The sequence below is a fragment of the Toxotes jaculatrix genome, chromosome 11, assembly GCF_017976425.1.
Source record: "Toxotes jaculatrix isolate fToxJac2 chromosome 11, fToxJac2.pri, whole genome shotgun sequence".
NCBI classification, from domain to species: Eukaryota; Metazoa; Chordata; class Actinopteri; family Toxotidae; genus Toxotes; species Toxotes jaculatrix.
The window spans coordinates 21,457,925-21,585,314 of NC_054404.1; the positions used below are offsets into that span (position 1 = coordinate 21,457,925).

A 127,390-nucleotide genomic window follows, 5' to 3' on the forward strand; every position below is an offset into this window, starting at 1 on the left:
TTTTTATGACATTTTGAGGCCAAAATTTTTTTTGACTTTTTCTGGTCCAAAAAAACGCCATACTATACTATGACGTTTTTTATGACATTTTGAGGCCAAAAAAAATTTGGACTTTTTTTGCCCGAAAAAAACGCCATACTATTCTATGACGTTTTTTATGACATTTTGAGGCCAAAAAAAAGTTTGGACTTTTTCTGCCTGAAAAAAACGCCATACTATACTATGACGTTTTTTATGACATTTTGAGGCCAAAAAAAATTTGGACTTTTTTTGCCCGAAAAAAACGCCATACTATACTATGACGTTTTTTATCACATTTTGAGGCCAAAAATTTTTTTGACTTTTTCTGGTCCAAAAAAACGCCATACTATACTATGACGTTTTTTATGACATTTTGAGGCCAAAAAAAATTTGGACTTTTTTTGGCCGATTTTGACGGCATACTATACTATGACGTTTTTTATGACATTTTGAGGCCAAAAAAAATTTGGACTTTTTTTGGCCGAAAAAAACGCCATACTATACTATGACGTTTTTTATGACATTTTGAGACCAACAAATTTTTTGACTTTTTCTGGCCGAAAAAAACGCCATACTATACTATGACGTTTTTTATGACATTTTGAGGCCAAAAATTTTTTTGACGTTTTCTGGTCCAAAAAAACGCCATACTATACTATGACGTTTTTTATGACATTTTGAGGCCAAAAAATATTTGGACTTTTTTTGGCCGAAAAAAAACGCCATACTATACTATGACGTTTTTTATGACATTTTGAGGCCAAAAAATGTTTTGACTTTTTCTGGCCGAAAAAAACGCCATACTATACTATGACGTTTTTTATGACATTTTGAGGCCAAAAATTTTTTTTTCTTTTTTTGGTCCAAAAAAACGCCATACTATACTATGACGTTTTTTATGACATTTTGAGGCCAAAAAAAATTTGGACTTTTTTTGGCCGATTTTGACGCCATACTATACTATGACGTTTTTTTATGACATTTTGAGGCCAAAAAAAATTTGGACTTTTTTTGGCCGAAAAAAACGCCATACTATACTATGACGTTTTTTATGACATTTTGAGGCCAAAATTTTTTTTGACTTTTTCTGGCCGAAAAAAACGCCATACTATACTATGACGTTTTTTATGACATTTTGGGGCCAAAAAAAATTTGGACTTTTTTTGCCCGAAAAAAAGGCCATACTATTCTATGACGTTTTTTATGACATTTTGGGGCCAAAAAAAATTTGGACTTTTTTTGGCCGATTTTGACGCCATACTATACTATGACGTTTTTTATGACATTTTGAGGCCAAAATTTTTTTTGACTTTTTCTGGCAAAAAAAAACGGCATACTATACTATGACGTTTTTTATGACATTTTAAGGCCAAAAAATTTTTTGACGTTTTCTGGTCCAAAAAAACGCCATACTATACTATGACGTTTTTTATGACATTTTGAGGGCAAAATTTTTTTTGACTTTTTCTGGCCGAAAAAAACGCCATACTATACTATGACGTTTTTTTATGACATTTTGAGGCCAAAAAAAATTTGGACTTTTTTTGGCCGAAAAAAACGCCATACTATACTATGACGTTTTTTATGACATTTTGGGGCCAAAAAAAATTTGGACTTTTTTTGCCCGAAAAAAAGGCCATACTATTCTATGACGTTTTTTATGACATTTTGGGGCCAAAAAAAATTTGGACTTTTTTTAGCCGAAAAAAAGGCCATACTATACTATGACGTTTTTTTATGACATTTTGAGGCCAAAAAAAATTTGGACTTTTTTTAGCCGAAAAAAACGGCATACTGTACTATGACGTTTTTTATGACATTTTGAGGCCAAAAAAAATTTGGACTTTTTTTGGCCGAAAAAAACGCCATACTATTCTATGACGTTTTTTATGACATTTTGAGGCCAAAAAAAAGTTGGACTTTTTTTGCCCGAAAAAAACGCCATACTATACTATGACGTTTTTTATGACATTTTGAGGCCAAAAAAAATTTGGACTTTTTTTGGCCGAAAAAAACGCCATACTATTCTATGACGTTTTTTATGACATTTTGAGGCCAAAAAAAATTTGGACTTTTTTTGGCCGATTTTGACGGCATACTATACTATGACGTTTTTTATGACATTTTGAGGCCAAAAAAAATTGGACTTTTTTTGCCCGAAAAAAACGCCATACTATACTATGACGTTTTTTATGACATTTTGGGGCCAAAAAAAATTTGGACTTTTTTTGGCCGAAAAATACGCCATACTATACTATGACGTTTTTTATGACATTTTGAGGCCAAAAAAAATTTGGACTTTTTTTGGCCGAAAAAAACGCCATACTATACTATGACGTTTTTTATGACATTTTGAGGCCAAAAATTTTTTTGACTTTTTCTGGTCCAAAAAAACGCCATACTATACTATGACGTTTTTTATGACAGTTTGAGGCCAAAAAAAATTTGGACTTTTTCTGGTCCAAAAAAACGCCATACTATACTATGACGTTTTTTATGACATTTTGAGGCCAAAAAAAATTTGGACTTTTTTTGGTCGAAAAAAAACGCCATACTATACTATGACGTTTTTTATGACATTTTGAGGCCAAAAAAAATTTGGACTTTTTTTGCCCGAAAAAAACGCCATACTATTCTATGACGTTTTTTATGACATTTTGAGGCCAAAAAAAAGTTTGGACTTTTTCTGCCTGAAAAAAACGCCATACTATACTATGACGTTTTTTATGACATTTTGAGGCCAAAAAAAATTTGGACTTTTTTTGCCCGAAAAAAACGCCATACTATACTATGACGTTTTTTATCACATTTTGAGGCCAAAAATTTTTTTGACTTTTTCTGGTCCAAAAAAACGCCATACTATACTATGACGTTTTTTATGACATTTTGAGGCCAAAAAAAATTTGGACTTTTTTTGGCCGATTTTGACGGCATACTATACTATGACGTTTTTTATGACATTTTGAGGCCAAAAAAAATTTGGACTTTTTTTGGCCGAAAAAAACGCCATACTATACTATGACGTTTTTTATGACATTTTGAGACCAACAAATTTTTTGACTTTTTCTGGCCGAAAAAAACGCCATACTATACTATGACGTTTTTTATGACATTTTGAGGCCAAAAATTTTTTTGACGTTTTCTGGTCCAAAAAAACGCCATACTATACTATGACGTTTTTTATGACATTTTGAGGCCAAAAAATATTTGGACTTTTTTTGGCCGAAAAAAACGCCATACTATACTATGACGTTTTTTATGACATTTTGAGGCCAAAAAATGTTTTGACTTTTTCTGGCCGAAAAAAACGCCATACTATACTATGACGTTTTTTATGACATTTTGAGGCCAAAAATTTTTTTTTCTTTTTTTGGTCCAAAAAAACGCCATACTATACTATGACGTTTTTTATGACATTTTGAGGCCAAAAAAAATTTGGACTTTTTTTGGCCGATTTTGACGCCATACTATACTATGACGTTTTTTTATGACATTTTGAGGCCAAAAAAAATTTGGACTTTTTTTGGCCGAAAAAAACGCCATACTATACTATGACGTTTTTTATGACATTTTGAGGCCAAAATTTTTTTTGACTTTTTCTGGCCGAAAAAAACGCCATACTATACTATGACGTTTTTTTATGACATTTTGAGGCCAAAAAAAATTTGGACTTTTTTTAGCCGAAAAAAACGGCATACTGTACTATGACGTTTTTTATGACATTTTGAGGCCAAAAAAAATTTGGACTTTTTTTGGCCGAAAAAAACGCCATACTATTCTATGACGTTTTTTATGACATTTTGAGGCCAAAAAAAAGTTGGACTTTTTTTGCCCGAAAAAAACGCCATACTATACTATGACGTTTTTTATGACATTTTGAGGCCAAAAAAAATTTGGACTTTTTTTGGCCGAAAAAAACGCCATACTATTCTATGACGTTTTTTATGACATTTTGAGGCCAAAAAAAATTTGGACTTTTTTTGGCCGAAAAAAACGCCATACTATTCTATGACGTTTTTTATGACATTTTGAGGCCAAAAAAAATTTGGACTTTTTTTGCCCGAAAAAAACGCCATACTATTCTATGACGTTTTTTATGACATTTTGAGGTCAAATATTTTTTTGACTTTTTCTGGCCGAAAAAAACGCCATACTATACTATGACGTTTTTTATGACATTTTGAGGCCAAAAAAAATTTGGACTTTTTTTGGCCGAAAAAAACGCCATACTATACTATGACGTTTTTTATGACATTTTGAGGCCAAAAAAAATTTGGACTTTTTTTGGCCGAAAAAAACGCCATACTATACTATGACGTTTTTTATGACATTTTGAGGCCAAAAAAAATTTGGACTTTTTTTGGCCGAAAAAAACGCCATACTATACTATGACGTTTTTTATGACATTTTGAGGCCAAAAATTTTTTTGACTTTTTCTGGTCCAAAAAAACGCCATACTATACTATGACGTTTTTTATGACATTTTGAGGCCAAAAAAAATTTGGACTTTTTTTGCCCGAAAAAAACGCCATACTATACCATGACGTTTTTTATGACATTTTGAGGCCGAAAAAAAATTGGACTTTTTTTGCCCGAAAAAAACGCCATACTATACTATGACGTTTTTTTATGACATTTTGAGGCCAAAAAAAATTTGGACTTTTTTTGGCCGAAAAAAACGCCATACTATACTATGACGTTTTTTATGACATTTTGAGGCCAAAAAAAATTTGGACTTTTTTTGGCCGAAAAAACGCCATACTATACTATGACGTTTTTTATGACATTTTGAGGCCAAAATTTTTTTTGACTTTTTCTGGTCCAAAAAAAACGCCATACTATACTATGACGTTTTTTATGACATTTTGAGGCCAAAAAAAATTTGGACTTTTTTTGCCCGAAAAAAACGCCATACTATTCTATGACGTTTTTTATGACATTTTGAGGCCAAAAAAAAGTTTGGACTTTTTCTGCCTGAAAAAAACGCCATACTATACTATGACGTTTTTTATGACATTTTGAGGCCAAAAAAAATTTGGACTTTTTTTGCCCGAAAAAAACGCCATACTATACTATGACGTTTTTTATCACATTTTGAGGCCAAAAATTTTTTTGACTTTTTCTGGTCCAAAAAAACGCCATACTATACTATGACGTTTTTTATGACATTTTGAGGCCAAAAAAAATTTGGACTTTTTTTGGCCGATTTTGACGGCATACTATACTATGACGTTTTTTATGACATTTTGAGGCCAAAAAAAATTTGGACTTTTTTTGGCCGAAAAAAACGCCATACTATACTATGACGTTTTTTATGACATTTTGAGACCAACAAATTTTTTGACTTTTTCTGGCCGAAAAAAACGCCATACTATACTATGACGTTTTTTATGACATTTTGAGGCCAAAAATTTTTTTGACGTTTTCTGGTCCAAAAAAACGCCATACTATACTATGACGTTTTTTATGACATTTTGAGGCCAAAAAATATTTGGACTTTTTTTGGCCGAAAAAAACGCCATACTATACTATGACGTTTTTTATGACATTTTGAGGCCAAAAAATGTTTTGACTTTTTCTGGCCGAAAAAAACGCCATACTATACTATGACGTTTTTTATGACATTTTGAGGCCAAAAATTTTTTTTTCTTTTTTTGGTCCAAAAAAACGCCATACTATACTATGACGTTTTTTATGACATTTTGAGGCCAAAAAAAATTTGGACTTTTTTTGGCCGATTTTGACGCCATACTATACTATGACGTTTTTTTATGACATTTTGAGGCCAAAAAAAATTTGGACTTTTTTTGGCCGAAAAAAACGCCATACTATACTATGACGTTTTTTATGACATTTTGAGGCCAAAATTTTTTTTGACTTTTTCTGGCCGAAAAAAACGCCATACTATACTATGACGTTTTTTTATGACATTTTGAGGCCAAAAAAAATTTGGACTTTTTTTAGCCGAAAAAAACGGCATACTGTACTATGACGTTTTTTATGACATTTTGAGGCCAAAAAAAATTTGGACTTTTTTTGGCCGAAAAAAAACGCCATACTATTCTATGACGTTTTTTATGACATTTTGAGGCCAAAAAAAAGTTGGACTTTTTTTGCCCGAAAAAAACGCCATACTATACTATGACGTTTTTTATGACATTTTGAGGCCAAAAAAAATTTGGACTTTTTTTGGCCGAAAAAAACGCCATACTATTCTATGACGTTTTTTATGACATTTTGAGGCCAAAAAAAATTTGGACTTTTTTTGGCCGAAAAAAACGCCATACTATTCTATGACGTTTTTTATGACATTTTGAGGCCAAAAAAAATTTGGACTTTTTTTGCCCGAAAAAAACGCCATACTATTCTATGACGTTTTTTATGACATTTTGAGGTCAAATATTTTTTTGACTTTTTCTGGCCGAAAAAAACGCCATACTATACTATGACGTTTTTTATGACATTTTGAGGCCAAAAAAAATTTGGACTTTTTTTGGCCGAAAAAAACGCCATACTATACTATGACGTTTTTTATGACATTTTGAGGCCAAAAAAAATTTGGACTTTTTTTGGCCGAAAAAAACGCCATACTATACTATGACGTTTTTTATGACATTTTGAGGCCAAAAAAAATTTGGACTTTTTTTGGCCGAAAAAAACGCCATACTATACTATGACGTTTTTTATGACATTTTGAGGCCAAAAATTTTTTTGACTTTTTCTGGTCCAAAAAAACGCCATACTATACTATGACGTTTTTTATGACATTTTGAGGCCAAAAAAAATTTGGACTTTTTTTGCCCGAAAAAAACGCCATACTATACCATGACGTTTTTTATGACATTTTGAGGCCAAAAAAAAATTGGACTTTTTTTGCCCGAAAAAAACGCCATACTATACTATGACGTTTTTTTATGACATTTTGAGGCCAAAAAAAATTTGGACTTTTTTTGGCCGAAAAAAACGCCATACTATACTATGACGTTTTTTATGACATTTTGAGGCCAAAAAAAATTTGGACTTTTTTTGGCCGAAAAAACGCCATACTATACTATGACGTTTTTTATGACATTTTGAGGCCAAAATTTTTTTTGACTTTTTCTGGTCCAAAAAAACGCCATACTATACTATGACGTTTTTTATGACATTTTGAGGCCAAAAAAAATTTGGACTTTTTTTGGCCGAAAAAAAAACGCCATACTATACTATGACGTTTTTTATGACATTTTGAGGCCAAAAAAAATTTGGACTTTTTTTGGCCGAAAAAACGCCATACTATACTATGACGTTTTTTATGACATTTTGAGGCCAAAATTTTTTTTGACTTTTTCTGGTCCAAAAAAACGCCATACTATACTATGACGTTTTTTATGACATTTTGAGGCCAAAAAAAATTTGGACTTTTTTTGGCCGAAAAAAAACGCCATACTATACTATGACGTTTTTTATGACATTTTGAGGCCAAAAAAAATTTGGACTTTTTTTGCCCGAAAAAAACGCCATACTATACTATGACGTTTTTTATGACATTTTGAGGCCAAAATTTTTTTTGACTTTTTCTGGTCCAAAAAAACGCCATACTATACTATGACGTTTTCTTTGACATTTTGAGGCCAAAAAAATTTTTGACTTTTTTTGGCCATTTTTTAAGCCTTACTATACTATGACCATTTTTATGACATTTTGAGGCCATACTAAAGTATGACTTTTTTTGGCCGATTTTGATGCCTTACTATACTATGACCATTTTTATGACATTTTGAGGTCAAAAAAATATGAATTTTTTTGGCCGGTTTTGACGCCTTACTATACTATGACCATTTTTATGACATTTTGAGGCCAAAAAAAACCATTACTTTTTTTCGCTGATTTTGACGCCTTACTAAACTATGACCATTTTTAAATCAAATCAAATCAGGCTTTATTGTCACTTTGCCGTACTTACAACTGCAGTGCAGACAAAATGAGACAGCGTTTCCTGGGGTCAGGAGAGTGAAGGTCAACATAGAGAAATAAAATAATAATAAAATAGTAATAATAAATACTAAATAAGTACTAAGAGAAATAAAGAAATAAACACACTCAAACACACTCAAATCCCTCAAGCCCCCCCCCCCCCCCCGAACATATTGCAAGACGCCCATTGTGCAAAAATTGTGATGTCCATAGCAGCAACTGTTAATAAAGTGCCAGTGCTGTGCATAAGAGTGACCAGTGCCGGGTAAAACACCCATTTAAGCTGTCTTTGATGGTGATTCAGCTGTTCAGTAGTCTAACAGCTTGTGGTAGGAAGCTGTTGATGAGTCTGGAGGTTCTGCCTTTTATACTCCAGTATCTTTTGCCCGAAGGTAGCAGTTCAACAAATCTGTGGAGAGGGTGTGAGGAGTCCTTAACTATGCCCAGGGCCCTGCTCCTGCAGCGGCTCTGGAAGAGATCTTGGACAGAGGGAAGAGAAACTCCAATAATCTTCTCTGCCCCCCCTGACCAAGTGGACATGCAGTATGTCAGGACGTTCTCCACCACGCTTCTCTGTAGGAGGTCCTGAGGATGCAGGTGGGGAGAGAGGCTTTTTTCAGCCTCCTCAGGAAGTGCAGTCTCTGCTGGGCCCGCTTTGTTATCGCTGAGGTGTTCTTCTTCCAGCACAGGTCCTGTGAGATCTGCACTCCTAGGAATCTGATGTTCTCTACTCTCTCCACGGGGTGGCCCCTGATGCTGAGGGGAGCGTGCTCAGGCTGAGTCCGCCGGAAGTCGATGATCATTTCCTTGGTCTTATCCACGTTCAGCACCAGGTTGTTCAGTCTACACCAGTCCACCAGGTGATCTACTTCCTCCCTGTACATTGATTCGTCGTTTGCCCTGATGAGTCCCACCACTGTGGTGTCATCTGCAAACTTTGTGATCAGGTTCCTCTCATTTCTAGCTGCACAGTCGTGTGTCAGCAGTGTAAACAGTAGTGGACTGAGTACACACCCTTGGGGAGAACCAGTGCTCAGTGTTATGGGTTTGGAGATGTTTTTCCCAACCCGAACAGACTGTGGTCTCTCGGTCAGGAAGTCCTGGATCCAGAGACATGTGGCGGTGTTCAGGCCGAGTTGCAGGAGTTTCTCCACTAGTGTCTGTGGGATGATGGTGTTAAACGCTGAGCTGAAATCAATGTACAGGATTCTGGCGTCGGTGTTTTTGAGGTCCAAATGAGTGATGACTGAGTGCAGGGTGGTGGATATTGCATCCTCTGTGGAACGGTTGGGTCGGTATGCAAACTGGAGGGGGTCGAATGATGCAGGGAGGCTGGCTGTGATGTGTGGTTTGACGAGTCGTTCAAAGCACTTCATCACAATTGGTGTTAGTGAGACAGGGCGGTAGTCATTCAGGCAGGAGACGACTGGTTTCTTTGCCACCGGTACTATGGTGGATGTTTTAATGACATTTATTTATGACATTTTGAGGCCATACTAAATTATGACTTTTTTTGGCCATTTTTGAAGCCTTACTATACTATGACCATTTTTATGACATTTTGTGGCCATACTAAAGTATGACTTTTTTTGGCCTATTTTGAAGCTTTAGTATACTATGATGTTTTTTAGCATATTGTGATGCCATATTTAATTTACTATCAACAAAAATTTAAAAATATGTACAAAAGAATTACTAATGTATTTTTTAATTTATATATGTTTATTAAATAAATATTATATCATTTACTCCACTCAAAAAGAAATGATAAAAAATACAAAAAACAATTATTTACTATTCAATTTTTAACAATATTAAACTTTCAGTTTCTTTCTTTTAAACAAATTTTAAACAAATAAACACTTCTCAGATGCCTGTGCAGGTTTTTTGTGGAGCCGGCTATATATGAAATTCTTTTCTTGCAGACTCTACACTCTGCCTTTGTATTATCAATAAAATTGAATTGTTTCCAGATTTTGCTTCTTTTCCTGGTGTCACTCATTTTCTTAGCTGTACCTTTCTAATCCGTATTTCTAATCCGTAATGTCTGTTCTTGTAGCCCCTGGCTCTCTATCTCTCTGCCCCTCCTGCTCTCCTGCTCATGTACTGTTGCTGCGAGTGTAACTACCGCCCCTCCTCCCTCTACTCAGCGCAAACACAGGTCGCAAACCCATATTGGCCAATCACGTGCGGCTTGAAGAAAAAAGAGAAAATGAAAAAAAAAACGGCTCCCAATCAGGAGCCGGCTCTAAGAGCCGTTTCATTCCTGACCGACACATCACTGTTGTAGATACGGACGGAACCATTCAAAAAGCGTTTATTCGTCAAAATTATTTTAGGACATGAGCGCTTAGTTCGTCTTTTTAAAGTGCAGCCTGCTGATACACGTTTCCCGTGCCACTGGCATTGAAAATTTCAGTATTAGTACACTTCAGTATTAGTACGTATTTACTTAGCTGGCTTATTTGCTATCTGAAGCTAATGCCGCCTTGACGGACTATCGGAATTTCCGCAGTTATGGATAGAATTGAATATGGAAGATTGAATCCACTTGTGCTTAAATATCTTACAGAATTGATTGCATAGCTACGTTACTCTTAAGACCAACGCAAGATTTGTCCACTTAGAAAGAAATTAGCAAATTGTTAATGGCAGTGTATACCTTATAATTTCTCTTGACATCGCAAAATAACAAGTAACTCGAACTAATTTGGAGAAAAGGCTTGCAACAACAAATGAGCGATACTATGCGACAGACCGGATAATTGTTGGCCGTGACACGTTTGAGGGCTTTTGAATTTACGAGGGGTTCCTAAAGGCAGCAGATCCTGTCCTGCAAAGTTAGCTAGCAGCAGCAATGGATGCAGTTAGCCGGTAGGAGAAGACCGCAGCATCAGCATTGTCCATACACAATGACATAAAACAGGCACCAGCTCAGTTTACTGTACGAGACGACGGGGAGGAATAACTCTGACACCAGATAAGTATGTCAACATTATGTTCTGCTTGCAGCTGTTTGAATTATGTGTAGAGAACCAGCTGATTTAATTTGACCTAAAAGCATCTGATGTTGATGCAGCAGGAGGACAGAGGGACTCGGCCTGCGCTAGCATCACTACTCTGTTGACATTAAGACTGATTTACATCAAACACCTGTATCAGCAAATACATGTAAAAGCGCACAAATCCATGCTCTACCTCCTCTGACATTATCTCGTAGAGAAGCTACGCAGAGCCCTCGGGATGTTACCACCTGGGATGTATTTAGTGTGTGAAAATCACAATAACTTTGACTTACAGTGAATGACACAATGACACTATCGTTAATCACCAAACACGATCAGTCCACATGCATTTAATATGAGACAAGTTATCGTGATATATAGGTAAATGATGGAAATTCACCATTTGAAGGTTAAAGTTAATTTAGTAATATGACTAAATTTCATGGAAGCAGGCAGAAGTGAATTTAAGAAAGACACAATAACTCAGTAATGTAATAATATTTTGTGTATGACTGCTATTGCTTACATACCACATTTCAGGGTAGGGGTGGTACCCTACAAAAATAAAATCACAAATAATTTGAATAAGAGCTGCCACTAACTATTATTTTCATTGTCCATTATATGGTGATTATTTTCTCAGTTTAACAATTTCTCATCTGGGCTATAAAAAGTAGGTGTTTTGAATCTCTAACAGTCCAAAAATATACAGTTTACTATTACATAAGCCAAAGAAAAGTATCAAATCCTCCAAATTGAGGAGCTGAAATCAGAGACTGTGCAACATCCTTGCTTGAAACAGGACTCTAATGATTATTAAGATAGTTTCAGCTCTAATTTGAGCTGAAATGATGAGAATCAAGCAGATAGAGGCATTCACTGTTGACTAACTGTCACTTGTTTCTCTCTGTCTGTGTAGAGATGAGCCGCTTCTGCTCAGACAACAACAACTTTCCCTATGACAACAACGTCCTAGTTTTGGACATGGTGCTGGGCTCTTTGTGGGGGGTACCCCAGCCCATAAACTGGGACAATGTAGCCAAGCTAGTTCCAGGATTCACTCCCAAGGAGGTAACTTAAATGTTGGGTAATTATGAATGCTACCATCCATCCACCCCTCCATCTTTCTTGCCCCATCCATCAGTCATTGCACGATTTAGTATCATCAGTCCTGACCTGTTGATAAGAAAAAAAATCTCATGGCAGTGATGTGATCTTGCAGTGTGCCCGACGATTTGAGGAGCTGAAGAACGCAGGGGGTTTCCCTCATGTGGACAACCAGTGTAATGCCCTGACAGAGGGAAGTACCTCCCCTTCAGATGGCCTGTCCACGCTGCTGGGCACTGGGGAGATGGTGGAGACAGGCAGCAGCCAGTGCACCAGCAAAGTTACAGGTTAGTCAGTGCTGCCCTGAGCAGTACAGATAAAACATGTTTACTTTCTTTTTTATATGCTGCTGCTACAGCTTAGCTTCCTCTCAAGAATAAGTTTAACTGAATTAATACATTTTTTACTGTCTCAGACTGAGATCACTATTTTTTTAGAAATGGTCTCAGGCTATTGAAAACACAGACTACTGGAACAATCAAAATATTTTAGAGCAGTCAGTGCCAAAAAGTGTGCATCTGTGGTATTGATGGTTACTCCTTTTTGATAACTGGGTTCAGCGTGTATTTACATTTTTTCTGCTGGTGTCACCAGGCTCTAAATCTACACTCTCAGGAAGGGTTGGTGCTGTGGAGAAGAAAGAGAAAAGAGTCTCAGCAGAGGAGGATGACAAACCCCAGAAGCCACGAGAGTAAGCTGTAGTAGCTCATCCTCAATCTTTATTAAGTGCTGATGAGCCAACTAACATAAGTATATAATAACAGCTGTAAAATTTTTACAGTCCCAACATGGTCATCCACGTGTGTGATGAGACAAAGAACCTGAAGCAGGATTTCACGTGTCCCAGAGATCTGCTAGTGAAAGAGATGCGTTACTTCGCCGAGTACTTGTCTGTGGACCCCCAGCGATGGGAAGAGGTGGACATCTCTGTTCACTGCGACGTGCAGATCTTTGACTGGCTCATGAACTACGTCAGGAGGAACTCTGCAGGAGAGGGAAACAAGGACAAACCCCGGCTCGGTAACATCCCTGGAAAAACTGTAAAACAATAATAGATACAACATTATTGCCTGAGCTGTCACTTACAGCACCTGTTAGAGTAAATCAGTGGCTGGTGCTCGATTTATTGGTCACTAAACGTGGTGTGTGTTTGGTGGGTCACTGGCTGTGTGTTCTGTGTTGTTTGTTGGTTGTGGGGTTTGCTTGGTTGGTCATGTGGTGTTTGTCGGTTACAGAGCCCAGCAATGTGATCTCAATCCTGATCTCCTCCGAGTTCTTGAAGATGGATACGTTAGTAAGTGTTGTGATGTGCGATGCTAGGTCTGGTGATGTGCTTTGGGCCCCTTGTTTTTCAAATGTAACGCAGAGGAACTTACATTTCTGTGAGTGCTGAAGTCAAATGGTGGAAATGTTCTTGTAGATTTTCTCTTATTATATTTACATTTACATTTATAACACAAATAATTTGAAGTTTTCAAATTCTGGGAAAACAAGAGGCCCATAGATAGAGCTGTGTTAAGTTGGTGTTGCATGGTTGTTAAGAGTGTAGACGTTCTCCAGGAGTTGTTTAGAACGTTTTCTAACTATCCTCATCTCTGCTGTACTTACTTAGGCTCTGTAAGAGCAGCTAACATTGTAACAGTAGTGTTTTATCAGTGTTTGTGAAGGTAGGATCATAGAAATAAAAGTTACAGTGCTTGTGAAAGGCCCTTATAAAAGTGTTACATGTCCATGTTTAGGTGGAGGAATGTATCCAGTACTGCCACAAACACATGAGTGCCATCGTGGCTACACCCTGCAACATGAACTGCATCAACAGCAATCTGGCAACACGCATCGCAGAGCTCTTCAACCACAATGAGGCGGACGACATCAGGGACAAAAAAGACAAGTTCAAGAGGTAAGATGCTAACAGTCAACACAATGTTCAGTCAGTGCACAGACAGAGAGGGAAAAGGTGAAGCTAAGGTGGAGCGAATTAAAGGAGGAAAGCCCTGGAGCAAAGCGCAGCTAAATTGCATATGTATGGAAATAAAATTGAAAATAATATGTGCTCTTCTGTTGAGAGTAACCCCAGTTACCATGCAGAGTGTAGCTGGTTGAATGTTAGTAACCAGTCACTTCTCAGAACATGTCAGTGGCAGCAGGTAGCTGATATAACCGAGCTGAGGGGAGAGTCAGACCTGTGATGATGAGTCATCCTTCCACATTCACTGACTGAATTCCTCATGAGCTGTATCGCTTTACATTTGTGACAACATCACCGTGCAGTAATAAATGGTGTTGGATTTTTTTTTCATTCTTTTATTTCCTTTCACCTTTAAAGCAAATTGTTCCAGAAGAAAATTGAGCGCCTGTTCGATCCCGCCTATCAGAGCAGAGATACACCGGGGAACGCCTCGACTCTCTACAGGTGAGCGGGAGCAGTTGGCTTCTTAGTTTCTCTGTCAGACAGGTTTTTTTTCGCTGCTTTAATTCATTTCTTTGCGTGAACAGTTGTTTCTTTTACCTTAGTTTTTCTCATTGTTGTTATTGGTCACGTGTGTGCTCAATCCCAGGTGTGGTCTGTGTCTCAAGCTGCTAACCAAAGACACAGAGAGGAAGATTTCTTGTGTTCCAGGGAAAATCAACATTAATGCTCAAGGAGAGATCATCTATACACACACCAGGTACAGTGACTCTGCTTCACAGCTATGTACAACGACAGACATACAATCATAGCTTTACCTTTCACTTCTTTATTTCCTGCTTGTTTGAGTTCCTAATCACTGTGTCTGTGTGTGTGTTTTTGTGTGTCTGTGTGTGTGCATTTGCAGACAGAAAAGCTGGGATGTGCATGAATACATCAGTGGTCTGTATGAGGAGCTCAAGTCCTGGGTCCTGGTCTACTGGAGAATCTGGGGTACCATTAACTACCTCACCTGCTCCAGATGCCAGCAGGTTAGTGTGTGTGTGTTTGTGTGTGTGTGTGAGATTGTATGTATGTGTATTGCACAAATGATCAAATTAAAAATGAATAGTGTGATTTTCATACTGTGAGAAAAACCACAATACTCAAGAATGTGTGTGAGGAGAAAGTCAGAGATTGAACCTGATATATTCATCAAGTACTGTGTGTGTGTGTGTGTGTGTGTGTAGGTGTTTGTGTGTGCAGAGCTCACCCACTGCAAGTACCACCCAGACAGTGTTCTGTACCCCGGCCTGGGTGCTGAGAAAGGCCTGCACGGGGCAGGAATTTACCCCTGCTGCAACCAGAGGGTTCTCCGCTTTGACCCCACTGGTATGCCCAAGGTATGGACTCTCTCTCACACACACACACACACACACACACACACACACACACACACACACACACACACACACACACACACACACACACACACACACCCTGCTCCTGTTGTGTGCTAACAGTAGTGTGGAGGTACAACAATAAAGTAAAAGGGAAAGACAAATGAATTGAAAAGCTCATGTTTGATTAAAACCTTTATCAAAATAATCTACTTGGTTACTAATGAATATGAAGTTATCCCATGAATCAAAGCGTGCTTTCACATTCAGGTGGGTTAAGTAATGGCAGTGTTTAATGTAACCATTATTTTAACTTTTGTTTCCATGCCCTCTGCCCACTGCATGCTGGGATGACCACTGACCTCTATTATTCTCCGTGGCAACAGAGAATGAATCAGTGCAGCTCACAGCTCATCCTGACACATAGCACAAAGGTTAACAGGAGCTAAACTGCAGCACAGAGAGACAGATGATGAACAGTGTAACTTACATTTTTAGCAGCACACCTTATCACATTCTCTTTTATAGTGATTACTCAGTGATGGAGCAATGTCGTATTCACCACAGAATGAACTCTGGGAAAAAAAAGGAAAATAGAAACACAAGAGGAAAGAGTGCTCTTATTAGTAGCATTAATACAGGATTAATTCAGTTCATCGCTTGTCATCCTACAGTTTCAGTAGTCCAACCTCATAAATGTCTCTTAACCCACCCAGATATTTAGTGTATGACCAGATATTCTGATACAGTCAACTGTGTGTGTCTGTGTCTGTGTGTTTGTGTCTGTGTCTGTGCGTTCAGGGCTGTAAGATGCGAGACCACATAGTGAACGTACCTGATGAAGAGAACTGTGATGAGGTGACCTCCGCCCAGACCAGAGTCCTTAATGACCTGCTGCTGCACAGAGACGCTGTTTGTTTGTTGAACACACCACCTGCAGAAGGGTGAGCATAAGTCATTGTGTGTGCGTGCGTGCGAGTCATTGTTTTAAAGAAGTAATTTCTGTGAGAAGTGCAAGGAGATGCAGTTTTCTTCTCGTGTGTGTGTGTGTGTGTGTGTGTGTGTGTCAGTACTGAGGAGAGTCCATCCAGAGCAGAAAAGGTTCAGGACTGTGATGTTCTCCTGGAGCCAACTCTCCTCGGACCTCTGAGAGGAGACGGCAGCACTGTGAGTCTCTCAGTCTCTCTTTCTCAGTGTGTTTCTCTCAGTCTGGTGCTTTTCTTGTACCTGTGTGTGTGTGTCTCTCTGCATCTGTCCTTTTCCTGGTTCTGACCTCAGCTACTTTCTCTTTTTAACCAGTTTTCCCTTTTGAAAAACTGGAGTCTGCAGCTGGTAGGACATTTCCCTCGTTTCCTTCATCACACAGTATCTGCTTCTATTCTGGTGTTGGTCCTTTTGTTAGCCAGCTGTGTTCAGAATTGCAGACTCATGCAGGTGTATGCAAAATGCTGATGTGTGTGACCTCTCAGAGACAGCAGTCGCTCCTGTCAGAGGATGAGGAGTACACCACGGGGTCAGAGGTCACCGAAGATGAGGTGGGGGATGAAGAGGAGCTGTCCAAGAAACAAGGTGGAGTAACAGATCTAACACACAGACAAGCAAGCTGATCTATTGGTGTGAATCATGAATCATCAAAATAATATCTAAAGTTATATATATATTTATCTTTCTGTTCAACAAATGGAGTAATGAACTCATCATTTCAGCTCTACAGAGTTTGTACAGTTGTGGGCAGATTGAATAAAAACATTTGTTCCATAGTAACAAAAACACACCTTCAGCTCTTCTCTTTAGTAGTTTAACAGGGTGTAAATAGGATGACGATGACAGATATATGGAGGCTTGATTACAGGCTCATAGCTGTACTTGTCATTACGGTTGTAACCACAGTTTTGTACTGTGTAATGTAATGACAGTTTAATTGCAGTTTATGTGGCTGATTGTGATCAGTGGGCTGTGATTGAAAGTCCTGACAGTTATTAGTGAAGTGATGCTGAGAACATTCATTGGCCTAATGATGTTAATTTAAAAAAAAAAAAGAAAAAGAAAAATCCATTCACTTGGTTGTTGTGGCACATGGATGAACTGAAGAATTGTTGCTTCTTTATAATTATGATTGTAAGTATTTTGTTTTTCATGCTTTTATCTTTAGGCTGAGATTGGCCTGAAAAATTCAGTGACATGAAACATGTGACATGTTGCATCAGTCAGACTTAAGTCGCGTAACATGTGATGCATTCAGGCTGTGATTTGGTGACTAATCACCCCTGACCTCATGAAAAATGTCATTTAATGTTTCACTGAATTTTGGTTCTTCTGACCGTTTAGTTCTGGCAGCAGCTTCTGTTTAACACTGAGTCACTGTCATAGTTTAAATGATCAAAGTACAGAGAGGACACGCTGATGAAACGCTGCTCTATTTACGGCACATGGCTTCTGCTCTACCCCTCACTCTACATTTTCATCACATCTATTTTTGTCATTTCATTGTTCCAGCTCTTACATTTTGCTGCCGTTGGCCAGCAGGTGGCGCCAGACGCCGTTAGGCACATTCATCATAGTTGTTTGTTGTCCCTCTTTCCAGTGGCCAAGAAGGCTAAGAAGGCCCACAGACCTCTGAAGAAACAGATGTCCTCTCCAAACTTCCAACGCAAAGAAAAACCAGAGAAAGTGAGTCAGTGATTTCATTAATGTTCACTTCATATTCCTCAGTGAGTTAAAGCACAGAATGAAACCTGAACACTGGAAAGATTAGTTCACTGCATAGCAAATGTTTTCATAGAGAAAATGTTTTAAATATAAATATAGAACATCAAGACTTTTTTTCATTTTTGGTTATAAATATTAGAAGTTGCTAATTCAACTTTAGATACTCTGTTAACATCACATTGTTTTATCTGTGACTTTAAAAGCTGCACTGTTCTGATTTCTAAATCTGATTTTCCCTCCCCCAGTCGCAGACCAGGGACAACACACCGTTCACGTGAGTTAATCTGCAAACAACCATCATTTGGAAAGTCCTCATACACAATTCACACATTACACATTTCTGTGTCTGTGGCAGTGTTTGTTGTTATCCATCTGGTGCCTGTGGTGTGTGTGTTTTGTAGAGTGAGCGTCCAGAAAAGTAAGTGGGACAGCTCTCGCTCCATGCGCTACAACCAGGACGCTCAGAGGGAAGAAGGTAAATGAGGAGCCTCCAGGACATGAATGTTTTTAATGCTTTAATGTATTTCGACTCATCAGTTAAGTACCATCCATTCAGATCAGCCTGAGACTGAGAAACTGAGTTTAGATCAAGTTCTGTCTTGTTGTGTTTCTATTGTTTGTGCTGATTTTTGTCTCTGCAAACCAGACCAGCGCCGCATGGTGGAGATCATCGGCCACCTGACTAAGATGAGGTTTGGAGACCAGGAGCAGAGCAAATCTAAGGACACTAAGGAGGTGTGTGCCTGTTGGTAGATACACATGTCAGATGTTGTGTAGTATCACACTGCTGGAAATGAACGTTTTACCAGGATTTGTGGTTTGAATTCACTTCTGGTGGTGATGGCTGATGTTGAGCTGTCAGCCCTGTTGTCCTAGTTTTTGCAGCTGCCTGATGTCAGATTGTTTTTGGTCCTGACTCTGTGTGTGTGTGTGTGTGTGTTATTGCAGCCTGCAGGGGGAATCTACTCCAGACTGGAAGCACAGTTTAAGAGTACCTCTCAGGCCAGACAGAGTTCAGAGAAGACTCCAAGGTACTCTGTATAGTGCTGTACACACACACACACACTTTCATATCGGCTTATCTTATATTTCATAATTAACCCTCCTCTTCTTATTCTGGCTCTGTAGATCTAAAATACGCTACGCTCAGATCCGGACCACATAAAGGACTTTGATGGGAAAAGGGGCACAGAGCTGCTGAAGTGAGGCTACAGAAGAGTAAAATATCTTCCCACAGGCAGCTCCTCTCACACGACCACCACTTAAAACCAAGCTCTGGACTCTCTCCTCACCCTCACCCCCCCTGTCAGCCCTCTCCCCCCTCCGCTTAAACTCAGGTGACTACGTATGGATCACCATTAACCGCATCCTCTGTTCTCTCAGCTAGCTTTTTATTTGTGCAGCTGTGACCAGTCCTTGAAAAACAAGGTGAACTCTGGATCCAGCTCTTAGGGAATGCACTTTGACTGATCTCAGTGTTCCTTCAGGACTGTTTTGTTTTTGGACCCAGACAAGTGGGGGTTCCTGCAAAGGACAACACGAGAACTGCTCATGTAGGCAACTGAAATATTTTCCGACAGCCATCTTACTCGAAGATCTGAATTGTTTAGATCCAGTGAACTCCGCATTTGAGAAAATAAAAATCTTGTTTCAGAGAAAAGGCCACATCCCCCATCTGCTAAAGGCCAGATGGAGTATGAAATGTTTACTGCATCAACACAACTCAGCCTGTTTGAGCTAAAAGGCTGATAACAGTACATCAGTACGTTTAACTCTGTGCTAGTTCTCATTGTCTTCTGTGGTAAAGCGCAGCCAACTGGAAGAGACAGATGCCACAGTTACTGACAGATATTCCCCCCAGTTCTGGTAGAGATTATAGTTCTAGTCATTTCTATCTGTACTGGAATGTGAGAGTGCTGTTCGACACTGGGACCAATAAAACATGAATGACATTGAACTCAGGCCAAATCTTCATTTGACATGTTCTTTCCGTGTGTTGTCCACTGGGTGGCAGCACATCACCTCAGAGGAGACACTGGGCCCTCAGAAGTCAACTTTGCCCCAGTTTGACCACAACCTGTCACCTCTGCTCCCACTAACAGCCAGGTGATATCACAGGACTTAACTCTGTGTCTTTTTTTTCTTTCCCAAAAGTCAAAACAAACAAACAAAAACAGTTTCAGATGAAAGTGAAAGTCCTGGGCAGAGCTGGTATGTGCCTGTGTGTAGAGGGTCAGCCACTCTCTGTTGGAGAGGCACCAGTCGCTGGGTGTGCTAACCTGGCTCTTCCTGTCTAACTTACTCACAGGGGTATTAATAACCCTGCCTGCCCACTGTGCAGACACAGAGCAGGGCATAAGGGGGCATAGAGCGTAGAGAGTAGAGTGGGCAATTTTTATGTATTTATTTATTTTTGGTGGGTGGGCGGGGGCTACCCCAGCTGTTCCCTCTTCTCCTCGACAGCAAATGCCGAGAATGGCTGAGGATCTCTGGATCTGGGTCAGGAGGGGAGGGGGTAGGATGGGGGGGGTGTGGAGGTGGGGGTCCAGTTACAGCCAGGCTGAATTATGGTCCCAGAGAGATGGTAAGATATAAAGCATCAAAGTAGTAAAACTCCAGAAGAAAGAGATGTTGAGTTCACAAAAGACCACAGGCAATGCAAAAAGTAGTTTTACTGCTAGTAACCACAAAAACTTTCCTCTGCAGGGGTGTAAGAAACAGGCTTCTGGAGCCAGAACTAACATAAAACCCACAGCTGACAGTCCTGACTTTGAACAGAATCAGTGTAAGTACCATACAGTTAACCACTGAGTGTTTACCTGAACGTCTGACGAAGAGTGTTCGAGTTAAAGTCCAGCAGCTTCCTGTGTGGTTGCATCAGAGCTGACAGGTTGCTGGGGTTGCGTCGGATGAGTGTTTCAGCTTTCAGTGGCGAAGCATCATCATAACCTTTAACGTAATACCAGTAAGTTAACAGGGATTAGTGGCAGCGTCAACTTACACAGCACCAACCTTGGCCAAAGATGCCTGAGCGGAAATGGCCGGGTGCCACGGGAATACTGCTCGTATGACAGATGACATCCGTCATCATCTCCATCATCGTGCACCTTTCCCTTCAGGATTTATGTCAAAGTGTTTTGAGTTCAGGTCGAAACAGTCCAGGTGTAAGCGTGGATCTAGGTTTGTCATTTCGCTGGGACCAGGACTAAACATATCCTTTTTATGTTTTAAAAAGATATTTTAACTTTTTAAATTTTTTTTTATTTCTCCAAAATCACTCGTTTAACTGGACAGTTTTTTGATAACATGTCACTATTCAAACCAAAACGTCTCCTCATCACTAAAGTTGTCATGTTTTTATGACTGTAGCTGGTTGATGAGGTTATATTTTCTGCTCTGGATGAGACTGAAATTCTTCCACTGACCAGCTGAGTGTCATATTGTGAGTATGCAAATATAAGAATAACTTCAAACAGTACAGGGCTGTGCAGACGAAGAGACAGTATAATTACTGTGATGTTTAAAATTCAGTTTTCTGATTTTTAACGAAGGCAAGGTAAGAGCTAATTTTAACGTTTTACATATTAAGTTTCACTGATGAAGCTTCATCCCAAACAACACAGATCTACCTGCTTGTTCACCCTCAGTCTGTGGATAAATGCTGAAAATCTAAACTGTAAAGTTACTTTTCCACATCCCAGGACAGTAACACCACTCTTTCAGCACCTCTGCCAACACGTGAACTGTTCATCTGGTCCACATTGTTCAGGCTGCAGGTTTTTGAGCTTAATTTCACACAACACTCGAGTGTAACCTTAACATTACTTTGTGTTTGCACTCGTTTGGGCAGATCTTGATTAAATATTCATTAGTGTTTATGTTTGAACTTGCAAATTATTTTAGAGATAAAAAGGCAACATTTGTGAGGCAGTGATTTAAACAAATGGCTATAAAAATGTTTTGTCCCCTATTGGGAAATAAAGAAATCTGAGCAAAGGCAGGGTTATAAAATTCTCAACTTTAATCAGTTCAAAAAGTTCACAACAAATGTAACACCTTGAGAAGGGAAATTTGCCATTAGAGATTGGGTACTTATTTGGATTTATACATTCTTTTCCTAATTAAACTCGTTGGCAATTCATTTGCTCTGTGGACAAAAAGCCTTTTGTTTATTTGGACAGAACTCAAACAGGTACAAATGAAAAATGCAAAAATACAAAATTAAATGTAAACCCAGTTTTATTTTTCATTTTGCTCTAAAGGTAGTGTCTTGAAGCACTACTGCATGGTAAACAATCTAAATTAGTACAATTCAAAATCTTGAAAGCCATCTGAGTTAAACAGGAGTTGTTATAAAGATGCAACCAACCAAGAACCCATAAATACCTCCGCCACTTCCTTAAAACATCCCATTAATGAAGGCTCACAAATGAGCAACAATCCTCTTAGAGGAAAACAAAACGCTGATGTCGACTAGGCGACAGCACACACGCGCACACACCCACAACAAAAAGAAACAATAGAATAAAAGGAAAAAAATGTTCCCATGGTAGTAAAGATGCTATACAATTGGGATGATATGCACATATTCTGTTTTGCTCGCCCTAAAGAAAAACAAACAAACAAAAAAAACCTGCCAGCTGCAGATTTTTTTATTTATTTATTTTTTTTAAAAGGTGAAGCATAACTCATGAGCAACAGATGCTGATACATGAAGCAGCATCTCTCAGCCTTCATTCATTATCCGTTAGATTCACATTCTCCCACAATGCTGTGGGGCACCAAATAAGCGATGCGCATGCCTCTAAAAGACCACTCCCTGTCCGTCTCACACCACAGGTCTAGAAGCCTCTATGCCGACTTGATACATACGCTGTTTTCACAAAAACCCTGCTCAGACTGTATATATAATATATTTATATATAAACAAATATATGAGAAAAAGGGAAGAACTGGGAAACAGAATGAGGGAGGTGGAGGGAACAGAACAAAAAACAAGATGGTTAACTTGTCCTAATCGTTACAACCTCTTCATGCAGGTCCTGGGATGGGACAGAGACCAACAGAGACCAACAGAAACCTAAGCTTAGATTAACAGTTCTGGAAAGATATTAGACAAAAAGTCCCCATAGAAAACGCAGATTATGTAAAAAGGGCCACAGGGTGACGCGGTAATCATTTACATATTATTGGCATTGTTTTGGTCAACAAGCATCCATTGGGACGGCGCGCTCTGCAGAGGGTGAGCCACCTCCCACCACACTCAAGTGCCTCTCATGGGTTTTGTTGTATTTGCTGTGGTTAGGGTTTATTTTTTGTTTGTTTGTTTGTTTGTGTGTGTGTGTGTTGTCTGGAGTACTGTACAGTTTGGTTGAGCTGGTGCTCAGTCACACATCTCCTCGGGGATCTCGTGAGGGTTGAGGATGCCCGGGACCGACATCTGGATCTTATGTTTCTCCTCCTGGGCCTGACGGAGTGACGCCTCCCTCTCCTCCAGGAACAGGTCTGAGGTGTCCTCACCTGCAAACTCCTGAGAGAACGAGGACACACGGCGGTCAGCTGTCTTAAAAAAATACAATCTACATCTCTGTCCGTCCATTTTCTAAATCTGCTCTTCCTACTGCAGGAGTAATATACATTTTGTTTTCAATTACCAATTAGTTTGTCCATTAATCATATGTTTAATTGATTAGTCTCTTAATCTAAGAAAGACATCAGAAATAAGGGGACATCTTGGACAAATCTATTTACAACAAAACAAAAAAGCAGAAAATGAGACATTATGAGAAAAAGAAAGTAGTGACAGTAAATTTATTTATTGTGCAAAAATGCAAAAACGATTAACTGATTATCAAAATTGTTGACAATTATTTGATTTGTTAATCTCACAATCAATGAACTCACTAAGTGTTTTAGCTCTAATCCTGATTACACCTCAAAGGATCTTTAGTTTGAAGATTATGGTCTGGAAAATAACCACAAATAATTGGCCCACCGAGCCTGACAGATGAAAACTGGACCAATCAGAAGGCCAGAAGAAACTCAACATGTCCTTCAGTGACTTAGCACATCAGTGTGTCGCTCTCACACAGTTTTATTCCAACAATAAACTGGCACAGTGGCCACAGAGCTTCCATATACTTAGAAGGGCAACCTGCTCGTGTAGGAAAATGTTATTTCTGGAAACAGCAGCTAAGCAGCGAGCTATGTAGTCACTGATAACCTCTGAGAGAGGAGACAAAGGCTGAGGTATGCAGGGCCTCGGTCCCTTTAGCTGAGCTCATTAACAAACACGGACACACAACTGAAATACGTTTTTTTGTGTTTGTCTTGATTCACCTCAGGCTGCCAGGCAGTATTTATGCCGCGATCGTGGCATCGGTAGCGGCTGATGCTGTCCACAGAGACTCAGGGACGAGCAGAACATTGTACGTGATGTGGACAGTGTGACAACCTCACCTTTATCTGGACGAGGAAGTCCCTAAGGTGCTCCTTGAAGGCAGGAATGTCCTGGTTTAAGCTGAACAGCCCCGTCACAAACACCTTCACCTGAGCACTAAAACACACACACACACAAACAACACGATGGTAAACAAATGTGTATTTTATTATAGCAGAGAGGCTGTGAGTGTGTATGTGTGTGCTCAGACTCACTCTTGTAGATGAGGGAAGGCAGTCTTGAGCAAGTTGGCCACATACTCCTGGATGAACACCTGGTTGTTGGTGGGGCTGGCAGGGTTCAGCACTGTAGTGATCTTGCCCTCCTCCACCAGGTTGAACATGTAGGCCAGGATGGACGCGTGCATGGTGAGGCCTGTGAAACACACACCAACACACACCCATTTACTACAAACACTTCAATCATTACATCTTTCTACAATGTCCATATATCTGTGCCGTGAGTGGATCAGGGACCGCTGGGTGCCCCCTCCCACCTCCCCGCGTGTGTTTTGTGACCTCACCAGCAGTGTGCGATGTGTCTGTGACCACAGAGAAGATGTGCTGCAGGATGTCACAGAAATACGTCTGGTAGAAACTCTGAGCGGCTGCTTCCTCCTGGGCCACGTTCTGCAGCATCGTGTAAAGGATCTGCAGACCTGGATGAGCGGAAGCACGGACACAACAACTTTTCTCACCTGTGACAGACTCTGTCCTCACGACATGATAAAACAGCACCCAGGTTGTTTTATGTCATCTAGTACTGATCCTCAAGGTGGGTGCGTGTGTGTGTGTGTGTGTTCCACAGCAGACTTACCAGTGTCAGCCACGTTCCTCATGGTGTGTTTAAAGGCCCAGATGATGGAGTCCAGCACCAGTTTGAACTGGGCTGGGGGGATGGCGAGGAATGCAGGGAAGCAGTGAGAGTTCACAGCTTGCAGCAAGTAGAAGAAGTGGGTCCTGTGCTCTGGATACTCCTCGAAGTTCTGGTGGAAAAACACAACAGGGAAAGCTGTTTAAATATGTCCACTCCTCCTACATCATCCGAGAGGTCTGGTTTGCCCATTGTTTACGAACCTGTATATAGAGATATCATATAATCAATGAAATCGATGAGTGGTGTAAACCATCCCAGAATGGGCCATGTTCACATTTTGAGTTCTGCGTGTTCTTTAGTTTTATTTAAACCAGAAAATATGAGCCAGAGGTTCTCCAAACGTTGTCTGCAGGCTCTGAATAGTTTTCCTTGTGGTTTCAGAGATGACACCAACGCGAACTTCAGAAACTTGAATGACTGTCAGTTTAAAATGACAACCTGCAAACTATTTTATTTTCTCCCTCCAGCGTAGTTAATTCAAGTGCCACACAACCATCAGGGATCCTCTGTCAGCTGGTTTCTAGCTAGAAAGCGATGACAGGAAAAAGGCTGCAAGCAAACCCTGCAACTGAAGACTGCAGCTGGACTGGACTGCAGCCGCCTGTGAAATAAAGCCAATGGAGTAACTGGCCTTTACTTAGAGATTGTAATGTGAGCTAGATGTAAAATGATGACAAATAAGACTAAATATAAACAGGAAACCAAACAGTGTCCAGCTCTGGATAACTGACACGATCAGCCCACTCAGAATTTACTACTCATTAAGCAGTGCTCAGTCAATCACTATGTTTTACCTTGTTGATCATGTTTAGGGTGCACTCGAAGACGGCATCAAAGATCTGGGGTATCTCGCTGGTGATGTGTCCCCCCAGCTTGTTGACAATGGTTGCCATGGTGCTGAGGACCTCCGGTTCTCGGGCAGCGGGGACATTGCGCTGGTAGTCGATGAGGACGGCGTCCAGCAGGGGTGGGACGAAGTTCTCCCCGACCTGGAAGACAAGAGGAGGGATCAGCAGGGATCGACACGCTAAGAGCAGAAGAAGAAAATCAGGCGGAGCCGCATCTATAAAAACAAGTTAGAAACTAAGACTCAAGGATTTAAAGGCTCAGGAAAAGTGATCCGTCCTGCAGTTCACTGAGAAACCGTGAACCTGACACAGACACTGAACTGTAATTGTGATGCAGATAGAAAAAAAAACAGCTGAGGGCAGAAACACTCAAGTCTGCCACAAGTAAATGAAATTTTTGTGCTTGATCTAAAAATACCAGCTGGATTGCCACAATGTGCAGTATCACCACACAAGAGTAAAAATATATCACTGCTGCTTGCTCAAAACCACCTTCATTTTTTTTAACAACTACAAAACATTGTTTATGTATGATTTTATTTCCGTTTTATGACTTGAGAGCAGACTGTTCATGACTCAAAAACAGGGCTAGTGTTCCTCCACCAGCAGCGATTTGCCTCCACCGTTTCTCACCATCTGAGGGTCGTTTGATCGGCTGACCCAGCCTGAGATCAGTTTCAGGGTCTCTCGTTTCACCGTCCTCATACTCCGGATCAAGGGCTGTTTTGTCACCATCTCACCTGTACACAAAGAGGAGACGCACATTAAACACACTGAGTGAAGGACGTTCACCCTGACGTTTGTCTAACAACCCTGGCTGAGCTTGTGTGTGAAAGCACAGAGAATGGGCTGAACACTGAATGTGCTCTCCACACCTGCAAACACTCCTGACATGCACTTTAACAGAGCTGTGCATCCAACAAACATTAAATTTACAATACATTGTCCCACCTGTGGGACACTTAGGCCTTGGCTGTGCTCCTTTAGTTCTGGTCTGTACCAGATCCGGTCTTCACACAACCAAGTGACAGATTACACAGTGTTTGAAAACTGAATCTCCTGATTTTATCTATGCAAAGCATTTTAGGACCCACATCACTGCAACAGCTGCTGACACAGATTTGGTCCAGACTTGTGGCTTCAGCTCCAAAGTGTTTTCCACACCAAAGATCCTACTACATGCTTTACATTCCCTTTTAAGTGAGGCAAAAAAAAAAAACATGTTTGTGGCTCTGTAACTTTGGGTCAGTATCTTCTACTCATTGTGAATTTTAAAGAGTTACCTTTCAAAGGAGACCAGGCTTGTGGCTGTATTCAAAACCTTTAACCCTTTGATTTTTGGGTACATCTTTTTAGGGCTTGTGCACAAAAGAGTGACTATTTGAGAAGGTACAGATCTGCAGGAGTGTTTCTGTGAGTCTGCCTTCCCTCTGTTTGTTTCATATTATTGTTTAGTAAATGCCAAACTGCTCCCCAGTAACACATTAAGATTGCGTCCAAGCAGGACTTTGTAATTTGATAAAATAAACTGTGAGATGATAGATTTTTTACACTGTGTAAAACCACAATTTCTACTGAGATACTGTGGCTCTCCTTTTTTAATACCACATCACAGGTTGTGTTAGTCTATTGCAATATTTACCCACTCGCAAGCAATGTTGCAATACAATGAGCAGGACAGCTACAGACAGACATTACCGACAGATGATTCCAACAAACATCATCATCACTGCACAACATTTTATCTCCTCCCCTACAGGTAAATGCTGCTTTATCAGGTGTGATGAACCTTGTTTATTTCCTCTCTTCATCCATCTGCTCCTCACTTCTCACTTTCAATGTGACATCTCTGTCTTACTTTACAGACAGATCTAAGGTCAAACTGACATTATCCTCAAAAATGGTTTGGTTAAACTTCTGAACAGGAGTTGTTCCCCCGTTCCTCTCCTGAAGCAGCAGAGACCAGTGCGAGAAAAAAAAAAATCCTTGATATGTGATCATTACTGACACACCTCATACTGCACTTCTCCTCCCTTTAAGACTCAGAGATGAGTCACCAAAAGCGCATGCAAGGAAAAAAAAAAAAAAAGAAAGACAGTCTTGTTAGCCTGTAAACCTGAATGACAAAATACTGGAATGGTACTGCGCAGGAAGTACACACACGTACAAGGTTATGATACAACAGAAATCTGTTAAAAATGTCGGGCAAACCAAACAGCCCTAAATGATGGTTTGAGTTAGTGAGTGTAGCCTGATCTTTCATTTCCAAATGAACCCTTTCCACACAAAGTACTACCACACAGCACTGAAAGCATTTGGGTATTTTTGAAACCTGGCAGCTCACTGAGGCGATGCTGGAGTTACACAAAGCGCCGCATGCCAAAACAACAATGACGAGGCACAGTCTATTTACTGTACAGATCCATACGCTGGGTTAACAACCCAAACAAGTCCTCCACAAGCACAGGGTAGGACAGAGAAGAGCAAACGTGTCAGGGTGGGACTGAGTGGTAGTCTGATTCATTGGGCTGAAATCTGCCATTTTAAGATAATCAGCATCAGCTGATGTCTGTGCTCACAAGACCGATAAACAAAAAAAATGTATTTATTATCGCTTAGGTTTTTTTGTTTTTTGTTACACAGTTTACTTTTGGATGTTTTATAAATTACAGTAAGTAGAGTACAGAGTGCAGATCTACTTAAGCAAACAAGAGACGTACACATTTTTTATTTTGTGTTTTTCATTTGTTGTTATTATAGAAATTGTCATATGATGTAACTTCCCTGCCTCAGTGTGTGTCAGGACATCGCACTCACAGGGAACTGCAGCAATCCCCTGACATCCCCTCCCTGCTGCTTCCACATGAATTCACAGCTCATATAATATTTCTTTAATGACCATCATGTGGCTCATGTGAGCTCAGTGACTGCTGTGACAACCGTGTGAACAACAATGAGATGGACGTTGAGGTGTGGTATCAGTCGGCTGTAGGATCGCAAACACACACCTCCCTTACCATTTGTCTGAATGGCAGCAGAGATGTTCTCACTGAGGCACTTGTAGACGTTGAGCATGTCAAGGTAAATCCGTCCCAGCTGGATGACAAAAGGGTGTCCCACGGCCTTACAGGCTCGGACATTGGTCTTCAGGATGCTGCCCAGCTGTTTCACAGTCTCTGGGTCCTTCAAGATGTCCACGTTCTGAAGGTGGAGAGATGAGCAGCAGGATGAGCAGACAACAGTTTAACACACTGTTTTTGTTTGCTGGCCACCCACATATAGACTGGTCTATTGGGTAATAGTGGACCTTTGACTTACCTTAGTGGCCTGCTGGATGATGCTGTCCCACACCTGATTGGGCAGCAGCATGTATTTCTCTATGAGGTGCTCCTGAACAGCCTGATCTGTCTGGGCCCCAATCATATAACCTACTGCCTCGTAGAACGTGTGCACCTGGACACAAACACGAAAACTTGTCAGCATGAAAACTTAATTTAGAAATTATGTTAGAGAAACAGAATCCTGGTCATATAATAAGACGAATCTCTATGTGATGAAAATGCACACGTGTATCATTGTGCTGACCTGCTGTGGCTGCAGGTCACAGATGATGGTGTTGATGTTGTTGAGGATCTCGTCGATAAAGGGCATCACCTCTCCCACTTGCACCTGGATGAAGTGGCGCCGGCACTTCTGGGCAATCTTGATGAATGTGTCACAGGCCATATCCTGAACACCATCATGGGTTTCTGATGAAGATACACAAAATTTCAAAAATATGACATTTATAGATTCAACATTTTGCAAAGTGTTGCATTTAGGTAAGATAAACAAAACAAAACAATTTCTCACCATGCATGAACTCAAAGAGCTTGTTGACCACAGTTTTGAGGAACTTCCAGTGGGCTCTGAGGAAGCGAGGATACTGGCCAACAATGTACATGATGTTGGAGGCTATGATGGCCTTGTTGTCCTTTCCTCTCTTCTGCTCACACAGGCCCAGCAGATCCTGAGACAGTTTCAGACAGGCGTCAGTGTTTAGTTTTCACTAATGTGCAGTGGCTTCAGAAAGTACTCAGACCCCTTCACTTTCAAAACATATTTTGAAATTTTTGCTGATTCCATATAAATCAGTGCTCCTAGATGTCCACTGCCACCCCACAGCTCTACATATATGGACACGTTCAGTGCTTTATCATACCTTGATGACAGTGACCAGGAACCTCTTCTCGTCCTCCTCGTGCATTGCCCCGCTGATGGATCCAATGGCCCAGCACAGTGTGTTGAGGTTCTTCCAGGACCATTCAGTACCGTTCACCTGGTTGTGAAGCTTCTCCGTCATTATGCGCTCTGTGTCTGCGTAGTCCAAGTGAGTGAGGTACACTGCAGGATGACAGAGCACGTTTTAAGTTAGCAGTCAGTGAAAGATGGCTGGTAAACAAAAGGCATAAAGGACGTCTCTGTACAGCGGTGAGCTGGGACAAAAGTTGCTTTTTCCCTAAAAAAACCCAAAAAAACACCAATGGTCAGTGTGCTGAGTGACACTGATTAATATATCCACCAAAGCCAATTTTACATAGCTGTTAATAGCTGGTGCTCTACAGCTGCAGTCAGCATAATCATTACTACGATGATTTTTTTCAGAGTCAATGCTACACGCAGCCAATAGTAGACAGTAACAGCTACAACTTTCTCTACATCCATCCATTTTATAAACAGCTTATCCTCTTCTGGGACACTGGTTGCAGTCTATCCCAGCAGACCAGGTTGCCAGTCTGTGAGTTTCCAATCCGTCTCACCTGCATGCCCTTGAACTCTGGGAGAAAGCCAGAGAGGCCCGGAGGAAATCCACGCAGACACGGGAAGAGCATGCAAACTCCACACAGAAAGGGCCGCAGCCAGCCGGCAGTGCTAACCACTGAGCCACCGCGTCGCCCGATTATCCTACAATATTTGAATATCACAGCAGCGCTGAGTAAAAGCAACCTCGTCTCTAGGAGGGCTAATGTGATCAGTGAGTATATATGCAGCTGCATATCAAAGAAGAAGTTAATGGATGGATGCATAAATTAGGATCCTACAAAAAAACATGTTTGGCTGTGATCAATGAAATACTGCAGATTTAAGTTAGGCCAGTGACCGTGTGAACTCTGATGCTGTCATTACTGGACCGTACCAAGGGTTTCCCTCATGTTCTTGTAGAGGTTGATGGAATCTGTGTCCTTCATGAACTCTCTGACCACCTCCCCCTGGTCATTCTCCACCACCAGTACCTCTTCTGGCTTGGCCATCCGACTAACCATCAGAAGTCGCACCTGTCACCACAGATAAAAAAAACACCTGTCAGCACGTACACACATCGAAGAACTAACTTGCTTATCTGGCACCAGTGCGTGCACATTTCAAACATCACATAACTGTTAGAGGATAGTACAGAATAAAGTGTTTGCCTCGTGGCTACATTCACACACTGCACACTGTGTTTGCGGAATGTAAAATATTATCACCAAAGACAAAAAAATATATATATCTGTTTTTAGTTTGCTTTATTGGCTGCTGATTTTCAGTAACACTGCAACTAGCAACTCTTTTGGCAGCAGTTTAGCAGCCACCTGTTGCTTGACCAGTGCCAGCTGATTCTAGTATGACTGTGAGCTCAGACTCTGCAGGTTCCATAAACTGACACCGTTCTGCACACTGACCACCACAAGTCTGTGCCATCTCTACTTTCTAAGTAAGAAATGTTTCTTACCAGAAAAACCTGCATTTAAATTACACGTTTCATCAATATGTATGCAAATGTAATGAAGTGACAAAAAGGGACAATGCCAATCAAAGTTATATATGTGTTAATTCTCTGACAGAGCAGTCGGGTAGGACGTGATCGGCTGTGTTCTGTACCTTGGAGAGCACGGGCAGATAGAGTTGTCTGCGTGGTGGCACGTCAAAGTGCTGGTTGCCAGAGAGCAGAGGGGACGTGGACGTGGAGAAGGGACTCTCCCTGTAGAGCTCAGCAGCCAAGTGGTTCCAATACTCCAGACAAATTTTAAAGATCTCGGTCTCTTCCACCTCGGACACCAGCAGCATGTAGTGGAGGGCCTGGCAGAAGGAACAATGTAGTTACTTACATGAGACCAGTTTTTAGTTTGTTTTATCTGAAATATGCATTTCCCCCTATTTAACTTTCTCCAGTGCAGCCTGTGTATCTAAGAAGTTCCACCCCAGACACTGACAGCGTTCTCTCTTACTTCCATTAATGTTTCTCTGAGGTTGAGCCGCTTCTCGATGAGCTGCCCGTGCTCCTTGAGGAAAGTACAGAGGAACAGACTCAGGTTCTGGATGAAGTTCTGCTCGTCATCCTTCCCGTTGGCGTAGGCCAGCCGGATGTTGGTGTTCAGAGGCAGCATCTAAACAGATCAGGCTCAGGTTATAATTCTGATCAGCATCTGAGACAGTGGGGAAATGTCCGTGCTGTTTTAGCTGAGCCTGTTGTTTGGCCCACCTGTTTGAGCTGACACATGGTCAGTGTGAAGAGTGTGACAAACTGCTCTTCATACTGGCTGACGCTGACACCGGCGATCTCTGTCAGGCACTTCAGTGTCACATTGCGGAACATGGGAACGTTCAAGAACTGAAACAGTTGAAACAGATCAGATCAGTTAAAGACTAGGTTGATAAAAAAAAAAAAAGTTCTACACTTAAAGTAAAAGTGCTACATGACATCGTGTGCATGTGTGTGTCTGCACCTTATACACCAATGTGCTGATCAGTTTGGTTTCAAAGATGTAGCCCAGAGGAATCCAGTTAAGAAAACGTAGGAGCGTCTCCAGAGTGGCGTGGACAAGGGGGGCATTCTGGGAATTTTCCTAAGGTGCAACCAATGAGATGACAAAGCGGTGAGGAATAAACACTGGACTGTAACAGAAAATAAAATATTGTACAACAATGATACGATGTGCTTACCATAACAAACTGGCAAAGCTGGAATATCTGGGAGAATTCATTGCACATGCTGAAAGAAACAAAGGAACATGTTAAAGAGCATATGCATCTAACACACAACCTTCCTGCAAACGTCCTCTGACAGAGACAGTCTCTCTTTCAAGAGATCCTCTGGAAATATCAACGCAGAGGTTTAAATAAACTTTACCTTGGTGTTTGCTGTAAAACCATCCCTGTCATCTGCTGAGCTGAGTCTCTGATTATATATTATATATATAATCTCTGATTATATAATACTAAACAATCACTCATTAACTATATAACATTTTCCATGTGGAATAACGTCTCTGATCTTGTTCCCTGAAGGAGGGTGTTTTATTTCAAGAGAGTAATGATGTTTTCTGTGGGAAGCTACAGAAGACAGTCTTCACAGATAAGTGAAAATTGCAGTCGTAACTGCAAAAGCTTATGTGACACAGGAGAAGTAAAAGCAACAGTGCATAAAACCTATAGTCAAATCTAGTCATCAAAAAAGACTTGATAAAATAGACTCCATTCTGCAGACATCTGCCATCGAATGTAGCTTAAAACAGTCAGGTGAGGATTCTTTTTCAGCCAGGAAAAAATATGCTTTCAACATGAAATGAAGATTTGCCAGGATTCATTTAAGTCCAAGACAGTGAGAAAACAAAATAAATGGACTCTTACAGCTTTCCCCTCAGTCACAAGACTGAACATCTGAGTAAGAAATGGACAGAATATTCTGTGGACAAACCTGGGCAATAGGATGATTTAATGAAACAACAATCGTGCTTGACGGGACACAATTGTCCCTGGATATGGAGGAAATAAAGCTCATTTGTCTTTGACATCCTGCCCCAAACTGTTAATAGCAAAGTTTCCTTTGCTGGGCAGAAAACAGACTGACCGAACTGCTCATTTATACTGTGTGTGCATACAGGTAATTTGAAATTGCAAATCAATTACATTATACTTATTATGACACTGATTGACTTGTCAAATGTAGTTTTGTGGTAATGAAGGTGTCAGTGGCAAGAGGAGAATGTTCAGTACATGGCAAAGGCAGCTTGTCTGCAACTCACAGATCATAGCATTACATCACTGGATTAACTGACTGCCGCAATATTTTCAAATATTTTCAAAGGCCAACACACACAACACATCATGTTTTTGATGCTGATGAAAGTGCTGGAATAATGTGAACTCTCAAATTTAGAACAACTTGTGACAGACAAATGCTTTATAAATACCGGAATTAAGTTGAATATTTAGAAATCTGACTTTAATGATACAGTCTATAGGCTTGCAAGGATAACTACAATCTTCAAAACGAATTCCTTGACACTCATGTTTGTATGTTGTGCCGTGCTGACCTGTCTTTTAGGTGCTTGGCCTTGACCTGGGTCATCTGGCCACTGGAGAAGTCAAAGACCTCTTCGCTGAGCAGCTTCAGAATGATCATGTTGTTCTGACAAAGGCTCTCGCTGGTACGACTTGCCCCCACAATGTCACTGATGAAGGTGGGCCAGTGTTTGGGCCACTCCTGCTTCAGGATCTACACACAAACACACACACACACACACACACACACACACACACACACACACACACACACACACACACACACACACACACACACACACACACACACAGATATCAGTGTTACATAGTTCAGTCAGTGACAGTTTCCGCTGAGAGACTTAAATCTGAAAATGAAAAACTGAGGTGGAGAGTGTGTGTCTCTTGCTAAAAATAACCGCCTCTTCATTCATTCTCAAATCAAGCATGTGCCCCTGTTCAAGCACTGAAGAAGAATTTACTACCAGCACACAGTAGTAAACAGTTAGAATTTAAAGTGTGTTTATGATACAAGCAAACCCCAGGTGAAAAGATGACCCTGACCCACACTAGCACAAATACAACCTACATATACACACTCATCCACAGTCTCCTGTGGATGAGTGTGGAATCTGGAGCTCTACAGTCCCTCAAGGCCAAAACAACGTTAGTTCAGCTGACGCAAGCAGTGACTCATTCTCAATGGCATTAATGCCAAGTCACTCATGTAGCCAGTGAGCCAATATCTCTCTCCCTCACGCAGATGTACATTTTACATTCAGGATGTGGACCTCAATAAGTCTCCAAGGTCTAATTTGGTAGTCTCAAGGCCTCTGTGATATATATCTTAATGGCTCAGGACAGCATCCTGAAGTGGTCCAGGCTAATTTGTTGATCAGACAGCACAGGGCAGCGAACAGTTACTTTCTACAGCTCAGCATTTCCAGGATTCAGGACTTTCCTGGAGTAAGGCTACAATTATCACTCACACTATTTGTTATATAACATGTTGTCGTGTACTTATATTGTGTGTCACTGTTGATAACCACTTGGCTGGGTAAAAAGTGCTGCATCGATAATCACTAGAAATAATATAACCACATTTTTTCATACAAAACAGGTGCAGTGCTTCTCCAGCAGCTCGCTCTCCCTCAAGATGATCCTCTCTCCAATCACGAGGCCACGCTTTTTACGCATCAGAAGCCATGGCTGAGACTTTTAAGGAGAGTAAATATGCAATTTGAATAAGGTATCATTAACTTCACTGACAGTTTTAGAGCCAGATAGACTAATTAAGAGTGACATCTTCAGGTAAAAAAGTATCACTACAAAAGCTGAGGGCAGCGATGAAGCAGCAGCATGATGCACAAACCCACACTGTTAAATAATCAGCATATCGCCCTCTTTTTATATGAACTGTATAGTGCTGTGTGAAACAGATACAGATAGCTGCTAATCAATGAATTGCTCTGCACATACCCCCTCACTTCAGCTACAGTAAAGCAGTTAATCCATAATCCACACCAAGCAATGACATTAAGGTTAAGTCACTGTTTGACTCACATGAGCAAAGTTACAGTTTAGTGCCATTAGTTCACATTTGCTCCTGAAATTTTGAGATAGAGGCCTTTAACGACTGTAATTTATTTTTTTATACTCATCCCTTTCACCTTCCTGTCTAACAGGCCAACACTCAGAAGTCACTTAGCCTGCGAGAAACTGACTAAACTAGTTTGACTCAGGAATTTTGAGAAGGAATCACTGAGGCATATTGTGTATTTTTCTACATACACTTTGTTGTGCAAACCAAACACACTGAGCTATAAAAACAGCTGATACATGGTTCAAAAATGAAAACAGAGATTTATTTGACTTAGTCATTAGTGTTGAAGGCTTACCTGAACAAGGATCATGTTCAGCTTGCCAATGTACACCTTTTCTTTCTGAAAAACGAAAATGAAGAAGGGATAAATGGATGTTAGTGACACAGTTTCAGAGCACAAGCCTTCTGTCATTTCATCAGTAATCTGGAACATGGTGAACCATACTGCCATGTAATGACTAAAATAACTAAATGTGAGGTCACAAATCAAACACTGAAACAATTAAAAGGTGGCATGACTAAACAAGGACATCAATATGATTCAAAGTTAAATATTCAGTTTTGACATTTCATATTTTGTAAGAGTAGATGATTATGTTATCTTTTGTCATGCAGGAGCAGAGATGTGTGTGTTTGCGAGAGTCGCTTTAGGACTGGTTACTTACCTTTGAAAATAAATTTCATGATTTCTAATTCATCATAAAATTATAGCCTTCGGTAAAGAAAGCGATGAGGTTACACTAATGTAATACTTTCTATCACACTGCAGCAAATTATGGTTTTTCAAGCTGAATGACATTATTATTCCTGAACAGATGGGTGCTCTTCTGGATAACAGGCCGTTTATAAAAACCTTGCACCTGAATGTGAAAGTTCAGTTCAAATCCAATCACTGTAAAAACAACCTGGTCAGCTTGGTTGGCTCAGTAATCTAAATAACCTCGGAAAAGTCAGTTCGTCTAATGTGTTTTTTTTTTTTGCAGAGTTACATGCTTGAGAATGATGCAAACACTAGAAACATGTCTGCAGAGCTGCTTTCTCAGCATGAAGTTAAATACAGTATCATATCAGTGAGAGATATGCAGCACTGTCATTTAGCTGGCACCTGCACTCTGTAATTTTTAAATGTTACCTCAACCAGAACTGACCCTTATCCACAGCTAACCCCTTGTTAAAGGCTGACATGTTCGCCTCATAACATTTAACTGGTACCAAACAGTGGCCACTGTCTAGTCCAACTCTGATTTCAACTGCCGTTTAGTTTGAGGTTTTATTTCTGGAAATGAAATCAAGTTTTTAATTCTGTTGTGTTTGTCTGTCGTGTGTATGACAAATGTTTTTAGTTGTTATGCTTGTTTTCATTAGCAACAATACTGCTGCTAATATTACACACGAAAGGGAAATAATATAGCTTCAGTTATAACTTGTAACTTCATTTAGACTGGGCACACACATCCATACAGACATAGCCAACATGGCTTCCTCCTTCCCACACCTTGCTCATACAGTTGGTAATACAGCTCTCAAACGTTGAAGCAAACTGTGATGTTCACGTAATCAATATTTGGTCTGATATGTATTCAATAAAACATATTACTTATAGTTAGACAGAAATTTAATCCTAAGTGTGTACAGAGTGGTGGAGAAGAGAAACAGATCTTGATCTGCAAATGATTAAAAGCCTGAGGAGGAAAATGTGTTGTTCAAGTTTGGCTAGAGAGAAACTACAGACAGGTACACTGTTGTACCAGTGTGCAGAGCTCAGATAAATTGTTATACTATAGCAACTGAGATAGTTGTGACAATATCTCAGTAACAGACCAACCAAACAATCCTGTGTGTAACTGTTGACCAATCAGTAATGCTGCATCCCTCTAGGAGGAGCATGGAGTAAGAGGATTAAAAGAATATGTTGGAAAATGGTTCTTGGTCATGGACCCTCCACATGTCCGATTTGTACTTTGTACTCTCTGTTACTCAGAGAAGAAAAATTGTGTCTCAGTATTAAATTTCCTCCTGTGTCTTTGATTTAGTTTCTGTGAAGCCAGAAGTGAATGTCTGATACCATCTGCTGAAGAATCGAAGAAGACAGAAGGATTTCCACCACACAACCAAAGTGACTTTCTGACAGTTGCTGTAATCACTAACAGATTTGAGGTTACAAGCAGCTCAGTTGTTGCCATTGTTTTGTAAATTTCCATGGTATTAAGTGCTACACTAAATGCAGCCATACAATAACTCCAAAAATATAACTGGGGATTACATTAAATTCAAAGTTTACTCACCTCCACGTTTGATGCATCTGATGAGGTCTTGATAATGAGACCAACAACATACTTTTTTATACCTGGTAAATAAACAAAGATATCAGAACAACACTGTTAGTGTGCACCTATAAAACGTGTAAAATCTCAACATATCCTGACATGGCGAGTTGCCTGGAGCACGTTACTCAGTAACCCTAACACTGTCTGCAGGCTCATAACTAACTGAATCTGCCAATCGTATCCCAGTACATTTGTACTTTAAAAAAAAAAAAAAAAAAAAAAAAAAAGGTGTAGTCCTCCATTTACTTGCTCTTGCAAAGCCAGTTTGTAAATACATGGATGTGGGCTGCAACTGCCACTGAATTTCTAATGGGCAAAGGTTTTGGTCAATTCAGTGGAAGCTACATGTCACCAGGTGTTTTCACAGACAGTCAAGATTGTCAATGTGAGCAGAGCATCATAAAAAAACACTGTGTTTTCAGCTCCCTCGCATTTTTTTTCTAGACTGTAGCTGTACTCAATTCTGAAAATCATGTGCTGGGGTGTAGTGAGCGGAGCCGAAAACAAGGCAATACTCTGGCACAAGGGGGAAAAGACATACTTGCCGGTCGCCCTGCACTGGGTTTGCCACTTGAACAAAATTCAGGCATCTACGGTCAGAAGTAGGGAAGTCTTAGGTCAATGGAAAAAATGAATTTTGAGCAAAATTATAAAAGAATGGAGGGAGGCAGAATCAACTGATTTACACATGATTGTTAATTTTATTTCATAATCATTCCTTTTTGCTCAAACCCAAAATATTTTAAGACTTTTTTTTTATCCCACTCTGTTTTCAGATTCTTAAGAAAAAAATTAAAACAAAAATGACCTCAGCAGAAGGTGGTAACAAAGAAAATTTAATTTTAAAAACTAAGAACTGGGAAATGTTGAGATAAGCTGACGTACAATTTGCAATTAAGCCAAAATTAAAGTCTGAAATTCTTAAAACCTCACATGACTGTACTGATCTACTGCAACACTCTGTAGCCTGTGATGCTTCCACCCATTATCCCAGGTCTAAAAAAGTTGAATTTGTGTTGTAGACAACTTCACATAATGCTCATAATAATGATGGATGATAAGCTGGAATTCTCCAAAAAAAAATCTACTTAAAGTCTCTAAGTGGAACATGCAAATTTCTGACTTTGGCAACTCTTAAAAGTAGTTTCAGAAACGACACTGCGGCAGAGATTAATGCATGCCAGTAACCCACCCCTCTTTGCCCTGTGGGCACAGGGAGATGAATGGGCTTAAAGCAACACTGAGAAATTCTTATTTTTCTTACAAACAAAAGCATATGCCAACAGACTCATCTGAAAGACACTGTCACACATAAATTAAACAAATGGGTGCTTTAACATTTTACAGCAAAGTAAGCGAGTGGGCTGATAACTCCAACTTAAGTTTCCCTACTTCTTTAAATATGCCCCTCACAAAGCTTTAAAATCAGTGCTAGGGTGTTTTGGCTGTTGTTTCTCTAAAACAACTGCTACAGTGCAGAATCCAACCATTTTGCAGCGGCCAGTGCAAGCCAGTCGAGCAGAAAACAAAGCAGCATGCTTAATGGGGGAATACTCCTCAACTTGGCAACAGCCCGTCACAACATTTAAAAAGGCACTAACACTGACAGAACGCAGGTATTTCGTGAATTATACCACAAAATAAAGGTTTTACCTTCACACTGGTTCCTGGGAAGGATCTTCCATCTTGTTTTGATAACCGTTTCCAGAATCTGAAGAGCATAGTACTGTAACACGCAAGGACGGAGGAGCATTAGGATAAAGCTTTATGATAACAGTCAACAACAAGCACTGTGTAAATTTTATACAAACCAAAAACAGTATGAAGTGGACCAGCCTGTAATAACTTGCATTTCTAAATTGGATTGAACTGAACCACATCTTTCATGCAGATTTTATAGTATGCAGAACATTCACTTGTAGTTTTTTTTTCTTTTTTTATATATCTACACGAGCAGCATTAAGCTGGAACACTGCAGAAGTCCTGCTGTTTCTCCCAGCGTCACACCAGACAGCAAAACACAGCAGACAAATAAAACAATTCATTAACCAGCTTTGGCTCTGATTGCTCTAAGGGTGATAGTCTAATAGTCTAGAAGACATAACAAGGCCTGAGTTGAATGTTCTTTTACAGAGACTATAGAACCTATGTAGGGTTGGGCATCAACAACTGGTTTTGGATTGGGACTGGTTCCAATATATAAGAGTTGTGTTACTGGTTAAGAAATTTGCAATCTGATTTCACTTAAAAACTCCTGAAAGCTGAAAGTTTGAGCCTTCTGTGCTCCCATCTACCTCATCAGTTACACGTGTCAACGTGTGACTACAGCAGACAGACTTGAGTCTGGGCTCAAATGTTTTTAAAAGACAGTAATGATACAGAGAAATGTGATCACAACACAAAAATAAGTTCATGCTAGGAGGAACGTCTGTGTATCGTGACAAAGCATTTGTGTTGGGTCTATGAACAACATGCACCTCATGCATTCATTTGAATGGAACTATTTTCCTGATGCAGCAGGGGTGCCAGTGGACGTCAGCTTTCACTGCAATGCAACCTGATGTCATCCGGTCATGTACAAGTGTGCGGTATTGGAATATGAATGCCTTGTCTCTAAAGATCGCAACAATGAAATATGAATACAATGACTGTCGATGTGATAACTTTCCAGAGGAGTAAAATTCTCCCTCAGAATATCACTAAGTCAATCAAACTAGACCTCCTGGATTGTATTTCACCGCCACCTGAAGTACCGCACACCCACCAACACGGCTTTGCATTTTCTAAACATGGGGCCGTTTTTGGTCTGCTCGCCCAGTGAGCGTGCAGTATTTTCACCACCCCCTGCTGTAGTTGTAATGCCCCGGAGTCTAATGCGACAGTGTCCAAATTAAATACCGCCAAGAATAACATGGAGATTTGTTCATAATATAAATATTCAGATTGTTTTTTCTTCCTAAAAAACAGAACTCCACAATAGCATGTTGTTGATGACAAGCGACTTTTCATGGCAGCCTAAATCTGCTGAAAATGAAAGTGGTTTTTGCCTTTATAATTTGATTTCTTTTATTACTGAAATAGCCCTCCAAGAATCTGAACAAGCACTTAACAAGAAACAGAATTGATAATCAGAATCCAAACCAGTAAAATTGCATCGATACCCAACCCTAGACCGTGTGAGTCAATTTTCCTAATGCTTATATATACATTATAGTTCAAGTCTGAGGTAAACCTAAATCCCTTTAACTGGTGTGTCATAAGGAACAGCAAGACCAACCACAGGTTATGCCCTGTATTAATTTCTGATTGCTTAATAGTGAAGTATGAAGAAGAAAAAAATAAAAAATAAAAACCTTTTAATTACAAGTTAGTTTTCCATCTAGTGTTACTTCAACTGACTGTTTCAACTGTAGGGATCATCAATTCAATGATTCCAAAAAATAATGAATGAACATAGTATAGGATGTTATTAAAGCAGGATTAAAAATGTGCTACAGACAATGGATGCTGGAAGATTAAAGGTGAAATCTCCTCACAGGAACACTGGCTGTACACCACTGACAGGTGTCACTTAGAGTGCTGCACACATTTCTGTCATGTTTGATTTCACCTTTACCTCCCACACATTTGCACAAACCACCACGAGAGGTAAGACGAGAGAAATTATCAGCAGGGAAACTGCCAAATGCTTCCCAACTTTTTAGCCGGCAAAAGCACATCATTAAAGGGTCTTGGCTGAAGAACTGAGGGAAACACAGGGGAGAGGAGGAAGAGGATGCACTGTAAAAGGAGAGAAGGATGGGACGGGAACAGAGCCATGATCCCTACAGGTGAAATTAAGTCACCAACAGATTGTCTCTCTACAATGGAACCTAGTGACTACAGCCTGCACCCTCCCTCTGTCCAATGAAACAGATGCAATAGAAACGGATGAACAGAATTCAGTCAAAGGGAATTTAAAAAAGGGTAGACCTTGTGGAGGCCTGCCGTCAAAGCCTAGCTGTGTCATGATGCACAGGATGACACACCCCTTTTCTTCCTATTACAAGCCATAAACATAATGGAACATTGTGATTAATATCAAATAGTCACAGCTTGAATTCATTACATTTTTTTCAAATATCATTATAACTGTACTTACTAAGAAAAAGCCAAATATTCAAAGTGCTTCATGCACTTTTTAAGCTAATGAAACAAGATAAAATACAGAATTCAAAAGGTTTACCTTTTGTTTCCTCTTTTCCTCTAATGTCCCTATTTTTTGGCAAATTACAAATTTAAAACTAGAAAAAGTATTGATGACACATCAACTCAGACATTAGTAATGAACGTCAGTGTTAAAAGCAATCTCATAGGCAAGCAAAACAGAAAAAGGCAAATGTCACCATTACTTTGAGGAAGTCGAAGATGTATTGCACTTCAGTTACTTCATACTCAGCTCACAGATTCATTTCCAAAGGACTTGATTGAGGATTAGGTTCAATTATTTTAAATATCAGATTCAGTTTTGTTTTGCTGATACAATTGTGAATCTCTTGTGAGTGCTTCTGAAGACTGAATCACTGGGTTTACTATTCACAGTCAGTTTGCTTTATCGGCTGTATCACAACACATCGTCAGTTAATATATTCTTCATAAATCAAGAATATATTAATTGACGACGATGGATACCGTTCACAGCTGTGTGTGTAGTTTAAGCAGCAGGACATGTGCGGAAACGTTAGTATAACTGTGCGCAGAGCAGCTGTGTTTTTATGTGACAGGAAACTGTCGGCAAAAAAATGTTGCTGACATGTTTCTGGGACTGTGACTTCACTCAAACTACACACAGCTTTTAACTGTAGTGTTTTATCTAAGCATTTTATTGTGTCTACCCTTGTTTTTAACCTCAGTTCACTATCTCCTGCAAAACTACTGTACCAAATCTTAATCAAAGAAGAGTTACAGTCACAGCCTGCACATGGGACTGGGACAGCCCATTTAATGTTTCAAATTTATATCATTTTTGTGCTGCCATTTTCATTGATACAAAAACAGGTTGGACTAGTTCTGAATTTTGAGTCTCATCTAATTTATGTGCAGTAAAGCATGTAAGCTGAACAGAAGTATGTTTAAACTCTAGATTTTTGTGTGGCATTTTGTTGAATGATGGCATGAAGTGCTGGAACAATTTTGAACTCTATGATAGTCTATGACTCAGATTTATATACCTTCCATAAATAATTTACTTAAATGTGCATCTCTACATAAACGAGTGAACTGAAGACCAATATTGCTTCTGACAACATAGTAACACACCAAAACGAGAACTAATATCAATTCAAATGATAAGATTGGTGTGATTAAAAAAGATGAGTTAAATAGCAGAAGCTCGTTCCCATTCAGAACTGACAGGGCGGAGTCTTAAAAGGCTTATTTGGTATTTACATTATATTGCCACCAGGGGTTGACCGGCAAAGTCCATTGTTTGTCTGGTAGGTACAGATCCAACAGAATTTGTTTTATCAGAAGGACAGAGGTCCTGCATAGCTCAAGAGTTAGGGCATGGAGGAAATAGTGCCAGGACTACGTAGCCAACTGGTGATGGGGCCATGTGCACTCACAACATGTACTTATGGTACATGAAGTTTCTCTCAATAAAAAAAGAGCCACCATGTAATATCTTTTATGTGAAAGGCACACCATAAACAAACCACTGTGACCCAGTGTAACTGTATTTTTTCTATTTTTTTTTCTCCACTCATTATTATTATTAAGATTTCTTCCTCAAAGCACCAGTAAGTGTCTTTGCACCAATGTTTTCTGGACTGGAGCTAGCTTACTTTAGTGTTCATGTTCTGGGAGAACTCGAGGATAGTGTCCACTCTCGTCCAGGCATCCGGGTGCTCTTTTAAGTGTGTCAACACTTCTTGTGCCATTCTTTGCTGTAATACAAATACGAATGACACTTTAGATCTAACACAAAACAGTCATGTGAATTTGTCACTCCTAAACAGATCTATTTTACAGGTAGAGCAGGAAATTAAGAATTACCACACAATGTGTTTTAGGGTCAGGTATGTGTTAGAGAGCAAAAAAAACACTTTCCTTTAATTCCTATAATCCTGTTTTTTACTAACACACATACTTTGTGTCAGATTGCTTATAAAGTCTTTCTTTATGCTTCAAAACGTACCTGTGGTCCCACCCCATGATATAGACAGTTCACCACATTATCCAGCAGGTTGATATCCAGTTTCTGGTTGAAGTCCAGCAGCTGCTGTGCTGCATGGTCTGCTAACATTGTCATAACTGCTGGCATAGAGCTCTGCAACAAGGACAGCAGAGGGAGGGGTCAATAGTGCACAGAACACATTCAACAGGCAAAGTCATGTGAACTGTGTGTTTAGAAACAATTCCAAACAGCTGATCATGTCACAAACACCCCACAGACCCACCAGTGTGCCATCATTTTAAGAAGTTAAGCTCACAAGCCTGTCTCTGCCATGAAAGTAGACAAAAGACAAAAGAGAGGAACGTTTTGTCTGTTCTTCTCTTGAACTGGTCTTAGAAAATGGTAATTTGGCTGACACAGGGACCTGGTCAACCCCAGGAGACAGGACTTGCAAGTAGGGACTGAGGCAGCAAAGACAAATTAATTTAATAATCTCACCCAGTGGCCTATAACACCAGCCTGTTAGTGTAAAAATATCTCAAAACCTCAGGTAACCTTAACTTTATTAGTGATAGAAGGGCTTCTACCAGACTGGCATCACACTAGCCTACCAAAAATAGGTTGATAGTGATCTGTGAACGGCGTACACCATTCATAAAACCAAAGTCAATGACACTCCCCGTTAGTTAAAATAACTTAGCCGATTCAAACTTCACAGAGCTTATATATGCAAACAAATACGTTTGAATATGAAGTTATTCAAACGCATTCAAACTTAGACATACGTTTGAATTTGGCGCTGCACAACTCGTCCATATTGCCTGCTCTGTTCTACTAATCAAGCACTTCTCCGCGCGACCATATTAAGCAGGATAACCGAACCACGTGCCAAATATACAAGGCGACGTCACGTTGTTTACATCTGTAGGTGACGGAGCTCACTCCTCCAAACAGCGACGGCAACGCCAGTAAAAGGCAACCGTAGCCAAACGCCTGACTAATGTGTGCAGCTTACAGCTATGTTGACAGTTACTAGCATTACCTGTAGCGAGGCTCAGGTAAACAGCGTCTAAGCGGCACGCGCGTACATCACACAAAATGCTAACGTTAGCTAGCATTTACGCTACACTAATAGCTATCTGTTAGCAGTGTGCCGCACAAACAGTTCACATGTGGTCCTTCGCTGCTGACTACAACCACTCCCACCAGGGAGCCCATGGACTGGGGGCGCTCACAATTTTACGCGCTGTGTCATTTAACAGCACTGTTTAGGGAAGTTGACGCTATGTGTGGCGACTACTCTGCACAAAGGCTGTTAACGGTTTATCCCAACAGTTGACATTACATTTCCGGACGCTTCACACTACACAAAGATAAAGTTAACATCGGCTACCGTTAGGCACCTAGCAACATCAACTTGACATCCGCTCACATCACGCACACGAGTGATGCTGCTGTGGTGGGAGAGGCACGGATTTAATCATACAGCGTTTGGTTACTTATTCATCTGCGGTGACATACGTGACGTTACAAGATGTAGCCCAGGTTAGTTATGCATTTAGTTAGGTTAAGTTACAGCACTTTCTCTGACAGCCAACGTTAGCTAATCCTCACAAAGTGGCAAATGCTAGCTAGCTCGGTTATCCCACTGATGCTATTGCATTCTGAATTAGCTTGCCTTTTCGGGAGCACTATGACAGGCAACGTGAACTATTAGCTAACACAACTTAATATCCACACCACAATGCATTTGATTGCCTGTACAGGTAAAGCCAAGAAAGGTTAATCACAGCATGGCAGGTTTGCACTTCACCCCAGTTTACCTACCTAAAGTCCAAGGCTCTGACTGAAAAGAGAGGCGTTTGCCAAGGAAACTACAAGATATAGTGAATACTTCAGTTTCACTGTTCGTTAGAAAAGATTTCCTATTTCTGCAGCGTTGACTATCTCCAGCTCCAGCAGTGAGGGATGTCTGGCTGGTATGAACCACTGATGTGGATTCCAAAACTACTATCACGGCAAACCCAGCAATATGATACTCCGATACATTTTACGAAACAAAGTAAACCTTGATTCACTAATTAATTCGTTACTCTAATAATTTTCCAGCGGGGCGGTATGGAGGTTGTGTGCCTGCGCCTCCTCTCCTCTCTCAAGCAACTAACTCGCAACCGGTTGAAACCGGTTCAGACTGGGAGATTCCATCTCGGTTTAGTTTTCAGCCGATGGCGCCGCGTAAAGTTTGGACTGCTGTTACGCCCACACCGCGCTCTGATTGGCTGCAGCGTTGGCGGAGACTTCCTAGTTGAAGCCCCATTGCACGACTGAGCTGTCAGTTTATTTCAATTCGCTCAAGCGCCTACGCGACTACTCCGCCCGGAGAGAAAAAGAGGGCAGACTCCCATGCAGAATGGACTTCTTCATGACTCCGCTTATCAGAATAGCGAATAACTTAGCGACCACTATTTTATTGCTACTCCTGGGGGTTAAGTTACATATTACCGTCATTGCTGTAAATGCTATGTCGCATTACTGCATGCGCGTAAAATACGAGGTGCAAAACTAATGCCATGTAATGATTTTATCCACTTAGAGTGTGTAGATCTTCTAGTACTTTTAAACGTGATATACCCTGCACGGGTAGTGGCTGTCTCACGCAGGTACACTGTTAGGTTGAACGATGTGATAAACCGCAAGTACCATTCATTTGCCTGTTGCTTGTAAGCTGGTAATTTTCCACCAGCCACGAGTGGGAGTGGTTACATGATCATGAACGCACGGGGTTAGAAAAACGACCTGGAGGAGAATTTGTTTCCCGAATGGGCAACGCTATCAAAGTCAGCGGTGGATGTTTTAAATATAAAGTGTCAGCAGCAGCAGCAGCAGAGACGAGAAAGGAATTAGGAGTGTATTTATTTATCCTTGCTAATTGAGAGCCATATACAGTGTGCACCGCTGTCAATTGAGGATGCAAACATGACAGCGTTTTTTTTCCCCCCTTCTCTGCGGTCACGTGGTCCAGCGCGCTACTTGATGGAAAAATACTGGACTTGGTGTGTAGTGGAGACAGTACACAACCCAGTAAAGTCATTCAGGGCTGGATTTTTCGAAGGGCGTTTGAGTCCTTACCCAGCAACATTGTCTACCTCTTACTTCTTTATCTCTCTGCGACTTAAAGACACATGTACAGGTTGTTTTATGTTATTTGGAGTAGTTTGGTGCAGAAATGTATGCACAGTATCTCATTTCTGTTTTTGAAGTACATGTTGGATCTGGATTGGAAAACAAATGTCATTCTTGTCCTCTCTTGTTTTACGTGTATCAGTAGATGGAAATGTGGAACAGCAACACACCTGTTATTAGTGGTGGTGTTTCAGAGTTGCATGCTGGTCATTAAGGGCATGAAAATAATTCAGTTCATAGTATATACTGTTATGGCCACAAAGCATGGCACAGTGAATTACCTGGTAAGTGGATTTCAGATTGTGATATACGAATCACACATCATGCCTCACTAAATCCTTGGAAGAAAGCATAGCCTAAAATCTTAATGATTTTATTGAAAGGAATTTTGAGAGCATTTCCATTTTTTATCCCAAATGTAAGTTATCTGTCATCTCACCTATTGTATCCATGCACTGGCAGTGTCATTGTCCTTGGATCAGCCTCACACCCCAGACAGTTGGCCTATATCCGAGCCTTTGTTATTAACAAACAAGATTTCAAAGCCTATTATCTGTGTGTTGATTCATGAATGCCATTTGCTTTGCCCTCCATGCTGTCACATTCCTCGAACCCTCTACCCTAGCAAGAGATGAAAACGCACATGTCTAGGCACAAACAGGTCAGCCTACTTTTTAGGAATACAATAGTCTTGGAAAAAGCAGTGTCTGAAGTTCATCTTAAGACACATAGTATGTGGGGTGAAAGATGTTCATACTGGTCATATAACTCTTTCTCTGTCCTGTGACTGCTACTTTGACTGTTGTGGTTTATCATTTACATGTGCTGTAAACGCGTAGTCTCTTACACTTCTGATTTTAACTGTGAAATCAGATCTACAAACAAATAAACAAGTTATATTTTTTTATTACCTGCCCCTTTAGCCTTAAATACTAACTGAATGATAAATGAAAAAAAAACATATATTACGAGTGCAAATAAATATTAACCTGCAAGTAAGTGTGTGTGTGTGTGCGCGAACCCTTGACCATAGTCACTAACTTGAACAGGTATAGTCAATGGCATTGAAGTGATAGTGTTTTAAAAGGGAGCTGACTTTCCTAAGGCAAAAAGGCAATATTTTCTAAAAAAAAAAAAAAGTTCACTGTTGCCTTTCACTCAACATAGACCTCACTTTATAAAGTTTACATTAATCCGATGTAATTATGAAAATTGTAGTACTGTGAAAATTCTTTGTCATTTCGTTCAGAGAGTGATTTTGTTCTCATAAAGTCAGCTGCCTCTGGGCCCTCACTGTCAACACAACTGAGCTTCTATCCCTCTTGGTGCAGTGCTGGAATTTATTGTTAGACATGTGTGAAGTTTGGAGGTAAGCAACCTCAGCCAGGCGTAGGCTGGTTAAATCTTGTTCTGTCTGGTCGAGGCATGGCAGCCCATTTACATATATTATCATTGCATCACACTAGGGGGCCGACCTCCATGTGGCAATCAACTAAAAAAACTTGTAATTTGTTGTGCTGGCCCACACTGATCTTGTCCCATTGCCTCAATGTTCAGACTTGGCATGTAAGTTCATAAAAAAGGGAATAGGAGAAATGAAAACTGGTGCACAGAACTATTAATACCAATGTGACAACAAAAGTCACGCTGTCATCATAATTAGGTCTCCTGGACATCTCACATCGATATAAATCACTTCATGTGCTCATACATGGAGATTGTTGGTGCAGGAAATTATATTTGTTAACACATGACAAGAATGCTGCCTTTTGATTTGCATGCTACTCCAGTCCATGTTTCAGTAAGGACATTATATAAACAAATAACAGCGCCATCTTCTGCAACTCAAGTGTTTAAAATTACTGCATCTCATGTGTGAGCACGGAGCACCCTCTGCTGGGAAAATGACAGACATGCATTTAGTGAAGCATCTCTCTGAGCCATACAAAATAACATAAATTACAACATACAAACTCCAGCCAAACTGGAATCCAAACAAATTTAACTTGTATAATACAGTATTAAACTGTTGAGTGTTTATGAAAAAGCCAAAATTCAAACTATTAAAACAAACAAAAAAACAACAGCCCTAGAGACACTTCCTGACATCTTGAGGCTCGTGGATTTGATATAGCACTTTTACACTGGCTTCAAAAACTTCTTTGCAGTCCAAGGAGGTGGGATGGGTCCTGCAACAAGCACAGCATGCAGAAAACAGCATCAATAACACAGAGGCCTATTCAAATCCTTGATGTATAACAGGGTCTGAGACCCTGCTGCAGGTACCTGTAACTCAGCAGATGAGGACACTTTATTGCAGGGTTGACTAAATGGTTAAACTTAAGACAGCAACCTCCTCAGAAGCTGAAAAGTTGTAAAAAGATTTTGAGAATTTTGTCATGCACACACAAAGTGCTGTACAATATTACTGTTGCATACAGTAATATGGAAATTACAAGTAGCACCTGCTTAGGTTTGTATTTGTAATGTTTGTTCATAACAATCACTTTGACAATACTGGAGACATAAATACACACGATCCACTGGATAATTTAACCTTACAGCCCAGTTAGAAACCGTGAGTGATAAATGTTTTAAGTTTGTTACTGAGAAATGTTCATCACAGGTTCATCTTCATCTTTCCTTTGTCATGCCGAGGAAAGACACAAAGGAATATTTAGATTTCTTTCTCTAACTCATTTGCAGTTGTTTGGGAGTCTAAATTTCAATTAAGGTGGTGTTAATGTTAATGTTTGCATCTTTTTTTTATAGCAATTCATCACTGCTGAATGAATAATCATTGATCCATTGAGCAGTGTGTCACTACATGCTCATGAAATTTAGAAGCTGTTGCTAAAGAGAATGAATCATGAAAACAGAGTTTAATATATTCTCAGTGCTTTGTTGTTGCAATCAGGAAAAAAAAAACAGAGTAGATGCTGGATTATCCCAAAATCCCTAAAATCTAGAATGATAAAAAGTAATTGCTAAACAAGATCAACAAAGTTTTAAATACTGGTCTCTATATCTTATTACCACATCATCATAGTTTTTTTCAATACAATCTCTTGTTCCCATAATGAAACATTTTACTTTACCAAGATGTTAATGTGACATTTTATATAGTTATTCATTCAGTATGCTTTTATAATTTTCTTTGTGATTTAGTGTGACATGTCAACAGTTCACAGTGTTTACATGACACAGTAGACTGGTTTGAAAATAAGATAAAATACGGATATTGACGACATGATCTCTTTATGAAGAAAAAGGCCAAAAGATTTGCTTGCTATTAAAAAAGTAACACACTGCAATTTGAAAAATTGTTACATTCTGAAATAAAAATAAGAATAAAAATAATAATACACCTTGTATAAAACTCCATTTACACAAAAACACACAGTCCATTAAGAGAGAGGATAAATGGTGTGTTTGACCTAGACAACTATTTTAATAAACAGTGGTTCAGAAACTATTCAGACCCCCTCAGCTGTTACACATTTTAATGCCATTTTTGCACATTAATCGACACTCAGTGACCCATAAAGGTGAAGTGAAAGTATGTTTTCTGTGTCATAAACTGTGGTCAGGTGCATTTTGTTTGTTTTAATGAGCCTTTATAGCCATCTAATATGCCTTTCTTTTTGTTGTTGGTGAATTGCAGATGAGAGCACAAACAGTGAAAATATATATTTTCTACTTCAGTCTGAAACAGTTTACTGGCTGATAACTGAAATCATTTAGCAAGTTGTAGTTTTAGCTCTACAAATATATTAAAGCAGCTCTGGAGGGAGAAATAAACTTGTTGGATACATTAATCTCCACTAGGCAGATCTGTGATTTTTCTGGCCCATAACCTCAAGGCAGGTTCACACCAAGTGTGTATGTGGAGTGCTTTGAACTCTGGACCGTTTACTCCTTTGGCTCAGTTCATTTGGTCAGGTGAGAGCATGTGAAATAAAGTAGCAGCAAGTAACAAACACAGTACAGCTGAAAATGTGACTTCAACAGAGCTGTGTTACAGCTCAATACATAGATGAGAGCAAGCTGAACAGGCTACAGGAAACAAGCCCAAAACACAAACACCGATGCAGAAACAAACAACAAGCCCAAAACTATATGTGTATTGGGCTATATGTCCATTTTTCAAGCTGAGCTGAACATCCTTACTGTCTTTCTTGTGTTCCTCCCATTACCTATGTAGTTAAAATATCTGTGCTGTTATTGCAGTGTATTTATGTATGGTATCATTTACTTTAGAATGACAATACTATGACTAGATATCATTTATATAAATCATTTTTTAAATAACGTTTTGATAAGGTGTATTTATTAATTAACTACAATGTACACTGTCGTTGGTACTGGGGTTACAGCACACTGTGCATCAAAGTCCTGTGTTTTGTCAACCCACCCAAACATCCACCGCAACCTGCTCTGAATGCAGACATTGTTGCTCTTTATGTATCACATGACTTCCTCTTTTGCTACTGTGATAATTACTATGGTCACTAGAGGCCGCTGAAGAATAAAGCTATAGGTCATAATAAGCTGCTTGCACAGATATACAGAGCTATTTGTTAGGGGATGAAAGTCTTTATATTCTTATCAATGTAAAAAAAAAAAAAGAATCTGAGTCCTTTGTGATTTAAAAAATGACACAAATAGCTGTAATAATATGCTAATATACCCCTATGGACACACCTAATTTTCATTTTTTATGTATCCATTAAGCACAGCTTTATTTTGCAAAATACACCATGTCAGCATAACAGAAACTCAAAGAAAAGGTAAAGTTCAACTCTGACCTGCAACTTTACAACTTTGATAAATGGCAAGTTGAGCCCAAGGAAGCTGTCATAGTTCATCAGCCAGATGTCACCATCCAGTTGTATTTAACCTCATAACTTGGAGGGAAATATGGCCCACAAACAAAGAATAGTTTGAAGACAGTCATGAGAGTTAATGGTAATTACATATTTTGAATAAACTTTGTGAACTTATTGTCCCGCTGGCAACCATGCTAAGCTAACCACAAATTTGTGAACTGACCGTGGCTCTGAAAGCTTTATTTCCCTCTTTGACAACTTTTAGTAGTCACATACGTCACCGTCAGCTTAGACCAAAACAACGCATGGATTAATCTTGCTATACTTTCTGGTGCAACCAGGCCTCAAAGCCTTTAAACCACATTTTACCTTAAGGCCCTTATAGAGGATGAAGTCTTAAGATTAGGTATAATGCAAGCATTGTCTTAAGGTCCCTGTAATATTAGTTTATTAGTTATAGTTTATGTGCTTTAGTGGTGAATACAGTATTAATGTATTTTTTAAAGCATATTTCAGTTACTTAAATGACCACAAACTAACTGCCACATCAACTTGAGCCATTGGGCTCCCTGAGGGTCTGGATCAAATTTACTCATCTAAATCAGATCAGGTTTTGTAAACAAGAAGAAGGTTTTGATAAACAATAGTTAGCATTGATCATATCAACAATTAGCAATCAATCAAACTACCTTAAAACTATCATATCACAGTCTCTGCCTGTTTTCACATCTGCCTGTCTACCATCTGCTGTGCAGCTACTTCAATAATAGCTTGCAGCTGCAAAGACAGAAGGGAAGGTGGGGGAGTGGGGTTTGAGTTGAAGGAAAAACTCAGAGAGATGTGGGGTAAAGGGAGGGCAGGCAGGCAGGCAGGCGGGTGGGGGAGGGAGGAAGCAGGAAGAAGGAAGGAGGGGGCGGTGAAAGCAGAGCTGTGATGCAGAGAGCGAATCACATGAGCAGGGATCTGTTTACAAACTGAGAGCTGAAGACGAGAAGTGGAGAAGAGAGACGAGGAAGAAGAGAGGAGGAGAGTGAATGTGAGAAGAAAATACAGGGGAGGAGAGGAGAGCCTGGATCTGAATTAACATTAGACGCATTGTCTTCCTGTATTTTATACCTCCCTGTGTTCAGAGCAGGAAGGCAGGGGAAGGGATGAAGAGCTGCTTTTCTCAGAAACACTACTGAGGCTGCCTGGTTGGCTGGCCGTGCTGCCGGGGAACCCATCCATGTCCTTCCCTTTGTCTCTCCATAATTGGCCACGGCAGGTTTTCACAGCCAGAGAGGAGGAAAGCGACGTGGAGATCTAAAAAGAGAGCAAAGAGGAGAGAGAAGAAGGGAAGAGAGAAGAGAAAAGAAAGCCTCATGATGTTTTGAAGAGGAGACAAAGCAAAAAAGCAGGGAGTGTGCTCGGCCAGAGGTTCATAACCTGAGTGTTGGATGGGATTTGGAGTATACTTCCTCATATTGTCAGTGACATTGGTGTCTTTTTATTAACAACACTCACAGGTTCATCTCCAAGACTGTTTTCTGTCATGCTGAGGGAAGACACAAAGGAATATTTATATTTCTTTCTCTGACACATTTGCTGTTGTTTGTGAGTCTAAATCTCAGTTCAGGTGGATGTTTGCATCATATTTTTTGATAGTAAATCATCCCTGCTGACTGAATAATCACTCTTCAGTTGAGCAGCTGCTTATTGGCCTGATGTCTTCTTGAGGAACTGGGAGTCTCTAATCAGATCTGCTTATTCCAGACCACAAGGATTTAAATCACAGCACACCCTCTCTGTCAACTATCAGGGTAAACTAGCCTGAACTTACAAGGTCGTGGACATAAAAGTCACAACGTATTTCCATAAACAAACTGCAGGAACGTTGTGGAACCCAGAGTTTGTGATATTGGAGAGGTCACAACCTCTGCAGCTATCTGGTTTGCCATCTGACCATCTGCACATTTGATGCATTCTGTCCAATGGTGTAACGGTAAGTGCAGTGTTTACTAAGCAAAACTTTCCACAACACTAAATTGAAATGGGTTACACCCCAGAAACTAGTCCTAACATAGAGATTAGTTGTTACTTAATATTTACTCCCACTAACTGTCACTAAGTCAACAGAACTAACGCTAATCTGACAACTAACTTTAGCTTGGTAATTTACAACCTGTTAAAACTAGCACAGTCAAATATTTCCAACTCTGTGCACGAATACTACTGATTCTGAAACACATATTTCTTCATAGCTGTTTCCTATCAACCGACTTACATGTCACTTAAGTCCAAGTTTGCTAAGACATTTCTTAATTGGTGAACTAGATTGAAACTAGTTAGTTACTAAGAACTTGGACCTTGCACACAAACCTAGAAAGGGATTTCTGAATACCTGACACAACTCAGCCCTAATGTGAAATTTTCTAAGTTGTAACATGACCAATAAGAACCATGATCCCACATCACATCTCATCTTTTTATTATGTTTTCCCTCTGACGTGACAAAGACATGACCTCATACACTTTTCAAACAATACCCAAAATAGATATCCTCTGAAAGGAGGAATATTTTTTTTCAGCCGTAGCTCATAAAATCAGCTCTACTATTCCTCTTAAACAGTGCTGAGGTACAGTCCTGTCCACACTGCATGCATTTGCACAGTGGCCTACCTTTTAGTGCTCCACTATCAATGATTCACTAACATCGTGCTAAGATTACAGCTGCCTGCTTCTTTAGCCAAATCTCCTGTCAAACCCTCCCAAAAAACTCCCACTGTACACTGAGACTATACCCTACTGCCATGATCCTCGTCCATTAGAGAATGACTTTTGAACCAGGAGGTCACCATCACAGTAGCACTGTGACAAGTAAGTTGTGGCATTTGACCTTAAAGAAAGAGTTAACCACTGCAGTTTAAAGTGATGTGTGTCACATGGAATGAAAAGAGCCATGTTCAAGCCCCTTAGTTTGAATACGCTTCTTTCTCTCCAAGCCTCTAGCGACTAACTACTATTAGGCTAAAAAGTAAGTGGAACACATTCCTGTGTGACGCAAGGATGGTTGTAAAAGCTCACATGAAAGTACTATGCAGTGTGGAGAGGTGCTTCTGATGTGTGATCTCTGAATTTTGTGAATACATGTAAGGATTCCCTCACTTTAAAGCCAGTGAGCACCATGAGGATAGAGAACACCAGCAGAAACAAAAATCTGTCATCTGCCGAAAAAAAATCTGCAGAAAATTAATAGTCAACAGTTATTTCATCAACACAGTTCTCTCCCTTTCTCCCTATTTCTCACTCACTTCTCAGTTAAAACAAAATTAGAAACGAGCTACTTCCATAACTGTTATTACACACCACCTCTACGCGTGCTCTCATATCTCAGCTTTCACCCAAGTTCAAAAACTTTGTGCAGCTCAAGAATCTCTACAGTGTGAGCAGTATTACATTGCAGTTTGAAACAAGAGGCTTAACAGATGCAGTGTAGAGACTTGTGTGCCAGGCTTTACAAGTTACACAGATACCTCCTCACAAATGCACCTCCTATCCTCACCATGGGAGGTGGGCACGGGCAAAGTCTGGAATTGCCAGACAGGTTGATCTATGTTGGGATGTGTTTATCATGAAGACCTGTGTGGGCCATGGAAACACACTGGCAAGGTCTCTGATGGAGCTGAGTGAGCTTATATCCCACCAAGGGCACACAAAGATTACAGAAAACATCGGTATTGGCCACCAAGTGTGAAAGGGTTTACTGTTATAGAAAAAAAAATGTACACATGTACATAAAAACTAGTGTATGTTGTTTATATACATGTACAAACACATGTACATACAAACATACACTCAGAGTGACAGCTGTCACATTACACATTTGATCCATTGTTAATATTATATATTTGATCAGTGCAGCTTTGACCCCTTCTCTAAACTTAAACCTAATTCTAGGTTTAAGTTAAGTTGCGGTCTGTCTGTCAAGTAGTAAGTCTGTCTCCACTGAGTGGACGATCAGGTTAGAGTACTCTGAGAACCCACGACAGAAATGAAACATTTCAATAATCACATCATTCAGAAAGGCATAAAATATGGACGCTCACCCACATCGCTATGAATTTTTCAAACAATTTATGCGAACATCATCTGCGTCTTTGTACCAGACAATGTGTGAAGAAGCATGCGTTCTTTCTTGGTCATTTCTGCTGGGATCTGAATGTCACATAATACAGGCTACAGTCGTCACAATTTAATTATCTGACAGTGTCTTTGTTTATTGTTGCTTTTCATGTATAAAAAAATGACATTCTCTTACATTTTCAACATGCAATTGAAAACATGCATGAGTATTTGCATTATTATCAACAGCAGGCTATGTTCATGACTGCCTTGTTCTTTGTGTGAGGACGAAATTTACTCAGAACAGTTGGATTAAATTTGCACACTGAATGAAAATATTAATTTGACATGATGGATATGATACAGTTTAAAAACTGGTTGTATTTATTGTTGAAATTGTTAATTCTTCACAGTTTGCACTTTAAATTGATCTGTGATAGATGTGGGGAGCCTGGTGTAACCTTAATACATAGAAATACTTTTCCTTGCAACCAGACATGTTGGTTTCACCTGTATTCATACAATTTCTGTCTCCGCTCTTCCATGTGTTCTCTCAGGGTGTCTGTGTGACCTTGGATTGAAGAACTCCGACATCCACTGCAAGATGACATCTGAAGAGCTCTTCCACCTGCCACTCAACATCTACATCGTCATTCTGGGCATTGGCCTCTTCATCCTCATGCTCAGCCTCATTTTCTGCTGCTACCTGTTCAGGTACAAGACATCAGACAACAGAGCACCTGTGCAGCATCCATAGAAATGTCAGACTGCTAACACAAACCGGTATTAGCGTGTTCCTTAAAATCAGACGTCATTCAGACAGATTCATCCACTTCTGACAGGAGAAATCAGTCTAGTTTAACTCAAGTCTGTCAAACTTGTAGTGAAATCTGCCTCACCCTGCCTTCAAGGGAAATTCCTTCTGTGGAGCCTCTTTGAGTGATGCATATCATTAACCTGTTACCTGCAGTGCATTTCAGGGGGAGATATTGTCTGACAAAGTCTTCTAATGTACTCTTTTAAGGTTTCTGAGGTTCCCTCAGAATGTTGTCAGTGTTAGTCAGTGGTGCCAGTCTTCTTGCAGTGAAAAAAAACAATTCACCCATAGGCAGACAGTTGGCATCTTTTGGTATCATTTAGCTTTCATGTGGGAAAGTTGGTATCAGTCACAGTCCAGCCAAAACCACCTAAGTGGTGTCATGGGCCAGTTTCACATGTTCAAATCTTATTAGCTGACTGCGTGCATTGGCAGATGGCATCTTGTGTGCTCTGACAGACTGAGTTTTAATATTGTAATGAACTACACTTATTGATTCAGGTCATCTGTCAATGCAGAGGCCTCTCATTGTATTACATGGAAATATAAAGTCCATTGTCTCTTGTTTGACAAATCACAAAGGTTCAAGTGAACTCTGCTTAAAGCTATGACAGACAGGATACAGTCAGGTCAGTGTACTGCTGGTAGCTTCCAGCATTTCTGGACGAGCTTGTTTAACCCTTACAGAGGATGTTTTGCTTTAATAATTTAGCTATCTGTCAGCCAGATATTTGAAAAACCTAAAACAGTCTGTTGGAGTACTGTAAGTATAGTTAGGTTTACAACCAGGGATTGGGTTAAGTTATTTTTAGCTCTATCTGTGATAATAAATAACAGAAAGTGAGGCCATGTTTGCTCAATCCAAAAAATGTAAATGGGCTGATGAGAATATGTTTCAGCTGTCATGCTGGTGCTTTTTTTGGTGCTGGCAGAGGAGTAGCTCAAACAGATACCTTGAACACAAAGGTGCCTAGAATGCCTGTAATTTGATCATTTTCAAGGTCGTTCCAAACTTCTCAAATGGTGATTATCTTAATTAGGAATTAACACTTTTATGCGTTCACTGAGCCCAAAAGAAATCTATTTCTGTTTTTAGCAACGAATGAACAACTTGATAAAAAGAATTTCAGTCTGAATTCTTTTACAAGGACGTACTCCTCACAGTGTTATAGATCTGCTTGAGATGAGCGTAGATGCACAGGCTGTTACTTGAATGTGGCATTGTGTGAATTCCAGGACTTCAGCTGATTCATACAGCGTGATAAGACACGTCCTGATGGAGACAAATATGGAGCCACCAGGCACATTATAGAATTTTTATGTCTCTGAATTACAGCATTGCAACTTTGTGTCTTTTTGTGATTTACAGGCTGAGGCGACAAGGTGCAAGAGAACAGTACGGCTACAATGAGGTAATGTGTTAAAGCCATTTCTAGTTTGATTAATAATTGTTATTTACACTATATCATTTGCTTGTTTATCTGTTGAACTGTATGCATTTTGTGACAAATCTATTCTCATCAACAGGTTGTTTTGAAAGGACCAGGAAAGAAACTCAGCCTTCTTGGTGTAAGTTGAACACAGAGTCAAACTGGGTGGGATAAACACCCAATTACATGTTGCACATGGAATCAACATCTGAGTCACTGCTGTCCAAGTCAAAATTTCACTGAAGTTCAGAGGACAGGCACACAAACAAGTATAACACTGGATCCAACTAAGTTTAACAATACTTTATTTTTACTATTTTTTAAAGGTGGTTGTAGAAAGACATCTGAGAAAAACATGTTTTTGAGTTATAAGAGCTAGGCTAATATTTTTTCAATTATTCTACAGGCTTAGTTAATTTAATTTTAAAGTTCAGTATTACCTACTCACAGCCATCAATGAGCTTCGAGAAAATCTCCAAAACAAGTATTAAATACTCTGACAATCATTTTACTTTCTCTTTGTTAAAATACCATATCTGAATTTGGCAGCAGGCTAGTTTGACATGTTGGTGGACATTTTCTTTTGTTGCCTGGATGTTTTGGGGGCTACATTTACTTCTTATAGACCAAATGCAAAAACAAATTATTGTTAACATTGGCAGTACGAACTGTATCTTAGTATGAATAAGGAATTATGTCAGTGATCTAATTATCGCAGTGTAGTCATGGACATTACATTGGTTTAATATAACATAGAATTATACAGTTGTAGTGGCTGAGAATAGTTAAAATGACAGGTGTGTCTGTGCTGAACTGATTTCATAACCTGTCATTTCTCTTTTCAGCAAACATGTGCAGTGTGTTTAGAGGAGTTTCGCAGCAGGGATGAGCTTGGAGTGTGCCCGTGTTCCCATGCTTTTCACAAGAAGTAAGTTCTACAACCTTGCTTGGTAATCAGACTTTCATGAGCTCTGACAGCTGACTCTGTATTTGTGAACATGCACAAAAGTATTTAAAAGTCAAATGAAAAAAACTCCAGACGTGATTCATTTGTTTAGCTGTTTCACAAATTGGTAATCATGCATCTAATTTTATTGACTCATACATCATGTTTGAGGCTGTGAATACAAACAATCATCAATTGAAACCATGTGGAATAGCATTTTTGGAACAGCCAAAGTGTCTGTAGATCCCTTGTCAGAGGGTCCAAAGGCCTAAAACCACAATATTTTATTCTGTTCTTGATTATTTAAAATTTTGGTGAGGACTTCTTGATGTGCAAAAATCTAGACTAACCAGTTCAGAGGAATGACTCATAAATTCCTCTTTGTGATGGATTTCTTCTTCATGTTAGCAGCTGAAGCAGAGAGAGGCAGTGAAATTCAGAGAAAGCCACTTTTTCAGGGTGCCCTTACATGTTTGAACATGTCTACGCTTTATGCAACTGAGACCTGCCTTTGCCCTGCAGCACAGGTGTGACATCAGGGCTTTTAGACTGGTTAGCATTTCTTTCTAACTGATATTTCTCCACCTGTATCACCAGTAACTGTGCACTATGTAAATTTCCTGCATGTCTGTCTGATCAGTTTTGTTTTACAACTGTTAATGAAGCAGTGTGAAGTTCTGTCTCTTGTCTTGAGTCCTCAACTCTCTACCTAGATGCAACTTTGTGAACTTTGTCTTCCTTTGAAATGACAATCTGTCTCTTATCTGTCTACTTTTACCAGGTGTTTACTGAAATGGTTAGAAATCCGCAGCGTCTGCCCCATGTGCAACAAGCCCATTTGTCGCCTGCAGCCTGATCCCCCACAAGCATCCGAGCGGCCACAGAGTCTCCTGGAGGTCTGAGAGGGGAACGTATGTCCAGCAGCACCTCACGCTCTCCACTCATTTGACACCTGCCACTATAGAGGCTCCTGTTTCACTGTCCAACAGACTGTGGTTTTAGCAACATTTTTTGAGGCAGAGCTACTCTGGAAATAGAAATTTAACAAATTGACCTGTGGGGTGAAACACTGAGACACAGGTGGTAATGGTGGTGACTTTTCACTAATTCTGGTATTTATGATAGTGGATTAAGGTTAACTACCAAGCCTACATACTGCTGTTTTCAGCATACAGCTAGCTAATCCACAAGTGCCTTAAAGCTGCAGATGAAGGCCACTTAGATCAAACTAGGATTGGATTATCAAGACTGGTTGTCAGCTAGCTAATATCACCTTATATGTGTGTATTGGTGACAGTTTTTTAAACTGATTTATAAAGAGGACAGTGGGTTAAGGAGAGCTGTGTATGCTCAGTTGACAGGTTCAAAAAGAGGAAAATGAGTGCACTACACACTGCCCGCAGCAATTTTCACAATGGCCTGAAAAATGTAGTGTCTGTATCATATGTATGACGTTTTGCTTTGCTGAATTTATGCATTGGCACAGACTATACTGTGCAAAATGATTCAATTCTATTCAATTCAATTTTATTTATATAGCAGCAAATCATAACAGGCGTCATCTCAAGGCACTTTTCATATAGAGCAGCTCTAGACTAGACTATAAGTGAAGATTCCAGTTTACTCCTGATTACAGATGAGTAAATATTATGTTGTTAATATTGAACAAAGTGAAATCACACTAAAGATTAGTCGTCCATGTTTTTCTTGTCTTATTCTTTTTTGGCAGCAAGAGCATCTCTGCTGGTCTTTTTCGGCAGGCTTCAGTTTAATGTTAGTTACAATAACCTCCAGGAAAACTACAGGTCTTTGGCTTCAGCCACTGAGCTTAGGTCATCCATCATGCAGAAACGCTGGTGCAAGTACAAAGGAGTCTGACATCAACACAACAGCGTCAAGGCTTTATGATTTATCATCACAATCACAGCATCATCACCAGCAGTGTATTTTATTATTATAGTATCATTATGAGACTGTGGAGATGCAGGCTAACTGTCTCCAGCTGGTAAATGCTATGGCAAGGAAAAGTATGTGAGCTCTTTGGAATGACCTGGTTTTCTGCATAAAATTTGATCTGATCTTCATCTCAGTGAAGTACAAGTACAGACAAACACAGTGTGCACAAGCTAGTAACGCATTACATTTTTTTTTTATGTCTTTACTGAACATTCACAGTGCTGGTGGAAAAAGTAACTCAACCCTTGGATTTCATTAGCGGTCGAACCTCCTTTGGCAACAGTGACCTCAAACCGGCTGTTCTGATAGCTGTGGATTAGACCTGCATGACGTTCAGGAGGAATTTCAGACCATTGTTCCCACAGAGCTGTTTCAGCTCAGCCATATTCTTCTTATGTCTGATGTGGACGACTCTCTGAGCTCGTTCCACAGCATCTCTTTGGGTCAAGGTCTGACACACAGTGACTTTTTATTTTGGAGAGCAGCAGCTTCCTCCATTGTGTCCTGCAATGGACGCCTTGCACCGTGCAACCATGCACCATGATTTGTACAAGGTAAACCCACGATCACAGATGCTGACCAGCTCCCATGCTCCAATCCTTTAAGCCTTTATCTGTTAGATTATGCTTGTTCATAATTATAACTTAGATGAAGGTCTGACCATATTTTAAGACAAAAAAAAATGCTTTTTATTTTAATGAGTTGTTATTTTTTCCTGCCGCATTATTCAAGGGGCAAATGGAGTCAGATAATATACTTACAGCTTTAGCAAAGGTCCTTCTGTGTCACACAAACAGCTATGTTGAGCCCTCAGCATTTTGGGGATGTTGATGTGTAGTGTCACTTCTGTAACTCAACAAATGAGATTATTTCTGCCTCCAGAGCAGCTCTGCCTCTGAGAAACGTTTGTATGACAGCCCCCCCCTAAGTTTTTCCCACATTTGTAATGCAGCTACACATGAAAATGCTGTGTCTGGGTCTTTAGCCACAACTTAAGAGCCTGGAGCTCGGGAAGAGGAAGATTCAACCACCAGACAACATCAGCTTTAAAGATATCAGAACATCTTTTGGTCCCAGATTTCATGGCAAAGGCAGAGACTGTAATAAAAGATGTGCAGTTGTGGAAAAGAGGACTTTTACAATCAGAATGAGCAGAGAGTGCCCTAATTTAAGAATACAGGACAATTGTAAACTAACAAGAAAAAGGGGTGTGTGTGCTATGGCTGTGATCTTCTTCTTGTCTCACAGTCACTCAGCTCCATCCCTCAGTATGTTGCCAAGCTGAATGAAGATAGTGAAGCCTCAAAAGGCGAGACAGTTGAGTCATACGGGATAAACTTGCTATCACATGTCCGTTTACCTCCAAATAAAGGTCCGGAATGATTCAACTGTGAACATAACATACATATAGATACTTATATTGTTTTTAAGTTATTATGTGTCATTTGACTGTCATTTAGCTGGATGTCATCAGTGCCAGTGGGACAGAATTGAATCAACTATTTTTCAGTGGGATCTTAGCTCTCGATGTCTAAGAACTGCTCTGTACTCTAGTGATATAAATAGACACTGTACTGATATGAAGAGCCTGTTTGAGCTGGTTTCTTGTCTGAGTGAGGTGCCCTATAAACATCAATCTCTTTGTGTACCATGTAATATAATATGAGTACTGAGTAAATTGTAAATGCTTTTAAATTTTCTGACTTTGGAAAAAAAAAAAAAATATATATATATAACCAGTGTTTTGATAAGGTCATTTGGATCCAAGTCTTTTTTCTAGTTTTGCTACATGAAGGTGTTTATATATTGTTATTATTATATATTGAAAAGTTTCACCATTGTGCTGATGGTGATGATGATGCCCTATCTTTGTTTGAGACCAAATGTGTGTGTATGTGACTGAGCACGTACAGTATAATCTTGATCATAAACAATATGATCACTGATAAGGTGCCACCTCTGATACATCAATGTGCCCCAACACAAAAGGTCTGCATGCCTACATTTATTTTAGTCTCTAGGAATGGTCATTTGGTTGTTCAGTTTGTTTGTCCTCTGCTGGTCCAGATTGATATATCTGAGCAATTACTGGATTGCCATGACATGGCATAAATTTTGTACAGACATGAATTGGTCCCAGAGGATGAGTCTTTAATAATGTCTTTGCTGATCCTCTGAATTTTCATGTAGTGCCATCACCACCTGATCAAAATTTTAGTTTGTCCAATACTTTGGTTTTTGTCCAAATACCTGCTAAAACTGTTGATCCCATCAGCCTCAGCTGCACTCTGTCTAGTGCTAATTAGCAATTGTCAGCATATTAAGACACTAAACTAAGATGATTAACATGGTTAACATTATAGCTGCTAAACATTGGGATGTTGGCATTGTGACTGTAAGCATGTCAGCACTGACATTAGCATTTAGCCCAAAGCACTGCTGCCCCAAGTACATCCCCACTCAGCCATGAACATGACTGTGGACTCTTTGTCTTGTTGGGTAAAGGTCAATGAACTGCAAGTTAGTTAAATTTGCTCTCCTAATAAGCTTAAATTCTTTTTGGAGGAAGTTTTATAAGAAAATGAAAATAGTACTAAATCTATTCAAATCCTTCTGCCATTCCTTGCTGTATTTAGCACAGGAAAATAAATTATGCTGGACTGTTTCTACGGCTGTTCTTCCAGAGGCTGGATCCTTGGACCTCTGAGTGAAAATCTGCATAAACACCCTCTGAAGATATATCTGGTACAGATTCTGGGAGAAAGCTGAAACAAACCTGAGACTAAATCAAGTCACATCATCGTCTTCCAGACCAATGTTTCCTACAGGCAGTAAAGCTGACTACTTCTTTTTCTCTCTTCCTAAAAATGCCCAGTACTCCCCCACAAGACACTTTGCTGGGGACCTGCATTTACCACTTAGCTTAAGCCAATTGTTAATTGCCAGTTTATTCCTCCTAATTCTCAGTGGGACTTCTCCAATGTCCACAAGTAAAGGTCAACAAACAAAGTGCTGAGAATGTCAATGGTAGTTAATTATTCTAAAATGTGGCCTCTGGTCTACTGTGGAGTAAATACAAAGTGATCATGCAGGTATGAAGACACACATGACTGCAAAAATGTGCAGCACATGAAAACACAGAAAACACAAAACTACTACACACAGTGAGCAGGTGTCTGGAAATTCCCTGTTCAGTCACGACATCAGGATATTTGCACAAGGACACAATGAGTGTGTTATGGAAGGATTCCAGTGTTACATTATTGACACCGACAAACTGCATGACATGCAAACACACTTGGACACTTGAAAAGCACACGGCAACACAAATGCAATGTTCCATATCCCCACAGACATGCTTTGGCAGACAGAAAGTAGTCCACAATTCTTCACAAAATAATCTCATAAAAATAAATATTTAACCAAAGGAAGTTCCAGATATCAGTGAGCATTCAGTGCTCTGCACATAAACTGGCCCCAAGAGGGGAAATGTTTAGGAGATAAAGAGAACTATGATGAAAGGATTCAGTGGGTTGACAGCATTTACAGAAAGCAAATCTGGTATCCATTAAGAAAGTTCAAGACAAATGTTCTCTTCCTTGGAAATATAATACAGCATAATATGCATCAGGGTTTACTGGTTTTTCCATAAAAGAAACAATTGAGTCTGTGAGACACAAAACACGTCAACTTTCCATTCTCATATGCAAACTCCAGTACAATTTAATCTACTGTTTTTCCTGCCTTTAAATTCTCAGGAACTGAAAATGTACCATAATTAAATGTAAACTGAATGAAGTCCTGGGATAAACAGCAATGACTTCATCTATCAGTTGTTCCATGTTACCAGGTTCAGATCAGACCAGACCTGAAACAGCAAGCACCAGAGGAAAGATGATTACTGTATGTTTTAAAAATGAAGAATTTACAGACATGACATCTATTTGAACCAAGAGTTTGCATATACCCTTGTGTGATTCTGACATAGGCCGTCATCCTTATTTATTTGTCTTTTAAAACTTGCTGTTAACTAGATTTGTTTCTTTAATTCATCTTCAGATTTTCTGTTTTCATCTCTCTCTCTCTCTCTCTCTCTCTCTCTCTCTCTCTCTCTCTCTCTCTCTCTCTCTCTGCCACACACACTCTTTCTCTTTCTTCCTCATATCTGTACAATCTCTGACACTCAATACCACTCCCATGCAGAACATTTTCTCCATACCAGCAGCTGTTTCTGTAGTAATAACTCTGTGGTGTGTCTGATTCAGCTGCTCATTCCTGCTGATGCTCCTCAAAGATATAAGATGTAATTGCCAAACAGCACAGCCTGCTAATGCAGTTCACACACACAGACTGATTCAGTAACACTGCATGCAAAGCAGTCAGAGGTGAAGGTGTAGTGCTGCTGGTGTTAGATAGATTAAAATGGGGAGTGAAAAGTATGATTACACCTGGAAATGCTGAAAGAGTTTAAGTGCAATTGTTGGACTTGAAATAATTTGACAGTCTTCCTCAGACTATCTACAAGTATAGTTGGGGAAGGAGGCTTATAGGCTTGATAAATGTCCATCCTGTTTTCTATTATACTCATTAAAGAGCCAAGTAAGATTAGCTGATTCCATCAGAATACACTGAACACATCAGCTCTCTGATGAGATGATGTGAATGATGTAGATACTGTCAGTAGACTGGAGCTCATCTCTGAACTCTCCCATTTAACGTGTTATCATGCCAATACTAAAACACTACAGAGGTTTGGGAATAGCTCCATCACAACAAACAGCCAGCTAGGCCATGTCAGTTCACAGCACCCAGAACCTCTGCATGCAGTTACAGCCTTACATGTAAAAAAAAAGCAAAAAAAAAAAAACCCAACAACTGAGGTTTCCTGGTAATGTACATAGCCATAGCTACACTTAGGGTGCCTGTGACCGCCAGTGTCAGAGGATGAGTTTCATCATCTGAAGGATTAAACCCACTGTAATGATTGGAATGATGATGGATTTTCAATCTTCCTTATAAAATATGATGTAAATCATGAGTACTTATGTCCTGAAAGAATGTCTGTGCTGCTTAGACATGCCGCTGAGATCGTCTATTAGGGGATGTCCCAACTCGAGTGGGCATGTCACTGCAACATGTAACACCAGTTCGTTGTGGCTCTTACTGTAATGTTACCAAAGGGGGCTTAGCTCTGGAGTGGTGAATCCTCTTATCATGTAGAAATTGTTTTAATTTTTTTTTTGGTTGCACAGCCTCAACCAAAAATATGCAAGCCACTACAAACAGCCTTCTTGACACAGGCAAGTGTCTTGTAATATCCAGTGGGACACATCCTATGCTATTACTTTTACTTTGTGTTACAGATTGCTGCACAAAACAGTTGTGCAATTGTGGAAAACATCTTTATGATACAGCCAATTGGTGGATTGTGATTCATAGGATTGGCCCTTTTTTACACTGTGATGAAAATAAATTTAATTAGTGTATCAGAGGAGTGTTGCCCAAATTGCCATGGCCATGTTTAATGCTGAAAGGTGAAAATGAGTTGATACATTTTCTATATTAAATGTTTTATTATGTTGGCTTTAAGCATGAGGTCACACGTTATCCCGATGGCTAATTAACAAATTAGCCATCCTAGAAGCCAAAGTAATATCTCCCCATTATGACACAGACAAAAATAAATAAAACTGAATATTAAAAAACGTAAAAACATAAAGTCATAAATACAGACACATTCAGGAACGACATCTGCTCTTCAGGAAAAGTAGTCAAAGATGGCATTGGCTGTAATTATGCGTTTCGAGCGCCCCCTGCTGACTAAAGGAAAGTAAAACCTTCTTCTCCATTCATTGCTGTTCCCGGAAAATACGTCAATGTGTCTTCAAAATAATTGTATCGAATTTGTCAATCGTGTTCGGAATTTCTGATTTACTAAAGTTTATTATTTTTTATGCAACAGGTCGAATACCAACTGAGTCCCCTCATATTTATTCTTTCCGTATTTTACTCTTGTTGAAGGTTTTGAGGTTTGGGTTTAGAACCAGTATTTTACATGTGAGGATAAAGTACACGTGTATTTAAATAATGTTAGTTTTTTTTTCCTGGTCAAGTCACATTTATTCTGAAGGATCCAGACCGGAAATCTTATTGTTGTTGGCGCTCGCGTAGCACGAGCGAGGGAAATTGAGTTGCTAACGTGAATGTGAAGAGGGCAACAGTGGATAAAGGCAGGAAGTAGTTTTTATTTCTTGAAGTGTACTTTTGTGTTATTATAGCGCGGACCGAGGGTTTTAGCCTAGTCAAAATAGGCAACTTTAACAATTAAGCTGTAACGCTAGCTGTACCTGCACGTGTTTATGTTTATACTCTTGCAAACAGTAAGCGAGCTAACGTTTGTCAAGTAGCCAGGCGTTGCTAACTCGCCATAAGTCACGGGCAACTAAAATATCTTCGACGTTTAGACCTGAGTTGTGCTTTTAAAGGAGGCATTTAATTTGCTATTTCGTCCTCGCATCTGAAAGAGGAAGGGGAGGTTGTGTGTAGTGTTGCTGGGAGCCGCTGGGAATGTCATCGCCTCCAAACGGTCGCAGGAGTAATGAAGGATCAACGAACATATCAGACTGCGATTCAGAGGACGAGGTACGTTTACGGATAGTTTATACATTTTTCAGACTTTCCTCTGTTACACTTTGTTCATAAGTAAGATGCTTGTTTTTGTCCCTTTTCCTACAGCTGACAAGTATATCCCAAAGTTTTACGCTGTCCTGCTCACTGAACTTAAACTTTTGCTTTTCATCCAGTTTTTGTGGCAGACATGAATCTGTGTGCTGTAAATATAGGCGCGTGGATATGTCCAACTCTTGACTGTGATTTGTTTTCCTTGCCACAGCCCAAGCTCCCCCTCAACCAGTTCTATCCATACATCCGCTGTGCCCTGTGCTGCGGCTTCCTCATCGATGCCACCACCATCACAGAGTGCCTGCACACATGTGAGTTTACAGCAGAGGTGTCCTTGAGCACCCGGAGTCCTCAGAGGACTGTAAGAGGATTCAAGGGGTTCCACAAGAACTGGATGGCTAATCTAATACAGCTGATTATTTAAACTCTCAAATATTAATATCTATATTTGTCTCAAATGTCCTTATTAGTCTGGCTGTGCCTTGTGCCTGATATTTTGACTCCTGGCTGTGTCTTATATTGTGATGTTTTTACCTTCTTTCAGTTTGCAAAAGCTGCATTGTGAAGCACTTCTTCTACAGCAACAGGTGTCCCACATGTAGCATTGTTGTCCACCAGACACAACCCCTTTACAACATCAGGTAGGTCTGTTCAGTCTTGAAGTATTTGGTGATTTGTATCACCTTCTGTACCTGTTAAACAACTAGATGGTTCTCAGCCAAGTTTTTGACAGTTGAATTGAAGTTAGTCAGAGGGAAAAGTGTGGAGAATCACTACAAGAATTATTACTATTACAAGAATTATTCTGGAAATTTGAATGCATTTGTTTTCTTTTTTCAAAGTTAATTGTCAGAAGTCTGAAATTCAGACGTTAAAAATTCTGTATGTGTTTTGAAACGTATGATATTACGCTCTGAAATCTGCCGTCACTGACATCTGTAATAAAGCAGTCTATTAAGCTTATAATGCTTTTTTCCTGCAGGCCTGACAGACAACTGCAGGATATTGTTTACAAAATGGTTCCTTTCCTGGAGGAGCGTAAGTACAGTATATGATAAACCCCTAGTCAGTAAAAGTTATTACAAGTCCTGTTTGAAACAATTTTGTTTCCAAATCCCAAAAGATTGAAGTCAGTTGATCTGAAAAACAGATGTTTTGTTGCTCAACCTTCTACTTTGAAGTACTCTGTTTTTCTATTTGATTCAAGTCAGGGACACACTTTGCCAGGTCATAGTTTTAATTTTTGTTCTTCTTTAAAACTCTTTTTTTTTCTGTTTGTGATGCTGGAAAATCCCTCTCCTTCCAAGCTTCTTGAGGCTATTACACTCAGGTAGCCCCTTATCAACACACTCCCACCTCCATGTTTGACGGTCGGGCACTACACTGTGTTAATCCTGGCATGGTCTACACTAAACATGCTGGGCCTCATCTGATCCAGACAAATTTATTTTGGTTTCATCCGAACAAAGAATGTGCTGCCAATATTCATCAGGCCTCCTTTCATGTTCTGTTGGCAAAATTTAATCCTGCAGTCTTGTGCTGTTTTGTGAGCAATGGTTTTCTTCTGGGACGCCATCTGTTTACTTCATGCAGTGACTTCATACTGTCTGATCAGCCACTGAACCATTATCCACCGATAATCATTCTGCCATGTCAGAAGCTCCGTCTGTTTATTCAATCCAAAACTGCGTAAATAGCGAATTGCGTGGCGTCATTTTTTGAGGACGGCCACTGCACCTTCTGTTATAAGTAGCGCCGCTCTTCCTGTACCTCCTAACCCATGCTGCTGCTGTGGTTCAGTTTATGTTCAGTAGCCTACTGATGCTCTTGTACCCTTTCTCTTCTTTGTGAAGTCTCACTGTCTGGTTTCTTACTTGTCCAGGCAGTTTTTTTTTCTTTTACCATGTGGAGCCATGCAGGATGAGACACAACCCAGGCCAAAACAGACACTTTTGTTGCAGTGATCACAGGTGTACTCATTTCTATTGAGCTGAGGTTGTACTTTGGGTGCTTCTATTTTCAATGTAGTCTATCTGACATGATTGTTTTTAATTATACATAACATCAAAACATAATACAGTTATTCTGTCATCGCACAGTTGAATAATTTGAAATATTGGTGATATTGCACAGGCTTGTACTAAGTTTGGCTACATACTATATGTATAGTCTGATTTAATGTAACTGATGTACCTTATGTCTTTTTTTAAATTCCCTTTTCTTTTTTCTACAGTCGAACGAGAACAAATGTGTAAGTTCTACAAAGACAGAGGCCTGGAGGTGCCAAAACCAGGTAAAATAGTTCTGCTTTAAAGTTTTTAAGTATACAGGTTTAGGGCAGTGTTAGCTGTGTAATGTAACATGCAGTATTTCACTGTCTGTCTATGTTAAGTATTTGGTAAAATCAGTTTCCCTCTAAGTCCACATACTGCAGAGACGCTGCTGGTCACAGAGCTTCATAGTGACCTGAATGATCTCACTCCATCCTCTGTCAATGAGTAACAGATTTGTTGTGTATCACTGCAGTGTCCCTTTTGGTCAATCAGTGTATTTTTGACATCAGTAAAACACAACCTATGTTGCATCAGACTGTGACTGTAAACAAGAGAACAAAGGTCTTCAAAGTAGAGGAACAACTTCTGTGGACTTTTCTTCTTTCTTTCTTTATTTTTTTACTGCCAAGTACTTACTCATAGGGGGATGTTGTGTCTCAGTAAATGATATTGTAAAGAGTACAGTCTAGACCTGCTCTAAATGACAAGTACCCTGAGACAACTTCTGTTATAGTTGGAAGCCATATAAATCAAACTGACTGGACGTAGCACTAAATCTGAGAATTCTTAAGCTGAAAATCCAAAGATGGAAATTTTCAGCAAAACCATAGCAAAAATTCTAGAGTTGGTCAATGAAGCAACCCCTCTGTGTTGTCTTTGTCCTCCTTTACAGTGGTGGTCTCCTCTCCAAGTCCTGTTGTGGTACGAAGGCAGAAGAAAGATAACATTCCTCAGTCTGTGTTCACCATTCCCCCTGAGCTGGATGTATCTCTGCTGCTGGAGTTTGTTGGGTAAACATCTCATTGAACAGTGTAACCTACCATCAGTTTTGCAGCAGTCTTTGGGCTTGTCACAAGAGTAAAAACACTGGTGTAATGAATAATGCTAACAATAGCTCTGTTCCCAGCAAGCCATGTAAATCAGAGAGCACACAGGATTCCAGGACCATCGGACTGGGACAACAAAATAGAACGGCCTGACCTGAACTTGGCTCCTGGCCACCATGTCCTCTGCTTTGAGGGAAATTAAATGGCAGTTTGTAGTGAATGAAATTACCATGCAGTTACAGAGACATGTCAGCAGAGGGTCCTGCTCTCTCACATTGAGGGTTTGCTCAGTACAAAAAAAGTGTTCTTACTTTGACTCTTGTTTTGTTTTCAGGGCTGAAGAGGGCATTAGCAACTATAAGGTAATGACCCAAATCTTAAATATTATATTCTGCTTTCTTCACCAGCTACTTGCTTTTTTGTGGGACAAACTAACGTTTTTTTTTTTCAAGGTTACACAGTTTTAAATGACGTGACTCTAATTTTATCCCCTGTAGTTTTTCTTGTGAATGACTCTGTTCTGAAAGACGTTGGTACCGTACTGTTTATTCCACCCTGACCACCCTGTCCCTGTGTAGCCATTAGAGAGGCGGTACATTCGTGTGTCTGGTGAGGCCACTGTCCGCCATGTGGAATTGTTCATCAGGAGGAAGATGGAACTTAGCCCAACCTGCCAGGTGAGTCCGTCAGGCTTTACTGCTAATCAGTCAACAAAGTGACCACAGCTTTGATCCTGATTGTTGCTTTAGACAAGACTTGGAAGCAGGACAGCAAAAGGCAGTTGACATTGAGCACAGTGTGGGCTTGTACAGGGACCAGGTTCAGACGAGTACAGTGGCTGTGGAAGACTGATCAAACCCCTTCACTCTCTGCACACTGTACTGTGTCAGAGGTTTAGTTTTTAATGGATAAAACTGCCATTTTATAGCCCAGGAATCTGCACTCAAGAATTGTAATTAATTCAGACCCTTTGCTGTTGCAATCCGCAGTGTGGTCAGGTGTATCCGGTTTGCTTTAATTACCTTTGACATGTGTCTAGGACTAGACTGGAGTCCACCTGTGGCAAACTGAGTTAATTGGACATAGTTTACAGCTGTGTATGTGAGGTTCCACAATTCACAGCTCAAGTTGTCTGTAAATTGTAGCAGCACAAGACAACGATGTGGCACGAAGTCAGGGTAACAGGTGTTGCCACCAGTTATGATGATTAATCCATTATTACTAATATTTAAACAGAATTTTACAATCTGACTGAGTGAGGAGAGAGGGACAGATCGAAAGAGCCTGGTTTGGGGAAAATGAGAGAGGGGACATGACAGTGGGAAGACGAATACAAACAGAGCCCAGCACTGAAGGGTCAACTGCTCAGGTCAAAACTCAGCTGGCTAAAGGACAACAGACAGTCCTTAAGGACAACCATAATCTGATTACAGTCAAATTATTAGTGCAGTGATACCATATGTCTGTCTCAGAGCGGTGGACATGATGTAAGAGAAGGATCATGATTAAAAAAAAAAAAAACCATGAGTGTTAGGATCAGAAGTGTCCTCCTGTCCTCAAAGAGCAGACAGACAGACAGACAGAAATGCTGAGGTGTGGTCAGCCTGACAGAGACACAGTTCAGGAGTTGGTGTATTTTGTATTTAGTAACACGTGGATGAGGATTAGCAGCTTACACTGATTTCCTGGCTTCAGTTCTTCACTGTGCTGTCTTGTCTGGACAGAGAGAGATGAACCCAGTGTCATTCGTCCCTTTGGAGAAGTCACAAGAGTTATAAATCTCACCCTAAAAATTACATTGCTATAACACCTCTGTCACTGGAACTGACTAATTGCCATTTTACTTTTAAGTATCCAAGGCATTTCTTGTATATTCAGTGTTTTTGGTTAATTAAATGTTCCCCTGTGTTTTTGATGTGGCAGCAGGGCACAGTAGATGGTTTAGTTTGGTCTAAACCAGTCCATGATGGGTTGGACACGTGGACTGGTCGGCTCTGTCTGACAGAAGTGTTTCTGTGTGCCCTGCAGGTGGATGTGGTTTGTGGAGATCACCTCCTAGATCACTACCAGTCGCTCAAAGACATTCAGAAGTCTGTGGGCGAAGAGGCACTACAGGTAAACACCAGAATCACACACACACACACACACACACACACACAATCCACAGTTATAATGATGTGAATTTCATAGAGGTCCTGGAGGACTGTTCCTGTTGAGTGATCCTCGAGGTCTTGTTTCCACTGTGCTCCAGGATGGTCTGTTGGTGCTGCACTTTGGCCTGGTCCTGCCCTCCCAGTCCTGAGCACAAGACTCAGCTCCTGAGGAGAGGAGCTGCCCCTTTGGACGTTGACTCTCTTCATCTTGTCACAATGTGGAGTAAAGAGTCTACATTTGCATTATAACTGAATCTTAGATGTGTTGTCAGACAGAGTCCAGGAGCTCTAAACTTAAGTTTTCTTGTTCTGGGGTGAAAAGATGTTAACTGTTCTTTTAAATTTCAAACTGTAGCATCAAATGTTCAGCGCTCACAATGACAGGTACATGTGATTTACTCAAGTGCCAGCATGTAACAATGAATTTTACCTGATGAGTGGAAATGGTATCTGTTTAGTTCAGTGTCCTTCCACCCCACAGAAGAATGTGACCTCTGCTGTAGCTGAAACTGGACTTAACTGCTGTGCGTGTTCTTTATGTATTTATGGTTTCGAGGGCTGTGACTGTGATTTCAGATGTATACATCTGATTTAAAGGGCTTTAAACAAAAGGACTGACACTACCAAAGGTTTGTGTGTGTGTGTGTGTGTGTGTGTGTGTGTGTGTGTGTGTGTGTGTGTGTGTAGAGGTTAGATCTACATGGTATCTTTAATTCCAGCTTGCTTCTTGTTGATTTACACATTTAATTTAAGAACTGTTAACTTTTCTATGAACTATCTGCTGATTGATGTAAATTAATGGGACTGACTTGATAAAACCAGCTGTTAGTAAAACTGATCAGAGCACAAAAGCAGTAATTTAAAGGATGTTTGTATAAAAAAGTCTTTGATATGGTTGGTGAAAAATAACTTTCCTACTTGTTTTTGTCACTTTGAATTAATAAATGAAAACACAAGTGTTTCCTAATTCTGCCGTGTTTCCTGTTTTACAGGGGTGGTTTAAAAACTTTTGAATGGGAGGACAAGACTAAAAATGTGTTAAGACATAAGCCCCGATTCTTAGCAATAATAACTTGTTCTTTATTAACAGTGAACACTGTTTATTCAATGAATACTAAATAAACAACTTTAAATATTTTAATCTCTGGACACAGACGTTTTAAAGGACCACACCTTCATGACCCCCTAAACTGAAAGAGACACGCTGTTTGTGGTTGTTAATGCTTCTCTTTGTGGCTGTTTGGTGTCACTGATCGTTTGATTGACTTTTCAACATGAGATGTTAACAATCACTTTGCATAAATGTTCTGACACTAAAACAGCAGCAGCTTAACTTACTTCCTGTTTGCAGAGCATAAAGCCTGTGATTAAAGTCTACCAGCATTTATTATTTTGCTGTTTTAATATCCTGATATACTGAATCCTCATTTTAAAGGGGAGATATTACTGACTTTCTTCTGTCATTCTGTAGATGTGATCAGTGACCCACTCAAAGTTTTTTTTTTTTTCCCCACTGTGGCTTGAACTAGTGGAGATTCATATCTGCCTGGGTGCAGCCCTGAATGAACAGCTTCCTGTGTCTGTGATTCAGATATAAAAACACGGAAAACTGTTTGTCAGTCATGTCATTTTATTCACTGTATTATTCAGTGCAATTGAAACAACAGTGAGAGGTTCTGTCGGTGTGTATACACTGAACAGCTGGACTACATGCACTGTTTGATGCGTTGGATCATGAATAACCATGCTAGCTGTTCTCTCTGTCGCTACAGGGTTTTCCAACATACAGTTCTGTGTCTGTAACACTGGTTATGTTAGGAATGGGTAAAACATCTACACTTCATAATGCCATAAAACAAAACACAACAGTGCAAAGAAAAAGCCGACAGACACTGTAATCCTCTATACACCCTATGTACCCAAACTGAAGGTTTGTTGACAATACACAGCAACAACAGTGAAGTGGACCTACACTAACATTTCTTGTCTTTCTCTTTGAAAGTCTCTGTCTGAGGAATCTTTTTTTCTCACCTGGCACACAGGAGGTTTCAGTGCAATCTTACACAGCGGCAAAAATACAGTATGTTACTATAAACTCACGATACATATACAGAATATGTCTTCACACTTGCCAGGTTTCCGTGCCTGTCTGTCTTCAGTTGTTGGAGTTGATGTCTGCCTCATCCTTCTCCTCACTGATCTCCTTGAAGCTTTCCTTCGTGGCTCCTTCTTTCTCCCTCTGGCTGCTCCTGGAGGAGCCGGCTGAGGCTCGAGGCTGGTAGCTGTAGCTGGCAGCGCTGAACGACATCCCTGAGTTAAAGTGAGTCTCCTCCCCCTCCAGCAGTTTCCTTATAGGACCAAAAGAAACAACTGTCAGTCTGGACACTCAGACTAAATACACCTCACAATGCTTAAAAAGGTATTATATGAGTCCAGTATTCAAGAGGTAGCTGTCTTGTGTTTAGTTAGTCCTTTAATCCAGTCAGCACCTGTAGGCAGCTATCTCTATGTCCAGGGCCATCTTGACATTGAGCAGGTCCTGATACTCTCTCAGGTGCTGGGCCATCTCACCCTTCAGGTTCCTCAGCTCAGTATCCATGTGGCCAATAGTGTCCTGTTACATTGGAAATGAGAGAGGAGTTAGAGGAGAGAAGGCAGAGATCAGCTGTGTCTGATATAGTTTTCTTAATAAATTCACCTGTGTAGTTTCTATATAGACTGTTCTGTGGAAGTGTTTTTTCTGTGGCATCATTTCCTTTTTTTTTTTTCCTTCAAAGGAATAAAATAACCTTTTGGAGCTTTAGCTTCTCTACAAAGCCAGTGAAAGCAGATGGCCTTCCTGTATCCGACTTAGCAGGTCAGAGGTTAATCTAATAGACACGCAGGGTCGATTCACTAAGAACTGTTTCAGGTCTCAATTTCAGACCTTGAACCTGAATTAGATCATCTCTCTCACTGACACTGAACAGTCAGACTTCGAGGAGGGAGCCTTAACTTTATTTGTGATAAGTCATTTATTACAGGCAGGAATTCTTTCATTCTAACTTCCCTCTTCTTTATAAATATATTTTATCACATGTTAGAGAGAAGCCTTGCTGCTCTCAGTTTTGTCATCGTGATGTTGGCAGCAGAGACTTCGGGAAGACACTAGTTGTGAAGTCACTTATAAAAAGTGAACTTAAGAGGTTCTGGTAACTGGATTTTTTTTTAACCTGAGGATGGAGCCAGGCTAGCTGTTTCCCTCTGTTTCCAGTCTTTATGCTAAGCTAAGCTAACCAGCTCCTGTCTGCAGCTTCATATTTAGCATCCAGACAAGAGAGGCGGGGTATCGATGGTCTCATCTAATGCCAGATAAGAAAGCAGATAAGTGCTGAGATTAATTAACAGACAAACCATCAGTCTGAACTGATTAATCAATGACGCATGACGTGATTACATTGTTGTGTTACGATGCAGACACCAGACAGTTCAGTTTTTCTCATGGCTCATTTCTGAAACCCATCAACTATTAAATGAACAGCTTCTATAGCAATTTTCTGAGGTTAGCAGAGGAACTTCAACCAGAGAGCAAACGAGTGACTGTTTTCCATGAGGAGATCGTCGATATGCTGGATTCCTTGACGTATATAAAAGTTGGGTGCTCCCTGCTGTGTGGTTACCTAACAGCTTTATTCAAGCTCTGACATAATTCACGAGGAACCTGACCATGAGATCTGCTCACTTCCAATCCTATTACTCCACAGAGGTGTAGACAGAGCTGAGCTCCACGCAGACTGAGCCAGCAGTGCTGCAGCAGGTGATGGGGAACTGAGAGCAAATGACTTTCTTTTTTTCCCCCAAGACTTCATTTTTATAAGTCTGCACTTTACTAATAATAATAAAAAAGAAAGAGCTATGTGATACATGTAAATGAAACTTGCAGAAAATAAAAATGAGTGTGTGTGTTTGGGGGTTTCAGAAATCCTGCCTATTGCCCTGTTGGATAGCATGTGAGGTGAGGAGACAGGCACACAGTGATGCTGATAGCAGGGATATTAGAAAATACTCTCTGTACTTTTAATCACTGTGATTACTTGCCTGCATGGCTGTGACTTCAGAGTTGTGTGCTTCCTCCATCTCCGTGATCTGCCTCTCCAGAGACTCGTTGGCTCCTCTCAGGGTCTCTATCTCGATGGTCTTGGACTGCAGCTGCCTCCTGAACTCGTTGATCTCCTCCCTGCTGGCCCTCATGGCCTCGTTGCTCCTGGTTGCCTGCTCGCTGAGGCTGGCGAACTTGCTCTTGTACCACTCCTCGGCCGACTGCAGGTTTTTGGAGGCGATGGACTCGTACTGGTTGCGGATCTCCTTCAGGGCCGAGGTGAGGTCCGGTTTGGCGAGCTCAAGCTCCACGGACACCTGCTGCGCCTCCATCATGTTGGTCAGCTCCTGCATCTCCTCATCGTGGACCTTCTTCAGGAAGGAGATTTCGTCCATCAGGGAATCCAACCGGCGCTCCAGGTCCAGGCGAACGGCTGCAGCATCATCCACGTCCTTCCTGAACGACTTCAAGGTCTGTTCAGCTTCCTCCCGTGCCCTCACCTCTTCATCATACTTCGCACTGAGCTTCTGAAATGTGAAATGAAAGAAGAGTTAAGAGTGAGAGGGTGAGAGGTGAGTTGATGGGCTGGTAGGATTTGACATAGAATCCAAAGAGTATCCACACACTAAATTCACAGCTCCCTTTTTGATTTGCGCAATGATAAACCCAGCGGTTTTACCTGCAGCTCGTCCTCCATGTTGTTCCTCTCGATCAGGATGCGGTTCTTGTCCCTGCTCAGCTCCTCCAGCTGTGATCTCAGCTCCCTCATCTCCTGCTGGTAGAGATGAGCGACGCGGGACGGCTCGCTGTGCTTCTGCCGCAGGGTCACCAGCTCCGTCTCCAGCACTTTGTTCTGCTGCTCCAGGTGCCGCACTTTATCAATGAACATGGCGAAGCGGTCGTTCAGACCCTGTGCAACAGAATAGATGCTTGTTTATCATCACACCGTATTTTCTGTTGGAGTTGTTATACCAAGCAGGTGGCAAACCAGAGGTGTTGATTCACTCAAAACTAAACTTGTGATAAAAGCTCTTGCATCTAATATCATTTCTAAATAAACCAGTAATTTACAATGTATTAAAGCTGCAATACATAAACTTAGAGTTGCATTAATTACTTTTTTACTTTAACTGGGGGAAGAAAAACAATCTATAAACACAACACTGACAAATGACCATCTTAAAAGGTTGATATGGCTAACATGTTAGCAAACAGCTGCTATTGATTAGTGCAGCTTTAAATTGGGATGAACTGAAGAAACAGTCCTGATGATTTCTCTTTCTTTCTCCTGAACAGCCTTCCAGCCTACAATCACATTTTATAGCTATGAGTCTTAAACACCAAAACAATCTCAGCCCAAGGTCCACTTATTTGCTTGTTCTGGAGTACAGCTGAAATGATTGGTCAATGAATTAACTCGCTAATCGACAGTAAATTAATAAAGTATTTTGATAATCAGTTAATGTTATGGTTCCTACTTCTTAACTCTGAGGATCTGCTGTTTAATTCAGTCTTGTGAGACAGTAAAATAAATATCTTTGGCTTTTGGACTGTTACACAAGCAAAAACAAGACATTTCAACCTTGGACAAACACGGATGTGAAATCTTAAAAGTCCTCAGAATCAAAAAAAACAGGAAAAACAGAGCAGCTCCCATCTGCTGTGACACAGACCCTGTTTTGTCAGTTAGTGGTGTGATTTAGTTTCAGCTTATTTTTACAAGTGCAGTGTTTATGACCGGGTGCTGACTTCTGGGCAATTAAAAAGGAGAATTAGATTTAGAGGGATTAATTAATAGTTGATTAAGTGGTCAAAAGGCCAGGTCACCTTTTAGTAAGTAAATATAAGGGTTGGTGCTTTCATCATGGTAAATATGTCTAAATGATAAAAGAAATGTTTGGAGTGTTCTGCTGGTCAAAGGCTTAATAAAGTTCAGAGAGGTCATCCTGACACATAGACGAACCTAATACTAGTTTTAATGGCAGCAGACCACTGGAGACACAGCATTTGAAATAAAGCTCTGCAGGTTTTGTTGAAACCCAACATGGAAGAACTTTCATCATTTGCTTCACACCCACCTGCAGCTGCTCCTTCTCGTTAGTTCTGATGACTTTCAGTTCATTGTTGGCAACAGAGGTCTGGCTCAGGTCGAGGGAGTCGGTCGGCACCGGAGAGAAAGAGGCGGAGGACCGTCCGACCCGTCTGTACAGGCTGAGGGAGGAGGAGGAGCTGTTGCGGGACGCAGCCATGGACCTGAGCCCCGAGGAGAACCGAGGAGAGGCAGCGCTCATGCGAGAGGGGGAGACGGGGAACCGAGGAGAGTCCCCGAAAATCTTCCGGTAGGATGACGAGGTGTAGCGGTCTCCGTAGCTCATCTTTGCCGTGAGTCAGAGATAAAACTGAGGGACTTAAAGAGCTTTTCAAGAGCTTATCGAGAGCAGGCTGCAGGTGGAGCGAACCATTTTACGCACGGCGGTACACTGCTATATAATATTTGTGCGAAGGTGGAGTGAAGATGTTCAGTGATGTTTTTCTCTTTAAAGAGAACCAAAACAAACTCTGATGAAAACCCTCCCAGATTCTGCACAAACCTCGGCTTCGTTTCGTGTCCGTAAAACGATGGAACCGTCCACACAGGAGCATCATCCATTTGGTCTGCGTGCGTCATGTATTTCACTTTTCATAGACACACTGAAGGAGGGAAGTCCCAGTTAATATGTGTCAAATTTAAACCTGTTTTCAGCTTAAAATGAACAGCTCCCGCCACAAACTACATCCAAGACTGTGGGCAAGTGGGCACCTGTCTCAAGGCCCCACATCCTTAAGAGGGGCTGGAGGTCCCATGCTCCCCATAACAATTATTTTGTGGTACTTAAATTAATTGTACATTTGTTTACATTAATACTCTATGTTGTTTACATTAATACCACTATGAACTGAAATAACAGGAGCCTTAAGGAGCCATAACACCTCACTTATTACCCAATCCTGAGGCCCCATCTTGGGGAGGGGCCCAACACATAATCTCTTTTTAAGGGCTCAAGCAGGGAAGTTTTGTTCATGTCAACAAATCCCTCAAAACCAAGAATTTGCTAGTACATCTCATTACTTCCCACATTCCCTGCCCTGGTCACAAATTTCACTTTCATTTCCAAGATGGTTCATTATTTCCTCAAATAGCTTGGCACTAGTTTTTAGTCCGGAGTGACATTTGTTGGGGTTTATTTTCTCTGATCTCGTCCTGACTGCTTCCAGCAGCAGCTCATTGCCTATTGAGTTCACCCCAAGTTCACCTGCACAGGGAGCACCTGATGCCACTGTGGTCCAACAGCTCCTCCTCTCTGCAGCAGGAAAAATAAAAGTTCTCTCCTGACACTTTGACTGTTAGTACAATACACTTTGTGAGCAGGGCCTGCTGATGGTGTAACCACTGGCAACAAGGATGGAAGTGATCATAAAAATGATCTAAAAAGCTAAGGGCTGACGATGCTCACCAGAGAGCAGTGAGTCATTGTCTACAAAGGAGCACAGTTACAGGACCACGGGGCTGTCCACCTTCTCCAGGTTAAAGGATCAAAGTTTTTGAATCTGAAGCTTTTGAGCTGGAGGATCAACACACTGTTGACTGCTAAAAGAAGAAGACGCCCGACTCTATTGTGGTCGGGTTTCAGCTCATTTATGATGGATGTGATATCACTCACTTTGGCAGGGTCAAGAATGAACACTGCCGTGTCGACTCCTCAGCCCCACACCGGCACTGATACTCCAGCTGGCTTTCATACAGCAGGGAACAGGAGGAGGAATCAGGTTTTTAATTCGGTTTATGACACACAACCATTTTTTTTTACTGAAGTGTGTAACTGGTGGAGTGTGAGGATGGAGTGAGTTGGGGCTGAAGTTACACTAAACTCAAAGTAAATATTTGACACTTATCTTCGTGTACTCCTTCAGAGAGTGGCTCACTGAGACTCCAGGTACCAGATGCAGGGAGAGGCTGATGTAGTCCTCCTTCCTCATGGATTGAATACCACATCTGCAGAGTAAAGCAACAACAGAAACAACACAGAATCTGTTTATTCAGCTCTGTTACACATACCTTCTTGACACAGAGCCACCTACTCCACAAGGAAGCCTTCTTTGTTTTTACCTTTGGAGTCTCAGCTGGATTTGACACTGTGGTTGGGTCGTCCTCTGTGTTGAGACTGGTAATAAAGAGAAAATACAGATGAGTATTTCACTTTGTAATGCAGTGAACTTTTTAAGATTTATAATTGTACATTTTCTTGCAGAATAACATTCCACTGAATAAACTGTGAAAACTGAAAACTGAATAAACTGTGTTTTTTGGGGGGGGGGGGGGGGGGGTTTCGGCAGACGTAGGGTCAGTCTGTATCCCTGTTTGGCTCGTGCTTCTCTGAGCATACGTGTGATCAGTCCACAAGACATATCATGATTTCTTTAGAGTTTCTTTAAAAAGGGATTTTTACACTTTGCTGTGAGTAGGAGGAAGCTAATAAATGTCTTATTTCTCAAACTGAGCCAAGAATGTTTTTACTCTTAAGTTGGTTTTTTGGATCATTCTGTCGTATCATCTATACAATTAATACAGGCCCTGAAAACTACATGGTAACTAGGTTAATAGATCATATGGTGGTGGACTTACCTATTTAGATATTTCATTTCCGCCTACTCTGGAGCCTTGTGTTACAGTGGTACACAGCTGGCACAAAATGAAATGACATTTACATATGACAGCTTGCTGACACATAGAGAAAGATCCAAAACACTTCTTTGACAGCATAGTTTAATCTTATAATACTAGTAGTTTAGTATAGATATATAGAGAGACAGAGACACCACATAGACACTCAAATAGCCCAACCCATACACACAGGTGGGTCTGGATACATCAGTGTCAACAGTGAAGTTAGAAGGGACTGAGCTCTTCTCCATTTTAAAGTCCTGTATGTGCAACCAGATGGCAACAATGCAAAGTGTGGATTCAGTATTTTAATTCATGTCTTGAGAGGTTGGAGGTAAGAAGGCAGAGGATGCTGGGAACAATACTTGTAGTCATTATGGGATCAGAGGGGATCAGTAATGTACTTCAGTGATGTGCTGATCAAAGCTTTAGTTTATTGTCAGTAATTCAAGACTCTGAGATTCTTGTAAAACAAGCTGCTGAGGTTTTCTAAGTCTGCCTTACAATGGCTGAACAGGTTGGCTTTTATATGCAGTATATGTATGATTTAATGAAGAAATCTCAAAGGTAAAATAGTGATGATTAGATGAAGCAACTCTTAACTTGCACCTTGTGGTGCAGTAGTTAGCACTGTCGCCTCACAGCAAGAGCAAGGTTCCAGGTTCGAACCCCGGTAGAACCCCGGTCTGGGGTCTTCTGTGCGGAGTTTGCATGTTCTCCCTGTGCCTGTATGGGTTATCTCTGAAAACATGCACTCAAAACATGAGCGCATGAGTGAAAACATGCACTCACATGCTACTCACACCCAAAGGTGTGAGTGTGTGTGTGTGATTGACTGGCGACCAGTCCAGGTCACAAAAAAATCCGCCTCCCCTGTGAATCCAGCTCCTTGGATTAAGCCAAATGGATGGAACGGCTTACATCTGTTCCCCAGAATCAGTTGGACCAGAAGCAGTTGGAAACCAAGGCTAGAGGCAGCTGCCGAAGGCTGCAGGTAGGAGACTGTGGATGGAAAATTTCTGTCCCTCTTCGGCCAGAATATGAAGGTTGAGGCTGAGGCTTCAGATTGTAGAAACTAGGAGGAGGTTAAGATTTTGAGGTTAATCCAGTGGTGTGTTCAGAGAGATTCCTTATGTCAACCAGTGTGTTAATTATTTATATTCCTCAGGAGCGGTTGTACCAGAGAAGGAATTTGAGTAGGAATTTTAGTTGCAGCTTCCTCTGATAGCCAGTAGAGGTCAGTGCAAATCAAGTGTTATGTTATCTTCCTTGTCTATCACTGCACAGCAGTCCAAAGCAAATAGTGTCCAGTCCTTTGGGTGGTAGTGGATCTGTGAGAAGAAGCAGGTGCAGGGTTTTAAGAAAACAGGAGGGGAGGCAGTTACAGCAGAGTTCTGCTTCCCCATGTCAGCCTGCTCAGCTAGACTTCAGAGGCCAGAGGTCAGCAGACCTTCAGGAAGCATCCTGTATGTGTGTGTAACTGTGTGCAGGGCTGTTTGTGTGTGTGTAGGTCATTCTGACAAACCTGCACCTGACTGATAAGATGGTGAGCTGAACAAACAAACAAACAAAAAAAATCACATGAGCTTGTCCATTCTACAGTCAGCTAATGATAACCTCATATTACATCTCTTTAAGTCAACCTGTGGTACCACTACAGCATTTAGACCTTACAGTGATAGTAGGGCCATAGTAATCTTCACTCCTCCACCTGAAACAGGTGGAGCTGGAAGCTTGATCATGTAGCTAGTCAGTCACTATAGCTCCCAGAGCTTCGCTCTATTTTCGACTGTTGTGTTTACTTTTCCCCTGGCATTTTGTTCACTACTCCACATCCTGTGGATAATAACGTGAAAAAATAGATCATAAATTCAGCTCTTGGCTGTGAAACACTGATTCCACTTTGAGGCAGCAGACTTGGGTCTGGAACCCATTCATAAGAGACAGCTGTGACCCAACTTCTCACCAACAGCAGAGACCCCTGTCTAGTTTCAAACACTTCATGAGAATTACACTGAACTACTCTGTACAATTTACCAGGTAAAAGATCATGTTTGAATCTCACCTCTCCGTCTGTCCATCTGCACACGCGCTCTCACTTGATCGCTCATGTGTCTGACCCATACAGACGTTTCCGTGCAGTATTGAATTTGGTATAAATGTTGGCTTTTGAAGATTTTGAAAAAAACGTTTCTTCACCTGTCTGAAAATCTGCATTCCAGGCCTGAAGGTGTCCTGTGAAGTCTCCTTGTAAACAAACTAAATTGTATATTTACATTCATTGTGTCCTGACAAAAACCTATCACATGTAATGAGTGTATTTCATTCCTGAAAAACACTTGCATAGCACATTTTTAATTTTCTTTTTTTTTTTTTAAAAAAAAACAAACCTGTATTGTTCATCTCCATGTTTGTTAGCTGGCAGTTTTCTTCTTCCCTGCCTCTACGGGCCACTGACACCAACTGTTCAGCGGTGGACTAGTGTGAAGTTTCAGCATGAACGTAGGCCCACATGACATTGCCCACACGCTCTTGTCCAAAGATATGAACAAATGGAGCATTAAAACATTAATGGGGCACAGTCAACATTAATCACTGAGCTTTTTCAGACTTGTTCATCAAACAAGTGAGCCATCACCAGCACCGGTTTCCTTTGGACAAATAACCCCTTTGTTCCTTCTCCAGAGTAGCCAGGGGGACAGAGGACACATATTTAACAGGTGTGTGTGTGTGTGTGTGTGCAGTGTGAACGGTGAAGGAAATAAATATTTTGTTGATATTTATGTCAGGTGACTGAATGATGTTTTTGAACAATTTATTGTTCCTTTCCCGTGTTCATTGTGAATGTGATCCCACTCATTGTGTCAGATGAGTTTGTAACACGTACTCCCGCCCGCCTGGGTGTACTGGGTCAATGGGAATGACTTCCGTACGTGGACCGGCTGTTGGCGTCCCTTTAAACCCGCGCACAGACAGGCTGTGGTGGGCTGAGTGACTGCTCGCCACTGTGCCTGTTTCCGCACAAGCGCTATTGGCCGCCACCGCGCTGTGGGCGGGACACGACGCTGTGACTCAGCTCTGAGTCACCACACGACATGTCTGTCACACGCACAGCCTGCTGCTGCGTTCAGGTGCCGTGCGGATTTGTCATCGTTTTAAATTCGTGTCACATAAATATCTCTACGGGGAGGGAAATAAGTCACAGAATAACCCGTTTTTTCCCCAGCAAGTCCCAGCAAAGTTTACAGGGACAGTTAGCAGGGCTAAGCTGTGTGCGCATGTGTATATATTATATTATGTTCTGCAGGCCTGTCTATAGTTAATTGAACAGGTACTATTATGTATTGAATTGTAAAAATACGAATTCTAAATTCTAAATTAAGCCGAATTTTTAGGTGTTGCCCACCTACGACCAAAGTGGTAGGTTCTTCGTATTTACTATCTGCATCAGGACAAGTGAACGCAGCACCAGACTGGCTGCTCTTACATGACTTCGCATTGGCCGCGATCTATGACATTGGAGACGCTGGACTGAGCCTGTGCGTCCGTCAGTTTGTTTGTTTGTTTGTTTGCTTTGTAAAACAGAAATTAGACATCCCCACAGCAACGGAGAGAGCTTTCTACCACAGCAAAACCTCGAGAGCCATTTCTTTCAAATCTACTTTTCTACTTTAGCACCGTGCTGGACGGATCTGCCATAGAGGGTGAGTGCCTTAAACTGCATCTTGAACTCCTGTACGGTGCTGTGGTGTCTGACGCTCTTGGTTGTGAGTTCTGTTTCTCTTGTTGCTGTCCGTGCGAATTTGTGCGTTCGTGCGTTGCCTCCTTATTTAAGCATCTTAAACATTTTTAGAAAGTAGCACTTGGTATGATAAACACAGGATCTGTACGTGTCCGTTGAGTGGACAAGTACTCTTGCCCGTCTACATCAGTCAACGAGGAAAAGCGCAGCGTGGAATTCCCGTTACGCACCGATGTATCGCGCGACAGTGTACCGCCAAACTACACTGGGAAAAGTGTTGTTAATTGGATCTTACTTATTGTGTCAAGCTAATTGATGATATAACACGGATTTCGAAATTTGTTACCCATTAATTGAAGCCGCTCTTCAAATCGGCATACACATGACACACGAAATATGACATAATGATATATTAAAATGTGGTAATGGTGCCCCTCTTACACACAGTCTGCTGAAAGAGAGTGTGACTGCCGCAACGAAGAGAGTGAACCAATTAGAAAAGTTCAAGCTACCTGACACAGATGTCAGATGGACAGACGGCACATTTTGGGACTTGAGATTTACATATCTTATATTTTCTTTCTTGTTTCGTAAAGAATAACTAGATTTTTTTAAAGAGTCCAGTTTGAAGAGGTTTTCACAGAAGTGAGACCTGAACCTGTTTGGAGATGGATAAACTGGCCATGATGTTCTCTCTCGTCATTTTTCATTATATAATCAAGTTGTCTTTAAGCTCACACACACCATCACTGACTGACAGGCATATCTGGATCTGCTGCCTCGCGCCTCATGTGTAGTACAGCATTCCCCACTTGGGCCTGATCTACACTTAGTGAAATGCTGTGATAGTGTGTGTGTGTGGGTGTGTGCTTGGATGTGTGTCATCAACTTCAAACCGACGGGAAAAATAGGACTGTAACATTATTCCCTTGATAAAAATGTATTTTATGTCATTATTGTAGTTAGTAGTAGCAGTAGTATCATTTGTGCTCACGTCTCACGTCCTACACTCATGTTGGCACGTTCACAGTGGTTCCCAACGTCTTTGACCTTTGACATCTGACAGTAATGCAGAGTGTAGTTGAGGTTATGAGTTGCTGTCTCCTGCTCTTGAAAAGTCTTAAGAAAACATCGAATTAAATTCATTTGTTTATTTTTAAAATATAAAGCCTTAGAAGATATAAAGACCTACTGGTCTTTATTGACATCTTTCATACCTTCATGCTACTATGATCATAAAACAAAAAATAAATGACATTCTTTGTGCTATTAAAACGTCTTAAAAAGTCTTAAATTTAACTTGGTAAATACTGCTGAAACCCTGTATCCAATATCTCACAAAAGAGCAAGAGTATATAAAACAGTTTGAATTAGCTCCACTTCAACCACATAACCAGTGAGATTCTATATGTGCAGCAGTATTATCAAACTAATAATGTCACATACAGTAATATACCAGTGGCTTAAAAGAGCCATTCTTCTGCATAATGAGTGCTTTTACTTTTAAGTAAGTAACTAAGTAACTATAGTTCATTATACTTTTCGATTTATGTAGCATTTTGAATGTATTTACTTGTGATAGAGTATTTTTATATTGTGGTACTGACACTTTGACTCAAGAACACAAAAGTACTTGTCTTGGTCATGTGTTCTTCTCTGATACTGTAGGATTTTTTGTGGTAGCTTTAATTACGTGCTCTTATACGTATATTTTCATGGCATCCATCTAAAATATGTGTGCACTTCCTGTACGGGTACTGCATCAGTCATTCACTCTGTCTGGCCCATGTTGGCCTGGCTTGTCGTGGCCTGAATGAATTGGCTGCCATCAAATGGCCATGGGGGCTGCCGGAACTTTGTCGACGGGATTACACAAGCAACCGGGCTTCTAATTTAGCAGCTAATCCAGATTAAGGTGCCATGGTTCGTCTGTGTTCCCAGCCGGGGGCTCAGACGCTGCGGCCCGTCTGGCGGACAGAATCAGCCGCCATCCAGCGTTCACCCTCTGTCTGAACACTGGGATGACACATTCAGGACCCTAAAATAAGGTCGGGTCCCTACAGTACATCTGAGATCTTTTTTGATTTGATTTCTTTTTTGCTAGTGGAATTTCTAAACTGATGCTGTGAACAGACTAAAAACAGATCTCATACCACCATCTTTAGATGCTGCTCTTAATGCTGCTGTGATCATTTTTTAATGATTTACAGTTGAATGTTGTCATTTGTGTTTGGCCTTTGCTCTCAGTTATGATGATACAAACTCAGAGATCAAATCTGGACTCCCTTTGGCCTTTAACTGGCAAACTGTTACATAACCACACTGAACCGATGCCCATGGTTTGTTCAGAAATCCCACAATTCTCACCTGATCAAAAGAACTGAACTCAATGCTCCAGATCTCAAATACCAGGTCAAAAACAGAACAAAACACCTTAATAAGCACCTGAGTGAACATTTCTGAACATGGAGGTGAGTACCTGTGGTTAGTGGGGAAGAAGAGGCCACTGCTTGAAGAGACCATGCCCCAAAATTTCAGGCTCTGTCCCAGCTGTGTGTCTGCTATGATATAGGGAGATATACAGAGTTCACCAACTGGGACAGGTGGTGGATTTCTCTCTAAGTCTGAACCTCTAACTGGTGGTTGGTGGTTCTGTTTTTTCCTGACCTTCTCCTTTTAATGCATTTGGCATTCAGTATGGAGAATGTGACAGAGAGACTGAAAGAGACAGAGAGAGAGAGAGAGAGAGAGAGAGAGAGAGAGAGAGAGAGAGAGAGAGAGAGAGAGAGAGCTCTGTGAACTATAAATAGACAGTGGGAGAGTGGTTGTGATGATAGCATCACCACACAATAATCCCTCAGTAGGACTGGCGTTACTTCACTGCACTACACTAGCCCTAACAGTGAATAGGTATCTCCTCTTATTTCCCCCTGTAAGAAGGGTTATCTGGTGAACCTGAGCCTCTGACCCTCTGCTCAGTTCCTCTGTGCATAGATGCTGTATATTAAACTTGTTAATATGGACCTGTGGATAAAGGAGCATGTTTCACTCCGGGCCAAACTGTCTAAATTCAAAATAATCCTTTTAATTTTGTAGTGGGCAGGGCTCTAACTGGCCTATCAGACGGCAGACAGAGGTGCAGATCATGTTCCTGCAATACTGAGGGCTCTGACTGCCATTTGTTGAATGTCATGCTGGACCCTGACTGTGGCTCCCATCGGCTGTCACTCACCAACCAAATACTGGCCATCATCAGCCTCAGATGTTCTTCATCTTTTTCTTAAGTCCCTTTAGTAATTGACGCCATGACTAGGTGGCAGATTTACCACCTAAAAGTCTAAGTCTAAGTTTAGTCATTTTGGAAATAATGGGTCCTTAATTATCAGTGGAGGTACACAAAAGCAGCTTCTTATTTCTGACCTGTGAACATCCAGTTTACCTGCTGTCTCTGGCTGGCTTTGTATTTTTTCCAGCTGACTCACTTGAAAACAAGAAACTTGCAAAAGGGTCTAAATAAGCACTTGATAGCTACTGCTAAAAGAGTGAGGCACATACACACACAAACATTGAAGCTTTTTAGCTGTTCAGTTGGAACATGAGTCAAAATTCCTGTTGCAGCAACTTTATATGTACATTTTTTCTGGTTGTGACTAATCAAGTAATAAGTCAGTGATGGATATCAGGGTTTTTTTTTTTAATGACAGTGAAATGCACAGTTCATGTTGTGTAGGATTTGCAGTAGCATTTGCACCTTATCAGCAATGTTTAAAGAAGGTGGAAGTGCAAAGATGAGACACACAGGTTTAGTATTTCCCATCAATCCACCATCACAATAGGCAATCTAGTGTTTGTATGAGTCTGTGTGTGTGTGTGTGTGTGTTGTGTGTGTGCGTGTGGCAGTTCTATATTCTCAGTGCCTTTACTTTGAGCAGAGTGTTCACCATCGCTCCACCCCTTCAGGCACTGACCTCCTTTTCATTATTCACACAAGCAGCACCTTTTCTTGCTTCTCTCCTTGTCTTTCTCTCTCACAGAGTAATCATGTTTGTGTGTGTATGTGTGTATGTGTATGTGTGTGTGTGTGTGTGTGAGAGAGAGAGAAAGAGAGTTTCACCTCATCTAACTTTACTTAAAGAATCGCACATAACTTTGACGCGTTATGAGCAGAAAACCGAGGGGAACACGAGACATTTATCACACCCGGCTTTATGAGGATGCCTCCTGTGTGTGGATGTACTCTGTAAATCTGCAGAATGTGAATATGAGAAACAGTTATGTCTGTTTCTCATTTCTCTCAAGTGTTTCTCTACGTTATTGCTTGAATGCTAGTCTTTACCTTTTGACACCTTGCAACAGTCAGGAATTGGTTAGAAAGGCAGACTGGTGATAGACACTCACTGGCAGCCATTATAATAATTTAAGGTTAAAGTGAACAGACTGTAATTTGGCTTGGTGTAGAAAAATGGAAAGTAAAACGTGAAAAATTTTAAAGAGATTTCAAAATACCTAAAATTAGGCTTGAACATTCATACATGACCTTGGAAGTAGTAATTTGACGAAGAAATTCCAACTCAGTGTTCATGTCCTAGCTTTTCCCAGAGCTTTCAAGCACATGGTCTTCATCAGCAGACAGAGTTCGCACAGCTGTGAGATGGATCTGTGGACATACGAGCGTGTCATTGGAAGCAACATTTTAGATTTCATAATACAAACATAATTTATTACAATATCATACATTCAGTTTTCTGTTGTGTTTACAGTGTGTTTATGATGTGCATCATAATGCACTTAGTATCTAATGACTGAGGAAGTGTGGTGCTGTATTCAGAGATCCTGAGGAGACAAGACTAAACAAGTATAGATCGCAGGCACATACGCTGTACATGCACAACACACACCCACACACACAAACACACACACAGAGGCACACACACACACACACACACACACACACACACACACACACACACACACACACACAAACACACACACAAACACACACACACAAACACACACACAAACACACACACACAAACACACACACAGAGGCACACATGGACAGGGGGATCGGATGTCAGAAGAGGAGCGTTTGCAGAGGAGCCAAAAGAACAAAGTATTAATAATGGATAAGGCTGCATTCAGAGAGAGGATAGACACACAGACAGACAGACGATTGCTGTGTTGTCATAGTTCCTCACTGACAACTGATCAAACTTCATCTGCCGAGGAAGACCGTGAAATACATTTGAAATCTCTAAGAATAATTTTGCAGACCTTCTGTTTCCATGCTCAAACACATTCAAATTAAAATAATAGTCGAGCCAAGTGTTAATGGTAGTTCAGCCATTTTCTTTACTCGGCCTTATTCAGCTCCATCTCTGAATCTCATCTCCTGAAACACTGAAAACGCTGACTGAAATGAGTGTTCATCTACGTATGACTTTAGGTTTGAACACGGAGTCTAAATGAGCTGTTGATGTGGGCAATTTTTCAGTGCCCATTGGGAAAATGACATTCACTGAACACTTTGTTCATAAACTAAGACACACACACACACATGGTTGAATCATGTTACCTCCCTCAGCTCAGTGACTCATAGCTCCACTACCTGTATAGTAGTCCATGTTACATCATGTACTCTGTTGGAATACCCCCTCCCACACTCTTGTCCTCCCACTCTGTGTGTGTGTGTGACTGTGTGTGACAATGAGAATATGCTGTTCGGTGCCTAACAGAATGGTGTAGCTTCGCAGATTGAGAAAAAGCAGTTCAGAACATGTGCACAAATACCAGTGTGTCTCTTGCACCAAACAGCATGTGTGAGTTCAGGATCTGGGTTATTTTAATGCTTCTCAGAGAGAAAAGTGTTTATCAGATCTGATAAACACTTGGAATGTGGCGAGCTATTAAATGGAAAAGATGGTTGAAATGAGGTTCCTGGTTTAAAAAGCTGCTCGTCTTAAGTTATCGGATGTTATCTGGGAACGTTGTGTTTGGCGAGTGGCTCCTGGATTCTGATGTTAGCGAGTTCAGTCAAGTGTCTGTGATGATATATTCATTTTAAGTGCGGGAATTCAAACTGAGTCACTTATGATCACATCTCTTGAATGTTCCACTCACTAACTCAAAAAATCAGAAAGTAATTAGATTAAAAAGCAGTGTACATAAAAGGCTGATGAAATCCTGACAGCTTCACCGTGAACCATCAGTCTGATCAGTTTATCTGATTTCAAAGGACAAAAATGAAGCTGTTCGGTCTCACAGATTAAATGTACTGTAGCCTGTAGGATACTTCACCTTTTCTGTAAGCAAACTGAATGAACTGTAATATTGCTACTGATCCAGGAGTATGTGGCTGAATGGAGTATGTCACTCATCAGGACCAGTCTACAGGCTGCAGCAGCAGCTCTGTGAGAGTGTGCTCACACAGTGTTTTCAGCTAAATCCTGATGTCAGCATGTGAAGATGCTTAGAATGACAATGTTTCTCTGCTGATATGTTATAGGTCACTAGTTTTACAGTTACGTAGCCATAAGTCAAAGTATGGGCTAAATGAATATGTTGACCTGATGATGGTGCCAGATGAAGGCAGAAGATCACCTAAATTATCTTCCTGACTTTTTTTGTTCCTCCCACTTTAAGAGATTCAGTTTGATGTGTTATTTTACTGTAAAGCTGTGGGTGTAGATGATGGATGGATGGACATTCATCTGAGTCGTCTTCTTCCAAGTGCCCTGTGAGCTCCCTGACCTTGGATTTCACCTCTCAGGCTCAATCCGGTCTCCCCTGTACATGGTGGATGTTGTTTGGATCATATGCAGCCAGAGAGCAAGAGCTAAATAATAATAATAAGAGTAAATACTCCTAGAAAAAAAACACTGAAATTGAACATCCATCATCGATAAGGTAGTGTGTAGTTACTTCAGATACTGATACAACATCATCCCCCCAATGAAGCTAAATGTGATTTTAAGTAGAGATGATGCAATTTGCAATTACACTACAGCAATTTACAGAGAATTTGATTGATTATTTTTGGGTGCAGCTTGACAACAAAGCCTTATTTCACATGAACGTCAGTCACAGACTGACGGAGTGATGAAGTCACACCATTGGTCGATAACAGAAACAGAAAAACATGTAAATGAGAACAGCTTTATTTGGTATTTGGTTGTATTACTGTATTACAGAGAGCAGGAAAGAAGATCAGAACAAAAAGTTTTTTGATCTATCCTTGATCTGAACAAGACAAGTGACAGTTTACGTGCACTGTGATTACAGTAAATCTGTGTAGTATTTATATGAGTCAGTAAATGAAGTACTTTTGGGGCCCTTTGTACTTTTCTTGTGAAGTAACATTATTCTCTGAGTATCTCTGAGTAAGGCCATAAGTTCATCCTCTACCTGCCATCGCCTCTGGCTCTGCAGTACACAATATGTGTATTTGGTTCCTCATTCAGTCCCTATTTGCAGAAGTGTGTACTAAGATTTTATGTGTGTACTGAAAGTGTTTACCAAGATATTGAAAGTGTGTTGATTTCTTAAATAGCAGATAGTGAAAGTGAAAATCCAGCCATGGCAGATGCTGAATGAGTGAGGGGCTGTGAACAGGCCAGCTCTGATATTGGGATGTTTGGCTTGCAGCCGCTGTATGATTATGGCCTAATGATTATACACTTTGTTATACAGTGCTGTGTCAGCTTGGCAGCCACACAAGTGGCTGATATCTGTGTCAGTGGTGCACAGTAGCATTTGAGGAGATTACTGTTTTGGTCTCTGACTGAATGATGATGTGTGTAGCACCATAATTTGGGATTTTGTGTGGAAGCAAGTTGTGTGTACTTTGTGAGACACAGTCACAAAGTCACCATGGTCACATGGTGCACATATAGCACACAGCTGAAACAGGTGGACTGCTGCTCTGGTAAGAAAGTGGTTTGACTCTGCTGCATGTGTTGCACTGCTCCCTCATGAGGACGAAGACAGTCTGTGCATTGCAGTGGTTCCCATCCTGGGTGTTTTGATTCCCGGAGAGATCCAGGAGAGAAAAATCTGTGGGGTCACAAGATAATTAACAAGATTGGAAAGAAAAGGACATAAAAACATAACTTCTGAATCTGTTTTCTTTGGATTTTTTTCCCATCTCTGCATTTCCTGGTGAAATACTGGTGCATTTATCCATTTAGGCCTGTAAATTCATTGATATTAGACAGACTTAAAGGAGCTAATCACTCTTTCTTTGACGTGCTCACTACTCGTGGATTCACTCAACCTGTGAAAAGTGTTGCTTAGTTCTGAAAGATCACAAACCAAAAAGGTCATGGACCAGTGGTTTATATTATCTCCCACACTGACAGCTTTATCAGATTGGTTTTTGCATGCTGCGAATAAAGATCTAAAAAAAACATACAGCCTATATGACAAGTTGTATGTGTGTGTGTGTCTGGATAACTGAGGCCGGCTCTCCTGACTCTTGGCTGGCTTGTTCTGTAGCAGATTTTTCTGTTCAATAATTAACTAGAATTGCCGCCTCACAGTTTTTCTGCCTCCACCAAGCAGTCAAGTTGAAGTTTCCAGTTTCAGACTCATATGGTACATCTAATGAAGATTTTGAAGGAATTTAATAAAAGTGCATTTTGTCATAATTAACACATTAATTCTTGAGTTATGCCCAAAACATGTATTGTGAGGTCACGGTAACTTTGACCTTTGACCTTTTACCACCAAATTCTGATCAGTTCATCCTTGAGTACAAGTGAACGTTTGTTCGAAATTTGAAGAAATTCTCTCAAGGTGTTCCTGAGATATCTCGTTCACGAGAATGGGACAGACCACAAAACGTGAGCAGCTACGGCTGCTTCAGGCATGGAGACATGACAAGGAGGACAGCAAACACAGCCCTCAGTTTGACTGGACTAGGCTTGACTGGTTTAGCCTGGAAGTAGACTGATGCTTGAGCAGTGTGTGGAGTTGGAGTGGATCGGACCAGATGACTCTGGACTGGATTCAGTTCAGATCATTTATTCCCCAGTTTTCCATCCTATTTGCTGTTATGTTCCTGAAGCCTGCAGAAGCAGCTCACATTCTCAGGTTTTCCACATTATGTTGTTTCCAGAAAATCTCACTCCGTTTCACTTTGCCTGTATTTGTTTGCTTGAGTGGTTTGGTTTGAAAAAGCTTAGAAGCAAAGCATTTTTCTTACAGGTTTGGTTTGGCTCACAATCACTGTGCCGACGGAGAAAGTTAAACTAAATATTTAGTAGTCCGGTTTGTTTTTCCCCCTCTAGTCGTTGCCCTGCTCTCACTGCTTTCCCTCTGATTTTATAAAGATGAATTTTATTTGGTTGAACAATAGCTGCTCTCTTTTAGAGCTGTCCGCTAAAATCAGTCGCTGGTTCTCTGTGTTTGTGGGTTCGTGCATCAGACACGACAGCAACAAATGAGGAAACAACAAAATATAGAGTCAGTAAGAATGTAGCAATCCATATTGATCCATGTGTAATAACAGCCTGGATGTGGTCTGTAACATGTATTGACTTTTTTATGGTGTGTACAGGATGCTCAGATTCACGTGTGCGTGTAACAGATACGGTATATATGGTACTTGGGTTACACTTTATGACTGGCACACACACACAGATGGTTGCTGTGTTGTTGTTTGTGATTGCAGTGGGGTAAGAAGGTGATGATGATGATGATGATGATATAAAAACAAGCGGTTAGTGGACTTTGAGCTAAGATTTTTTTTTAAAAATCAAACTGTTTCCGTGGTCAAGAAGAAACTCTCATGTTCATCCTAAAACCGGTTTTGGGAGCTTTTGACCACTTCTCTTTACTCAGCAAATGGGGACTGGCAGACAGATTCGAATGTCCTCTGTGATCTTTGTTGTCCACTGGGTCCTGGTTGATGACCTTTGACTTCTTCCCTGCCGAGGCTTTGGTCTGGTGTTCGTAGGCAGCTGATGTTGTCTGTTTCTGTTCATTCAGTCTCATGTGCAGGGTCTGTGCTATTTCACAGATGTAGCGTTCCCCACAGCTGTCACATTTTGATGTCAGACCTCCCTCTCCAGTCGTCCTGTCAGGGGGGTGTCGTGTCTTTGGGGTGTCGCAGAGGAGATGTCTCTGTGTTGACTGGTTTGTGGTAAGTGTTGACTACAACTGATATGAAGACTTTAGCTGGATGTTCTGACAGCAGAGCCACGTACAGGCCCTCTGAGAGACTCAGAGTATGGATCCTTGGACATTATAAACTTACCTGAAAGGACCTTAAGGCAGCATCTCCATTATTACTTAATCTTGAGAACCCATCATGTTAAGGGGCCCTGATTTAATATCTTGTTTAAGGCCTTTAGTATTTCAGCTTTCATAAAATGCCATTTATTGCTTAAATAGCATTTTATGAAAGAAACCTGTGCTTAATACATACACAGTTCACACAGAGTGGAGGAAGGGGGGCTCAGCAGGGGCCCACAGAACCTACTGTGTTAATCCAGCTCTGGTCATTTAACAATTAAGTGTTACTGTGATTTGTGGCCATTTGACCTCCATGGTGACAAATATTTTGGATGATGGCAACCTAAAGGTTTCTCAGTGACTTTTATGCTGGTTGCGTTACATCCACTTTCATCTAAGGTGCATTTTTTTTTGCAGTACAATTCAGACCACTATTTTATTACCACTACCCAGGTGACAAGTTAACAGTGTTTCTGGAAAAAAAAGGACAGAAGAAGCAAATAGAGGGAAAGTAAATAGTTACGGTCGTCAGAGGACTTCATCACTAAATAACTCCAGGAATGCACTGGCCATCGCACACACACTGGTGATATATCCTGTAAGAGAGGATCTCAGTGGGGAGTTTGGTTTTAAACCGTGCAGGTTTCCTGAGCTGTGATTTGCTACAAGCTATTAACAGAACCGAAGATAAGAATCAAGCTTTGTTTTTGTGCTGGGTTACAGTTTTTATGGACTCGTGTGAATGAGTGTGTGTGAGCACCACAAACACAAACGGTGCATTTAACTCTCAGATTTGTGTCGACTTTTCTTTGGGACCAACACTAGTTTTTCTCCCAGATATGTTTTTTTGGAGAGCAGAGTGTGGACAAAGGACTGGGTGTCTGGAGAGGGTGCTGGGGAGGGGAGAAGGGGATGATGGGTGATGGGTGGGGGACTGGAGGAAGGGATGATGGGTGGGAGTCTGCAGGGGACGGCTGGCTGGCTGTGTTTATGGACGTGAGTTTGAAGGGGGGGGGCAAAGGTGGGGGCAGTTGTGTGTGTGTGTGTGTGTGTGTGTGTGTGTGTGTGTGTGTGTGTGTGTGTGTGTGTGTGTGTGTGTGTGTGTGTGTGTGTGTGTGTGTGTGCGCGCGTGCGGCAGGGCATTCATCTGCATATGTGTCTGCATGTGTCTAAGAACATGCATGCACTCATCTGGTGAACCTGACTGTGTGTGCGCATTGCCTGCCTGTTTGTAGGCCTGTGTGTGTGTGTTCTTTTGTTTTGCTGTGGGTTGCTGGGTGATGGGACCAGCTGGGAGGGCTGAAGCCATTCACTTCCCTTCTGCTACCCTGAAGGCAGCCAGCAGGGAGGGAGGGAGGGAGGTAGTGAGGGAGCGAGGGGGTTGAAAGAATGAAATAGAGGAGAAAAGCGAGGAGTATGTGGAGGGGGTGAATTTATCTCTCTTTGCGAAGCGATAGTGAGGGAGCGATTGCAATCAGACAAAAGAGAAAGAAACTGACAGTGAAAGCAGAGAGGTGAGGAAGTTTTGAACGCAGCTCTGAGTGAATGAAGAGATTCATGAAGGAAAATGGGGGGGGGGGGGGGGGGGGGGGGGGGGTCTGACGGAGGGAAAGTGTGTCAGGCTGAGTCGTGATAGAGCAGCGGAGCTGACTCAGCCAGTCTGGTCTGGCGTAGGAGGGCAGCAGCAGGGGAATAAGTAATGGATTACTCTCCATGTAACTGGATTACTATAATCAGATTACTGTTTTCTAGTATATCAACATAAAAACTGCATAGAAAAGGATTATAGCAATAATTTGATAGAAACTGATAAGTGCTCTTTTAAACAAACAGGATTAGAGTAATCTGATTGAAGTAAAAGATGGTGACTAAAATGATCATTCTATCATTATTCTACAGTGGTGTGATTACAGCACAAGTCTGATCCGATAACATGGAATAACTCTGTTATTAGAAGTAACCTGCTCACATCAGCAACTTTGCAATTAACATGAGACCCTGTAACTTAACACAGTTACCACAAGCGACAATTACAGAATAAGGATAAATGTTAAAACATGGTGGAACTGCAGCAGCAGTACAGATGAGTCACAAAGTCGGTGAAGCGGCTGAATGTCAGTTTCACAGGATTATCTAACTAAAGTTTGCTAATATTAGCTGACATTAGCCACCGTAAGCTACTGCTCTTACAAGAACAAGCAAGGCTGTAGCAACAAAACCCCTGTTTCACTGAGCTGGGCCGTGTTTTAGTTATTTAAATGGTAAATGCTAGAACTTATATTGTCGTCATGGGCTGCAGTCTAGAAGTTACTGACCAAACCCAAACAGCCAGAATGCAGGTACTTAAAAAAAGAAAAAGAAAGATTTTTATTAGCTTTTTTAAATTTTATTTTAGTCATCTTGAAGAGGGGAAGGGGGTGTTTTCATAGTGAGACACAACCAGACAAGTTGAAACACGATTATAATGACATCACGGCAGTGAATTAAACTCATCAAACCTAATGTGTGGAGACACTGGAGACAATGTGATCTGAGTGTAACATATTAGAGGAATCAAAATGTTACTTCTAATGACTGAAGTACATAGCAACGGTCATATATGTACCATAAAAAGCACATTATAGGCCCTGATGGTATCAACTGAAGCCTGAACCTCCGTCTGTTAGACTATTTCCTTTATTTTTGGCTTTTTCTGCATTGCTCTGACTGTATCCCTGATAAAAGCAGAGCAAAAAGCAACACCAGAGGGGAAAAGTGGCTCTCTGTGGATGTTGTGGCTGGAAGGGAGAGAAGGGGTTCGTAAGATGAAGCTGCTAGAGGGTGGAAAAACTGAGAAAAGAAAGATGGATAACCAGCTAAACCATTGTTGCTGGCTGCTAGTCTCTAAAGCTGCTTCCTTGTGCCATGACTTGTGAGTCGGCCTGGTTTGTCTCGAAGATTAATGACCTTCCTGTTTTCATCTACAGTATCTCTCCACAGAGTTTTCACTGCAGTTCGGTGAAAACTTGAAGTGCACTTTAAAAAATACTGCATAATCTTTTGTTAGAGGCAAAACATTGTAGGGTTTTGTTTTGGGTTTTTTTGTTTTTTTTTTAAAAAAGCAACAGTCCTGAAGTTTGAACTATTACTACTACTGTTATGACTCTTTCTACTGCTTTGGCACCTTTACTTTTGCTAAAAATAACACTACCGTCACATCACTTCCAGTATGACTTCCACCACTACTAACTTCCTCTACTTACACCACTAGTCTACTCAGAATGGAACTACATGTAACCTGTGACTCAGAATTCTCCTTCATCAATGTGTTTTTGTTGAGCTCTCCCCAGTGGACAGAGGTATCTGTGTTCCATCTACTCCTAGACTATTGGTGAGTTGTCCCACTGGAATGTGTCACACTCACCAGTTTGCTATGGATGGACACACACACACACACACACACACACACACACACACACACAAACACACACACACACACACACACACACACACACACACACACACACACACACACACACACACACACACACACACACATTAAAGGGCTAGGGTAAACCTTTTCACATAGCCCTGAGCCAAAAGCCATTAAAGCATACAACAGAGTACTGTACTGTACGTCTAAGATGGTTATTACAGTGTCTCATAATGTCTTGACTGTCTCACCGGATTTGCACAACATCATGTAGTCAGCTTTAAAACTTCTAATTTTCTACAGCGACTCCTTTCAACTCAAAATAATTCATCATCTTATACGACGTGGATGTGTTGCCTCTCGCTTGTTTTTGACATTTTGTGCTGTGATTAGCTCGTCTGATAAACAACATGCCAGTTAAATCGGTGAATAGACAAAGAAAAACAATTCATTTCACGAGTTATGAAACAAGGAAAAAAGAAAAAAGGACAGAAATGAAAGAGAGAGCAAGAGAGAGGGAGAGAGAGAGAGAGAGAGAGAGAGAGACAGAGAGAGACAGAGAGAAAGAGAACAACAACTTCTTTCCTGTAAGTCACCTGACACTGGAGGCGTCACACAGCCACGAGTAAACACACCTCCCTCCCTCTCACTCGCTCTTCCTTTCTCTCCGTCTTTCTGTCTGGGTTGCTCGCCCGTGTTCTCAGTCTAGGCCCTCTTCTCGCAAGATGAAAAGTTTTGTTTGGAGCGCCCCAACTATTTTCTATTTATAGACCAATCTCCCCAAATTCTCAATGAAAACCAGATAATATTTTATATTAAATAAAAAATGTTAGCCCTGCTCAGTTCACTGGTTGTAATAAGAAACAATACAATCAAGGCAAATTTTATCTTTTTAATTAGACTTGTGTGAATTTGGAGCACTTCTTTGTGTATTCTGATAAAATGTCCCTGTCCAGCTGCCGTACAGAGCCTGGAATGTAAAAAACCAGTTGAGCACAGCAGCGGCGGAGAACCTCTCTAAAATAGGTCGACAGTGGTTCTGCTGTGATACCTTTACAAGCACAGCACACTGTAGAAAGTTACCATCAAACATCTGTGACTTTTAAGGCTGCAGTGTGACGGAGAAACAAACAAAACAAAAACTATGTGCAAAATCAAACTGCTGTTGATGTGCTGTTATGAGAAGGTGTCTGCAACTTCGGATGTGTTGATTTAATGCCAGTACATAACAAATGGGAGAGATGTGAAATCATCCCTCAGAGAGCCGGTCACAGCTGAGCAAGGACTCGGACACCACTGCACAACTTTCCCAAGTATGTACTGCTGCACGCAGTGGTATGTTTGGAGCAGTGAACCTGAGTGAAACTGGTTTTGACTAGTTGGGTCAAACCTTGTTGCTACCATATAATATGAGTAAAGCAAGTGTGACGTTGTTTTGATCACAAGCAAACGTATTTTGTACTAAAGCCAGAAGCAGCTGATAACATTTCCTCAAGACAATTATTATATAATCTTAAGAAAAATCACAATTGAATTTTCAAATTTTCAAAATTCAGATTTTGATTGGATCACACACTGTCATGCCAACGACAACAGGAAAGACTCAGTAATGAAACAGCTTGGATAGATCATGATGTACAGAGGCCTGTTATCCACAGGTAATGACACATTTAAGTCCTGATCATCTTGAGACACCAGTTTTGTGTGGAGACAAATCTGTAATTAAACTGTAATCTTGTCACAGTCTTTAGAAACACTAAAAAAAAACCCACCATTTGTCATCTTGACACACATGTAATGAAATAATGAAGTGATGACCATGAGATAACCGTTTGAAGTCATGATTGAAGTCATCATCCTGAGATAATGAGGCTAAAGATTTTTAGCAAATAGCTTTTGTGTGTGTGTTGGAGAGATACTTGTGACTAATAATGAATTTGCATTTTAGACATAAAGACCTAAAATGTGGGAAATCACCACATCACTCCTTTTAACAGCCTCGGACACACTGTGTATCCTTAGACTGTAAACTTTCATTTGACAAGACAGTGTAATGTCAGTGTAAGAAAAACTGCAGCAAAGGTTCATGTTTTTCTGAATCTACAACTAATTCTTGTTTTCATTAGCAGTTGTTTACCTTATAGTAACTTCCACATAGCATAAATTCTGGGAAGCTGTTGTTGAGAGTCACACTTGATCGTAAATGCTTAGATCACCAGCATTACCAGAAACCATTGGTGTGAAGGTTGAGTCTAGACAGCATGACTACGTTTTGGGAGCATCTTTGACTAAAATGGAAGCTCTGCACGAGGCCGACTTGCTTTTCTTACTTGTACTTCCCCTTTTGAAATGTGTGAGTCAAGGCACTTATCAAGTGTTTGAAGTCCCAGTGTAATGAACATAAAGATGTGTAGAGGGCAGACAAACAGACTCCACTCCACACACGTCCAGCTTTGTGTGTCTGTGTGTGAGTATTTATTTCAGTTAAAATCCTATAGCACAACAATGTGGCACTACTCATGGATGTATCATGCTGTATCAAGGATAAACCATTGTGTGTGTGTGTGTGTGTGTGTGTGTGTGTGTGTGTGTGTGTGTGTGTGTGTGTGTGTGTGTGTGTGTGTGTGCGCATCTGTGACTGTGGCAGAGAAGGGGAATGATGGACACTAATAAAGAGACTGGTAAAGAGACAAAGAGGGAGAAAGGGAGGAGGTAGAGACAAAGAGAGAGGGAGAGAGAATGGGAAAGAAAGCAGATGGGTGTTTTTGGTGTGGAGTCCTTCCCCTCCCTCCCTCCCTCCCTCCCTCCCTGTTTCTCTCCATGTTGGGCTGGCGTGCCACACCCATGTCTAATAGTATTAATAATATTCTCTGGTCCTCTTCACACACCCTTCCCAAATCTGTCAGCACACATGGATGTTATTCTCTTCTTTTCTAACCAAAATTTTGTTTTGTTTTCCTTTTTTTTGGCCACATTACATAAAACACTCAATCAAAAATTTGAAATTTGGATATTTTGAAAGCTGCATAATAAAAGTGGGATCATCCTGCCTGTGCAATTTCCTAAAGGTTTATCATTTCCAAAAGTAATTCGAGAGGACTTTTCTTATACATACATGTTAAATAAATCTAGAAGCGGTGTTTTTGGCGTTATATTGGGGTCATCTAACAATGTGATGAGATAAGTTGGGGACAAAATATTAGGTACACCCATACATTGTAATGCAGCCTACCACAACACCATAAACTATGGTCTCAAAACTTACCACTGAGTTAAATCAATAACCACCAGACACAGTCTCAACAAAACTGAATATTTGTAGGTTTAACCAAGGTACTGTTGTATTTCATGATTTTTTGTCTAACCCCTTTATCTTTATCTTAGCTTTTATCTTTACTATGCTGTCATCTGCTTTTTCACGAACGCAAGCCTAGGGTCGTGTTAGAAGAAAGAGTAAAGATCTCGTCATCTGGTTGAACTATGTTGATTGTGGATTTAGATTTTACTCTACTGATTTAGGATTCTGCCTCAGAAAAGTTGGGGGATTTGGAAGAGACAGATTTAAAAAAGAATGGTCTAAACTGAAGCAGCAGAGACTGAGATGTCCTGACTTTTGATCTCCTGTATGCATCAAGCTAAAACAAACAAAAAAAGCAAACAAACAAAAAACAAAATATGGGCCTTATAATTCCCAACGTCGACTGCATTTTTCCATTAAATCCTTCATGCCTGATAAAAGCCCATGTGTTTATGTGCTTTAAACGCCAGAGTCCCGAGCTTGCACCACAAGCTTAAATTTGTCGTCCCGAAGCCCAAATCAAGATAATCCCGATTACATCATGGCTTGTGACGCTTTAAATCTCAACTTTTGACCTCTTGACACAGGTTACATACTGTACATCTACGTGTTACAAGCAGTTCAGCCAAAGTTCAACTCAAACTGATTCCTGTGGATAGTTTTTAGAGAAAAGTCACAAATAAATATAATTTGTGTAGCATAAATGTGAGTTTCTCCTTTGTCACTCTTTCTCCTTTACACTTTTTTTTCCCAAATCATCTTGAGACTTCATCATTGATCACCAAATCGGGAACCACTGCATCAGGGATCTGTTTTCATTGGCTGAATACTGCTCCCTATGTTATTACAGTTATTAATTATTCTGCACATGGAGTTGGTCTTTTTTGAGGACTAGTTTAAGTGCCATTCAGAGTAAAGATATTTATGCAAAGTAAGAATATTTTGGCTGCTCTTCTTTTAAGGCAGAATGTTACATTAAGGCAAAGCATGTGGTTGTGATGGTTAGGTTTATGGGATAGGAAATAAATTACTTTGTTGACTGCCCCCATTGCATAATGGTGTAATATGGTCTCTCATGTGTGTCAGTTTATGTAAATGTTACTTCAAACCCATGTTGTGAGAAATGTGGCAGTGATGTGTTTAGAGAACCAGCAGAAGTGGCAGAAGCATTATTAATAAAGTATTAGTAATAGTTGTAGATGTAAGTGCAACAGTGACGATAATAGCAGCAGCTATAATTGTAAAAGTTGAAGTAGTAATGTTTGCAGTAGTAGTAGAGGTGTTCATGGTAGGTAGTAGTAGTCCTAACTGTGTAGTCATAGTAGTTACAGTTTTGGTTAATATTTCAGTAGCAGAAACAGTAACAGTGATAGCAATGAATTACTGTGATACTTATTGTACAATACATATTATTACATGATAACATCATTACATGATAAATACATTGTTCACGTAAACAGGACCAGTGAGTAACACACAAACACATGCATATGAATCACTCATTCCAGTTGTGTGTGTCACCCTTGCATTTCTATGCTCGTGTTCCTGGTGGATTTATACACCTTAATCATATAAAAATGCTCTGTGTGTTGTCACAGCAAATATAAATGGAACATGATAATAGCTAATTCTGACGACAGTTGTAAACCTGAGAGTTACCACCCAAAGGTTCAACACGACGGTGGATGTGAGCAACATGTAGCTTCATGTACTTCGTGAGGCCAGTGAACTCACCATGAGTCAGGTTCACACTCAGATTCACATTGATGGTGACACACACACACACACACACACACACACACACACAACGTGATACATGCACAGAGAGATGTAGACAAAGAAGACAAAACAGCAATAGAAAAGAACATTTACTGGTTTTTGACTGTTTTTTATGTTATTGTAGAGGCTGGTGATGATGTTACATTTTATAGCTCATGTTTGGAAACAATAATTTATCATGTCATTATGGTTTGAATGCATAAATAGTTGACCTATTATGTTGTGCTTTTGCAATTCTGTTTCAGCGATGGCAATCAAGTCACCGAACTGAAATGAAAACCTGAGACAAAATTAAATAAATGGGCAGACTGGAAGAGAAATACAGAAAAGAGAGACAAAGAGAGGCAGGGGGAGGAAAATGGGGATAGAGCAACAGCAAAAAGGAAAGAAAGAGAAGGAACAAGCAGATTTTACAGACAGAGGGAAATAAAAGAAGAGCGAGGGAGAAATAAATAAAGATAGATGGAGGGAGGGATGGAGGGAGGGAGGGATGTTGTGGGTGCAGCTCTCCAGTTGGTGTTGCTATGGCCCTACCCTCCCTGCTCACTGAGCCATTTCCTGTTTTTGACCTGAAATCTTTATTTAGAGCCATCCCTCCTCGCTGCTCGGCATTCATGAGTCAACTCAGAGTCCACAGAGATGAACACAGGACTAAAATCAGATCTCCATTCACCACAGAGGCTACGTATGCGTGCACGCACAGAGCTACTGTACCCCGGCTAACCCGCCTGTTAGCCATGCTCCAGCTGAGGTTTCATTCAGGCTAAATTGTTTGCATGATACTGACATATTGAGAATCCCTGTTGCACAGAATAACTTGCCTTTGACTGTTTGACCAACAGTTTCAATAAGCTCTGCTGTCTCCACTGATCGAGCCGTAATATTAAGTCAGTTTGGTCTTTTATAAAAAACCTCATACATGACATACTGCCCAGTGATGGAAGTTTTTGTGCCTTGCAGCAGTCAGCCAATGACGGGCCCTAATGATTTAGGGCCTGCTTAGACAAGTGTTTGAAATGGCAAAATCATTGAAAAAACACTGCACGGACTGGTTTCAGTCGTATTTTCAGAAAATATATTTTCTAGCATATATTTTCTTTCATAGCTTCTAGTGCTAGCATAGCTCCATCAGTGCTCTAGAACCAAATACTTTGCGCAGATGCATGGATAAATTTCGTTGTGCCACGTCCTGTTGTGAGCAGGCCTTTGCAGTGAAGTTTTAGTGCACCATGAAGGCCTAAATTCAGTTTTCTGCCCTGACAGAAGGAGAAACTGAATGACTGTGTGCCAGCGACTGAGTTCTGTAAACACTGGACTCCAATAGATGGAATTATTTGTGACAGCAGGTTGATCAAAGCCTGTCCTGAGAGTATGCCGCCTGTCTGAAAAGATAGGGAGACTTGTATTGTGTCTGTGAGTGTATCAGTGCACAACTGGGTGAGTTTGCAGCAGGGGGCATCGGGGGCACAAACGGTCTAAGATGCCCATTTTCTGCCCCAGGATGCTTCACTGATGTTTTTGTCTGCATGTAGCGGAGTCTTTACCGGACATCACCCAGCCATCTGCTGCTGGGCAGGACGGGCATTACTAACCGGCCAAACAGCACCATCAGTCCAGTGCTCATTTCTGTGAAATCACCAGGAGATGCAAAAAAAAAATCTTTAAGGTATTTAAAAATTAAAAGCATGACACAATTATGAAAGTACCGATAACATGAATGCAGCTTCCACTTTACAGTTTCAAAATGTTAGTCTTTTATGAGGACTGCTCCTATTTAGTCCTGTAGACAGAGAGAAAGAGAGATACAATGTTACACAACACAGTGTATGTGTGAGTGTGTGTGTGTGTGTGTGTGTGTGTGTGTGTGTGTGTGTGTGTGTGTGTGTGTGTGTGTGTGTGTGTGTGTGTGTGTGGGCGGAGCACAGTTGACGACGCCACTTCTCGGGGCAGCTGCTCGGTTTCAGCTTCTCCTGATGCGTTCACGTGCTCCTCGTAAACCCGCTGGCCGCCAGAAAATGGATCCTGTCGTGACAGTAATTATGTCGTTGTAACGTGAATAATGGGCTCCGGAGTGGGAGTGTAAGTGATGTTTTGAGCAAATTAATTGTGTGGGTATTTATGAATCAATTACCGGTTAAATGTTATGTGGAGATTTTGCCCTCAAGTGTTAAGGAGGGCAACTTTTAACGAAGCCTCTGCGCAGATGACAGAGCCATCTTGACGTTTATCAGAGACTGAGACTTAATAACTAAATAAATAAATATTTAGTTATTCACTAACGAAATATTAAATAAATAAATAAACTCCTCTAAAATTCCTTAGTAGTTAATGCATCCAGTTTACCGCCAGTTGTAACAGCACTGTACTACCTAAATGACATATCTCAGTAGGGCCATAGGTCTTCCACAGTTGGACTTTCCCATTCCCATTCTTAATTTAAGTACAATATTCATCCAACATTAGCCGGTTTTATACATAAAACACTTATATCAAGGCAAAGTTGACTGTTTTATATCAGATAAATCAAACCTGCGAAGCAAAGAGCATTGGTTTTCCCTGTCTGTAGATAGTGTAACATATATCACTGTGATAAACTAATCTAACTAATCTTGTTAAATATATATATATATTTTTTTTACCGTCAAACTACACCAGTCGCGGGGCACAAGCGCACGTGCAGCTGAGCTCGCGCGTATGTCCTGCAGCTTGTGAAAGCAGCAGCGTTCCTGTGAGCGGAGGCAGTTTTCTCCTCCTATCAGCGCCATTGTGTGACAGAGTCTCCGGGAGCTCGGACGGTTTGTGTTTCTGTAGCTGACAGGACTGTTTAAATACCCCCTCCATGTTTCTCTTTCAAACTCCGGCGGACCTGGATGTGGTAAGGCAGACATTTCTGGTTTTTTTTTTTTTTAAAGAGCAAAGTATAACACGCCGAAGAATATTTAACGGCAGTGTAAACCCTGTTTCTAATGAATAATAGACACGGCGAAGGCTGGTGTTTCAGTAGTGCTGTGGGTATAGTGGGGTCTGCTTGAAAAAGTTTTCGTATTAAATGGATAATATTTGCCGATAGTTGTCCCTGCTGTGCTTCCATTGACCCTCTATCTCTGCCGAAAACTCATTCCAGTCTACAGAGCCGAGGCAGTGGCCGCCACTTTCCAGTTTATCACTACGGAGAAAAGTCTGACTGATGAACTTTTTTTTTTTTTTTTTTTTTGTAAATGTATTTTAGTGCTTTCCCAAAATACATTCAGCTACTGGTACGTGCTATTATAATGATTAAGGTTAGCTAAATTAATTGTTCCACTCAGGCTGCTCCAAGTTTAAAAAGTTAATAACCAAATTACATGAAATGACCTAAATCTGGATAAATGCTCTTACATGTATATTCATTGGAAATGGATGAAGCTAGATGTACCGACGTGGTGAAGTCTGCATATTTGAAAATATGTGTCAACACCAGCACATAGATAAGAGGGACTTCATATTTACATGAATGCCATTTGCAAGCCCGCAAACTGCACGCTTTATTTTGTTATTAGTGTTCAGATGAGTAAAACATGGTCTGGTACACTAAGAACCTGCTGTGAAGTGGTGAAAGGTGTTTTTGCAGTGTAAAGTGATTTGGTTTCCAGTGTTTGGGACTCAGTCGTGCATTGTGGTGAGTGGAGGGGCCTCTGTTTCGTAACATGCACCACAACACAGCAGTCTGCTCTTTCGGTGACCGTACCTTCTTCACTTTGCCTCTCCTGTGCTGTCACCCATGCTGTCACCCACACGCTGCATGTGGGTCACATCAGAGGTACTGTCTGGACATTCACCCACAATGTACAGACCCAGTTCAGACCACAGAGCATAGACAGATGTGATGCAGAGCTACACAACTGTCAATACTGTAGATGAGCAGATAACCACAATGGGGAGGGGAAAGCCTAGTTCTTGCTGAGTGGGGAACCCCTCAGGAGGTCCCCAGACTCCAGGTAGGGCCCAGTGTACATTAAAAGAAATTTCATTTGAAATGTCACTGATTCGTTTACAGGAACATTTGCAATAAGTAAGATGTCAGTGGCTAAATTTTGATCATCTTCCACTGTACTGCACTGTTTACTGCTAAGACTCCTTAAACAAAATGGAAAAAATAATGGAACTGAAGATGCAGTCCCTGATTTTGTTTTAGAGACCAGTAGACAACCCCAGATTCCCTAAATTGACTTCCAGCTCTTAGCTGGTATTTTCAGACTCTATTAACCAGCTTGAAGCTGGGAGGAAATTTGTGGGATTTGGAGAAACAAAAGCAAAATAATCTTTAACACTTATCTTTGTAGGCTTTGTTAGTGGGCCCTGAAATGAAAATAGATTGGATGTCATGAGAGAGGTGCCGCAGGCTTTTATTGACAGTCTCTAAGGCTTGAACTTACGGTAATAAGCAAATCCCAATGACGGATGGATGTAGCATGCAGCTATGTACTGCATAACTTCAGTGGCTGAATACCTATAAGTAGTAATAGTAATAAGCTCCCAGTGCAGCAGTATGGCTTCATGTGCAGTAATAAGGCTTGTACTGCAATGATAAGGATTGCACTTAAGTAATAAGGGTGCTGCCTGCAGTAAGAATGATGGCACTTGCAGCACTGAAGCTGGTGCTGCTGTAACAAGATGGGCACCGTAGTAATAAGGCAGATACTGCTGTGGTACGGTGCACGCTGCAGTAATAAGGCAGATACTGCAGAAATACGGTGGATACTACTGTACACCCAGTGACCAGACATATTGCCGCTGTAGATTTCTGCAGCTTCTGAGGCTTTATCACTGGAAATGTCAAGCTGGGTTTTCTCCCCCGAAGAGGCTCGGTGGAAAGACTGGAGCGCTCAACTGCATGTGGACACGTCTGCTGACCTAAATCTGCTCTCTTCTTCTGCCTTTTATAGATTTAAATGTGTGTGTGTGTTTGTGTGAGAGACAGAGAGAGAGAGGGAGTAAGTGAGTTTGTGTATGAATACACTGATTACCAGAAATTTGAGATGTACAGTCACACACACATTTACTGTGCATGTGTGTGTCATTGCGAGTTACTGCACAATTTCATAAAAACAAATGACGTTAACTTTTTGTAAAACAGTGGACCGTCCCTTTAGCAGCTTTAATCCCAAAGAATAAAGCATTTAAGTACAAGCACCTGCCTCTGTGTTACGATTGTCTTATAGTGTTTGCTGTACTGGTTGTGCAGAAACGTGGTCCATGGTTGAACAGACACACTCAGTTGCCATTTACACCTAGATAAAGTTGTTGTAGTATTTTGTCCAACCCAATTGTGTCAATGAGGGTAGACTAAATATTAGTAACTACAGCCCCCTAAAAGCTGTATGTACATCAATAACTGGCAGCCGAGTGTAGTTTCAACATAAGTCAGAAAAAAAGACAAAGTCAGTGACTCTGTTGTTTTGCCCCTGACCTTTGCACTCCTTACTCCTTTACACTGCTCGTACTGAGTGTGTGATGAAGCTCCTAACTTCACACACCAAAAAGGGGATTGCTCCTGAAATGAATGGTGATGCATTTTTTATTCATCAAAACTGAAGAACAAAATCTGTCAGGCTTCAAGACGGCCTTCAGCTCTTTATTAACTGAACACACCACCTTTGTTTTAAATGATTAAATCCAGCATGGGCTTGGTTGCTCACACCAGTATGTCTTTATTAATGGGATACGACATGTTGCGCAGTAGGAACTGTAGTGTTTTGTAACCAGGTCAGTCATTATGTAAGAGATCGTAGTGAATTCCCTGTCTGATACCCAACTGACCTTTGTCATGTGAGCATTTATGATCACTATGAGAGACAACACACGTGCACACACGTTCGTGGTACATACACGTGCACATTGTTTCCTGACACATGATTGGCTTATTTATTTTAATTTGAACTCTCCTCCACCATCTGTCCTCCCCTGTTGTTCCATAAAAACGTTCATTAACATTTAATCGTCAATTTCAAAGTGTTTCAAGACGAGGTCTTACTGTTTGGGGTCAATGTGTATAGGATTTCAGCTCATTTCTAGTGTATTTGATAACTTGTGTAGTTCACACTAATACTAATCTAAACCACAATACAGCTCGTATTCATCATTGTACTGTAATATTAAATGTTGGCTGCAAAATTGCACATGAGGCCACTTGAGATAAAAAAAAATTGACCTTTAATATTTAATTGACCTTTATTCACCATCACCAGACCTCCTATTAGCATTTCACCTTTTAAACCACATGTCAACTCCCCCTTGATTTGCTTAATGATATGTCTTGAACAGTTTAATGGTGTCATTTCGATGTTTCAGGATTTTGAGTACCACTGATAGTCTCAGTCTGTTTGAGAGCAGCTGTTGGGAAAAGACAAACATCCTGTATTTTCCTGGTTGAGGGAATTTGCCTTTTTTATTGCAAGCCCATGCAAAAGAGTGAGCTTAGAATTGAATGAACAAATTGCTGGCAATGTGTTGCTGATGATTTTTGATGATCGGGTCTGGTTGTGGCACTTTTAGTGTGTGTGTGTGCAGGTCCTCAAAAATGTCATAAAACCAGAATTGATATATTAGCAGGCAGAGCTGTAGTGGCAACATCAGTAGCAGCAGCGGTAGAAACAGTAGAAGTAGCTATCGTCATAGTGTAACTGTATCTCAAGTTGTGTGTGTGCGGAAGCGTAGCTGCTATTGAGCGTAGTGGGTCTGGTCAGGCGAGCACTACAACTCGTTTCTTCCTCTGGGTTTTGTCTGGAATGTGTTTACTAGTTCTGCATTCTCTGTGTGTGTCAGTGTGTGTGTGACACACAGACACACACACACACACACACACACAGGAGTGAGTTTGACAATGTCGTCCTCGTGTGCAGGGCTGGATGCATTACAGCGAGGGGAAACAGTGGAAGCACAGTCATGACTGCGAACTGCAAGTCAGCCACTGTGTGCCTAAATACACATGCGAATGGTGAGGTTAAAACATGTCGAACTAAGCATACAACACTGCGATACTTTCATCTGCCTGCAGCAGTGCGGTGCGTAGTGCATGTCCATACTTTGTGCATCTAGAGAACCTGAAATAGCCCGATGTAGAGGTGAGGGGGAGGGGTGGATGTGCAGCTCAGGCATGGAAACCAGCGTATCCGGTTACAGGATCATAATATCACTGCGGAGTCCATCCACTAGCGCTGCTCTATCGCACAACACACACACACACACACATACTCACTACAGCCAGCTCTTGGAATAATATGCTCAGCCCACATGTCTGATGTGTGCTTGTAGGCACTGTTGGCAGGCAAACGCACACTTTCATGCTTGCGCACACACCTGACTTCACCTCTAAATGTATAAAATACGCATGTTTTAGTGTTTTACATTTATCATTTTGTGATTAGATGTGTGCCCCTCAGTCATTCATATGTTACAACTCACTGCATGTGCTGTATGTTGTATTTTTCTGTTTTATATTATTATTTTACCACAGAGGCCCACTTCCCTGAAGCCACCATCAACTTTTCATGTACTCTTATCTAAACACACCCTTAGCCACAAGTTGACCTTTCTTTCTGAGGTTAGATTTCAGATTTTGATGCTGTTTGATTGCACTGTGTCCTTATCTGTTGCAGTTAATCCTCATCAGCTCTCTCATGAAGGGGACAAGCTGTGCAGGGCTGCTGTGGGACTGGTTGTGTAGACATTTCAGAGTAAAATTAATGGAAATCTTTCAGAAGTAGGCCAGTGTGCTGTGGGTTCCTGGGTTTGTATCAGGATATTTGGTGATATTTTAGGCTGTAGGCAAAACCAGAGGAGTGTTTATTTTGAGAAAGGTTCCTACCTGACATTCTTCTCTCAGATCAGATCGCTCTGCTAGAAACAACCATTTATCTATTGATTTGGGTTTTTTTGGTATCTGTTTTTAGGACATTTTTAGGACAATTTCTAGGACAAGAAAAAAGGACGAAACTGCAAATGGAGCATGTTTCACAAGATGTCGTCTACATACATTGATAAAATAATAAGGTAAAGCTGGCATTATAAGCTTCTGATATGATGCAGATTGAAATGATTGATGGATTGATTACGCACTTACTTTGGAATTTGATCACACTGTTGGACTATTGGAGACACTGAACCTGAATTTATTCTAATACAGTATTTAGGTTTCACAGAAATAAATGTACACAATAGCAGACATTGTCACAAGCACTGTAAGTACTATTTTGTGTTGCGTGCACAGTATACTCATGCTCTGCAACTTTCTGTCTATTTTAAAAGTATTGGACTATTGTGACCTTTAGTCCAAAAATGTCAGTAGTAGTACTGACCTTCAAAATGGCAGGTTCGTTGATTTTTGGTTATAGTTGATTGCTTCTTTGCCTTGAAGGTCTCAAGAGGCTTTTTTCTACATTTGCCTCATGGAAAAGGTAGTTTTAAGACACTACTTTGTGAGACAATTAACAGTGGCACGTTAAGTCACGGTGACCTTGAATAAAGCCAGTGGCTCCATTTTGGAGTGCAGTACTCCTCCACTGCTGCGCTTTATCTGCTTGACTCATTTATGATTCTTTCTGTGACTTTTTCGTTTTGCTGTTTGTTCATATCTAGACATGGCTCATAGGGTGTAGGATGGCTCTGGGCCTGTGAACTTTGACAGTCAGTGGAAGGAGAGGGTGGGTGTGAGCAAACGACCGGATGGAGGATGAAATAGAAAGATGGAAAAGAGGTAAAAGAAAGTGTGAGTGAAGAAAAGAAGAGGTGGAGGAGAAGGAAAAGGAGAGGGAGGATAATGAAGTGGAATGTAAGGGGTGGGGCACCTCTGGTATGTTAGCTCTGCACTCTGTGCTTATGTGTGTGTGTGTGTGTGTGTGTGTGTGTGTGTGTGTGTGTGTGTGTGTGTGTGTGTGTGTGTGTGTGTGAGAGTCTAAACACCCAGCCGTGAGTCAGTGAGTCAGACATGCGCAGCTGCTTCAGTTCTCAGTCACACACCCGCAAACTGCTTTGAAACTAACTCTGTTGCTCTCTCTTTGATTCTCTCTGTTTCTGTCTCTCTCTGACGCTCAGATTCGCCATTTTCCCAAAAGTGCCACAAGCAGCTGCAGTGAATGTAGAAACTCATAGATGATCTAAACTCCTGGACACGCAAATGTTTTCAATTTTGTTGTCTAATGAAAGCTAACAGTGTTGATTGTGCCTGGTAATTGCATGGCTAGCAGCTCTTATTATGCTAAATGATCCTGATATGTAGATAGTTAAAGGGATAGTTCAACAGTTGTTTGCTGTCTTTCTGAGAGTTAGATGAGAAAGTCAATACCACTCACATATCTACCTGTCAGCTGTCGCTAGGCTAGGAGATGGTTAGCCTAGCTTAACATGACTTAATAGTTTCACTCATTCTTTAGAGACTGGGGATAAACAACTAGGACATAAAAGATTCAGTGTGTTGTATGTTGAACAGATTGTAAAGGTCTCTTAGGTAGTTTGTGATTTGCTTAGATCTAAATAGAACTTGCTTGACTTGACCGGACAGTTTTCTGTCTCACGTTAGCCTTCATTAGAAAACAAACCTACCTTTTTAGACACCTCACGTTAGCTTCTAACATTAGAGGGAGCCCAATTTTGTGTATAGTCACTGTCACATCACTCAACAGTTGGACCTAAGTGAAGATCTGGTTTATAACAGTTGCTGTGGAAAGTGACACAAAGCTAACTTACTAACATACAACAATGTTGAGGTACTTTTTTTTGTGTCTTAGGCAAAGAAGTCAGATGATGAAAGGGGTTTTTATACTAAAGTAAAACATTATAATGAAACTGTATGTGAACAACCAGTGAACCAGCAGACCTGCATCATGTGTGAGCCAGTGTCAGAGTCTTGGTAAAAGAGCAGTTGGGGTTGAGTGCCTTGCTCGAGAGAAACTCAGCTGTCGTTTTAGTATAGGGAGGAGCGAATGTTGCTCATTCCCCTCCGACCTCTTCCAGACCAATCTCTCACCTTGTCCTCTACTTCCTCCTCTCACTTCTCCTCCTCCTCGTCTTCCTCCTCTTCCTTCCTGCCCCCCAGCACACACTCCTCCCTCCCTCCCTCCTCCACCTCTCCCCCATCCCATTCTTTGTCATCTCTTTGGGTGAATTCCCAGCTGACTCTGTTTGTCATGGCAACCAACCAGTCGTGGTGACTGGGCCTGCAGCTCACACTTCCTGTGTGTGTGTGTGTGTTTGTGCTTGTGCGTGTGTATGAGGAGACGCATGCGCAGTGTGTATGTGTGTGTGTAGACAGCGACTGGCTGCATGAGCCTGTCAGCCTGGATTAGAGTCAAACACACTGCAGTGATGCCTGCTCTCTTTCTTTCTTTCTTTCTTTCTTTCTTTTTTCTTTGCAGAACCAATAATGACGCCATCAGATAGTCTGATTAGATAGAGAGAGATGTTTATCTATTGGAATATATATGTTTAGGGAAGCTACTGTGCCTTCATCACCATGGCTCTCTCTCTCTTTTCTCTCCTACTGTATGTCTCTCGCCCCCCCACCCCGCCCCACCCCCTCACTATCTAACTCAATGTGCTATTCTAATGTGGCAGGAGAAGGGAGGGTTGGAGGGGGGGGTTGGGCTTTAAATCTGGCCTATGATCCTGTGGTACAGCAGGGAACACTGCTGCTATTACATAACTTAGTATGTGTGTGTGTGTGTGTGTCTCTGAGTGTGTGTATATATGTGTGTGCACGGGGCTTCAGTATGTAGTGGTAAGGCTCCCATTGCAGCTGCTCTTGGTTTCAATGTATGTTTTTTTAAATCCCCTGTTGCAGTAAGCTTGTTGCGTTAAAGCAGCTTCTTGTAGCACCACGGTTAGGCTGCTGGGTTTCAGTCTAAAAACCTCACGGGTGAACACACATTAACTGTTTCAGTGAGGTGAGATGTGGTGTGACAGTGATAACCTAATGCTCTATCTGTCGTTCTAATAATCTAATGCTGAGATCCAGTAGTGCTACTGGGTTTGAATCAACATACAAAACCCCAAGAGTCAGGTGTGAAATTTTTTTTGGATTGTTAGAATTATTTGATGTGTATTACAGGCAGAAATCCAAAGAGCATGTCAGATTTCACCAGTGTAGAAAATACTTCATTAACAAATCAGGAAGGAAGAAGGGTTTTTGACCACGGAAGTGCTCTGAATTGGCTACAGAAAGTCATGAGAAAGTCCAGTGGGGGAAATCCGAGTATTTAAAACATGGTTAGTTATTGAGAGCAATTAGAGTATTAATATCTCAGTTATCAGGCTTGGATTTAGTAGGCCAAACCAGGACTAAGTCATTCATTCTGGATGATGTTAGAGCTGAAATGTTGATTGACTCATTAGCCAATCAGTAGGGAATTAAATGGCCAAACATATGCAGGTTCTAGCTTTCAAAATAAGAGGCTTTGCTGCTTTCTTCTGTCTTATGTGATAGGAAACTGAAATTTGGGGGGTTTGGACTTTTGGTTGCAGAAAACAATTCAAACATTTACTTTCAGCTTTGGGAAACTGGACAACGAATCAGCTGACAGTTTTAGACAGACAAGACAGTTTAATGTCTTCTATGTCCAGTGAGAAATGAATTTCTGAATCTCTGGTTTTGTGTTTTCCAGATATATGTTCGGTAAAGGTGCGAAGCGGAAGCTGGACGAGGATGAAGAGGGGCTGGAAGGCAAAACGCTGGAGGTGTCGGTGGCGGGAGGGGGATTAGGCTTCGGTCCAGAGGGCCTGTCCAAGGTGTCATACACCCTGCAGCGCCAGACCATCTTCAACATCTCCCTGATGAAGTTGTACAGCCAGCGCCCGCTTGGCGAGCCCAGCCTGGAGCGCCGTGTCCTCATCAACAACATGCTGCGACGCATCCAGGATGAACTCAAGCAGGAAGGCTCCCTGCGGCCGCTGCTACTGCCACCGTCGCCGCCACCCGACGACCCCATGGACGAGGGCTTCCGTGAGGCGCCTCCCTCCTTTGGTGTTTTGTCAGCGACAGCAACAGCACAGGTATCCCAGCCTTCGACACTGTTGATGCCGGTGATCGCTCCACCACCTTCACCCCACCCAATGGTGCCTCCCAACTGCCAGGCATCCCAGGGCTGCCCCAGCCGTGTGGAGGCCTGCCCAGCCCCCCTGGAAGCCTGCCTCACTCCAGCCTCTTTACTGGAGGAGGATGGTGGAGATTCAACCTTTTGTGCACCATCCCCACCCACTCCTCCTCTGTCGCCTCCCCCAGCGCAATCTCACCCGTTACCTACGGCACTTCTGAGCCAGGCGTCCCCCAGGGTCCCTGTGCCTGCCTCGTCCAGTGACGGTTTCCCCTCCACTCTGAGTGACATGGAGTTGGGTCCTCCCACAGCCATAACAAGGACAGCAGCAGCTAATACTACGACCGTGACTACCTCCCCAGCTCCCATGCCACTCACCCGGCCCTCCCAGTTAGCACCCCTCTCCCCAACTCCCACAGGCCTACCCAGAGACTGCAGGACCATGGGTGCTAAACCAGAGGCAGCTGGCGTCTTGCTAGCAGAAGCTCGCTGTGCCGAGCTCCGACCGATGGACACTCTGCCCGCACTGCCCCCTGGTGGCTTAATAGACATTTCCTCTTGTCCTTCCTCCCCTCCTTCTTCTGCATCACCCTCTGGGTTTCTCTCAGACTTGGCGCTGGACGATGTCCTGTTCGCCGACATCGACACGTCCATGTATGACTTTGACCCCTGTATGACAGCGGGGGCTGTGGGCGTGACGGCAGGTGGTGGCCTCGCCAAGCTGTCACCGGTAGTGACGACAGATGACCTCCTCAAATCGCTGGCGTCGCCATACAGCAGCTCCACCCCCCAGGTTTCAGCCAATCAGCCTTTCAAAATTGATCTGACAGAACTGGACCACATCATGGAGGTGTTGGTGGGCTCATGACTCGCAGACGCCTCCATCTCAGAAACACACAAACAGTTTAATCCGGAGAACAGACTGGAATGAAAATTTGGGATCGCTTCGGGGGATTTTTTTGTTGTTGTTTCTTTTTTTTCTATTTTATTTTATTTTTTTTTTTACTTTCTTCAAAGGTCGGTAATTGTAAACATCAATGGTGATGTCAGTTAGTACTACTAGGACAACTATTACTACTACACAACACTGTGCATGCACTGTGCTCGCCTTTCCAAATATGGAAATGAAGTAACTGGGAAACAAAGACACAAATAAGTTTGTCTTTCTATACTTGTGAGGACCTCCAATGATTCCATTCATTCCCTAACCCAAATTTAAACCTAATCCTAGTTCTAATTTTTAACCTGAACTTAAGCCTTAACCCTGAAGAGTAACTGTAAATAGAAAAAAGGAGGACCGGCAAATTGTCCTCATTCTGGAGGATTTTGCTGTCATTTGAATCCTTGTGAGGACTTCTACTTCTCACAGGTAAAGAAATACAAGTGTACACACACATCATGACACAACACACACACACACACACACACACTGAATCCATGGCTTTTAGCAGATGAGTGCCTTTCAAAATGACCACTTATTCAATTCCTGTTTTTTACAGTGTTTTTTTTTTTCTAGTTCTTTTCACTTTAACAGCCTAGAGAGGTCACTCCTCAATGTCTTTTTTAATTTATTGTATTGTATTAAAACTATGATTAAGTAAGGTAATTTCTCACGATCAAATAATAATTATTTAATCTTTATCTTATTACAGATGCTGTTTTATTTGTTAAGCAAGCATAAAAAGGTTTTACGAGAAATACATTGTTTTACCAGTGTGCTACATTACATATTAGCTCGGCTATTTAATTATGCTTTGGGAATAGCTCTGAAACACATTGCCTGGTTGTTTGTAAACTCTTTTGGTAGAAGGAGATGTCTGTTCTTGTACACATTGTGTCTATGAATTCAGTTCAGGACTTATTTCTTTTCCTTCCCTTCCTTGTTTTCAGGCACATATAACTGTGCTGGATGCTATTTTACATGAGCTTGGTCATATGGGCTAGTTATCATGCTTCAGTTACAGCAGAATTCAAATGAGCTACACCCACAGGAAAGCTAGATGTGTTTACGTTGGAAGTGTCAGCAGTGCCACCACCAGCTCTTGACTTCCAGTCAGATGTAAATGATCTGAAAAGTCCAACCTAAGCACAGGCTTAAGGCTCTAAACACGTTAAATTTGGACTCAAAACCAAACATCTATCACAGATTGCAGGGAAAGTCACTGTGGCCCCAGAGTGATTTCTCAGAATCGCACAAAGAAAATTGAGTATTTTAGTAGAAATGTCTTATTTCTGGTTTGGTTCACACAGAATTAGCAACATGAGTGACAGACAAATTACAGCACAGCATACAGTATTACACACATGCCGTATTTGCAGAGTATGTTTACTTGTGTTTAGAGAAGGAGCCCTATATAACAAACCCGAGAGCTCTGCTCACTTCTGTACATTGTGCAGTAAGGTTTTGAAGGTCATCCATGGATGTTCATGGATGTTTTAAACATACAGTAGCAGGAGGGCACAGTATATCTCTTAAATAATTTGAATGTGTATTTCCACTGGAAGAAGAAAACCCAAACCACGGTGTTAACCTGATAGTGCAACCATTCAAAACTCTACCCCCTGCCCAGGCCACTGTGCATGATATTTGGTACAAAAAGACAAAAATCTCATGAGAGATCCTGAAGTTTTTTTTAATCTCAGCAGACCACACTCACACAGTTCTAATAGAATAGGAATTCTCAGTTTACCAGTCAAATGCTGTGTCCACAGTCCAGCCTTTATATTCTATCTATGTGTGCTGTCTGTAGAAGGTCAAAGTTGAAAGTCCTCTTTACACAAATTTGCCTTACCCAATTCACAAGTTTTCACAAATGTAACTGTGGTGCTCCACCTGAAGAGAGGTAAGAATGAGAAGCACTGCTGTCAGGCTGCCGACGTTCAATTAGAATGAACAGATGCGGCCACACAGCAAGCTTTTGGAAGGATTTTGTATTGTGTGAATTGCAGTGTCACGTATTTAGCCATATTTTACACATTACCTATTCTGAAATGGACCAACATGTTGGCACCGTGACAGCTGTATTCTGATTTAGTTAGAAAAGGCCTGCAGTGGACACAGGCATTTGCAGTTCACAGACGTAGCATTGTTCTCTTCAAAGTGAAACTAGTTGCAACACCACAAGATAGTACAGATTTAAGCTTCTTTAAAGTGCAGAGACTCGGCTTGTTTTTGAGAGTAGATGCAAACAAAACAAAACGTTGTAAAATGCCTTTTGTTGCTACAATATGTAGAAAACTCATCACCTTGCCTGTTTTACAGTAGTTAGTGCAATGAGATTAAGCTGAACTATCAAAAGAAAAACATACCCTGGGACACTTGTACTCTTGCTTCACCAGTCATTAATATTCAGTGTGCTTCAGGACTTGGTATGTGGTCAGGGGTTGAAATTGTCTTGCAGCTACTTTTGGTAAAATTGGATTCTTGAATTGCTGAATATCAGTGCAAAATGGTGTTTTTTTCAAACGCATCTCAGTTTGATGTTTAAAGCTGCATTCATTGATTTTAGATTTTTTGATTTTTGGCCACTTAGGGGCAATAGAACAAGCTCAGAACTATCACCCTATGAAGTCGTTTTGGTGAACGTGTTAAAAAAAAACCTTTTCTGTCACCAAACCTTGAATCTTGTCATTATACATATCATCTACATTTGTCTCTATTCACAGCAATATAAGAAAAAGACACCACAGTGATCCAGAAATGCAACACCAGGAGGTGTTGGAAATAATTTATGGTGGACGTTTCCTTCGTACATAGTAAAGTAACAAATAACACAAGAAACCCTAAACACCTCTGTGTCTACCAACACAGCCTTTCCATGGTGTAAAATGGTATGTTAACGGTATTTCTAGCAGTGGTCTCAGCTGGTGGGAGTCAGTGGTTGTTAATGGGACAGAATGTGTGAGCTGCATTTCAGTCTGACTCATCGTACTGTGTTAGCCAACAGCAGTGAGGCTGAAGTGACTTTAACACTTTGTTCCAATGGAAGATCATTAGTTTCCCAGAGTGCATTTGACCTCAGCTGATATGTAAATGAACAGCATTGTAACTGAATTCAAAGCAGAGTGTGAGCCGAGCACATAGCAGCACCAACTAATACTGTTTGTAGATGACTGTGTCTTGTTTCTTTCACTATGTTTGAATTTTGGAGTGCTTGTTTTTCGTCAATGAAGTTATTTATTCATATTGTTTTTTTTTCTTCTCTGTGTAAATATATTTATTTTGGATGTGAAGTGAACATTTGGATTGTAAATGCGTGTACAGAATGTGTGGTAGGAATGTACTTCAGATAGGAATGTATCTGAGTGTGGAATTATGGGTGGAAGCCATTTTTTTACATACACAGGTAGTTATATTATCTTGTTTATTTGTTGGTTTGTTTGTCGCTATGTTATGGATTTTTGTTGGTCGGCGGCCACAACGTTTTACATCTTTTGTACTCTTTTGTTCATCATTTTCCAGTTGAAGGCGAACAGTTCATGCAGCAATACTCAAAAACCCGTCTCCAACCTTCAGATGTCAAGACTCCAAAGCCTGTCATAGACGCTTCAATGCCAAAAGTAATGTACATAGTATGAACAACATTCGAGCTCCTGAGACTTTTTCTGATCAGTGTTTGTTACCGAATCTGTTTTAGCGCTGTCTGAGCGTGCAGCGGTTCGATTCGCCGGGAAAGAGTGACCGAGTCGAGGCTGATTCCCTCTACGAAGGCTGTATTTTACACAGACCTCAGAGCTGTGCCTTTTTCTATGCAATAGAACACACACAGAGAGAAACTATCAGCTGATCACTGTATTGGGATCCAAATGTGGACTGTAGATAATATATATATATATATATATATATCTACTGTGTGTGTGTGTATGTGTGTATCTGTATCTGTATATATAGATATACACATACACACACACACGAGATAAATGGACAGCTGTCTATGAATTTGAAACAGTCTTACTTTTGTAGTTTTATATATATATATAAATATATATATATACAATAAACTGTAAAAAGAGCAGATGTCTGTTGTGTCTTCTCACTTTCCTTGTTTTTTGACATTCATGTGCATAAACACATTGACATTCATATTTCTATAATTAGCTGAGGTTTGACCATTTTGTGCTTTTAATAACTGATGCTGGAATTTTATTTGACGGAATAATCTGAACTCAAGGTCCATGTCCAAGCTTTCTCTGTAGCTGTCAACCACTTCTCACTATCAAAACCCCTTATCATGTGACCTGAGTCCCATAACTTCTTCTACATCTTACATATAGTGTTTTTGGAAGGATGCATAAAAGCCCTGAAAGCTGTTCCTCCACCCTGACCGTGGTACACTGTGAGAGCCAGAGTGTAATAAAAGCAACAAAGTGAGGTCAGTCACTGGATTGGTGTTATCTCACATGTGTGAATGTGTGAAACAATAGTGGACAGTGGAATTATATCCTGAGGTTGAAGGTTCATACTTGACCTTGGAGGCAGCAATTTGGCCCAAAAAAAAAAAAAAAAAAATCATTAACACAATGTGCACTCTGTTTCTGAAGCCTTCAGCCGTATCTTGAGGCTTTGCTCAGCAGGTGGTGTTTCCCAAGTTTCATTGAGATGGTTTAGTTTGTAGTCATGTGACCTACAGTAAGTATGGAATCACTGTCACTTGATAACAGGTGGCTGTGTACAGTATAAATAGTATGTGCTGGGCTGAGGAAGGCCACAAGATCTGGCTGAAAGCTCCAGAAACACCAAGCAAGTGAACCTTGCCTGGAGAATTATATCACAATGATATCAATACATTAACATAATAAAGAAAACAAAATAATACAAATTTTTTTCCTCCTTCCATCCCCAGCAGATTTAAGAAATGTAGCACAGCGAAGTGTTTTACCATATGATAATCTTGATTTTTTATTTCTTTTTTCATATTTATATTCATCAGATGTTTCTGAGAACATGGTACTTTTTTTTAACTTAAGGTTCCTTGGACTCGCTGTGTGTACATACATATTTTCTGTTGTTACATGTCTGGGGTCCTTCATGAGTTTGCCTGCCTGCCTTTTCCATATCACTGACTCTCCTGTCTTTTCAGACCTGACCATGCTCTCCTGCCCTTCAGTCAACCTGGCTTTCCCCACCTTTCTACCACCTGACTCTTCCCCGCCCACCTGCTCACCTGATCCCTATTCCCTAATCAGCTTTTATTATTTATACTGGCCATTTCCACTCATTCCCCACCAGACTGTCTGTTGTGCTTTCCAGCTTCTGATGCCTGTTTTTTTTCCCCCCTGGTTGTTTGAGCCTGTTTTTTTTATTACCAAGGCTGTTTCTGGATTTTGCCTTTTGGCTGCTCCTTTTGTCTTTTGCCTTGTTAATCTGCCTGTTACTGTCCTCTGCCCACTGCCCATGTCCTGACTTCGCCTTCTATTTGTCCTTGCCTGCTTCTGTCTACCAGTGTCTCTGAGTCGTGCAGTTGAGTCCTCCAAACCCTGAGCCGTGACAGTGCAATCTGGCCGGTATGGGCTCAGCCGTCTTTGTTCCCGTTCACAGGGAGTGCATCCTGGGGCCCATTAATGAGCGGATCCAGCAACTCACTGTCCAAACCCATGCACTGTCCTATCTGTTTATCGGTCAAATTCTTCACGTCTGAGCTCAGGGAAGTGTTTGACCGCAACTGCTCCCAGGAGGGAGATGGCGAGGGGTTTACTGAATCTGTGCCAGGGAGGCAGACAAGGAGCAAAATACTCCAGTATGTAGCAGCTGAAAGTAAGTGGGATGAACTTGCTTCGTATGACACCTGTCATCATAGGTTGGTTGATTGATTATGTAAAAGATGAACAGGTCGCATAGGAATTACCCTCAGAACTTGATGGTTTAATTTGTCTTGCTGTCTATATTGATCGCCGTTGCCAAGAACAGTGTAGAGAGAAAAGCAGCCCATCAGTTCTCAGTCTTATCCACTTGTCTCCTTGCCACCTGCCGGTTCCCAAACTCACCCTGAAGGAGCAACATTGTCTGCTCCAAGGTAACCTCCCTGTACTGTGGACAGTTCAACCACTTCCTCAGGACCTCTCCAGTTAAAGCCAGTTCTCACCAGTAACTGAGAAGTTGCTGGTGAGCCAAACCCTCACAGCCTCCTGTTGTCTTCAACAAGCCCAGCTCATCTTTCCTTATCAGGTGCATGTGGTGGTGGTTGTGTTCCTCATCTCTGGGGCTGATATCAGTTTCAGGGGGGCTGGTGGTCCAGTTGGGGCTGGAGTTGGAGTCTCCATTTGAACCTGTTGAAGGGAGCGCCCTCGATGGGCATCTTCTTTGTTGTGTCACCCATGGCACAGCTCCCGTGCACATGAGCATGTCAGTTAACCACCAGAAATACATTAACTTTAATGCAGTTACCATTCATTCTGGGGTACCCCTGGTTATTCCAACATAACCCTTACGTAGACTGGGACTCTCAGGCCATTCTGGGGTGAAGTCCTCATTGCCCTGCTGAACACCTCTACCTCCTCATCATCACTATGACAGTGCCACCAACCTCCTGCCTGGCACCTCTCCACCTAAGGGACACCTGTACTCTCTGTCTGGACATAAGATCAAAGCCCCTGGCTGGGGCCGGTTTCTTCTTTGTGGAGAGGGATAAGTTCCTACAAGCAAGCAAGTAAGTAAGTAAACTGCAATTAACACATGGAGTGGTCAGTAGGAATATTGGGTCATGCCCTTTGGTCTCACCAGTGCTTACTGCTGTGTTTCAGGCCCTTGTCAAAGATGTGCTCCAGTCCTGAAATGTCTTGGAGCAGCCCTCTCAGTCTCCAGACTTAATTCCATTTAAACTTTTTAGTGGAATGTAAAGAAAGCAGTTGCAGCATGAAGCCATCAAACCTCAGGGCGCTGGAAGCTTTTCCATGAGACAAAGATTCCATGAGGGAGGTGTGAGAAGCAAGTCAGCCTTTATTAGAGGTTATCAGAGGCAAACGGATGCTGAGGTTGGGGGTTGAATAATAGTACACATGAACATTTGTCAAGAGAACCAGATGTTTTTAATTTAAACTAAAAATGATGTCATTGCTTAATTGCAGCTGTACTTTGTGTGTGAAAGGTGTCGTCTGTAGTGACAAACCCTCAGCTCTGCAGAGCTTTACAACAACTTTCAGCTTATGGTTTTCAGTTCACAATATTACTTTTGTGGTTCACACTCTCTGTTCTTGTAGTGTGGTTTTCAGGTGCAGCAGGCAGCTGTTTACACTGAACCAACTCTGAACTGTGTCCTAGAAAAGAAAGGTATGAATCTTAATATTTGTTTTTACATTCATGTTTAAGTATTCAAATAACAGTATCAATGTTGGATTTTAGGCTCAGATCAGTTTTTACTGCCTATTGTCTGTTCCAGGGCTGCACAGTCCTGTTTAAATCCTCACACACTGTAGGTGCATGGCTTCATCCTGTAAACTAGGAGAGTAAAGTGTGTACACATGAGGCCTGTGGGCACAATGTTTTAGTCCAATCAGTCCGAGTTTAGTTGTAACTCACATCAGGATAACAGCACTGACTGGATCAGATTTGATCTTGAATAAAATGTTGGTGGCAGCTCCATTCACTGGCTGTTCTCCATAATAAAGCTCAGCTTGTGTCTTCCACTGGGCTTTTTTTTTTTTTCTTTTTTTTTCCTTCTGCTTTGCTGCGGCACAGAGCCAGCATTTGCTACTGTTAAACAGCCACGACTCCTGATCAGCAGGCCGGGGTTATTTCCAGCATTCAGGCCACACAGCTGTGAGGGGAAGGGGGACAGTCTGTCTCTGTTGGTGCAGGGAGGGAAAGTTTAGCTCAACTTAGCAACAGCAGCGCTAAGGTCACTGAGGACAACACAGATGACAGTCAGCAACAGAGGCGATGAGACAGAGGACTGCTTCTCTCTCTCTCTCTCTCTCTCTCGCTCTCTCTCTCTCTCTCTCTCTCTCTCTCTCTCTCTCTCTGTCGTGTAGGTACAGCTTCTCCTTTTATTGTTCTTTTATAAAATGTTCAGCTGATTTTACCTGTCAGTTTTTTCCTTATGACTTTATGTTTCAGTATTTCACAAAGCTCAGGAATATTTTTATTTTCCTGTATAATGAGATTTTATAATAATCTTAGAAAGTGGGACAGAGGTGCAGAACTCCCCCAAAAAACAACAAAATGTATGTAAAAGGTTATTAATTAAACAGTCAAAATTAGTAAGAGTACTCCAAAGACTGAACTCTCAAAATATTGTTGGACTCTTAATGGATGGATGTTAAAAACAAACAAAAACAAATTAGTAAATTAGTACCATTAGTACAAGATCAATAATTTATGTCAAAACCTGGAGCCTACATTACCCACAATGCAACTCGAGCACTGGCAGTCCACTGAAAACTTGTAAAACAGACTTTGATGTGTAAAGTCAGTGGAGTTCCCCTTTGACATCCTGACTCATCTGTTTTGTCACTTTTACATTTCCTTAGAAAAAGTCACATTTTATTTTGTTTTGTTTTAAATGTTACTATTTATATCTTGTTTTTACCATTTAATCTTAGAAAAGGTCAATATAACTGAAATGTTATATTTTATAGTTAAAGTAATAACAGCAATGATATAATATATACCTATATTTACACAGTATGCTCCAAACAAAGAGGCAATGTGCTTTATAAAGGAGTAAATCACAAAGACAGTTTCAGCAGAGCCAGAGGTTTAGTTATTTTTACCTGTTTTTCTCCAGCTTACCTTTGTGAGCTTGTTGTGTAAACGCTCATATAATAGCTTTATTATGGCGCCATCTCGTGGTAAAAAACCAGATGTGCATTGAGGATTTACATGAGGAAGTGCAGTCAGATCTAATGGCCATGACTGTAACAATCCTTACCTGGGAAAGGCAGAGTATCCGTTTGAACTTTCTGTTTTCTAAAACCACCATTGTTTCATAACCCGAATCTCTCTGTCTGTCTCTGCTCTCACTCTGTTTTCATTCTAATGAATCTCCTTTAAAATCAGAGGAGGGTGAAACACAGAGTAACAGCGCCCCGCAGGCGGCGCAGAGCGCTGACCATGGTGCTGACAGCCCTCTGCTTCCCATCCATCATTCTCAGACTCCGACAGTCTGACAGTTCAGGTGCCTGAAGTCCAGATCCCACCTCACGTGGTTCATTCACTGCTTATGAAACTTTAAACGATCAGTGAATTAAATGTGATAAATGAGAAAGTTAAATTAACCCTTTCCTCTGTGCAGGCTGTACACATCATTTTTCCAG

General features: G+C 40.9%; 6 protein-coding genes across 12 annotated transcripts; 4 read left to right on the forward strand and 2 right to left on the reverse strand.

The window, feature by feature from the left end:
* The first annotated feature begins 10,245 nt into the window (after positions 1 to 10,245).
* On the forward strand, positions 10,246 to 20,031 carry sanbr (SANT and BTB domain regulator of CSR). Of its 2 annotated transcripts, XM_041050718.1 has the most exons (21): positions 10,246 to 10,961; positions 11,902 to 12,053; positions 12,205 to 12,376; positions 12,684 to 12,780; positions 12,871 to 13,109; positions 13,325 to 13,383; positions 13,829 to 13,989; positions 14,416 to 14,502; positions 14,648 to 14,758; positions 14,906 to 15,029; positions 15,228 to 15,380; positions 16,179 to 16,321; positions 16,448 to 16,544; positions 16,677 to 16,709; positions 16,847 to 16,946; positions 17,962 to 18,047; positions 18,332 to 18,360; positions 18,488 to 18,561; positions 18,733 to 18,821; positions 19,035 to 19,117; positions 19,215 to 20,031. In XM_041050718.1, exons 2-21 carry the CDS (start codon positions 11,904 to 11,906, stop codon positions 19,249 to 19,251), a joined length of 2,124 nt encoding a protein of 707 aa, XP_040906652.1. In that variant the 5' UTR covers positions 10,246 to 10,961; positions 11,902 to 11,903; the 3' UTR covers positions 19,252 to 20,031. The 2 variants fall into 2 exon arrangements, with proteins under 2 accessions (XP_040906652.1, XP_040906653.1); XM_041050719.1 differs by lacking the exon at positions 16,677 to 16,709.
* A 2,053-nt stretch (positions 20,032 to 22,084) lies between these two features.
* xpo1b (exportin 1 (CRM1 homolog, yeast) b) lies at positions 22,085 to 46,810 on the reverse strand. 4 transcript variants are annotated; one of them, XM_041049717.1, is made up of 25 exons: positions 46,462 to 46,810; positions 44,656 to 44,787; positions 44,303 to 44,404; positions 40,134 to 40,206; positions 38,439 to 38,500; positions 36,449 to 36,493; positions 34,586 to 34,767; positions 33,213 to 33,261; positions 32,996 to 33,115; positions 32,752 to 32,880; positions 32,498 to 32,656; positions 32,151 to 32,348; positions 31,426 to 31,564; positions 30,451 to 30,632; positions 30,102 to 30,258; positions 29,835 to 29,998; positions 29,568 to 29,702; positions 29,258 to 29,450; positions 26,883 to 26,989; positions 26,196 to 26,390; positions 25,342 to 25,510; positions 25,049 to 25,183; positions 24,741 to 24,900; positions 24,546 to 24,642; positions 22,085 to 23,616 (listed from the first exon to the last, which is right to left on the reverse strand). In XM_041049717.1, the coding sequence occupies exons 2-25, from the start codon at positions 44,779 to 44,781 to the stop codon at positions 23,470 to 23,472; spliced, it is 3,225 nt and encodes a 1,074-aa protein (XP_040905651.1). In that variant the 5' UTR covers positions 44,782 to 44,787; positions 46,462 to 46,810; the 3' UTR covers positions 22,085 to 23,469. The 4 variants fall into 4 exon arrangements, with proteins under 4 accessions (XP_040905651.1, XP_040905652.1, XP_040905654.1 ...); XM_041049718.1 differs by having other exon boundaries at positions 29,267 to 29,450; positions 46,462 to 46,809; XM_041049720.1 differs by lacking the exon at positions 46,462 to 46,810 and adding an exon at positions 39,022 to 39,070 and having other exon boundaries at positions 44,656 to 44,692.
* A 6,790-nt stretch (positions 46,811 to 53,600) lies between these two features.
* si:dkey-51a16.9 (RING finger protein 122) lies at positions 53,601 to 63,637 on the forward strand. 2 transcript variants are annotated; one of them, XM_041050271.1, is made up of 7 exons: positions 53,601 to 54,627; positions 57,305 to 57,461; positions 58,934 to 58,976; positions 59,092 to 59,133; positions 59,840 to 59,922; positions 60,722 to 60,851; positions 62,116 to 63,637. In XM_041050271.1, the coding sequence occupies exons 1-6, from the start codon at positions 54,603 to 54,605 to the stop codon at positions 60,840 to 60,842; spliced, it is 471 nt and encodes a 156-aa protein (XP_040906205.1). In that variant the 5' UTR covers positions 53,601 to 54,602; the 3' UTR covers positions 60,843 to 60,851; positions 62,116 to 63,637. The 2 variants fall into 2 exon arrangements, with proteins under 2 accessions (XP_040906205.1, XP_040906204.1); XM_041050270.1 differs by having other exon boundaries at positions 60,722 to 63,637.
* A 4,427-nt stretch (positions 63,638 to 68,064) lies between these two features.
* pcgf6 (polycomb group ring finger 6) lies at positions 68,065 to 75,029 on the forward strand. The gene is made up of 10 exons (XM_041049921.1): positions 68,065 to 68,538; positions 68,789 to 68,888; positions 69,122 to 69,218; positions 69,560 to 69,615; positions 70,811 to 70,870; positions 71,524 to 71,641; positions 72,012 to 72,039; positions 72,256 to 72,354; positions 73,706 to 73,792; positions 73,929 to 75,029. Exons 1-10 carry the CDS (start codon positions 68,464 to 68,466, stop codon positions 73,977 to 73,979), a joined length of 771 nt encoding a protein of 256 aa, XP_040905855.1. The 5' UTR covers positions 68,065 to 68,463; the 3' UTR covers positions 73,980 to 75,029.
* A 446-nt stretch (positions 75,030 to 75,475) lies between these two features.
* Positions 75,476 to 80,544, reverse strand: inaa (internexin neuronal intermediate filament protein, alpha a). Its single transcript, XM_041049920.1, has 5 exons — positions 79,987 to 80,544; positions 78,588 to 78,818; positions 77,908 to 78,435; positions 76,320 to 76,444; positions 75,476 to 76,178 (listed from the first exon to the last, which is right to left on the reverse strand). The coding sequence occupies exons 1-5, from the start codon at positions 80,281 to 80,283 to the stop codon at positions 75,986 to 75,988; spliced, it is 1,374 nt and encodes a 457-aa protein (XP_040905854.1). The 5' UTR covers positions 80,284 to 80,544; the 3' UTR covers positions 75,476 to 75,985.
* Positions 80,545 to 86,147: 5,603 nt separating this feature from the next.
* Positions 86,148 to 121,452, forward strand: sertad2b (SERTA domain containing 2b). Of its 2 annotated transcripts, none has more exons than XM_041050125.1 (2): positions 86,148 to 86,314; positions 116,711 to 121,452. In XM_041050125.1, exon 2 carries the CDS (start codon positions 116,715 to 116,717, stop codon positions 118,005 to 118,007), a length of 1,293 nt encoding a protein of 430 aa, XP_040906059.1. In that variant the 5' UTR covers positions 86,148 to 86,314; positions 116,711 to 116,714; the 3' UTR covers positions 118,008 to 121,452. The 2 variants fall into 2 exon arrangements, with proteins under 2 accessions (XP_040906059.1, XP_040906060.1); XM_041050126.1 differs by lacking the exon at positions 86,148 to 86,314 and adding an exon at positions 107,848 to 107,949.
* Positions 121,453 to 127,390: the final 5,938 nt, after the last annotated feature.

Excerpts from the sequence above, each read along its gene's own strand:
- si:dkey-51a16.9 (XM_041050270.1), top strand. The coding sequence starts at position 54,603 with ATGCATTCTGTCCAATGGTGTAACG. Across the intron at positions 57,462-58,933 it reads TTCTGCTGCTACCTGTTCAG|GCTGAGGCGACAAGGTGCAA; the intron begins GTACAAGACATC and ends TGTGATTTACAG. Across the intron at positions 59,923-60,721 it reads TCCCATGCTTTTCACAAGAA|GTGTTTACTGAAATGGTTAG; the intron begins GTAAGTTCTACA and ends TACTTTTACCAG.
- xpo1b (XM_041049717.1), bottom strand. The coding sequence starts at position 44,781 with ATGCCAGCAGTTATGACAATGTTAGCAGACCATGCAGCACAGCAGCTG. Across the intron at positions 31,565-32,150 it reads ATCTGCCCGTGCTCTCCAAG|GTGCGACTTCTGATGGTTAG; the intron begins GTACAGAACACA and ends CTGTGGTGACAG. Across the intron at positions 25,184-25,341 it reads GAGGAACGTGGCTGACACTG|GTCTGCAGATCCTTTACACG; the intron begins GTAAGTCTGCTG and ends CCGCTCATCCAG.
- pcgf6 (XM_041049921.1), top strand. The coding sequence starts at position 68,464 with ATGTCATCGCCTCCAAACGGTCGCAGGAGTAATGAAGGATCAACGAAC. Across the intron at positions 69,219-69,559 it reads CAACCCCTTTACAACATCAG|GCCTGACAGACAACTGCAGG; the intron begins GTAGGTCTGTTC and ends TTTTTCCTGCAG. Across the intron at positions 72,040-72,255 it reads AGGGCATTAGCAACTATAAG|CCATTAGAGAGGCGGTACAT; the intron begins GTAATGACCCAA and ends GTCCCTGTGTAG.
- inaa (XM_041049920.1), bottom strand. The coding sequence starts at position 80,283 with ATGAGCTACGGAGACCGCTACACCTCGTCATCCTACCGGAAGATTTTC. Across the intron at positions 78,819-79,986 it reads ACGAGAAGGAGCAGCTGCAG|GGTCTGAACGACCGCTTCGC; the intron begins GTGGGTGTGAAG and ends TCTGTTGCACAG. Across the intron at positions 76,445-77,907 it reads CTGAAGTCACAGCCATGCAG|GACACTATTGGCCACATGGA; the intron begins GCAAGTAATCAC and ends CCAATGTAACAG.
- sertad2b (XM_041050125.1), top strand. The coding sequence starts at position 116,715 with ATGTTCGGTAAAGGTGCGAAGCGGAAGCTGGACGAGGATGAAGAGGGG.
- sanbr (XM_041050718.1), top strand. The coding sequence starts at position 11,904 with ATGAGCCGCTTCTGCTCAGACAACAACAACTTTCCCTATGACAACAAC. Across the intron at positions 14,759-14,905 it reads ATCATCTATACACACACCAG|ACAGAAAAGCTGGGATGTGC; the intron begins GTACAGTGACTC and ends GTGCATTTGCAG. Across the intron at positions 16,322-16,447 it reads AACACACCACCTGCAGAAGG|TACTGAGGAGAGTCCATCCA; the intron begins GTGAGCATAAGT and ends TGTGTGTGTCAG.